The 144,179-nt window shown below is 45.8% G+C and overlaps 1 protein-coding gene and 1 long non-coding RNA gene across 2 annotated transcripts; one reads left to right on the top strand and one right to left on the bottom strand.

Moving 5' to 3' along the window:
- Positions 1-35,967: 35,967 nt before the first annotated feature.
- Positions 35,968-50,325, bottom strand: LOC149524622 (uncharacterized). The gene is made up of 3 exons (XR_016349105.1): positions 50,179-50,325; positions 40,055-40,146; positions 35,968-37,276 (listed from the first exon to the last, which is right to left on the bottom strand). It is a non-coding gene; the product is annotated as an uncharacterized LOC149524622 (long non-coding RNA).
- Positions 50,326-50,461: 136 nt separating this feature from the next.
- On the top strand, positions 50,462-121,535 carry TNFRSF21 (TNF receptor superfamily member 21). The gene is made up of 6 exons (XM_075923388.2): positions 50,462-50,859; positions 72,701-73,355; positions 75,121-75,624; positions 94,305-94,570; positions 118,181-118,403; positions 119,846-121,535. The coding sequence occupies exons 1-6, from the start codon at positions 50,779-50,781 to the stop codon at positions 120,073-120,075; spliced, it is 1,959 nt and encodes a 652-aa protein (XP_075779503.1). The 5' UTR covers positions 50,462-50,778; the 3' UTR covers positions 120,076-121,535.
- The last annotated feature ends 22,644 nt before the right edge of the window (positions 121,536-144,179 follow it).

Below are 144,179 nucleotides of genomic sequence, written 5' to 3'. Positions count from 1 at the left end.
CATGGGGCTCTGCATGTGGCCTCTGCTTGCAGATGCCACACCAAGCACCAACTCCATAGCTCTCATTAGTTGGGAACCACAGCCAATGGAAACTGTGTGTATGTGTGTGGGGGGGGGTGCTTGTAGGCAGGGGCAGTGTGCAGAGCCCTCTGGCTGCCCCTCTGCCTAGGAGTCAGAGGGACATGTTAAGACCATAAGACTGGTCAGACCAACGGTCCATCTAGTCCTGTATCCTGTCTGCTGACAGTGGCCAATACCAGATGCCCCAGAGGGAGGGACCACAACAGGTAATCATTACGTGATCCCTCCCCTGTCACCCATATCCAGACAAACAGAGGCTAGGGACACTATTCCTACCCATCCTGGCTAATAGCTATTGATGGACCTAATCTCCAAGAATCTAGCTAGCTCTTTTTTGAACCTTGTTAAAGTCCTAGCCTTCACCACATCCTCTGGCAAGGAGTTCCACAGGTGGACATGTTGCTTCTTCCTGAGAGCCACCTGGGGCCAGGCCACCTGGATCCTGAACCCCATCCTGCACCCTAATCTCCTGTCCCAGCCTTGAGCTCCCTTCTCAACCCCAAGTCCTTTATCCCTGGCTCCACCCCAGAGCCTGTCACCCCCGACCCACCAGAGCCCTCATTCCCTCCCACACCTGAGCCTTCTGCCCCCAACCTGGAGTGCTCTCCCACATTCCAAACCTCTGGGAACCAACCCAGAGCCCCCCGCCATTCCAAATGCCTCAGTCCCACCCTCAGCCCAGTGGCCCCTCCTGCACCTCAATCCCCTGCCCCAGCCTGGTGAAAATGAGGAAGGTAGGGACGAGCGAGTGAGCAATAGAGGGAAGATGGAGTGAGAGGGGGCAGGACCTCAGAGATTAGGCAGGGCAGAGGTGAGCTTTGGGGAAGGAGCAGGGAGAGGGGAGCAGAAGTGTTCAGTTTTCTGCACTTAGAAAATTGGCAACTCTATTCATATCTGAGGGAAGGGACTGAAGAAGTCCCCTTTGTTGTTGGCCTCTCCCTCCCACACAGCTATGAAGAGAGGGGAAACAGGCCCTCACCACAGACCCTGATGAGAGCTGTTTTTGAACAGAACTGATTGTAGGGAGTATGACTGGTTTTTGGTTGCCCAGGGGTAGAATTAATCCCTCTCTTCCACCCCCTCCCCCCCCCCCCCCACACACAAAATCAGGTACCTTGTGCGTAAAGGCCGTGTTAATTGTGCAGAGTAATACAATTAATTAGAAGATATGTTATGTGTGTGAGAGAATTAATTAGGGGGAGCTCTGGGTGTGCAGTGAGAGGAGGGGAGTAGAACTAATTGGTGCTCAGATTAAATGAAATCTGAATTATTCACACTTACATCTCCTGGGTTTTGCAGAAGAGGATGGCAGGTATGCACACATAGTTAATTTGCCAGCATGGCTGAACTCAGATGTTCATTACATGCCAATAATTACTTGATCTGAGGAAATAATGTGCACAAGTAGCTTAGCAAACATTTAGTCTTGTTTCTGCCTCTTGTTTCTGCCTACAAGCTTTCCTTAGATTAATTTGTCTTTTGAAAATATTCAAAGTAAGTTTGTTGTGTTCTCAGGAAGGAGTCAACATCTGCTAGCAAAGAGAATGCAAGTGTCACATATTTATAAAATGTGTTGCTTCATGGGTTGTGCATTGCTGTGCACTTACATTTTTGCACCACTAACTCAAGTGGAAAAGGCCAGGCCTGTTCTTCACAGCTAAAGGAATTGCAGTAGGCTGCAATTCTAGTAATGGTGGTGATGGTAACACAGGCACTTCTAATGCAAATGTTGGTGTGTGTAGTTGTAAGAGTGAGATCCTCAGAACGTATCTCATGCTGCTTTGAAATCCCATTTCTATGAACATTTCTGCCTGTAAAACTAAAAGCTGGCTGAAACTGAACACACACAAGGAGTAGTTTAGTCAACAAAGAGTAGGAATTCTGAGGAAGACAGAAGCAAATATATGTCCTTTACTCACTTGAATAGGTCTAATTAAATATTTTACATATTCAAAAAGATCTAATTATTACATATCGAGGGCATATGCGATGCCGACAGGCGGAACCAAACCTGGGACCTCCGGAACTTCATGTATGAGCCTCTATAGCTTGAGCTAAAAGCTGAGTGCTGCTAAAGCTGTAAAGCAAACTCAGTTTTGTTGTCTAACATGACTACCCCTCTGATTCTTTTTTTCTGTAAGTGGTCTAAGTGCCACTACATGGCATAGTGAACCACATCCACTAGTTGTGGCGGTTACACATGTGCAATGGGTATGGCTGCAATTAAGCCTTTTAGTGAGCACATGGTATATTTGAAACTAACGGGCACATTCCCAGCTCCTTTGTTAACTGAAATATTTGTGTGGGGATTGACGATTTGCATGGAATATTTCTGCCCAGGGTGATTCAAAACAGCCATCATGTCCTTTAAATCCCTACAAGAATGGCTGCCAGATTCACCTTTCATATATTAAAAAGCGCGGGGACACCATTCCTTGTATATAAATATTTGAAACCCCCTTTCAGTAAAACTTGATGCATTGTCTCCTGCTACAGAAAGACTTGTGCCAGAGGACTCCACGTTACCTTCATGTGATTACAGCTCCGACGACAGTGAGGCTTAGACATCGCTGCACACCCAGCAAATTGGCACGGATATCCTCATCCCAGAGCATCCCTTCCTGACAAAACATGGCATGGCTACCACTAGGCCTTGTTCTTGCTTCTTTTTCCCCTGCCCCACCAGGTCCAGAAGGGTTGACACGGAGCCTTGGGGACTCCTCGTGGAATGAGTAACGGTAGTTCGAACTAGGAAGCCTAGTTCGAACTACCTAGTTCGTGCCGCGTGTAGCCGTGCGGCACGGGGTTCGAACCAGCCGGGATTTAAAAATGGTGGTGCCCGGCTTATGCAAATGAAGCCCGGGAAATTCAAATCCCGGGCTTCATTTGCAAGTGCGGTATGCCTACATTACCCCGCTAGTTCGAACTAGCGGGGTAGTGTAGACATACCCTGTGAGTGTGGATGGTGGCACCGGAACTTAGCCCAACAGTGGGACTGCAATACAGCTGGGTAGGAACATGAGGGTCTCACCCACTGTGCTAGGTGCTGTTCAAACACAGCACTTTGAATAGTTATCTGCTTTTGTGCTGGCGGATTACAGTGCTATGGCAAGTTGTCTCCCCTGAATAAACCTGAATCTGTACATTACAAAGCATGGAGTGAGTAACATTTCCCCCCATCCATTAACATACAAAGAGAACCCACATAGCTCTTACACTCAGAAACTTTATCTGTCATGAGGTATTAACATCTCATACATCCCTCATCGCCAAGGGGTATGAGCACCTAAGTACCTACATAAACTTTCAGGCTGTGTCTAGATTGGCAAGATTTTGTGCAAATACTTTTAACGGAAAAGTTTTTCCATTAAAAGTATTTGCACAAGAGAGCGTCTATACTGGCATGTGCCTTTGCGCAAAAGATTTGCTTTTGCACAAAAGCATCCATGCCCAGTGTAGACGCTCTCTTGCACAAGAAAGCTCTGATGGCCATTTTAGCCATTGGGCTTTCTTGCGCAGGAAAGAAATGTGGTTGTCTACTCTGGCCCTCTTGTGCAAGAATTCTTGGCTTATCCCTGAGCAGGAGCATCAGAGTATTTGTACAAGAACCACTGATTTTGTACGTTACAAAGTCAGTGTTCTTGCGCGAATACAAGCTGCCAGTGTAGACATGCAACAAGATTTTGTGCAAAAGCAGGTGCTTTTGTGCAAAATCATGCCAATCTAAACGCAGCCAAAATGTGTGGAAGTTGAAAGCCAAAAGTTTAGACCCAGGCCAAAGATTCCAAATGCACCTTTAGAATAATGTTGAACAAACAAAGTAAGATAGCATAAATGTCACTAATGCCACTGCATAGATTTCTAATAAACTATTGCTGAGACAACAGGAAGCAATTGTCTTCAAGCTTAGCAGAATTCTTTTTTTTTTTTTTTTGGCATTAGATTTCTCCAAAGCCAGTGCTGGAAAAGAGGTCAGATGTCTGTATTGTGCTGCAGGACTTCTTTGTGTCATGAACCATTAGGATAACATATCAGCCTTTCTGTGTGCTGTATTAAGAGAGTGGCAGTTTCTGCAACTCTGGGAGAGTCTAGAATAGTTCAACAACCCATCTGTAACGAGGCCTTATTTTAAAAGCTTTCTCCTGCAGCTTTTTTTAAAACCTTTTAGAACAAGGTTATTATTTTTGTCTTTATTTCTGGTATCAGTGTTAATCAGCCATGGCACCACACACTGTATTCACAAGAAAAGCATGATGTAGGGGAAGCTAGGAGTAGAGGTTCTCAAAATGACAGTGTGACAGGGCGGACAAAGCCCTGAACCCAGAAAGAGCCATAGATAAGTCTTCCAGGAAGCCAAAGAGGATCTGGAGGAACTGGCCAATCAGGGGCCAGGGAGGTCTACAAAAAGAGCTGGAAAGCTTAGTGGCAGTCAGTGTGGGGGTAGTGCTCAAGGTAAATGGAGTGTGAGGTTGGCTGAGGAAGTTGTCTGTCGGAGTGCGAGTCCTGAAGGTGCTACTGTGACTGAATGGGGAAAGAGACTGTGGGGAAAGAGAGATACAGATTTTGAGATGCCAGGCTTTGAGGGCACTGGGATGGGCCCTGTTAGATGTACCCTGGAAAGGGTTATGATTATACAGTATCGCATGACTTAGCTGGAGGGGTAAGTAGCCAAAAAGGCTTTTAAAGATGCAGTGCAAGAACTTGCACTTGGCCAGATGGGGGTTCATAGGTGAGGTGAGTGCCACCTGTTACAGGAGGTAAGCTGCTTGAATAGGCCATCTTGTCCAGGTAAAACAGTTCCTTGCCAATGACATAGCTGCTAGGGTTGTGTGGAGGACAAAAATGTATGTAAAACATTTAATGATTTGGCTTCATTCAAAAATTTCAAAATGTGCAGAGAGAAAATTCTGATCCTGTTTTGAAACAATCAAAATATTTTGAGTGTTTTTAAAATTTTACATTAGATTATATCACTAAAAAAATAGTTTCAAAATGAAAAACTGAAATATCAAAATGGGCATTTCAATATTGTCTAAACTCTTTATTTTGCTATTTTTTTTCTCTGAAATGAAGTTTGGGCAAAACTGACACTCTTGTGAGACTGTGTGAGATTTACTAGTTTCTGTTGATGAGACAAGTTTTAAGCATACCCAGTGCTTTTCTTCAGACCTAGAAAGAGTTCTGTGTAAGCTTGAAAGCTTGTTGTCTCTCAAGAGAAGTTGGTCCAATAAAAATATTACCTCCTCCAACTTGTCTCCAGTATCCTGGGACTGACATGGCTGCAGCAACACTTCATACAATGATTTCGTGAAGCATTTAGATTTAATGGAACTGCTTTTTTTTTTTTAAACCAAAAAATATTTCCTTTAAAGTTCTTCTTTCTGATCAGTTCTAGTGCTAATTCCATACATTCAAGAATACTAGAATACTAGAGCTGGAAGGGACTCTGAGAGGTCAAATCCTGTCCACTGCCTTAATTGTAGGACCAAACACCATCTCGATCATCCCTGTCAGATGTCTGTCTAACCTGCTTGTAAATTTCTCCAGTAATGGCGATTCCACAATCTCAGGCAATTCATTACAGTGTTTAGCCATCCTGACATTTAGGAAGTTTTTCCTAATGTCCAACCTAAACCTCCCCTGTTGCATTTTAAGCCCATTGCTTCTTGACCTATCATCAGAGGCCAAGAAGAACAATTTTTCTCCCTCTTCCTTGTAACTCCCTTTTAGATCCTTGAAAACTGCTGTCATGTCCCCTCTCAGTCTTCTCTTTTTCAAACTAAACAAACTTAATTATTTCAGTCTTCCCTGAGAGGTCATATTTTCTAAACCTTTAATCATTTTTTGTCACTTCTCTGAGTTAGGTTTAAAAAATTAATGAGATTGAAAATACATCTTACAATTTTTAAGGCAAATAACTTTGGAGGGTTTTTTATTTGCCTTCTGGTTTTTCAGCCTTTACAGACTTTACAAAAAGGTTACAAACTTTTCTGTGCAGCAATGATCAATAAAAATGTGTGTTTTAAATTAAAACTTAGAGTCTCATGTAATCACCTGACCACAGAAGCTGGAACTTTGGAAAAAAACAAAACAAAGATATGGTAAAATGACAAAAAATGGCAACTGAACCAATCCTGCAAAAGTGTTCTTAGGACATGGTGTTCCTATGTCAGTAGAAGTGAAATTGGCAGAATTGGATTCATTGCCCAGCTCCACCACAGACTTCTTATGTGAGTTTAGCAAGTCACTTAGGCACAGTGCACTGATAGCGGGGAGCAGGTTTCATTCCTTCCAGGGTGAAGAATCAAGAAAAGTCTGAGGGTCCGGCAACCAAAAACTCAGCTGAATCTGGGACCAGATGAGTTATTGGATCATACTGAAAGGAGAAAGTAGGTGAGTCGAAGCCTGGCTGAGATGTAATTTGTAGAGTGGCTACTGGGCTACGTCTACACTGGCACCCTTTTCCGGAAATGCTTAAAACGGAACAGTTTTCCGTTATAAGTATTTCCGGAAAAAGCGCATCTACATTGGCAGGATGCTTTTCCGGAAAAGCACTTTTTCCGGAAAAGCGTCTGCGGCCAATGTAGACATGCTTTTCCAGGAAAAAAGCCCCGGTCGTCATTTTCACGATCGGGGCTTTTTTGCGGAAAAGACTACTGGGCTGTCTAAACTGGCCCTTTTCTGGAACAGTTTTTCCAGAAAAGGACTTTTGCCCGAATGGGAGCAGCATAATTTTTCCGGAAAAACACTGACAATTTTACAGTAGATCATCATTGCTTTTCCGGAAAAGCAAGTGGCCATTGTAGATAGCTGGCAAGTTATTTCGGAAAAGCGGCTGCTTTTCCGGAATAAGTGGCCCAGGGTAGACACAGCCCTGGTGTGTCAGCTCTGAACCAGAGCAGCTTAGCATTTATGCACCTAAAACTACAAGGCAGAGGTAGTAACAGAATCTCCTTGCCAGTCTAGGTGAGCCTCAAAACCTCACAGGTGCCTAACCTATTTAAGTGCTATTGGAAATCCCATTAGGCCACTATCCTTCCACACTCCGACCTGCATCTTTAGATGCCTTTGAAAATCTATCCCTTAATCTCTGCCTCAGACTTTCAGAAGTAACTAGTGATTTTGGGTGCTGAAGTTTTTGACCTAACTTGAGTTGCCTTAAAAGGGCTCAATTTTCAAAAAAGCTGAGCACTAACCCTCTGAGAATCTGACTGTAAGGGTTTGTGTGTCTATACTGCAAATTGCGTACCTTATTTCAAGTTAATTTCTAAATTGCTTAATTGGTAATTTGGTGCTGTCTGCACAGTGCCACACTTCAAAATAAATTGCTATTCCAACATGTCCCTTACTCCCCATTGAATGAGGTTTACAGGGACGTCAGAATAGCGAGCCCATTACATTTTGAAATAATGGGCTTGCTCAAAAGACGCAGAATAGTTATTTCAGGATACTGAAAGAATTCCAAAATAGCTCCACAATGTAGACGTACCCTAATAATGTCTAATGCAGGGCCCTGAAAAACTAAGGCACCCGAAACCACTAATCACTTCTGAAAATGTGAGCCTCTGTGTTTGTTTCCCATCTGTAAAATAGGAATTATAAATCTTCCTTTGTCTTGTCTATTTGGGCAACACTGTCTGTTACTGTGTTTGCATACACTGTCAAGCATAATTGGTTTGGGCTTGGTGCCATTGCTTTGACTTCTAGGTGTTTGTACTATGGAATATTAGCATAGTGTCACGGTGCAAGCCCCCACCGTGCCTCAGTACCCCCTGACTGTCCTCATCTAGCCCCTCTCAGGGCAAGTTACAGTCTGTATGGGTTGCTCATCATCGGCATTGTTTGTCTCAACTCCCCTGCTTACCAAGCCGGCCTCATGTTCCGGCTACAAATCCAGGGTCTTGTCTCCAGCCCCTAGCCAGGGTCTTAGCTGGCTCTCTCCAGCCCTTGCTGGCTATCCCCAGCCTGTCTCCCTCCAAGGAGCTCCTGCTTCCTCTGCATTCAGCCCTCCACTGGCTCTCCCCCAAGCAAACTGTGCTCCTCCTTTTATAGCTGACAGCTGGGCTCCCCAAGCCACCAGGGGTTCTCTGAATATCTGACAGCTGGGCTCTCATTAGCCTAACAGCTTCAGCTGGGTTCTTCCAGCCACCTGAAGGCCCAGGGCCTGAGCCCTGGGCTTAAAGGCCCAGTGCAAGGCAGGCGCCCTGTCACACACCTTCCCCTTCGGCTCGGGCTTCCCTTCCTCCGCCGGCCCCCAGCCGGGCCTCTCCTATCCTTTCCCCCTGGGTCTGGTTTCCCCTGAAGGCCTTAACTGCCTTCGGACTTGCCCTCGCTGCCTCTGAGCATGCGCCGCAACGCCGGTGGGTCGGCAGGCGTGCTCCCCAGAGGGTCACCCCGCCAATGTCGGTGTGGGACACCACTGCCCCATCGCTCACCCCTCTTTCCAGGGCTCCATCCCCTTCCGCCGCCTCGCTATTAGCTAGGGACCTAGAAAAAAGTCTGCATTGTTATGGGTTCTCCCCGGCCTGTGACAGACCTCAAATTTATAAGGTTGTGAGGCCAAGTACCATCTCATGATCCGGGGATTGGTTTCCTTCATTGTCTGGATCCATCGTAATGGTGCGTGGTCTGTTATCAAGGTGAAGGTTCCCCCTAGCAGATAATAGCGGAGTGCCTCTATTGCCCACTTAGTTGCCAGGGCCTCCTTCTCGATCGTGGCATATTGTTGCTCCCGCGGTAGTAATTTCCTACTCAAATACAGGATGGGGTGTTCCTCCCCTTCCTGCTCTTGTGAGAGGACAGCTCCTAGCCCTCTGTCTGACGCGTCTGTCTGTACTATAAATGGTTTAGTAAAGTCAGGTTGATGGAGGACCGGTGTCTGCGTCAATCGGTGCTTTAACGCTTGGAACACCTTCCCGCACTGCGCGGTCCACTGGACCCTTTGGGGTCGTGTATTTTGCGTCAAGTCCGTCAAGGGCACCGCAATCGTGGCAAAATCAGGGATGAATCGCTGATAGTAACCGGCTAAGCCCAGGAACTGGCGGACTTGCCTTTTTGTGGTGGGGGCTTTGTAACTTCTTAGGGCCTCTACCTTGTCCACCTGAGGTTTTATCCTTCCCCGTCCCACCACGTAACCTAAATAGGATACTTCCCTTTGTCCAAAGTGGCACTTACCGGGGTTAGCCGTGAGCTTGGCGTCAGCCAGGGCTCCGAGGACCGCCTTTAGATGTTGCAGATGTTCCGGCCAGGTTTCACTATAAATGACAATGTCATCAATATATGCAGCAGCATACTCCCGATGTTTGCATAATACTTTGTCCATCAGCCTCTGGAACGTCGCTGCCGCCCCATTCAATCCGAATGGTATTGTGGTGAACTGGAACAGGCCAAATGGTGTGGCAAATGCGGTCTTGTCCTCAGAGGCTGGTGTTAGGGGGATCTGCCAGTACCCCTTAGTGAGGTCGAGCGTAGATATGTATTGTGCTTTACCCAACCGTTCTAACAGTTAATTTACTCTGGGCATAGGATACGCATCAAATCGCGAAATTGCGTTGACTTTCCAGAAGTCTATGCAGAACCGTATTGTGCCGTCGAACTTAAGCATCAAAACGATGGGACTGCGTCACTCGCTTCTCGATTCCCTGATCACCCCCATTTGCAACATCCGTTGCAGCTCTTCCTGAACGGGCTCCCACATTTTCTTTGGGAGGAGTCATATGTGGTCCTGGATCTTTTTACCTGGAGTTGTCGCGATATGGTGGCTCATCAAGGGGGTCTTACCCGGTTGTGTAGTTAGGACCTGTTCGTATTCCCGAAGAAGGGAGTTAGTCTCTCGGTGTTGTTCCTCCGTCAACTCTGCCCCGATATGCGTTGCCCCTTCCGCCTTCAAGTCGCCTCCCCAGGTCCAAGCTCTGGTTCTGGTGGCTGTAAGGTGATAAGCATACCCTCCCGTGCGTTCCACTTCTTTAGTAAATTGACATGATAGATCTGCTTGTCTTTCCGTTTTCCTGATAATTTAATTTCGTAATCGACTGGTCCTACCTGTCATATGACCTCGAAGGGCCCTTGCCATTTGGCCAATAATTTTGACTCTGGTGCTGGTAATAGCAAGAGTACCCTGTGTCCCGGTTGGAATGTCCTGGCCTTGGCCCCTCTGTTATAATATTGGGCTTGCTTATTTTGGGCCTGGAGGAGGTTCTCTAGCCAGCTCCCCTACTGTCCGGAGTCGCTGTTGCAAGTCCAAGATATACGGTACTGTACCCTTCACCCTGGAGTCCTGCTCCTCCCATGTCTCCCGCAATAAGTCTAGTGTCCCCCGGGGTTGTCGGCCGTAAAGTAATTCAAATGGGGAAAATCCCGTTGAGGCTTGGGGCACCTCTCGCACCGCAAACAACAGTGCCGGTAGTAATAGGTCCCAGTCCTTTGGGTCGAGCTCAACAAACCGCCGCAACATGCCTTTTAATGTCTAATTGAAGTGTTCAACAAGTCCATCTGTTTGCGGGTGGTAAACTGAGGTACTCATGGTCTTAATGTTTAAGAGGCGGCAAAGTTCTGCCATCAGTTTGGAAGTCACATTGGTCCCTTGGTCAGTTAGTATCTCCCTTGGGATTCCCACCTGGGAGAATACTTGCACCAATTCACGTGCCAGCGTTGCCACCGTCGTGTTCTTAAGTGGGACGGCCTCGGGGTATCGGGTGGCATAATCAATTAGGACCATTATATACTGGTGTCCTCTTTGGGACGTCTCCAGGGGTCCTACCAGATCTAAAGCCACCCGGTCAAATGGCACCTCTACCATGGGGAGAGGAACTAGGGGGGCTTTCGGCACCCCTCCCTGCGCCGTCCTCTGGCACTCAGGGCAGGACTCACAGAAGTCTCTGACCTCCTTATAAATCCCCGGGCAAAAGAATCTCTGCGTTATGCGCTGTAGGGTCTTCGCTCGCCCCAAATGTCCTGCCCAGGGATTCGCATGTGCCAAGTCTAATACCTGCCTACGGTACCTTGCGGGGACCAACAACTGGCTAACCTCTGTCTGCCCGTCGGCCGACTGCGCGATCCGATATAATCGATCGGCTCTTACCTTGAAGCGCGGTGTCGGTCGATCAGCTGCCCCCGCACCGGGGTCTCCAGTCTCTCCTGCCCCTTGTTCCCAGGCATGGGTTAAGGAGGGATCTTCCCGTTGGTCTCTTGTGAAGTCCTCATCCCCTCCTACTTCCTCCAAAGCGAGGGTTTTCTCAGGGTCCGGTTCCTCCTCTGGGCCTGGGGATGTTCCCCTTTTCCAGTCCTCCATCCCTGCTGGTGGCAGTTGCCCCTGCTCATCCCAGTCACGCAGGATGCGTCTGAAACCCAGCCAGTCCCGGCCCAGTAGTACTGGATACACAAGCCTTGGGGCTAACGCTACCCTGCAGATCAATGCCAAATAGAGGGGAATAATCACTTCCCGGATCTGCTGGCAATGCTACTACAAATGCACCCTAATATGCCATTAGCTTTCTTGGCTACAAGGCAAACTGTTGACTCATATCCAGCATCTCATCTACTTGTAATTCCCAGGTTCTTTTCTGCAGAACTGCTGCTTAGCCAGTCGGTCCCCAGCCTGTAACAATGCTTGGGATTCTTCCTCCTAATTGCAGGGCTCTGCACTTGTCCTTGTTGAACCTCATCTTTTGGCCCTATCCTCCAATTTGTCTAGGTCACTCTGGAACCTATCCCAGCCCTCCAGCATATCTACCTCTCCCCAGCTTAGTGTCATCTGCGAACTTGCTGAAGAGAAACTGACCCATCATTCAGATAATTAAAGAACACGTTGAACAAAACTGGCTCCAGGATCAATCCTTGGGCAAATGTGAATTACTTATGTAAAAATAGCCAATTCCTTTCAATGGGATAAGGCATGTGAGCAAAATTATGAATGTGTGTGAAAGTTTGATGTAATAGGGTATGTCTACACTACCCCCCTAGTTCGAACTAGGGGGGGTAATGTAGTCATACGGAGTTGCAAATGAAGTCCGGGATTTGAATTTCCCGGGCTTCATTTGCATAAAGCCGGCCGGCACCATTTTTAAATGCCGGCTAGGTCGGACCCCGTGCCGAGCGGCTACACGCGGCACAGACTAGCTAGTTTGGATTAGGCTTCCTAATCCGAACTAGCTGTACACCTCGTTCCACTCAAAGTTGTCAGTGCCACATGCTGATTTTCACTCTCTCTCCCCTGCTCTTACATCAAGTCTCTGTAGTTAACGAGGGTGGGAGTTTGACGTATTCCTATTCATTTAGAATGGCACATGCATCTTGTTCAGAGCTGCCCAGCTAATAAAATAAAAATTGCCTCCCTTGTATTTCAAGCAATCTTTCAGCCACATCCAGCAGACAGAAAAACAACAGGGCTATTCCAATGCACATAAGGGAAAACACCTACCCCCTGTGGAAACAGTTATTTGTAACATGATATTTGGCTACAAGCTGTCTCGGTGTGACCTACAGATTTCTTTGTGTGGGGCAGCATAGCTAAATCCTTGAACCCCCAAAAGGACTGTTTGGCTGTAATTGTAGCTGTTTTCTTGAATAAATGCCTGTTGCTTCAGTATCTGTAACCTTCTCGACCGACTCCGTGTCCTCTACTTCCCCTCCTCTCCACACTGTTTCCCCCCAGGACCAGATTCTGTAACTCTAAGGTTGAATATCTCCTCTACATCTGCTCTGTATCATCAGGCACCAAAGAGGTTAACTTTACAGTGGCCAGCTAATATGCACCAGCGGAAAAACAAGCCACAGAACAGTGTGTTTTATCAGCCCTTTTCCAAGATTGCTGCTAGGAGCCTTTAGAGGCAGCCAATCTGCTGTGCTTGCCCACCTCCGTATTTGGCACCAGCCTTTTGCTGACATTTAATAGCTTCTCTCTTGTGATTGTGTTACATTTAAAAAAAAAAATGCCATTTGACATTTTCTGGATAATGCCTTGAGGCTGGGGATCTGAGTCGCTTTAAAGAGCATGTGAGTATTTGCATCTGCAGGGCTCAGGCATGGGAGATGTGGTGCCTTGCGGAGCAAATGCCGTGTTTCCATTCTGTGCCTCTTGTAGCAGGCTTTCTACAACACCAGGAAAATTTGCCATGGGCAGGTGGGCCTGGGGTATTTTTGTTGATAAGTAGCGTAAACTATTTATTACCTGCGTCAGTCGTTCTCAACCTATTCACCAGTGAGGGCTGCATAAGCAGCTCTCTCTGTTATGTTGGTCCCGTCCACCCAATATGAGCTGCATGGCCCTGAGGATGTTACACGGGCTGCAGCTGTGTGCTGATTGGCCTGCAAGTAGCACACATATCACAGGTTGTAAACCACTGCAAGAAGCACAAACAACCCTTTGCCTTATCCCAATGCCCCAGCACAGCTGAGGCCTCACGTTAGTGAATATGCTCAGAGATCACTTTCTGGTCAGTAGGAAGACCAGGCTGGAGAGTAAGGCTGGTCTTATGGTGAAGGAACTAGCCTGAGATTCTGCAATTCCGTGTTTCATAGAATCAGAGAATATTAGAACTGGAAGGGACCTCAATTGATCATCAAGTCCAGTCCCCTGCCCTCAGGGCAGGACCAACCACCATAGATCATTCTTGATCGGTGTCTATCCAATATCTCCAATGTTGGCGCTTCTAGAACCTTCCTAGGCAATTTACTCCAGTGTTTAACCACTCTGACAGTTAGAAAGTTTTTCCTAATGTCCAGCCTAAATCTCCCTTGCTGCAATTTAAGCCCATTGCTTCTTGTCCTGTCTTCAGAGGCCAAGAACAATTTTTCTCCCTCCTCCTTGTAACACCCTTTTCGATACTTGGAAACTGTCGTGTCCCTTCTTAGGCTATGTCTACACTATGGAGTTTTTCGGAAAACTGCTGCATCCAGGGAATGCGTCTGCTCTTCCAATTTTTTTTCCGGAAGAGCAGATGAGCTCTTTCGGATGTCCTGTATTCCTCTTCTTATGAAGAATAAAGGCTCTTGTGAAAGGAGGTTTTTCCAATATTTGGCCCCGTGTAGAAAGGCCAAATGTCAGTAAAGCCTCTTCCAAAAAAAAAAAAAAAAGAATTGGAAAAAGATACGCAAATTGCGGTTCGCAATTTGCAAACTTTTTTCCGAAACCCCCCCCAACAGTGCAGACATTGCCTATGTCTTCTCTTTTCTAAACTAAACAAGCCCAGTTCTTTCAGTCGTTCCCGAGAGCTCATGTTTTCTAGACTTTTAATCACTTTTGTTGCTCTTCTCTGGACCTTCTCCAATCTCTCCACATCTGTCTTGAAATGTGGTGCCCAGAACTGGACACAATACTCCAACTGAGGCCTAATCAGCACAGAGTAGAGCAGAATGATGACTTCTCATGTCTTGCTCACAACACTCCTATTAATGTTTGGTGCCTGCCTCTGCTGTAGGCTCTATATGACCTGGGATTGGTGTTCCTTGATTCACTTTCCCTGTCTGTGAAATGGAGATGATCCTGCTTCCTTTCCCCCCACCATTTCTATGGGGCCAGATTGGGCCTAGTCATGGTTCTGCCAGCACTGTGCTGGTGAGAAATCTGCTTTGAGGGCACTAGGACCCATATGATGCTCCCCTGGGTATATGGACGGAGCTGTTTAAACCAGGGATTTCCCTACACCCGCCCCCTATGGGGATGTATACCCCCCTGAATTTCCCCAACACTCCCCTAGTTTTGTGAAGTATGGTGCCATACAACCCACCTTCACCCTCACGATGTCATCCCTCATCGGCCCTGACACCCCCCCTTTGTAAATTCGAACACCCCCCCCCCCATTTCAATTCCTGGGGAGGCTACTGATTTAAACAGGGATTATCAGGCACTGATGAGTCAGGCGGCTTTCACTCCGGCCACTCTCCCCAGTGCTGATTAGCTGTTGAAAACCCACTCTCAGTTGCTCCCTCACAATCTCCTCACCTGAGCCTCCCCCCAATGGCCTTTGTCACCCGTCCTAACCACCAGCCCCTTCCCTTCTGTATCCTCCTCCCTTTGTCTTTCCACTTAGCTAATCCCCTCTCCACACAAAACCCTACCCGACCAGAACAAAAATCTATCAGCTGCATCCCTCCCTTCACGCTTCTGTCTAGACTGTGCCTAGACATTATGTTTGTACTGTGCCCAGCACAATGGAGCCCTGATCTTGGTAGGGCCTGCCAGGGAGGTGCTTCTGTGACTCAGATGAAAAACAATAATGGAAATGATTTGATTTTTCCTGGCAGGTGATTTTTGTAATGAATAAATCTGAGCAAATTACCAGTTGCTTCTGGATAGTTCTCAGAACTCAGGCTTCATGAGAAGTGATTCACTCAGCGTGCTTCTGAACCACAGCTTTTAAAAACCCCAACTCACAATTACCTTTGCTACTCTTTCATGCTACCTTCAGGCTTGCCCGATTCATCTGACTCTGAAGAAACCCCACTGAAGTCAGTGGAGCCTGGTGATGAGAATCAGCCCTGCAATGCTTAGTACTGAGAACACCCTGCTGCTTTCTGCAAGTAGGAGGTGTGTCCCCATATCCCCAGAGAACTTCAGGGGCAAAGCCCCTATTAAGCCTCTGGAAATTTCTTCTGCCTAGAGGATCTCACAGTGTCCTAGAGCCACTCACTGTAGTCATGGCTGTCCCCTGCTTCCACTCCCTAGCCCAAGGTGTGTTCCCTGGGGAAAGGAGCTTAGCTCCAGTGCACTTGTACCTCAGTAATCCCAGGGGTGGCCACTTGAGGCTGCTAGTTGCTGAAGGAAAATTAGAGCAGGCTCAGCACTTGCTTACAGCTATACCAATGACCACACTGGATCCAGCCCCAGGATTGTGGGGGTAGAGGGGGTGGGCGCAAAGATGGCTTCCGAAGAGTTCTAGTCTGGGATGACATGCGGATTGTGAAATTTCAGGAGAATTTGTCTCCTTTAGGGAAGCTAAGGTGGAGTAGGATTGAAAATTGGACTTGAAAGGCTAACCGAGCTTTCACCTTGATCATGAAGTAACGTGGACCACTCCACAATTATCATTATTGGGTCTTTATCCATGGGGTCTTTATTCCTAAGGAATACTAAGTGCTTCAAAAAAGACCTTGAAAATGACAGCCTCTGCCCCAAAATCTTGACATACCTCTATGTCCTGGGACCTAGAATACATTGTCCCCTGGAAACTGAAATCTATGTAGCTACAAGTGAAGTGGAGGCTTTATCTGTGTCTGTGAGTCTCCATCACAGACTCTCAAGCCATGATCACACCGGTCTATTGTCACATACGGTATACGAGCAGTGAATATAACCATGGCAACTAGTTCTTTGAGCTGGCTTATTCATTGTCCACACTGAAATGTGGGTGGGGAGGGAGTTATGCAGGTCTATTGGCCTTCTGAGCTCTGGGACACATGGAGCTGCTTCTGTCAGAGTAGTGAAGCACCTGTTCTTCTTCACGCAGTGCTACTTACTGCTAGTGGTAGCCCAGGCAACCTCAAATCACAATTAAGGGGCTTCAAACCCAGGCAGAACAAATCTGGCGGAAAAAGATTTTGCACCGGCCCCTGTGGAGCATAAAAGCCAAGGTAGGAGATTCTCTCTGATTAGGTGAGCTAGAGAGGGCATTGAAGGCATAGTCCCGGCGTGCAGGCATTGGATGAGGAGAACAAGACATGTATCCCATTGCTTAGCAACAGGGGAATGTGTGTGTGAGTGAAATTGCCAGCTGCACAGTGCTACAGTCTGCGGACCAAACCCAGTTACAAGAGCCACAGATTCCAAAGTCAGAAGGAATCAGTATGATCATCTATGCAAAGGAAGGGCATTCATTTTTCACCGGGGGTGGAGGGAGGGAGCACTCCAAGATTTTGGTAAGTGGTCACTTTTCTATGGGGTGCCCCATGAGCTATGCTGAGGGGGGCTAGGCTAGAGGTTACAGTCTTTATTATATTTATTCTATGATTTCTAGTTAAACGTGTCAGAGATATAAGGATGGGAATGGCAAGGGGAATAGTCTCTATTCTAAAAATATCCAGCTATACTAATTAAATAACAGTGATAAATACAAACTCTATGTACTACCCACAATAACTACAACACTAAGCTTATACAACAAGAAAAAATCAAATCATACATACCAACTTACACAGCACACGGAACATTTCACAGATATCGGTTCGGTTGTGAAGGCCTTGGTTACACCCGAGAGTCGGGGGAGGGATGGCTGGTCGGTTGACCAGGCCGGCAGCGCTTTGAAGTATACGAGAAGACACACGCACGGTGGTACGTGTGTTGCGAAGACCTCCTCGAGCGAACTGTGTGATGGGTATTTATCCCCAAATCTGCACATCGCTTTGCCGCGCTTGCATATTACCTTATACGGCCCAAGGGTCACCAAGTGGGGGTCTGTGTCCCAGGGGTTAGGCCGAAACTGAGCAGGTTTCATGAGACCAGGTGAGCCCCGCAGTTCTCACGCCAAGGTGACGGGTGGGAGAGTCTGAGGCTATTTTCCCCTTTTCACACCTTTCCTTTTTCTAAAGGCAATGGTATGCAGGAAGGATGCGGCCGGTTTCTCCCGAGGAGTACTGCAGCCCACTATAGCAAAAGCGGCCTGGCCAAACTTTTTACTGGGCGGGGGGGGGGGGGCAGTTTTTTCTCTTACAAGGTTGAGTGCAGACGGGAGCTTGGGGTAGGTGCAGGAGAAGCTGTGGGGCCTGAGGGAGTTTGGGTGAAGGAGGGGATTGTGATCAAGGGCAGGAAATTGGGGGTTCAGGAGGGAGTGCAAGGTCCAGAAGGGAATGTGTGTGCAGGAGAGGATTCCAGCCTGGGGGATGGGTGTAAGGGGTGCAGGATCTCCTCTACAGCCCAGAGCAGAGATCTTCTCCCAAAATAATCACTAGAGCAGATCCATTAGAAGAAACATCCAGTCTCGATTTAAGAGTTGTCAGTGATGGAGACTCCACCATGACCACTGACACATTTTAATGGGAACAATTTATCACTGTTAAAACTTGACCCCTTAGTTCCAGTCTGAGTTTGTCTAGCTTCAACTCCCAGCCATTGGATTGTGACAGACCTTCTCTGCTAAAATGCAGAGCCCATCATCAAATATTTCCCACGCAGGAACTTACAGGATCAAGTCACCTCGTAACCCTCTCTTTAGCATAACAGAGTGACTCCAGGAGTTCGGCCACTGCAAGGCAGACTTTCTAATCTAAATAAACTTAAAAACCAAAAAATGGTCTGGAGGCACTTTATAGACTAACATCCTGTACAGACTAACTCGGCTACCCCCTGAAGTTTCTAATATAAGGCACTGAGGAGCCTAATTCCATTGAGTTTTGAGAGTGTGAATTGGCCATCTAAACCACTGGTTTTGCAGTGCCAAGCGGATCAATGCCTGAACACTTTTAAAAATCTGTGCCTCGGTTTCCCAGCTGTAAATGCAGATAGTAGTATTTCCCTACCTCCCCAGGGTGCTAACAATAAACACATGAAACATTTCATGGCACTCAGATACTATAGGGAAAGGGGCTATAGAAGAACCCAAGCTAGCTAGGTGTTAATATACATCAGTGTCTAGGACTGTAGGAAAGTTACATTCCATTGGTGCTGATTGGAGCTAGCCCAGGAGGAGGAGTTACGTACTCTTGGGTTCAATATGTCCCTAGATTAAGCCCATCGTTAGTAGCCTACCACCTGCAAAAAACCTCTATGGGATACCTCACTCTTGTATATACAGGCAGTCCCCGGGTTACGTACAAGATAGGGACTGTAGGTTTGTTCTTAAGTTGAATCTGTATGTAAGTCGGAACTGGCATCCAGATTCAGCCGCTGCTGAAACTGATCAGCAGCTGATTCCAGGAACCCCGGGGCAGAGCAACTCTGCCTCGGGCTTCCTGTAGTCAGCCGCTGGTCAGTTTCAGCAGCAGCTAACTTGGGGATGCCTGGGGCAGAGCAGCTCGGGTGCTGCTGGGTTGGTCCAGTAGCGCGGCCGCTCCTCGGCGCTACTGGACCAACCCAGCAGCACCCGAGCTGCTCTGCCCCAGGCGTCCTGATTCAGCCACTGCTGAAACTGACCAGCAGCGGCTGAATCAGGACTCCTGGGCAGAGTAGCTGGGGTGCTGCTGGGTTGGTCCAGTAGCGCCAAGGAGCGGTGCTGTGGGACCAACCGGCAGCGCCCCACCTGCTCTACCACAGGCCCCGGGCTTTGCTCCACATCTCCCTGGTCTGCTGAGGGGGGCACTAGCTGCGTCCCCCCCAGCAGACCAGAGAGACGCGGAGCAAAGTGGCGGAGGACCCAGGGCCGGACCGAGGCCGCTTCCAGATCAGCTGGAAGCGGCCGCGGGTCCGGCCCCGGGTCCTGCGCGGCTTTGCTCAGCGTCTCCCTGGTCTGCAGACCAGGGAGACGCTGAGCAAAGCCGCGCAGGACCCGGGGCCGGACCCGCGGCGCTTCCAGCTGATCTGGAAGCGGCCGCGGGTCCGGCCCTGGGTCCTGCGCCGCTTTGCTCCCCGTCTCCCTGGTCTGCTGGCTCCCGCAGCAGACCAGGGAGACGGGGAGTAGCTTTTCTCGCCCCGGAGGAGGCAGGCGGCGGGACCAGGCGTCCCGCCGCTCCAGTCTTCCGGGGCGAGAAAATCCCTGTTCGTATCTGCGGATCCAACATAAGTCGGATCCGCGTAACTCGGGGACTGCCTGTAGTTGATACTTTGTATCTCAGCTGCTCTCTTTGGTTTGCCTCATAGAGCTTGATTCTAGGAGGACAGTCCCTCTGGGCATTTATCACACTGGATAGCTTTGTAGTAATGGTAAATCTGTTAATAGCTTGAGAGTTAACGTTCTGTTTTTCAGGTTTAGCCGCTTGCTCCAGATTTTGCTATCTCCCAACTCAGACTGCTTTGCGATGTGAATAGCTGAGTGAGGGATTAAGTCTGTTTTTAATTGTAGCTGCTGTGAAACAAGTTATCTGTTAATCCACTTATTAACCTGTCTGATGTTTGCATAATTCATGGTTTTCAAATTGATCTTCAGCCAATGCATACAGGGCTCTTATAAAATAGTCCACATTTTCCCCAGGTCCATGAACTCTGGTGGAAGACATGTTCTTTCATAAACCACATGTCCCTGAGGTCTGAAGCATGCAACAAAAAAAGCTAGAACTTTTTCAGTCATCTTTGTGACTGTATTCACTAAAGTCAAAGGACTTAAAGATACAGCACGGGGAAGCAGGCAGAGCATATATTAAAGAGCATACCCTTATATCTTCTGTTTCTTTATAGTGATCTGTAGCAATCTGAAAATTTCCAAAATGCTGCTTCCAGCCTGTCCCTTGTGAAGTTTTGTTAAAGCTGAAGTTCTCTAGGGCACTGAAAAGTGGTACATTGGTCTAAACATGGCAGTGGGACTCAGGAACTCCTGATATAGAATCCTGACTCCAGGACTGACTTGTGTGCACTTGGGCAAGTCATTTAACCTCTTTGCTTTGTAAAATGAGGACAAATTATTTATTCCCCAACTCCCAGGGGCGTTGTGAGGCTTCATGAATAGTCGGAGAGTCTTTAGAGATGAACATTTGTGAGTATGCCCTAAGTGTTAGTGAAGAATAGGCACCAGTAACCTCAAAAGACAGTTACGGCAAAGGGAGAGAGCTGAACAAAGCCAGTGGAAGAGAAGAGAGGCTGTCAGCGTACAAAACACATGGGCAGTAAGTCAGGCACGAGCAGCCAGCCTTTCAGTTCCAAAGATGAATTCATGCTTCCATTAGAGGCCAATTATCCAATTTAAGGTTACCAATAACTGTACCTCATCTGAATGAGACCGTACAGCAAGGACCCCAAAGCCTTTTGGTGGAAGGTCCCTCTTTCACAAGCCTGTCATTTACTGGTACCCTGTTGGTTTGGGCATTATTTGGCCTGGGAAATTATATCTAACCATAATAGCGACATCCTAGAGCCAGTCATCTACGGCATAATTATTATTGCTCTCCTTTGTATTCTTCCTCCAAATGCCTAGAAATGGCATGTCATTAAATGGAGACAGGAATAGTACATTTAAGCAGAGATCGGGTGGAGGGGGGTGGGAATCTCAGTACAAAAATGTTTGTTCCTTACCAGACATCTGTGTTTGAAAGTGGCAGCTGGATCACAAAGACAAACCCAAGAAGCTCTTTGCTGCAGAGTCTGGTTCCTTTGATGGTAATGTGGAGAATCTTAGTAACAGATCCAAGTACAGAGGAATGACTGAGCACTCACTGATCACATTTACCTATTTTTTGTGACATTATAGGAGCGAGTCTGATTTTTACAGCAGTATTAGAACAAGTTAAACATGGAAGGTTTTATTCTGTGTGGTTATTTCTTTATACCTTGCTTAGCAACGCATCACCGCAAAATAACTTCAAGGAAGAAAGCAGTTGGGTGAAGATTAGTGGATTTCTAACAGGGTATGTAAAGTCACCACTTCAAATCGAACATGAGATCCTATGGTTCCAGTTATGTGCAGCTGGGGGAGGAGGGAAAAGGCAGAGTTTTGCACTTGCTCCCAGTCCCATGAGCTGCAGAACTTGGGGAGCCACGATCTGGACACTTAAGCAGGATTCTCTTGCTAATGCTGGGTGGCTGCTGCTGGAACAGCAGAAATGTCACTCCACCTGAAATCTGGTGCAGCTGTCTCTGAGGGTGCATCTTGATTGACAAAAGTTTGGTTGTTCACGGGTGCTTTAAAAACCACCCATGAACGACAAAGTTTTGCTGCGGCAAGTGAAAGTGTGAACACTGCTTTGCTGGCAGGAGCGCTCTCCTGCTGATGAAGCAAAACCCCCTCGGAAAGTATTTTGTCAGAAAAAGTGCCATCATTTAGTGTCCACACATGACTGCTACAAGGTGATGTCGACACAGCCTTGTCGCTAATAGCTACACAGTGTTTCAGTGAGTGATATTGCTACCTAGCCCATAGGATTGCTATGCCCCTGAAATGTGCTCCAGCTGCCCCTCGTCCAGCTAGCACTCTGCCCAGGTGGACAGGTGTGGGTGGTATGGCCAAATGCTGTTGCAACCTTGGGAAGGCTGTTCATGGATGGTGGAGCATAGGAGAGTCCACTATGAATTTGACTCCTGGAGGCATCAGCTAATGCATGATGTGGGTAAGGGAGGAGAGATTCCCTGACTAAGGGAGACCCGGGGTCCCTGCAAGATTTCAGAGGAGTAGGAAGAAATAAGCTGGGAATGGAATTTTTCTGCTGCCATCCCAGAAATATCTGAATTGGCACCGCTACTCTCCAGTACATCTGAGCTATAGCAGCCTGAAGTCCTTATTCTAGTGCATATGACCGCGTCACTGCACATCGTTAACAGCAAGACCAATGACCGACTGAACTCTCTCTCACTTCTAGAGCCGAAGTCAGGTTCATTGGCAGCACAGGGGAAAGGGCAATACAGACAACACAGAGCACCAAGGCAATAAAATCTATGTAACCGTGGAAGAGGACCAACACAGATACCTCCAACTTCCTCCGGTTTCCACCAGTCTGACATTTCCATCAGTCCTCATATAAATATATTGTCAGAAAATGGTGGTGTGTCCACTACTGTCCTTCAAAGGATGCAACTGAAACTACTTAGCGGTGGACAACCTGGCCACACCTTTTCTTGCCCAGGGCTGCCCCCTTCTGGCTGCCCCTGGAATGACTGTTGCAAACTCATTCCCCACTTGGGACCCAGGGACATGTGCTGGTTCATGCAGGTCTAGACACTTATAAATCTGCCTCTCTATTAATTTCAAGCCAGATTCTGATACTCCTAATTATTTTATTATTTAGTTTCCTACTGCACTGTTAGCTGCCATTGATTTCAGTATATCAGGTACTACTCAGTGTGAGTAAAGATAATACCTACAGTCAGTTTCCTCACAAAGCTTTTGTGAGGATTTGCTAATGTCACCAGCATATTGCTGGTAGGTAGCGAGAGTGCAGAATCGGGTCCTTCATTAAGGCTCATCTACACAGGGAGTTATTCTAGAGTAGCTAGTCTTAACTCCCTGTGTGGATGCTGTGGCTCTGGCGTAAGAGTGTCTTATCCTGAATTACTTTAATCCACTTCCACTTTAGGAACCTAAATACTCTTGAGGATCTAGGCCTTACAGGATCCGCACACAGAATGGTTAATCCACTTTGACTTCACACCCTTTTTTACTATGGGTTAACTTTCATGTGTAGATGAGCCCTTACTATTTGTGAAATATTTTGTACATAGTCTAGTAGTCTCTCTAATGCTTTGAAAAAGGATATGTTTTGGGGGAGGGGAGGGTTTAAATGGATACACTCACCCTCTGGAAAAGAGGAGACTAACGAACTGGTTGGGCCTGGTCAGCACCCAGGAGGTTTGCCTGCAGGACTTACTCTGCCTGGATGATGGGGGAGATTAAAAGGGAAAACCTGCCATGGAAGAGGGCAGTAAACAGGAAGAAGGCTGCCCTTTCTTGGACAGCGGAGAGGGGCTTGCTGAGATGGAGACAGCAGCAGCCCTCCCTCCCCCCGGCTCCCAAAGCTGTGTGACCCAGCCTCAAATCAGCGTACCCCTGCAGGAGGGGCTGGAGGTAGACCCCATTTTAGACCAAACTGTTACACCTTGGTTCGGTGATGTGATAGGAGCCTCAAGGGTTAAAGCCGACTACCCAGTGAAAACTACTGGATGATGGTGAAACAAATGATTTTTATTAAGTGGTCAAAACCAGCAATTAACAAGTAGGTGTTTAAACTAGCAATTGCTCAATGCTTTTACAGGGTAGAAAACCCTAAACTTAGCTGTACTTAACTAATTACAAACTTCTTTGATTACAATTAACTATACCAAATCACTGTCTCTAATTTGCTTAACAAAAATACAAAACAAAGACAATATAATAATAATAAAAGCACCGTCCAAAGCCAGCCCCTCTATGGTTATTTTAGGGCAGCTGGTGGAGTTAGTCATAAATCTACTTTTACAACTTAACAACTCCTGGGCTTCTATTTCTAACACTTATACTTAGCCTAAATACAACACTACTATACAACACAAGATTATACAATTTATACAATGTGGTTAACAGAACTTAGATACATTTTACAGAATTACACAGTGAAATTAACACAATTTAACTATTAATTAAACCAATAACTAATACATTTAAGCAATACTTACAAATCCAGAAACAATAACAACAGAAAGACACACTAGAACTCAGAGCATGCTCAGGACTCGTGCACCCCTATATTTGACTCGAAGGGTGGGGAGGTAGCCTCAGGGTGATCAATCCTTTAGCCGGACAAAAAAAAAAAGACGTGCCCTCAATACACGGAACCTCCGTCGAACAAAGGGATTGAGGGTCTTTTATACAAAAATTCGGTGTCTGATGCCATGCTAGGTTCTGCATTTGGCAGGGCCTGATAGGCTAGTGATGAGGTAGTATGACAATACTGCCCTATAGGAATTTTCATGATGTATGCATGATCCCCTCGTGGACAGGACCAGATGGGGCATAGTTAGTGTAAGACAATTGTGTTTTATTACCCTATGTTTACTTTTTCCCTTGCCCCTAAGACCGGTTAAGCTACGGTCAAATGAGGCTTATCTGTAAATTCAGCTAGGCGTTATCTAGTTATGCTTACCTCCCTATTTTCTTGGTGGCTTTGAGTTCCAGGATGCCTATAAGGTCAAATTCCATTCACAAAAACTGCATTGTGCTTCCCATGCTCCTCTGAGTATCTGGGTTTTGTGTGAGGGGCCTTGTGTGGCAGAGGCCGTGGACAGAAAAAGCCTGCTTTACAGCACAAACCAAACAAGTTGAACCAGGAAGGTTGCCAGATGTCCCAGTCACCCTTGCCTCTGTTTTCTTGCTGACGTCCTTCTCTCATAAGATCAGATGCTGACCAAAACAGAGCAAAACTCTATTGATTCTCCGATAGCTCCACAAAGCAGTGCTCTCTATTCTGATTCCATGTGCCCTTTCTACCCCTCATCTCTTGGGGCAATATTTTTCTTTTGAATCAGAAACCTTCCACAAACTCCTTTGTAAGGTCAATATAGCAAAATCCAGCCAGCGAAGCGTATACATTAAGGCTACGTCTAGACTGGCATGATTTTCCGCAAATGCTTTTAACGGAAAAGTTTTTCCGTTAAAAGCATTTGCGGAAAAGAGCGTCTAGATTGGCACGGACGCTTTTCTGCAAAAGCACTTTTTGTGGAAAAGTGTCCGTGCCAATCTAGACGTGGTTTTGCACAAGAAAGCCCTGATCGCCATTTTCACCATCGGGGATTTTTTGCACAAAACAGTTTTTAGCTGTTTACACTGGTTTGCGCAAGAGGGCTTTTTCCCGAACGGGAGCAGCATAGTATTTGCGCAAGAACACTGACAATCTTACATGAAATCGTCAGTGTTCTTGAGCAAATTCAAGCGGCCAGTGTAGACAGCTGGCAAGTTTTTCCGCAAAAGCCACTGCTTTTGCGGAAAAACTTGCCAGTCTATACGCTGCCTAAGAGTACGTCTATGCCATGCGGCTTTTAGCGACAAGGGTGTGTTGCATTAAGCATTAGCGAACGACAAAAGTTTTGTTCAGCAAATGCAAGTGTAGACACAGCCTTAGACACCTCTCTGACAGCTCCCAGCACACAATACAGTTATTGGCACAGATTACTCCCCTCTTGCTGAGGATCTTTCGGAGATCCCTACTTTGTCCTTCAGAGAATCATGAATTGGGGACCATATTCAATGCTCTCTAATTTTTTCCATCCATGCGTGGAATAAATGTTGTTAGGTGCACCGAGGCATGCGTGGCTGTGCACCACCAGTAGAAACACATGCTGCCGACTATGGGGGCACTGCTTATCAGCTGGTCGGCACTTGAATCTCACCCAAGTACTCAGTTTACAGGGAACACTGCCCATATCCCTAAAGGAGGGGTGAAGAACCTAAGGGCCGAAGACTGGATATTCCCTCTGGCCAGCCTGGATCCAGTCCCCAAGGCTCAGGGCTTTCCCCCCTTCCCCAGTATTGGGGAGCCTATGTTAGTGCTCCAGCCCCCCGTTATCCTCCCGATGGAGCTGGAGCACACAAATCTACTAATCTGGGCCCCCCAGGCTCTGGTGTGCGAGGGGAATGTGGGGAGTGTCTTTCTACTTCTCGGTTGGGGGCCACATCAGTGAGGGTTTGGTGGTTTTTTTGCTTCTCACTTGTGTACGCCCCCGCCTCCTCCCGCCCCCGACTGATTTTTCTGTGGGTCAGTGGCCTCCAATCCAAAAAGGTTCTCCACCCCTGCCCTACAGGGTGGGAATCAGCATGCTTCTACTGAGATCAATAGAGCTACACCAGTTTTCACCAGCTGATCTGCCCCTAAATATTTTCTCCCTTCTGTGTATATCCCTCCCCAATTTCCCACTTTGCTGAACTGTCCAGTGTCTGAGAGCCCCTGGGAGGTAGCACAGGTGTAACACAGCTGAGGGGGGGGGGGGGGGGAGGTTAAACATAACAGAACAGCACACTTATCAAAATGAGGCCTGTGCCATTTTTTTTAAAAGGAAGCGGGAGTGGAGCAGAAAGAGATGAAAGAATTTGCGCAGAGACCTTAAAGCTTTGTTGATAATTAGCAAGACTCTAAGGCTCCCAGAAAAGCCCGAATACAAAGTGGAGACACAAGAGTTGGGAGGGCTGATGAGGGATTCTGTAGGGGATTGATTTTACAGTCTCTCTCATAACATGAGCATTCTCAACAGCTGCAAAATAAAGGGCCATCACCAAAATGTATTAATTATATGCCTGAATCCACTGAGACTTACATTAATTTGCTGCAGCATCCATAAGTAGGGGATCCAAGAGGGGCAGAAATGCCTTTTGTTTTCTGCTGTAGAATTACATGCATGACCCACTTTTTCCTCATTCTGCAGTGACTGGAAGGCAGAGTGTTGTTTGTTTAACATGGAATGAATAAAAAGTGCTCTGTTCTAAAATGTACCATAAATAGACACGTGGATTGCAACAGACAGCCCGTGTTTCGGAAGGGGGCTGAAGTCCATGTTGTCTTGTCTCTTGTAGTCCTGTTCACACGGCAATATTTGCACCGGCCTCTCCCAGTCAGGTATGTGTCTGCTCACCTCACTGCTCAGGGTCAAGCCCCTGAGTGCCTCCTGTTACAGGAAGTCATTGCTTTCCAAGTACCTCCTTGCAAGTGGATGCAGTATTGCCATCCTTCTCTGACTTCTGGTTCCCCGGGAGATTGACAGCCAAGCTTGTCAGGGTCTTCAGAGGTACATGGTCCAAATGAATCTTTTCTTTCATCCCCAGCTCTAGGGCCTTGACATTCAGCCCTCTCTTGGGGTTCCTAAACAAGCCTTGTCCCCTCCTTGGGGTTTATACCACTTTGCCAGTGGTGGAACCCAGGCCTACTCACTATCTCGGGTACTGATCTAGGGACCCTCTGGACTGCTCCCTTCCATTTGTTGTTACTATTTCCCTGGCCCACATCATCCCTTTCTCTATGTCCTTTACTTTGGGGTTAAAGTTCTCAAGTTCTCACTCTCCGCTTGGCTATCCCTCAAGGGCCTTTCTCCAGATCAACCCTTCCTTGCTCTTAGCTTGCAGCCAGGAACTGACCTGCTAAGCCTCTGAACCTCCTTTTATCTGAACCTGATGGTTTCTGATTAGCTGGCTCCATAAGGCCTCTCTAGGCAAGACCTGAAGGATGCTCCTGGCGCCCCCTTCCCTGTTCCTTTTCCGGGGTGAGGTGCGTAGAGCCTCATAGCTTCCTGTAGGGAACCACAATCAGCAGGAGCCTTTAAATACCCAGTGATGGGGTGTTCACACTAGCCCGGAGAGTGTTAAAGTGGCTTAGGAATGGGATAGCTCACACCTGAGGGAGAAAGACTTGACAGACGAGCGTTGACTGAGGATAAAGCCAAAGTGGGCAGGAGCCGGCACGGCTGGTATAAACCCAGGACGTTTGCAGCAGAAAGAGGTGTCAATGTGGATGTCTGCAGTCACCTTCTGGGCTTGGAGAGAGAAAAAGAGAAAATTCAGGGGGAGAGTAGAAGTCCGAGAATTCTACCCCAGAGGCAAGGGTTTGCCAAGATGGGGGTGGAAAAGGAAGCTTGAGAAAGGAGCCAAGGGAAACAGTAGCAAGTTTTTGAGACAGTACAGACCTTACCTGCCGGTTGTAGAATCCATGTCCTGGAACCCAAAGTAGTGGACAAGTTCTCTTTCCCCTAGCAGATAGCGGGGAAGTGGCATCACCTTGAATTGGAGGGAATGAATCACAATCAGGTAGTCTGGTGAGACTTCGATTCCCCAGAACAGGAAAACTACAGTAATATTAAATATCATAAGTTCCCTATAAGCTGCGTGGCTGTGTGGCCATGCAGCTGTTTTCTGACTCTCACTCAGAGGTTCAAATCTCCCATGCAGGCAGGGAGCTTAGCTGACCAGCAGGAGGTGTCTAGCTAAGCAATAGCTAAAAGGAGCTAACTATGTGCTTGAATTGAGACGCTCCAAAGCAGATAAGAAGACAAGATAGGGAGGGAATAAATGGTTGGTGGGATGAAGTGAGTGAGTAATTAATTAATTGGCTTGGGGGAAGTTAGAGGGGAGGGGTGTTAGACTCCCGTCTGCCAGAGGAGAGAGAGGCACACACACAGACAAAGGCAGAAACCCAGCAGTCTCTTCAACCCTTCTGCACTAGGAAGGGGGAGGTAAGGGACTGACTGGGGTAGGTGGGGGAAAGAGGGGGTGGATGGGTGCTGGCATTGGGGTGAGGTGGAGGGTGAGAGTTTATTTGTGCTGTGTCCTGGGGTGAGGTGTGGGTAATGTCTTTGTGCTTTGTCCTTTGTCCTGTCCTGACTCCCAACTAGACTGCTGGGCTGTGTCTACATTGGCACCCTTTTCCAGAAAAGGGATGCTAATGAGACACTTTGGAATTGCAAATGCCATGGGGGATTTAAATATCCCCCGCGGCATTTGCATGAACATGGCTGCCGCTTTTTTCCGGCTCAGGGCTTTGCCAGAGAAAAGCGCCAGTCTAGATGGGATCTTTCGGAAAATAAAGCCTTTTCCAGAAGATCCCTTATTCCTCTTAAAATCAGGAATAAGGGATCTTCCGGAAAAGGCTTTATTTTCTGAAAGATCCCATCTAGACTGGTGCTTTTCTCCGGCAAAGCCCCGAGCCGGAAAAAAGCGGCAGCCATGTTCATGCAAATGCCGCGGGGGATATTTAAATCCCCCACGGCATTTGCAATTCCGACTTGTCTCATTAGCATCCCTTTTCCGGAATGTAGACACAGCCCTGGTGTCTGCTAGTTTGGGAAGCAGGATTTCATCCCACCCCGCAGCTAAGCTGGGGGGAAGCAAATTGCACAGGGATATGTGGGGGAAAGGGAGTGGGGGGTGTTGGCATCTGTGCAGGGGCAGTTTGTTTGGGGTATCCTGACTCACTTGCTGCAGTCTTCTCTGTCTGGGTTGGAGAGGGGGAAAGCAGGCTGCACTTGGGGTGTATGCCAGGAGGACATTTGCATGATTACATTTCAAACAAACTTTACATAAGTGTTAATGGCTTAAGGTAAGACAGAAAAAGATTATTTTAACAGCTTGTTTTGGAGTGTTGCAGATATCTAAAATTTGGATCTTAATGATTTTTTTAAAAAACCTGTGTTACTAATTCATGCATGGTAAATTGTATTGCATTAAGAGCAGATCTTTGCTATGTAGTAGAGTTCTGGCTCTTATGAGTCAGAAGTAGGAAGTACTGGGTGTGATGCTAGTTTTGTAGCATGAAACCTTATTTGCAAGCTCTTTGAAACATCTATCTGTCTACAAACCCTGAAGCCATGTGTTAATCTGTTCTGGGGCTTCTCCTTTTTGAGTTGGTGATACACACAAGGGGTGTGTCTAGACTACATGCCTCCTTCGACGGAGGCATGTAGATTAGCCAGATCGGAAGAGGGAAATGAAGCCGCGATTAAAATAATCGCGGCTTCATTTAAATTTAAATGGCTGCCCCGATCTGCCGATCAGCTGTTTGTCGGCAGATCGGGGGAGTCTGGACGCGATGCCCCGACAAAGAAGCCTTTCTTCATCGACACAGGTAAGCCTCGTGAAACCAGGCTTACCTGTGTCGATGAAGAAAGGCTTCTTTGTCGGGGCATCGCGTCCAGACTCCCCCGATCTGCCGACAAACAGCTGATCGGCAGATCGGGGCAGCCATTTAAATTTAAATGAAGCCGCGATTATTTTAATCGCGGCTTCATTTCCCTCTTCCGATCTGGCTAATCTACATGCCTCCGTCGAAGGAGGCATGTAGTCTAGACACACCCAAGGTGAAAGTTTCAAACCAAGAGAACTTTTATCTGTTTATACAGCATGGATCCTAAACATTCCCCAGAGAAACTGTATAAGCCTTAATGAATGTCTTTTACTCTCCTTTTCTAGTGTATGTAAATACTGTATTAGTCATGCAAATACTATTTCTAGTTGACTCCTAGATTTGTTTGGCATCTGAGCTCTGTGTGGATAATATGCATTTTGATGTTTTTACTAGCTTGAGTTGTTAGGATGATGATATATGTACCCCAAAGGTAGTGTTCATTTTCTTTTTTATTTATTTTCCTATTAAATATCATAAGCATTGTTCCTTGTTAACTATCCCTTGTTTTCATATATTTTCTTCCACACATATGGACTGTTTTTATTTATTTATATATATATATATATATATAGTTTGTATTGGTGGTGCACATCCACACACTACCTTAATACTTGTGTTGCACATAAGAAATTTCAACCCACCAACAGAAAGTTCAACCCGCCCAAAGATAGAAAATATTAGAGGGAACACTGACAGTGACCTGGACAGAGGGCCCAGCCATGGAAAGGGAGCATCCTGAGTCCTGAGGAGAACCTGCAGCCATGCTAATGACAGCTGGAAAGGGGCATCAGAGCAGGGGGAGCTATTCCCCAGAGGCAGCTACAAGAGGGTGCTCCAGCAGCAAGTAGAGAGAACTCGTGGCATGCTTCCTTCAGCCAACATGGAGCTATCCTCTGGGGTTATTATGTCTTCACTGGCGCAATCTTGTGCCAGAGCTATGCAAATGAGGCTAAGCATGGAATATCGCCGAGCCTCATTTGCATATCTAATGAGCCGCCCTTTTGAGGAAGAGGCTCTTGCGCAAGAAGGAGCTGTCTACACTGCCCCTTCTTGCGCAAGAAAAACCCTCTTGCACAATGCCGTTATTCCTGAAAATAATCAGCGTAATAGCATTGCACAAGAGGGCTTTTCTTGTGCAAGAAGGGGCAGTGTAGACAGCTCCTTCTTGTGCAAGAGCCTCTTCTGCAAAAATGGAGGCTCATTAGATATGCAAATGAGGTTTGGCGATATTCCACACTTAGCCTCATTTGCATAGCTCTGGCGCAAGATAGCGCCAGTGTAGACATAGCCTGCGAGTTAGGCACACTGGCCCTTTTTTAACTTGTTGGTTTTAGTTATAGGTGAAATCTGCCATCCAAAGACACAGTCTGGCTAGTTGCTGAGCAGCTCTGTGAGGTTCTGAAAGCCCTCAGTGCCACTGTCTACAGCAGGAGCTGGGAGTAGCTTGACATCTCACAGAATCTGGTCCATAATGTGCTTTTTCTGATGCAGAAAGTGGGATTTTCAAATGCACGCACTGTTGGCCTCATGCTAGACAACGATGAGCATATTAGACCAGGGTGTGCAAACGTTTTGGCCTTAGGGCCATATCTCAGTATGGAAATTGTATGGCAGGCCATGATGGCTCATGAGACTGGGATGCCGGAGTGAGTGAGAGCTCCAGCTGGGGATGGGGTCAGAAATGAGGAGTATAGTGTGTGGGAGGGGGCTTTAGGCTGAGGTACGGCGTTGGGGTGTGGGAGGAAGAGAGGGATCTGGCTCTGGAATGGGGTCAGGAATGAAGGGTTTGGGGTGTAGGAAGGTGCTGCGGGCTGGGATTGAAGGGTTTGGAGGGGGATCAGAACTGGGGCATGGGAGGTCAGGGATGCAGGCTCTGGGTGGTGCTTACCTCAAGCAGCTCCCAGAAACAGCAGCATGCCCTCCTTCTGAATCCCCCTGCAGTCTCTATTGGCCACAGTTACTAGCCAATGGATGCTGCAGAGCCAGTGCTTGGCATGGGGGGTAGTGTGCAGAGCCCCCTGGTTGCCCCTACACATGGAAGCAGAGGAGAGGCAAGCTGCTGCCTTTGAGAGCAAGCCCCCGACCCTGCTCCTCAGTGGGAGTGCTAGAATGGGGCAAGCCTCCAACCCTGCTTTGTGCTGGAAGCTCAAGGCTCTAATTTAAAGTTCTGATGGGCCAAATACAGCCCATGGGCCATAGTTTGCCTACTCCTTTGTTAAACAGTCTCATCTTTCTTGCTGTGGTGTCAGATGACACGATGGTCCATAGACCGACGGCGGATATGATTGATTACTCTACTCCACGGCACAATGTTTACTCCTAATTTACTCTAGTGCACATACCAATTCATAACAGAGATGTTCTAGGTGCAAATGACTGCACAAGATGTGAGGAAGTGGAGAATTGGGTGCCTGATCTCTACGAGTACTTAACAGCAGGAATTCATAGTTCTCCTATCTCATGAACACTCTGAAATTGCAGTCCTGGAAATGACATAAATCTTTTCAAACACATCAGGCAAAACCTGTCCTGAAGCTAATATTAATGGCATCACTACTTCCTTTGGGGTGTATCTGGCTCGGCACCTGAGCACAGTGGCAACTAAAGTAAACAAATGCAACTCATAAATTCCCAGCCTGCTGACTGTGAAACCCACTATTGAAGGAGGGGAACAGGAGGGGGAGTATTATGCAACCTAATACCCGTGGAATGAACAACTATGCACCAGTTCCGTGCCCATCCCCTCTTGCAAGATGGCAACATCAGATAGTGGCTGCAACCATCCTAATTGCCATTGTCTAAAGTTGACATAACTTCTTCCTCCCTCTGTCCCGCCCACCTTCTGAGTGGTATCAGCAGGCTTGACTCAACAAGTAAGTGTAGTTTCTGCCTCCACGCAACTATACACAGTCTCTCAAGAGCTCTGGAAGAAGCAGAACGGTCTGGTTTGAACACAGCCTTGTGACGAAGGCTACCTCTTCGTTAGTCAGCATTTCCATGGCAAACACCATGGGCCCGAGTCTTTGTTCAGGCCCAGCTATATTTGTTAAATCTCCTTAGTGCTCTGAATAGCCTGGGATTTCCTGGTGGCCTACCCAGATCCTGGCATGAATTACAATAGCCTCTTGGTGGCTTTTACTTATATATCTAGGTGTATGGGCCACGGCAGCAGCCAGGAATAGCTAGAAGGAAATGGAATTTTAGCCATGAACCTTTGACCCTGCCTCTGACATGATCCCTGTGCTAGCTAACTGCTCTAGCACCTTTTTATTTGCAGAAGCCCCTCTGCTAGGGATATATCCCAGGGGCCAGATTTGCTTCCTTTACAGTCCTTTCATGGCATCAGATCACTGTCAAAGACCAAACAGATGCAGGCCCTGAGATTTGGTTTTCCAGAAAATCTAGCTTGGATCATAACATCTGAGAACATCACACTCTTTAGCCGTTCATCACTTCAGAAGGCAGGGAAGTTCTATTCCCCCCCCCCTTTTTTTTTTGCTTCTGTGGAACTGAGCACAGAGAAACACAAGGGTCCGTCTTCACTGCAGCAGGTAACTCAAATTACTCCCTGCAAGCCAGCCTAGCTCAAGGGCAAGTGACCACTCTGGGGGTTCGTCTAGACTGCAGGCTTCTTTTGGAAGCAACTTTTCCGGAAGTTATCTTCCAAAAAAACTTCTTCGGAAAGAGCGCGTCCACACTGCCAAAGCTCATCGAAAAAGCAATCTGCTTTTTTCGAAAGATAGCGTCCACACTGAATGGACGCTATCTCACATTTAAGCTGTGATTACGATGGACAGAGTGGTCACCAGGGCACCTGTGCTTTTTCCTCTTTCCTCTTCTTTTGAAAAAACTCCCTCTTCCGTATGCACACATGGCTTTTTCTTAAAGTACTCTTTTAGAAAAGGCTTCTTCCTCGTAGAATGAGGTTTACCAATGTTGGAAAAACCCCTGTTCTTTCAATTTTTCTTTTGAAAGAACGCAATAGCCGTGTGGATGTAAGGGAAGTTTTTTTTTTTTTTCGGAAAAATGGTGCAGTCTAGACGCATCCTATGACACAGCACTGGCATGACACACAATGATTGTTTTGGCAGCTCCAGAGTTACTATTCGACCTGCTGCATCCCCCTTCCATATTAGCGGCTCCAGCATCCGCACTGGAGCGTAGGTTCATCTCTCCTACCATGCCAGCTAGCTAGAGTTTGGGGCATCACTTAACACAAGCTAGAGATGTGTGGGTGGGGATGGGAGCTGGGATAGGGACAACGCTCGCATTATACCTCAAACCAACAATGCGGTGAAGCTCTGATGTGCTCAAGCTCAAGGTTATGCAGAAAGTCTGTGGCAGAGCGAAGGTGGCCATTCATCCTCTCTTACAGAGGACAGCCCTGGTTTTTGCTACTCTGTCTTCTTATGGATATAAAGGAGGATGCTGTTATGCCTTCTATTCTTCTCTTGAGACCAGAGGTGAAAGTAAGTTGGTGCAGCACTCTGGCAAGAAGCAGCCAGCCAGCTGGGGTGCTCATGTGCAGTTGCTTCCAGCCAGGCTGGACTCCTGGGACTCTCCTGCAGGCTGCCTCCTAAGCAACAGGCAGCCAGGCAGGTGAAAGGGGCTGCCTGGAGGTGAGCACACCTCCCCCTCCTGAGGCTGTCCTAGCCCCTAATCTTCTTCCCCTCCCCCGCCAGCACCCTTTTGGGGAGGGGCTGCAGCTTCACATCTCTGGTCTTCTTCCTCTTCCCCTGACAATCAGGGAGCAAGGGGAACGTGCTCAGCTTGTGTCTTCCTCTTGCTCCTGACTGCTGAGGGGAGGACAGAGGAGAAATGCAGCAGGATGCGAACTTACCCTCATTCTTTGAGGGTCAGAGGAAGACCACCCAGTATGTGCAGCTGGAGCCCACCGCCTCCCAAAATGGCACCCTGAGCCTCCCCTTGCAGTCACCCCTAGACCCTCCTTACTCCAGCCCTGAGCCCTGACTCCTGAAAATTCCACATCTGACTGCCCTACGCACTAAAGGCAACTGTCTATTTTTGAGGTACCTTGATGGCCACCCTAGGCAGAGCAGAAAATTGAATCTGGCTTGCCACTGCACTGCACCATCCTCCCTCTCTGCAAGTCACTCTCCCTTAGGGTACGTCTAGACTACCGCGTTTTGTCGACGGAAGTTTTGTCGACAGATACTGTCGACAAAACTTCCGTCGACAATTTGCGTCCAGACACATGGAGTTCTGTCGACAAAGCAAGCTGCTTTGTCGACAGAACTCCGTAGTCTGGACGCAATGTTACAGGCAATAACACCTTCTGTCGACAGAGTTCTGTCGACAGAAAGTGTTATGCCTCGTAAAATGAGGTATACCAGCGTCGACAAAACCGTGGAGTTCTGTCGACGTTATGTCGACAGAACTCCGCGGTAGTGTAGACGCTGGTATTGTTTTGTCGACAAAAGTCCACTTTTGTCGACAAAACTAGGTAGTCTAGACACACCCTTAGTTTGGGTAACCCTGATTGTGTTTTTACAGTATTGCAAAAGAAAAATCCCAACCATTCATTGCTTCATAGCGAAAATTAAAGCAGAACAAATATTTGTAAATATATTTTATGCAAAAATGTTGTATTTCCCTAACAAAATTAATCAATTGCTTTATGTATTCATATGAATAGAAGGATAATTTTCCTTATTCATAGTATAAAAAACCAGCATATCCGATCTTTTTTTCCACTAAGAACATAACGCTTTTGTGTTTATATATTCAGTGTCTTTACTGTGAAAATAATAAATCAGTTTTTAATGGTTTAGAGCCTCTTACGCTTGACATAGCTTAGAGCCTCAGAATGTCATAATCCAGCCCTGGGCAGCTGTGCTGACTTTGGCTCCTAAGCCACACAACCCTATCATCAAGAGCCACGGTACTGAGGCTGGCCACTAGGCCTCACTGCCCTGAACCCAAGAATCTGATCACTGTGCCTTATCATAGTGAGGTCTGAGACAAGCAGCCCCATTGTCTGCTTCAGTGGGAGATGAGGGTGCAGACACTGCCACAGAATCCTATTGTGTAGGCTCAGCTTTGTCTATCAGGCAAGGGGCAGAATAAACACTCTGCCCACACTACTCCTCCTACAAGGAAAAGCTGAGAATTGCAGGATTCTCTCGGGGTGTATTCTATTTTCCCACATTGTTAGCCATCCTATTATGGATTGCCCCATTGTCTGCAAAAGAGAACCGCCTTTCTCCAGTACTGCACATAGGGCTGACCAGTGTCCCTCGGGTGACACCCAGCCTTGCTGCAGAGAGGCTAGGGAGGTAGAGCTAAGGAGACGTTCCACAGCAGTAGCCTAGGACAGTGATCTCTGAAAAGGGCTATAGGAGACAGTGAGGAATATCCTGGGGGCAAAGAACAAGGGTGAGAAATCCTGGGACAGAGAAAAACACTGAGGCTGGGGAAAGGCAAGAAGCCAAAGCCTGCAGGGCCTGGGAGGGGAAGTGGTCCCTGTTTTATGAAAGGGTTGGCAGACTGGAGGAGCTGGAGAACCACTCATTGTTGGGTTCATCTTCCTACTTTCTCAACAGAAACAACACTGAAGCCAGACACCCAGACACTGACCCCAGATCAGCTTTGGTTGGGAAGGAGCTTGTGGATTCATTCTGGCTGCTCCGTATCTGTGGTGCTGGCAGGCTCCACTCTGTCTAGGAGAGGAGCTGAGCCGCTGATCCCCCTGAGGCTGGGAAGCAGGGAGCTCGTTTTCTGAGTGCCAGTGCCACAATACATCCGCTGGGCTGAAGAAGGAACATGTCTGGGACCCTGTGTGTGGCTACTGTGTTAAGCTGGGGAAGAATGTGAGTCCTGGTCTGGAAAAGCCAAGGGCTTTGGATTTAGCTAAGTGTCACAGGGAAGCTGTACAATATGGTTCAATGAATAAGGCTCTACAAGTGTTGAGAAGGAAGGGTGGCTTTGTGGTTAAGTGACTGGAGGGGAGCTCTGGGTGCAACTCCAAACTCTGTCCCAGATGAGTGACCTCAGGCAAGTCAGCTGATCCCTCTGCATCTTAGTTCCTCACCTGTAAAATGGGGAGAAAGGAAACATCAATCTGTCTTGTCTATGTAGCGTGGGGCTCTTTGGGGCAGGGATCATCTCTCGCAACATACACTGCTTCCTACAATGGCCTCCAAGCTTCAGCTGGGGCTTTTTGGTGTGACCATAATATATATAGCAAGGGGCTCAACACAAAATTGGAAGTCTTTTCAGAAGCATTTGTTTACCAAGGGCATAGAGGAGGAGTCAGGTCACAGGCCACTTTTGCTGGTAAGGAAGTCTTCGACTTGGAACTCCATTGCTATCTAACTTACTTTTATGGCACCCATTACCATAGTATGTAACGGAACATCTCACACTGCTTAATGTATTTTCCTTTGCAGCATCCCTGCAAGGTAAGGAGCTTACCTTACCCAATCAGCTGGAGCGCGATTCAGCCTCCTCTGGGCTGAACACCACAGCCAGCTGGCCAGGCAGCTTCTCCTCTGCACCAGCCCACGTGGAGCGTGGTGCGCCCTGGCTGAGCGCCATGGCCAGCTGGCCAGGCAGCTGCTTCTCTTCCCTCCAGCCCGGCTGCCCTGCGCTCAGCCCAGGGAGGCTGCGCCTAGCTCCAGCTGTGAAAGCCACAGTCAGCTGGCTGGGGTGTTTCAGCCCTCCCGACCTCCCAGCTCCCACCATTCCTTGCAGCTACTCACCTGTGTTGTTACTCAGTGAGTAGCTGCTCCTCAAATGAGGAAATCTAATGTAAATGTACTGCGCAGGCGCGCAGTTCAGAGAGGGCTCAAGAGCTACTCCTAGAGCCCCTGAGATCTACCAGTAGCTCACGATCTACTGGTTGGTGACCACGGTTTTAAATTATGACCCTATCCTTCAGATTAGTCACAACCCCTCCCAGCTTGGTATCATCTGAAAACTTAATAAGCGTACTTTCTATACCAATATCTAAATCGTTGATGAAGATATTGAACAGAGCTGGTCCCAAAACAGATCCCTGCAGAACCCCACTTGTTATGCCTTTCCAGCAGGAATGTGAACCATTAATAACTGCTCTCTGGCTGTGTCTACACTGCACCTCTTTTCCAGAAAAGGGATGCAGATTAGACCAGTCGGAATTGCAAATCTGCAGGGGATTTAAATATCCCCCATGGCATTTGCATTTACATGGCTGCCGCTTTTTTCCGGCTTGGGGATAAGCCGGAGAAAAGCGCCAGTCTAGACGTTATTCTCCGGAAAATAAAGCCTTGAAAGTAGGAATAAGAGATCCTCCGGAAAAGGCTTTATTTTCCGGAGAATCACGTCTAGACTGGCGCTTTTCTCCGGCTTATCCCCAAGCCGGAAAAAAGCGGCAGCCATGTAAATGCAAATGCCGCGGGGGATATTTAAATCCCCTGCAGATTTGCAATTCCGACTGGTCTAATCTGCATCCCTTTTCTGGAAAAGGGGTGCAGTGTAGACACAGCCTCTGAGTACGGTTATCCAGCCAGTTATGCACCCACCTTATAGTAGCCCCATCTAAGTTGTAGTTACCTAGTTTATTGATAAGGATATCATGCAAGACCGTATCAAACGCCTTACTAAAGTCTAAGTATACCACATCCACCGCTTCTCCTTTATCCACAAGACTCGTTATCCTATTAAAGAAAGCTATCAGATTAGTTTGACATGATTTGTTCTTTACAAATCCATGCTGGCTGTTCCCTATCACCTTGCCACTTTCCAAGTGTCTACAGATGATTTCCTCAATTACTTGCTCCATTATCTTCCCTAGCACAGAAGTTAAACTAACTGGTCTGTAGTTTCCTGGGTTGTTCTTATTTCCCTTTTTATAGATGGGCACTATATTCTCTGAGGTAGTCCACATGGCTGGGCTGCCTTTGAGATCGACCAGGTGAGTCTGCATTCTCCTGGTGTCTGGCACTTAGGTGAAACCCATACGCTTCCACCAAACATTTCCATGTTGACGATTTGGCATTTTCCAACTAAACCCTGTTTCTTTGGAAAATTCCTGATCAGCTCTAATTATGCCTAATCAGCAGGGCTGACAGCCGTCTTGAACCTGGGGCAAGGTGTGTGAGGAGCAGCTCTGTGTTCCTGGAAAGGGTGGGGCTGAGGGGAAAAGGGGAGGGGCTGAGGACAGTCCACCTTTAGTGCGGCCCAGACCACAGCGCACCACCTCCAACCTTCAGAGCAGTGTGGACTGGTGCACCGATGCTCCGGTGGCAATTCAGAGGGACCCAGAGCTCCCATCCACTGCTGCTACTGTGCTAACAGCAGCAGACAGGAGCTCCATGTCCCACTGAATTTCCAGGCCATGGGGCAACTGCCCTCTTTGCTCCCCCACCCCACATCTGCAGGCCTGTGCCTAATTTACTGTGTGAGTGCTGTGCACACAGCTTGAGAGACACAGCCCATCCCATGGAACTTAAAGTCTAGCAAAAACTGGGCTGAGTACATTAATTACGGGGATTTGTTTTTCACACACTAAGGTCAGTCCAGAAGATATCACTACAATCATCTTGTTTGATCTCCAGTATCCATAGAATTGTTCCCTGCAGCTGGATTTGAGCATGTGTACTAGACAGATATCTAATCTCCTTTCCAAGGGACTGCAAGTGACAGTGAATTCACCACCTCTCCTGATAAATTATTCCAATGCTTAATCACCCTTGTGACCAGGACACTGCGTCTTCTTTCAATGCTGAATTTATCTAATTGAAGCATCCAGCCCTTGGATTGTCTTATGCCTTTGTTAGCAGGGTTGAAAAGTCCCCCTCTATGAGATCTCTGGTCAGTCTGTCAGTACCTGCATGCAGCAATCAAGTTACCATTCTGCCATCTCTTTTCAGGGTTTCCAGGTGTCTGGTTTTGAACCGCACAGTCTGCTATTTGAGCTTTCTGTTCAGGAAACAAATTGAGAAAATATAAATGAGAAAATATATATGTCCGGTATTTTCTAAATAAGATGTAATATAGATTGTGATGTAATGTCAAGTGTGTCCGGTATTTTTGTTGAAACCATCAGGCAACCCTATCTCTTTGAGAAACCCAATAAATTGAGTTTAAGCCTCACATCATAAGGGTTGCTTTACAACCTCTGCATAATTTTTGTGGCCTGCCTTTGAACTCCCTCCAGTAATTCCACACCCTTCAGAAAGTATGCAGACGAAAACTGGATGCACTCTTCAAATAGCTGTCTTATCAATGCTGTGTATACAAACAAGAACATTTTCCCTATTCCTGCTTGATATTCCCCTTTTTATACATCCAAGGATCACATCAGCCCTTTTTGCCCAAGCATTGCTCCACTGAGCAGAAAAGACAACTGAGACCTCTTGTCGAGGTGGTTATCTATGGTGATTTCTGAATCCCTGCTCTCCAAGACAGAATCTCCTATTCTGTAGGTATAACCTATGCTCTTGGTTCTGAGATACATTTGGTTTGGTTAAAATACATTTTGTTGGGCAGTGCCCATTTAACCAGTCAAATGACTGTCCTCCTTCAATCTTTGTCTTCTGCAAACTTTACCAGTAAAGATTTCATATAATCTACATTCCTGATCATATTAAGTAGCATTGGGCCAAGAATCAGTCTGGGGGTGCCTAACTGGAAATGGCCATTGATATCTCCCAATTAACAACTACATTTTGAGATCTAACTGCAAGCCACATTTAATCCTTCTAATAGTACTTGTTAATTCAATATAAAATGAGATTTTAATCAAAATATCATGTAGCACTAAGTCAAATGCCTTTGAAAAATCCAAGTATATTATGTCAACAGAAACAAGGAGTCCTGTGGCACCTGAAAGACTAACCGATTTAGTTGGGCATAAGTTTTGTGAGTCAAAGACACTTGTGAGTCAAAGTTTTGTGAGTCATTCCACGAGGAATAACGGTAGTTTGAACTAGGAAGCCTAGTTCGAACTACCTAGTTCGTGCCCCGTGTAGCCACGCTGCATGGGGTTCGAACGAGCGGGGTTTTAAAAATGGCGGTGCCCCGCTTATGCAAATGAAGCCCGGGAAATTCAAATCCCGGGCTTCATTTGCAAGTGCGGTATGCCTACATTACCCTCCTAGTTCGAACTAGGAGGGTAGTGTAGACATACCCTAAGAGATTGATTTGTTGCATCTGACAAAGTGGTTTTGACTCATGAAAGCGTATGCACAAATAAACCTGCTAGTCTTTAAGGTGCAATAGGACTCCTTGTTTTTACAGATACAGACTAAGGCCATGTTTTCATTCCAGGAAAGATCAATGCTGCTGTCTGTGATCAATCTTCTGGAGTTTGATTTAGCAGGTCTGGTAAAGACCTGCTAAATCAAAACTCAGAGGACACCCCCATCAGAAGCCGGTACTCCTGCTCCTGCAAGGAGTAAGGGAAACCAACAGGAGTGTTTGCTCCTGTCAGCCTCCCACTGTGGGGACAATGGAGAAACTTGAATCAAGGCACATTGAATCCAGCTGCATAATTAACAAAGCTAGAGTTGCGTATCTTGATTTGACCTTCTCCTTTACTGTAGATCTGGCCTAATACAGCTACCCCTCTGTTATATCAACAGTTCTCTTTACCACTCAGATCTGAAATCTTTTCAAAAATGGACACTTTTTGACAAGCCCTCCTTTTTATAAAACCATATTGGCTGGCATTACTTCTATTTTTAGACTCTAAATTTTTGTTGATAGAGTCCTGAATGAACTGTTCCATTATGTTGCCAAGATCAATGTCAGTGTAACTGCTCTATAGTTACTTGGATCACCAATTTTACCCTTTTTAAATATTGCAATTAAGTTGGCAGCCTGCCACACCTTTGGCATTTCCCTATTTTCACTGATGTTACAAATCATCATTAGTGATTCAGAGAGTTCCTCTGCTTGTTCCTTTGGGATTCCTGGGGATAAGTTACCCTGGCTTATTGATTTGAAAATGTAAGATTTTTAGCAGATGCTGCCTCCCCTCCTCCTGCTTTGTTTCAAATGCACCACAGAAATAGCTGTTGACCATGTCTGCCTTTGCTGCATGACTATTTGTGTCTTCGCTTCATAGGTGCTGGAAGGAGGGGGGCTCTGCAGTACCCCCTGTCTTGAAGTGTTTCCATTATATACAGGGTTTAAAGTTTGGTTCAGTGGCTGTCAGCACCCCTGCTTCACCCTTGCAATTACCATTTGCTAAGGGTTTTGTGCTTCCAATGGAGCACAGTAGATATTCCTTGTGTCCTAAGGTGGTATGTACTGGACTACACAATACAACTATCAGAGATGATTCAAGACCACACTCTTTCCCCTCAGTTCCAAAAACTGGATCTGGATGCCACTCACAATCATGTCTTTGCAATGTTCCATACCAGGAAACACCAGGGTTATACTAGCATGTTCAATGGACGTAGCAACCTGATGCAAGCTCCAACACCGTTACATCTTCTTTGCAGTTTTTGGTAGAAACATCTCCCCAAATGCCTGGCACAACCAGGAGGTGATAAGCTATGACAGCGTAGCAGCCAGTGACTCCAGTTCTGCATGTGCTGAGCTATGTTTGCTAGAGCCATCACGAGCCAGTTACAAAGCAGGGTGCATAGGTGGGAAAGCAGGAGATGCTGTAATGAGCAGGGGGCAATATGAGGGAGAGAACATGGAATGCTGCCCTTTAGCCTAATTTCCCTGCTCACCCATTCACCTTGACTTTGTCTCTTCGGCCAAAGAGGTGCGTTTGTATGGCAAGATAACGAATACACACTAGCTATCCATCACTGCGAAAGCCCGTCTCTTTAACACCCATAACCTTCTGGTAATGCTCTATGGCTGCGAAACCTGGAACACGATGCTTACAGAAGAATTAAAGCTGCACACCACCCAAAGAACAATGGAAAGACGCCTGGTGGGTGTAAGTAGTCTACAGCATGTTACTATTGACAATGTGCGCTCAAGCAGCGGTGTCAATGATATCCTCCAAGTTACATACGATTGGAAAAGGAGATGGGCTGGCCACTTAGTGAGACTGACAGACAACAGCTAGACAGAGCATATACTTCATTGGTATCCACAAGACATAAAGAGAACAAGAGGAAGGCCTCCAGCACATTGGGTGGATCCTTTATGGAGGATTCATGGAAGGACATGGACGAGAACTGGACAACACAGGATGGCATGAAAAAGTTGAGATCTGCATCCGTGGCAAGACTATTTGCATCGATGTAATCACGGATCTTCCAAGTAACTACTATAAACCAGGGGGTGCAGAAGTACCCCTACTTCCAGCACCTATGCCTACCTCTGTTCCCACGGAGGTCAATGACATATTTTGTGAACATTAGGCTATCTGGAACAATGCCTAAAAAATTATGTAAAAAAAAGTGTGGTTATGGATTTGATGTGATGAAGTCAGATCTTCTTCCTCCTAATCCCATGGCCATGCTTCTGCAGTGAGAGAACTTCCACCTAAGCATCCCTGTTCCATCAACACCTATCCAACACCTATCCATCAACATGGATTCACAAAGGGCATGTCGTGCCTGACCAATCTGATTAGCTTCTATGATGAGGTAACACATTCTGTGGATATGGGAAAGTCAGTGGATGTGATATACTGTAGGGATAACATATTAAAGTATTAAAAATGATTCCCCCAAGTGGAAGTGACTCCCCATAATTTGTTCCCCACAACTAAAAGTCTAAGTAGTATAAGTTTGTTAAGTAGAAGAAGCATATAGGTGTTTAGATTTATTCTTGTTAAAATGTTTAGATTTAGTGTTATCAAGCTTGATAAGTGTTTAGATTATTATTATTATTATTATTATTATTTGTTAAGATAGTTAAATGTTTAGATTTATAATTATTGCCCCTCTAGAATATAATTTGTTAGGAATGTAATATTAGGTCATGTAACTTAAAACTGTTAAGAATATACTATGTAGCCAGAAACAGCTCCCCTCTTTGTGTCCCAGGGCACGCTCAAACTTTTGCAAGTGGCTGCTTGTCAAGCCACTAACTCTGCTCTGGGAGCCAAGCCCTGTAATTGACTAAGGGCATTGTTACACAATTGACCTCCAGTTCTCTTCAAAGCATTGTGAAGCAATTAACCCTAATCGCAATGTGAAATATTGTAACTATAACAGTAACTAACTCAGCACTCAGAGAGAGAATGTTTTAAGAAATGCCACCCAGAAACTTTTGTAAATTTTTGTAACTACAACTCTTGTACATGTAAAATTATTATTATACAAAATATACAAAATACTGTATGTGAAACACTAATTAGGGAATGTATGTAAGAGAGAGAGAGTTCTTGGACAATGAATGAATGGAGGTGCCAGCCTGAGAATGCAGCATCAAAGGGCTGAAGAAGGCGTCTGGTGCCAGTGCAACCAAAAGGTGTCAAGTGGAGAAAAACTGGAGACTGGAGGTCCACCCTATGAGATCACTGACAAGCACCTGGCAGCCACCCTGAAGACATCAGCATGATGCAGCAATTCCCATAGACTGGCATAGGAAGAAATTCCTATAAAGATCTGACCAAAAGACTATGGAGTCAGAGTCCAAAATTCTGCTGCCAGCCCACCAGGAGCTTCAGATGCGCATCTGATCAGGACTTCGCTCCCCACTACCATCACTTGTGTACATAATACCTGGCCAGTATTCTATCACAAGCAACTTCCAGGCTGGTAACTATAACCTGAATGAATGGATGAATGATTGAATGAATATATATATATATATATATATATATATATATATATATATATATATATATATATATATATATAAAATTATTATCTTTACAATAAATGCGTTTTTTTGCCTTAACCCCTCTCATAAGATCCTGCTTGCTTTTATTGGTACAACAATACTTTAGCAAAGCTTTTGATACTGTCTCCCACAATATTCTTGCCAGAAAGTTAAGGGAATATGGATTTGATAAATGGACTGTAAGATGGATAGAAAGCTGGCTAGACTGTTAAACCCAATGGGTAGTGATCAACGGCTCCATGTCAGGTTGGCAGTCAGTTTCTAGTGGAGTGCCCCAAGGATCTGTTCTAGGACCGGTTTTGTTCAACATCTTTATTAATGATCTGGATGAGGGGATGGATTGCACCCTCAGCAAGTTTGCAGATGACACTAAGCCGAGGGAGAGGTAGATATGCTGGAGGGCAGAGATAGAGTCCAGAGTGACCTAGACATATTAGAGGATTGGGCCAAAAAAAATCTGATGAGGTTCAACAAGGACAAGTGTAGAGTCCTGCACTTGGGACTGAAGAATCCCAAGCATTGTTACAGGCTGGTGACCGAATGGATAAGTAGCAGTTCTGCAGACAAGGACCTAGGTATTACAGTGGATGAGAAGCTGGATATGAGTCAACAGTGTGCCTTTATAGACAAGAAGGTGAATGACATATTAGGGTGCATTAGGAGGAGCATTGCCAGTAGATCCAGAGAAGTGATTATTCCCCTTTATTCGGCTCTGGTGAGTCCACATCTGGAGTACTGTGTCCAGTTCTGGGCCCCTCACTATAGAAAGGATGTGGACACATTGGAGAGGGTCCAGCGGAGGGTGACCAAAATGATTAGGGGGCTGGAGCACATGACCTATGAGGAGAGACTGAGGGATTTGGGTTTGTTTAGTCTGCAGAAGAGAAGTGAGGGGGGATTTGATAGAAGCCTTCAACTTCCTGAAGGGAGGTTCCAAAGAGGATGGAGAAAGGCTGTTCTCAGTAGTGACGGATGGCAGAACAAGGAGCAATGGTCTCAAGTTACAGTGGGGGAGATGTAGGTTGGATATTAGGAAAAAACTATTTCACTAGGAGGGTTGTGAAGCACTGGAATGGGTTCCCTAGGGAGGTGGTGGAATCTCCATCCCTAGAGGTTTTTAAGTCTCTGCTTGACAAAGCCCTGGCTGGGTTGATTTAGTTGGGATTGGTTCTGCCTTGGGCAGGGGACTGGCCTTGATGACCTCCTGAGGTCTCTTCCAGCTCTGATTCATCCCTTTGGCAACATGTGCAACAGCTGCTGGGGTGGTAAACAGCTGTTCCATATTTGTGACAGCATATAACAGCAACAGGGGCTCTTGTAGGGCTATATGTCAGCTTTTCCTTTCTTGTGACTGTTTGTAGGTACCCTTGAAAGCAGGAGCCTTCCTGGTCCATTTCTCCTATGGGAATTTCCCACAGTACGGAGGGAATGTAAGAGATCTCAGGTCTGAAACTAGCAGGGCATATAGCAGGAACTGCCAGTTTCTTTCATGTACAGATGATGGAGCAGCTCCTATGATTACAAACAGCTTTTCACTGTGGAAAAAGAACCAGTAAATTCAGATTCCAAGAACACCCTGGCTACATCTACACTGGCACCCTTTTCTGGAAATGCTTAAAACGGAACAGTTTTCCGTTATAAGTATTTCCAGAAAAAGAGCGTCTACATTGGCAGGATGCTTTTCCGGAAAAGGACTTTTTCCGGAAAAGCGTCCGTGGCCAATGTAGATGCGCTCTTCCGCAAAAAAGCCCCGATCGTCATTTTCGCGATCGGGGCTTTTTTGCGGAAAAGTCTACTGGCCTGTCTACACTGGCCCTTTTCCAGAACAGTTTTTCCAGAAAAGGACTTTTGCCCGAACGGGAGCAGCATAGTTTTTCCGGAAAAACAATTACAATTTTACATTAGATCGTCATTGCTTTTCCGGAAAAGCAAGCGGCCAGTGTAGACAGCTGGCAAGTTATTCCGGAAAAGCGGCTGCTTTTCCGGAATAAGTGGCCAGTGTAGACACAGCCCCTCTGTAAAATACAAACGGTAAGAGCATAGGTGGATAGAATGCATTTCTAAGGGGGATTTACTGGCCTTTTATTAGATTAAAAGGTGCACATAATACTGGTCTGTCAGTTAAAAAAAGATGGTGTTTTGGTTGCAGTTGACTAATTCTGTGCAGGTTAGCAGCAACTCTCAGCTATAAATATTTCAGTCTAAATTCTCAAAACTGGGCCCTGAAACCTTTCGTATTCTCAGCATGTCAGGCAAAAGGACCTGGAACATACATTTACCAGTGGATTACACTTAATCAGCAAAAACTCTTGTTGACTTCAATACAAGTTTTGTAGGGCTGAAGAATGAAATTGCCCTTTTGTTGAATTATATCTACCACTGTGACATTATGTAGCCTCATGAATTGCAGCCCAATTTTTATGAATAGAATTTGGATTAATTTGTTAAGAATTGCCTTTAAGGAATTTGTAACTTTTTTTATATATTATAACTGAAACCCCATTTTAAACTCTGTACTTCTTGACTCTATTTAAAGCTAGGGGTGTGTCTGTAGTCTCCTTTAGAAGTGTGAAAGTGAAGATGTATGCCGGGGTGGGGAACCTCAGGCCCTGGGGCCAGATGTAGCTCCTGGCTTGGCTGGCTCTGGCTCTGAAGGCTCAGTCCCTGTTCCTTTCCCCACTGGCATGTTGGGGAGCCTGTGCTGCTGCTCCAGCCCTCCCACTACCCACTGCCAGGCTGGAGCACATAAAATCTATTAGGCTGGGCCTCTCTACTCTCTGGTGTGGGAGGGGAATGCGGGGAGTTTTTTTCCTTCTCAGTCAGGGGCACTTCTCACTTCTGTGCGGTCCCCAGTCGATTTTTCTGTGGGTCATTGGCCCCCGACCCAAAAAAGGTTTCCCCACCCCTTATGTATGCAGTGGGATCAGTCCCTGAAGGCAGCCTGGCTGGATGACCAACTGCCAGCACCACCTTGATGGCAGAAGAACAATGGGTGTGAGCTCTGCAAAAGAACCCACCTAAGAAAGAGAGAACAGAGAAGATCAAAGTCCCATCTGCTGTTAACTGATGACTCATGGTGTCACAGAGTCCTGGGGCAGTGGGACAGGATGGGATTTATAAACTAAGACTAAAACATATAAAAAGATGGGTGCAAAACCATAGAATTGGGTCCTTTGGTTCTACAATCGTTCTCCAGTAGCATCAGTGCGCACCAACACAACCCAGCTTTCCTCTTCATGTCTAGACCACTCAGCCAGTGGACTAGCATGAGCAATGGAAGCTGGTAATTATATCCCACCTGTAGAACTGTGTATATGAGTGTGTGTATGTCTGGTGGACAAATTTAGTAGCATGGCATCCAAAATGAATTCTGCCTTCACAATAAACGCAACATATGGCCTTACCCTCCAAACAAGATTCTGCTAGCTCTGTTTCTACAAGTGTAACAGTTTTGCCAGAGTAAGACCTGAGAAAATATTCCAGTATTTGACCCTGAGGTTTTGTTTTCCTTAACATTCTCTTTGGAAGGATGGAATCGATAAATAGGCTATCCCTCAGGTACACAATAAATAGTGCCCTAAACACGTGCTTAGTCTGCCAATTGGGTAATCCAGCCTTGGGTGGCTTGCTGTGTGTGCTGGAGCTGCGGGGGCTGGGGGGGGGAGGGGGGGGGCAGGGGCCCAGTGCAGCTGCCCATGGCAGCCTGGCTAACAAGGCCCCAATTGGGGCCCAGCCTGCCGCAGTGTCCTGAACCTGGCATGGGTAGAAGGGGAGGCCATGATCCAGCTGTGGCAATCCTAGCCTTGCCCCTCATCCAGCCACTGCGTCCCAGGTGCAGAAGCCCAGTCCTGGCAAGGAAAGGTAATCCAGGTTTCCCCCACCACATACTCTACTTCCCACCCCCAGTTTCCTGGCCTTGCCTCCTGCATTCCCACACACACAATCCCCTGCCCTGAGCCCCTCATACATTCCAGCCCTGACTTCTGCACCTCCACATCTCCAGCTCCCTGTCATAAGATTGACAGAAGACAGCCTGAATGTGTGCATGAAGCTGAATTTGACCAGTTATGATGTAAATTTCAAAGAAATATGTGAAAAGATGCAGCTGCAGAATTCCCATTAAATAAAGTCTGTGAGTACAATGTTTCAATTGTGCTATTATTAATCATCATGTCAATTATCAATAAGATTAAGTTGCATATTTTCAATCATGCAAATAGGTATTCTTATATGGCTCTTTGTTGATCGCTTGTTCTGAATTTTGAGGTAGTTTGGCTCTTTGGTTTGAAAAGGTTGCCGACCCTTGGACTAAAAGAATCTGCCTAGAAGACATAAGAGCATAAGGACAGCCATACTGTGTCAGACCAATGGTCCATCCAGCCCTGTATCCTGCCTGCCAACAGTTGTCAATACCAGATGCCCCAGAGGGAAGGAACACAACAGGTAATCACGTAATCCCTCACCTGTCACCCATATTCAAACAGAGGTTACAGACACCATTCCCATTCACCCTAGCTAATAGCCATTGGTGGACCTAACCTCCATGAAGCTATCTAGCTCTTTTTTGAATCCTGTTTTTTGAATCCTCTTTTTTGAATCCTAGCATTCACCACATCCTCTGGCAAGGAGTTCCACAGATTGACTGTGCACTGAGTGAAGAAAAACTTCTTTTTGTTTGTTTTAAACCTGTTGCCTATTAATTTCATTGGGTGACCCCTAGTTCTTATATTGTGGGAATAAGTAAATAACTTTTCCTTATTCACTTTTTCCACATCAGTCATAATTTTATAGACCTCTAAGCTGAAAAGTCCACGTCATTTTAATTTCTCTTCATATGGGACCCTTTCCAAACCCCTACTCATTTTGTTGCCCTTTTCTGAACTTTTTCCAATGCCAATATATCTTTTCTGAGATGAGGCAACCATATCTGCACGCAGCTTTCAAGATGTGTGTGTACCATGGTTTTATACAGAGGTAATAAGATATTTTCTGTCTTATTCTTTATCCCTTTTAAAATTATTCCTAACATTGTTTGCTTTTTGACTTCGGCTGCACACTGCGTGGATGTTCTCAGAGAACTATCCACAGTGACTCCAAGATCTCCCTCTTGAGCAGCTGTAGCCAAATTAGTCCCCATAATATTGTATGTATAGTTGGGATTATTTTTTCCAATGTGCATTCCTTTACATTTATCAACATTAAATCCCGGGGACTTTGCTGAATCTCTAGTCTGTAGAATGGACTCTCCGACAGAAAAGATTGCTATTGACTTCAGCAGGGTTCAGGTCCGGTATTTCCCCCATGCGATGGGTGGGATGTCAAAGTGCTATTCCCAGGCAGAACGCTGGGTGGCGTCACAACCTCTTGTGTGACGCAACAAATAAGGACCCCACCCCTTTCCGCCCCACGTGTGCGCCCCGCCTCTCCGCGCGGCTCCTGGTCGCTCCGCCCTGCCCGGCGCTGCCAGTTCGAAGCCGGCCGGCGAGGCTGGCACAGCCTCACGGTAGCGATGGGAAGCGGGCTCCTCGCCCTGCTCCCCTGCTACCTGCAGCCCGCGCTCCTGGAGCCGGAGGGCGGGAGCACCGCGCAGCCGGGGGTCCCCGCCGCGCAACCGGGCAGCGGCCGCTGCTGAGCGCGCCCAGCCAGCCCGAGGCGCCGCGCCTAGATGGGCAGCTCCTCCGCCGTGCACGCTGCGGTGCCGGGCGAGGCGCGCCGCTCTCTGCTCTCGCTGCCGGCCGGCTCCATGGCTCTGTGACATCCCCACGCCCAGCCTCACCGCCGCCAGCTATGGGGGCCTCTGCGGGCAGCCGCGCCGCCGCCTTCCCCCAGGCCGGCCGGAGAGCCGCAGCCATCTCCAGCCTTCTCATTGTGAGTGCGCGAAGGGAGGGGGGGCACGTGGCGGGGATGGATGGGGGGAAGGGCACGGTGGGGAAGGCAGCGCTGGGTGGGGGTTGGATAGACGGGGAGCCCAGGCCACGCGGGGATTGGTTGGGCACATGGGAGCCGAGGGATGGGTGCTGAAGGAGATGGATGGGGCCCCAGGGGCTGGTGATGGGGACTGGAGCACATGGGGATGGGTGTTGGGACTAGCAGGGGGTTTACTGCACGGGGTTGCTTTTTATGGAGCTAGGTGGGGTAGGGGGCTGCCGAGGGAGGGCAGGGACCGGGAGCGCTGGGGCCGGCGGGGGATGCGTGCGGGCTTCCTGCACTCCGGGGGTGCATTGCGGGGTGGGGGCTAGGGCACGGCGGGGCTGCTGCGAGGGGCGGGCTGTGCATCGCTGGCGGAGAACAGGCGCCAGCTGCCCGGGAAGGCGGGGGGTAGGGAGTTGAGGTGGGGAGGGCGATGAGCGCTTTGTCCCGGCTGCTGCGGCTCGGCGCTACGCGGTGCTCGCCCGGCCGGCTGTGCCGTTTGTCGCTGCAGTGAGTCACGCACGATGCTGCTGCTGCGGCGGCGGAGAAATCCCAATATTGTCTCTTCCCCCTTCCCCGCGAGCGGCCCCGTCTCCCCCTTCTGTTCCCTCTGTCACTCGCGCGCTGGTGCCCACAGCCGGGGGGGGGGGGAGGGAAGAGACAGGCTCTGCTCTCCTTTCCCCCAGGAGGATTGAGGGGGAGTCGCTGTCGGATCTCCAGGACACTCTGTCTCCTCTTCCCCGGGTCAGGATCCCAGTTCAGATCCCGGCAGGGGGCGCTACAGCAGTGGGCGCGGGGTTGGGGTGGACGCTTTGCTTTTGGGCAGCAATCAGGGTGCTGGGGGGGGGGAACAGGCTGGATGTGTTGTTACTGGGATCTCTGCACAGCTTTGCACTGGTTGTTCTGTGAGTGCCTCACAAATCTGCCATGGGAGGTGTCACTGGATTTAAAAGGGTGGGATAGAGAGGGGCGATGTCCCTCTTGCCACAACAACCTTCCCAACAGCAAGAGGTTACAGAACTGTCTCTACCAGGGAGGTATTGCAAACTACAAGACTCAGGACTTCAACAACTGAGCTTCCAGTCTAATGTCTTAAATAGCAAAGGGAAAAATCTTGCATCGGCTGGAAAATAGATTGTCCAGTTGTCATCTTGGCAGAGGCCTAGATGTTGCTCCTTAACCCACAAATGTGGCTAATAAGTGCAACTAATTGCATCAGAAATAAAAAGAATCTCCAGCCTTTCCAAGCATTCTCCTCCCTCTTTGCCAGCGTTATGGTGAAGACATTGAACAGGGCTGCATCTTGGCTCTTGCAGAATTGATCATTGCTCTGTTCAGAGCCCCTTTTAGGAGGTGACTTAGGGTAGCTTGTATTGTAAACCCAAGTGACAGATTAGAGTTTCTGATTTTTTTTTCTGGATTCATAAAGAAGCAATTTTGCAGTCTAGACTTAAGACATCTTTGGAGATGGTAGAGTTAGAGCGCCCGGGGTTTGAACATTGCTGTTGCTATGGCAGTGTTTATTCAGCACTTTACAGGCCAAATGTGTGTTTGCTGCAATCTTTGTAGAGAGAGAAGTGAAAGCTCACCACATCTTACTGCAGTTGGCTGCCTTACATTAGCATTTAACTGTTCTGTGGCCTGAGCAGAGTTCATTTGAATGTTGATTTATGCTTACAGTTTGCCCCATTCCCTTCCCAGGAGACACCAGTAAGCTGGCATGTCAGAATTCATCCAGGTGGATGGTAAATAAATTATGTACTCGGGTGAACTGTGGCTTGCTACGGAATATGTTTGTTCTCGGGATCAGGGTGGGTCTTGGCAAATCACTGCTGGCCCTATGGAAATCCCTGAGTAAACAAAAGTAAACTAAAAAATGGAACATGACATGAATTATTTCTTCAGATCTAAATCACTGATTTTTATACAAAGTTAAAGACTTTCAGAAAATAGAACATCAACTTAGGTTAATAAATTTACGAGATATGGTGTGTATTGTGGCCTAATTCTCGAGACTGCTGAACACTCCAATTCCTATGGGAAACATAATTTTAATATCTAGGTGAGCACATTTGGATTTTTTTTGGCAAACTCCAAGAATCTGAGCAATATGTATTCTGCCTCAATACACACAGCAAAAGCTACAGAGAACAAACTACATTTCTCGGGCTCTGAAACAGTGTTTCCCTGGCTGTCCCTTGGTAACATAATTGATGGGACAGACTACATGGTAAGTGATCCTTATCACCTTATTGGAGGCTTGTGCATCAGTGTAAGAGTTGAATACATTTAAAAAATAAAATGCCTCTTCATTGGTACGAGCAAGGCAATGGTTCTGAGTCTACAACTGGTTGTCTGATCTGTCAGTAATCCTTATGTAACATTCCTGTGTTCGTACCTGTGTCGCTTAACATGCAACAGGCAGCGACTGTCAGATTGCTGAATGCAGTGAGCTTTAAGGAAGGGGGAGCAGCCTATTCTACCTTTGCTTCATCAGTTTAAACACTTTTCTGCTTTGCCTTCTGTGTTGCTTTGTTTCTCTTCCCAAGGCAGGGAGGGGAACTTCAGGGTTGCTTGTTGATTAGCATCCTAGAGATCCTGTTTTTATTGAGGTCAGCTAGAGACCTGCCATTTGTGGTGGGACGGGATCAGAAAGTGCTACAGAAATGTGTAGTCCTCTGGACACTTAACATTTGTCTTATTTCTTTATGTACTAAGGTAGGAACTAACCTTCACAGCTTTTCTGATAGCTTCTTCATGTGACACGTTGTCTTTTTAGGTGGGGACTGAATGATGCCTTGGTACTGTTGTGACTTATTAGTATGGTACAGTTTATTTGCACATACCTCTTTAAACCAGGACTGTGTCATCCGGCAATATCAGGACCATGGATATTCCTGACTGAGAGAGCCCCAGGGCAGGAGGGCCAGCAGCCAAGAGAGCGCCATGCATGGCCAGGCTGATGGTAGCAGCACCATAGTAGCAGTCCCAAGGGGTAGCTCAGAAACCCAGCTGGGGCAAGCTGGCAGCCCAATCAGAGCTGCATGCCGGTCTGGCATGGGGCTGGGGCTGCCACGGCAACCAGGCTGGGACCACAGCCATTCAGCCAAGGCCACGTGCCATACAAACCGCCGGCAGCGGGCCGAGGTAGCAGTGTCACCTGGCTAGCAGCGTGACTGAAGGAGCCAGCTGTGGGAAGGGGCAGCAAGCTGAAGGAGCTGGTGGCAGGGGACCTTCCTAGTCCGGCAAATTCCCTCATCCAGGACTGGTCAGGTTTGAGGGTGCAGGACCAAGGAAGTACAACCTGTACAACATTTTCTTCTGTGTTCTCTATTAAAAGTCTCTTGCTCTCCTATTTTTGAAGGGTGGAGGAGAGAATGGAATCACCTAGAGATAGATGTAACTTGTGATGCTATCCTGCCCTTAGTAAGGATATGAAAAAAAAACCCGTGTACATGGTTAACAGATGAGCCTGGGATCATTGGTTAACTTCAAAGTTACACACAGGTCCACAGTACACGCGAGGGGGCAGGCAGCTCCCTGGGCCCCCCCCCCCCCCCCCCCAGTGTAACGTCAGAAAATGTAGGCAGTTAAGAGGTTACTTAAACACATTTTAACATCCCTAGTTCTTAGCACAGGTGGCTTTTTTTTCAGATCCACAATCTAAAGGAAAGCAGGTATAAATAATTAGGGAAGCTAAAACCACCTGTGGCTGGAAAGAGTATAAAAACTAATGCTCCTAAAGGGGAAACACGTATTTGGCTTCTGTCATCACTATAATACAAGTGACCGAATTTATGCTTGATTTAAACCAAATTGAGTAGTAAAGATAAAAATGCATTCTGCATAAATGAAACTGCTCATATGGCTTATTTAGCAAGTGAAAGCTCACTTTACTTAGTGGCTTCTCTAATTCACTAGCTTATGCAGGATTTTTCCCATCGGACATTTACTAATGTGGTGTCCAGTTCAGTATTATGTGTGCTAGGTGGTGAGATTTTTGACACTTCCCTCCAGAGGCAATTCTACAGACTAACAGCTGTAGCATCAAATTCACTGCTAACTATAACTCTCTTTGCCTACGCATCAGCTCTTGTTTCTACCAACTTACTGTCATGTGCACCATGCTCAAATGTTTTTTTTGTCTGTGTGCTTTCATAAATTTACCGGTGCCTTGCATATGTATATAGGAGTGAGAGGGTGGGGGTACTGCAGCACCCCATGACTTGAAATTATTTCCAGTATGCACAGGGTTTACAGTTTGGTTCAATGGCACTCGGCACCCCCACTATAAAAAGTGTCCCAGAACCCTTGGTGTCTTGATCTTCACTTAGTGAGTGAGTGATACTACAGAAATAAGATGACACATGGTGTCCTGAGAATGTCATAGATAGACTTCAGTGCCACTCCGTAGTGGGAGAAAAAAACCAAGTCAAGAAGTAGGCTGAGCAGAGGGGGCAGGTGGAGGAGTAGGTAGAGAAGGGCAGAACTGTGCAGTGGAATGGAGATGAGGGTGACATGTTTGATGTGGAAACAAATAGGGATGTGAAGATTTACCCAGTTAACTGGTCAGTCTCACCCTTAACGGGTGAGACTGACCAGTTAAGGCTAATTGTGGGGCTGGCGCAGCTCCCTTAATGCTGTGGGCGGGGGCCTGCTTCAGCCCCGCAGGTGATGCGCTGCACATGGGGTTGCTCTGGCCAAGACACTGGAGCAGCTTCTGCCTACAGGGCACCCTCCACAGGCAGGAGTGGGAGACAGTCCAGCCCAGCAGTGGATGGGGAGGGCTGCTCCCTGGACTATCCCCTCCCCCCTTTAATTTGTTAACCAGTTAGACAATTAAACAAGATATTACATCCTTATAAAGAAACAGGAGCTAGTGAAGAGAATTAAAATAGGAATGGCATTGCCGGAGCTGCGGTAAACATCCTGATATCCAACCTGAATTTCCCTCTTTCCCAGTGTCACCCAATTAGTCCCACGCAGCACTCCAAAATGTCTCTGCCGCCTTGATGTTTAAACCCTTAAAATACTTGAATTAGGGATATAAATAAGTAGTCTTCTATTAGGGATGTTAAATTTCAATTAATCAACTAATCGAGTAGTTGATGGAAATTCCATCGACTACTTGGATTAGTCGGGATGGGGGAATGCTTGCTATCCCGCTACGCCTTTGCCTCCCCTGCCTCCCGTGGAGACGGTGCTGGGGGGAAACAGCTTTTAAGCCAGCTCCCCCAGCACCAGCTCCTGTTTTCCCCCTCTTCTTCCCCCTCCCCGCCCCCCCCCCCCCCCCCCGCTCCTCCTCTCTGATAGAGGCAGCAAGGGGGAGGGGAAGCAACTAGTTGAGTGACTACTTGACTATCAGATAAGCTTATGCTTATCGGGTAGTCAAGTAATCACACCCCTATTGTCTATATGATTAACTGATAAGTTTAGGATTATCAGTTAATCTTGTTGACTGTTTGCCACCCTTCTTCCCCTGCCTCTGTATCTGAGGCAGTGGTGGGGGAAGCAGGAGCTGGTTGCCAGCTTAAAAGCCAGTTCCCCCGAGCACTGGCTCCACAGCCTCTGTCCGCAGAGGGTCTGAGCTCCCCACAGGCAGAAGCTGCTCTGCATCCCACAGCGCAGCCTGTGTCTGTGGTGAGCTTGGGCCTGTCACAGGCAGAGACTGCTTTGCGGAAGCAGCCCCTGTCTGCAGGGGATCCTGGCTCTCTGCAGACAGAAGCTGGAGCAGCCTCTGTCCATGGGGAGCTGGGACCCCCTGTGGACAGGGGCTGCTTGCCAGACCAGCCTCTGATTGTGGTAGGCCCAGGCTTGCCACACACAGACTGTTCTGTGGGAGGTGGAGCAGCCTTTGTCCATGGGGCGCTCAGATCCCCCACAGACAGGGGCTGCTGCCACTCTGCACTGTTTCCTCTGTATCTGGTCTGCACGGGGAGCTGGTTTTTAAACTGGCTTCCCTCGTGGACTGGATGTTAGATATTGGGTAATTGAATAGTTGAGTAACTGTTAAGAATTCATTCGGTTACTTCAGTATTCAGTTACATTTAGACATTGGGTAAGTCAGCTCTTTTTCACACTGGATGTAGAATGCAAATTTTCTTCACTGCTTCAGTGGACATATCGGGCATTAAGAACAGTGCTGGATCAACCACTTGAAATCCAATGTGCAAGACTCATCTAGTCAGCATAAATAAGGATGTTAAATTGCGGTTATCTGACTAATCGTGTAGTTGATGAAATTTGTATCGACTACACGATTAGTCGAGAAGGACCGCTCTGCGGAGCTGCAGCGGGGCTAACTTCAGGAGCTAGCCCTGAGCAGACCTGGTTTGTGCTGGCTTCGGGAGCCACCCATGCTGCAGCTCTGCGTTTTAAATGTAGGAAGAGCCGCTGGGTTCTTACTACATTTAAAATGCAGAGGTGCAGTGTCCCCAACCAGAGAGAGCTGTGTCGGTTCGGTCCCACCGCGTGATGAGTCCAGCAGCCCCTGGCCACGGCCAACCCTGTCCGCCATGAACAGAGGCTACTCTGGCACCAGCCTCTGCACAGGGCCAGCCCGGGCTGCTTGGTGGCAGCAGTCCTGTGCCACCACAAATAGAGGCTGCTTGGTGGCAGCAGCCATCACCTCTGGGGAGGGGCGGTCCAGCTCCGTGCTGGGACCCCCGCAAACAGGTTCTGCTCCCAGAGCAGCTTCTACCCATGGCAAACCTCAACCCGGAATTGGCTGAGGGTGCTTCGCAGCAGCCCTCCTATTCCCCCCTGCTGCCTCTCATAGAAGCAGCAGGGGAGGAGAGGCAGGCAGCATCCAGAGAAAGGGCTGCGGGGAGCCAGCTTTTAAGCCAGCTCCCCCTGGCACCTGTTTCCCGCCACCCTTGCTGCCTCTCAGAGACCGCAATGGGGGTGAGGAGGAGAAGCGAGTAGTCGATACTCCAGTCGACTACTCGCTAACATCCTTACGCACAAGATATAGTTTTTTAATTTTTTTCTCATGCAATCCATTCTTTGGTATTTGTCCGAGTAAAGGATTGGATTATGCTTCAAGTTTCAGTTCATTATTCCTGTGCTTCTGCAACTATGGTTTTTAGAAGTATTAAGCAACTTGATCAGTTGGCTAGAGACGATTTTTGACATTTCTAAGGAAAGTCATGGGAATGAGGAATCTGTTATCAACACTGACTTAATGTTTAACTAATGTACTTTTGTAGTTCCTGGCTGTCTCGTTGTCACACTTGAATCTTTCACAAGCTAGGTGATACATGGATTGTTCCCTTTGTGGGCTGAATACAGGTGGAGAACAAAATGGAATAACTTTTGAACACCCTGTACTTACACACTTCTAAACCATTACCTCAAGCTTTTGTGATTGGTGGCCTGCACTCTGTGTTCCAGAGTTAGCAGTTAGCAGGTACACATTTACCAACCCCTAGTTGACTATTAGCGTGGGCTATTCAGAGTTCTTGTATTCATGCTAGTTAGTCATGCACAGGTGAATGGGGGACTAGGAAGTGGCTGATACAGCTGGGTTTTCTGTGTGGCCAACTGGCATGAGTGTTCAAAAGGAAAAGGCACAAAATGAGATCAAACTAGCTACAGGCATAAAGGGAAACAAGAAGACCTTTTATAAATACATTAAAAGCAAGAGGAAGACCAAGGACAGGGTAGGCCCACTGCTTAGTGAGGAGGGAGAAGCAGTAACAGGGAACTTGGAAATGGCGGAGATGCTCAATGACTTCTTTGTTTTGGTCTTCACCGAGAAGTCTGGAGGTGTGCCTAACGTAGTGAATGCAAGCAGAGAGAGGGTAAGTTTAGAAGATAGGATACACAAAGAACAAGTTAAAAATCACTTAGGAAAGTTAGATGTCAGCAAGTCACCAGGTCCTGATGAAATGCATCCCAGGATACTCAAGGAGCTGATAGAGGAGGTATCTGAGCCTTTAGGTATGATCTTTGAAAAATCATGGAAGACAGGGGAGATTCCAGAAGACTGGAAAAGGGCAAATATTGTGCCCATCTATAAAAAGGGGAATAAGAACAACCCAGGAAACTACAGACCGGCCAGTTTAACGTCTGTCCCAGGGAAGATAATGGAGCAGGTAATTAAGGAAATCATATGCAAACACTTGGAAGGTAATAAAGTGATAGGGAATAGCCAGCATGGGTTTGTGAAGATCAAGTCATGCCAAACTAATCTGATAGCTTTCTTTGATAGGATAACGAGCCTTGTGGATAAGGGAGAAGCGGTGGATGTCATATACCTAGACTTTAGTAAGGCATTTGATACGGTCTCGCATGATATTCTTATTGATAAACTAGGCAAATATAACTTGGATAGGGCCACGATAAGGTGGGTGCATAATTGGCTGGATAACCGTAGTCAGAGAGTTGTTGTTAACAGTGCTAAATCCCGCTGGAAAGGGATAACAAGTGGAGTTCCGCAAGGGTCTGTTTTGGGACCCGTACTGTTCAATATCTTCATCAATGATGTAGATATTGGGATAGAGAGTACGGTTATTAAGTTTGCAGATGATACCAAACTGGGTGGGGTTGCAACTTCTTTGGAGGATAGGGACATAATTCAAAATGACCTTAGCAAGTTAGAGAAATGGTCAGAGGTAAACAGGATGAGGTTTAATAAAGAGAAATGCAAAGTGCTCCACTTAGGAAGGGACAATCAGTTCCATACATACAAGATGGGAAGCGACTGTCTAGGAAGGAGCATGGCGGAAAGGGATCTAGGGGTCATAGTGGACCACAAGTTGAATATGAGTCAACAGTGTGATGCTTTTGCAAAAAAAGCAAATATGATTCTAGGTTGTATCAACAGGTGTGTTGTAAACAAAACTCGTGAAGTCATTCTGCTGCTCTACTCTGCATAGTTAGGCCTCAGCTGGAGTACTGTGTCCAGTTCTGGGCGCCACATTTCAAGAAAGATGTGGAGAAATTGGAAAGGGTACAGAGAAGAGCGACAAGAATGATTCAAGGTTTAGAGAACATGACCTATGAAGCCAGGCTTCATGAACTGGGCTTGTTTAGTTTGGAAAAAAGAAGATTAAGGGGGGACATGATAGCGGTTTTCAAATATCTAAAAGGGTGTCACAAGGAGGAAGGAGAAAATTTGTTCCTCTTGGTTTCTGAGGACAGGACAAGGAGTAATGGGCTTAAAGTGCAGCAGGGGAGGTTTAGATTGGACATTAGGAAAAAATTCCTAACTGTCAGGGTGGTCAAATATTGGAATAAATTGCCAAGGGAGGTGGTGGAATCTCCCTCTCTGGAGATATTTAAGAACAGGTTAGATAGACATCTGTCAGGGATGGTGTAGACGGAGCTTGGTCCTGCCTTGAGGGCAGGGGGCTGGACTCGATGACCTCTCGAGGTCCCTTCCAGTCCTATTTATTCTATGATTCTAGGTATCAGAATCCCAGCAGCTATATGCTTTCTCTGTTAATACTTCCTAGCTTTATTTTAATTAATAGAACTGCTCCTCTGTTCCAGGTTCAATGCACACTAAATAAAATGACACATTTACATTCAAATGGAGCTCATGTTGATTAAAAAATGCTGTACCCAGGCTGCTTCTTTCTTCCTCCAGAAGCATAATTGTCTGTACAAAGGCTTCAGGTTGAAAATAACTGTCACTGAAGTATCCCATTTTGTGTGACAGTAGTGCAGAGATGTCAGTTGAAACCCTCTTTCTGCAGCATAAGGGATGTTCCTCACGCTAAAGATTAGTGCTTCTCTACGCTTAAAATATTGCAGTGACACTGCTGTAGCACTTTAGTGAAGATGCTACCTATGCTGCATTTTCCCCAAAAGAGTAAGCTAAGTTGCCTGCAGAACTCTGTTGACCTAGTGCTGTCTGCGCTGGGGGTTAGGTTAGTTTAACTGTGTTGCTTGGGGTGGGGGTGGATTTTTCACACCCTACCAACCTAACCTCCCAGTGTAAACCAGGCCTTAGATAAGGGGACAGGGGAGTAGTGGGGACTGGGCACGAGCCGGGAATCAGCTGATTCCCGAGTGGCACTCAGTCCCAGATGCTGCGACTCTGCTTTTAAAATGTATAAAGAGCTGGCAGTCTCTTAATACACTTGACATTCAGAAACGGAACAGGGAGACCTGGCACAAGCCAGGCCAGCTGATTGCAGGCTCACACTGGGTTGTCCCCCTTCCTTCCCCCCCCCCCCCCCCCCCCCCCCGGCTGTGCTTTAGCCCTTTAAATGTATTAAGAGCCCAATTTAAAGGGATGGTGTGCAGTGCAGGGCAAGGGGAGGGAACCTGCACAGGGTTCTTAATATGTTTAAAAATCCGAAGCTCTCAGCAGGGGAGACCCAGCGTGAGCCTGCCAGCTCTTAATACATTTAAAAGGCAGAGATGCAGTGGGTTTAGCTGCTGGGACTGTGCACGAACTCCGCTGCGGCTCCCCCGCTTATCGACTAGCTGATGGAGAATCATCGACAAGGCGATTAGTTGATTAAACTATATTTAACATCCCTAGCTCAGATCACTGCCCCAGGTCTGACACTCCACAGTTACCTCAACAGTGCATAACATCCTCCACTTCTGCCGGGGGAAATCCCAGATCAAAACATTTTGGAAGAGTTTGCTTCTCTGGGCATGGGACCGTGCCTGTGAGCCTGTTCTTGCTTGTAAGAGCTTACCCTAAGCTCCCTGCACAGACAGAGGAGTTAACAGGATAGCTAGCCCTCAGAGTCTTACACCAGCTGCATAGCTCAAGGCCAGCTGGTGTCTGTCTGAGGCTGTGTGCGCGTGCCAGGATCTGGGAAGTTGATGCCTCTCTCATTGTTCTCCTAATATGAACAGGACCTGGCCTTTCTGGGGGTGTCCCATTCCCTGCTTGCCTCTTGTGAGCCAGATTGTGTGGGGGCAAGGGTGTATGTTTCGGGGGGGGTTGACCCCCCCCATTTCCTATATCCCTCTTAACTTGATCTGGGGTCCTTGCTCCCCAAGTGGTGTCCAAGCCTGTTACCTGCTCTGTGTGTCTGCCATGACCTGTGGGACCAGACCCATCTGTGAAGCCTGAGTCCCTTCCCTGGCCAGGTTGGGGGTGGGACTTGCTTTTGTGAGTCTGAGCCCCTCAGTATGAACTAGGATCTGGAAATGTCAAACTCCCCTGTGTGGGAAGCTTACAGCAGGCAGGTTTGACACGTGCAGGGAGAACATCAAGAACGCACTGCTGTTTTGGGGTGAGGAGCAGATTATACTGCACATGTACCAGAAGCCCTCTGGCAGCAGGGACAGGGGAAGGGAACTAATGTGAATGGAGCCGTTAACATGCCTTGGGGCTGTTTCAAGCTGTGTTCATTGTTTTAGCTGAGAACATTTAATTGAGATAAATGGGCCACTTAACACCTTCTGAGCCTGCAGCTTTGAAGGCTGAAACCCACCTTGAGTAAAAACCTGAGAAGGAGCTGGAACCTTTTGGGGAAAAACCTGCTCCCTCTGAGAAATGTATTCTGAATGCAGCAGAAGGTGCATTGGAGAAGGTGTGGGCTGGATGAGCCTGGGGTATGGATTTGCATGTATTTACATATATGTTTGCATGTATATGCAGCCACACTGAAGTTGTGGCCCTCGACATGTGCTGTGAGTGTCATTGTGGCCCCTGGGGCTTCCACGGTTGAGGAGCCCTTGCTTAATGGGATAGGAAAGGGAGGGAGAATTGGAAATGTTGCTCAGGTGTGCACCTGCGCGGCCGCATACAACACATGTTCCGCCTACCCACCTCCTTTGCAGAGCTGCGCAGCAGCACTTGCCTGCCAACTGGGAGTGAGTGGCGCAGCAGGGGGCTGCTCCAGGCTGGGACTGGCTGAGGCGGTGTGGTGTGGGGGCTGCTCCAGTGCTGGTTGGGGCCACGTGGCAGAGGGACCGGGGCCTACTCGGGGGAGCAGTGTGGCGGTGCTGTGTTCCAGTGTTCAGGGCTGCAAAGTGGCTTCCCAACTGCTCCCTGGGCTGGCTGCATAGCAGCCACCCAAAGCTGGAGTGGGGCTGAGGTATGTCTGTTCCTAGGGCTGGGGCCTCCTGTACCTCTCTTCCCCCCCCCCCCCTTCAGAGTCCCTTACCCCCCAACCCTCTGTCTCTCCCCACTTGTCACTGCCCTACCCCCAGCACCTCACTCGCTGCAAAGCCTGGGCGCTAGCAGCAACTTCCCTCTGCCAGGTGGGGACTCTCAGCCAACCCCATTAGGAGCAGCCTGGGGCAGTTCCTGCCATGCACGCAGCCTGCCCCGGGAGCAGTGCTCCTTGGAGAGGGGGCACATCTCACCTTCTCCCCACAATGTGGAAGTGCGCTACCTGGGAGAGTCTCTTGGGGAGTGTCAAGGCTTCTTCCCCACTCTGGCATGGTAAATGCAGAAGTGGGGGCCTGCAGAAGTACCCCAAAACCTTGTCTTTCCAGACTTTGGTATAAAACTTCCCCATAATCTTAACCTAGATTTTGGGGATAAAATCCGCTACCATCACCCAAGTAATAAGAAAATCGGGGGAGAGATCACTTGGGAAATCTCACCCCTAAAGTAAAAACCAGGACACACAAATTAACCAATACCAGGTTAATAAAAGAAAAGAACTTTTATTATCACCACAGCATTCCTGTTGCTGCAAGCATAATGACTAGATGGAAAAAGTCACAAATTAATATACTCATGGGGGAAACCCCACCATGGGCTAAGACTTAATTACAAAGGAGGGCAAAACCCATTTTAAAAAATGCACAGACATCAGATCCTATTTCCCAAACCATAAAATGATGATAAAACTTAACGGATTTATCTAAACATTACCCTACTTACAGATAGTGAAGAGTCTATTCTTGGAGGGAGACAGAATCCTCAGTAGCTAGAGTGAAACTGACCAGGGACAAAGGAAGGAAAAACCAAAAATTCCTTTGTCCCAGTTTGAAATTCCTATTGGCCAACTCTACCTGGCTTAGGTAAGGGACATAGTTAACCCCTTAATCCCCAGGCTGCTGGCTAACTCTCATGATCATGACCAGGAGCAGCGGCACTGGTGAGTGCCACAGTGGCATACATCCGAACAAGTGCACATGGCCTCATTGTTGGCGCACAAGACAAAACTCGCTCTGCCCGTGGATGGAAAATCTTAGAGGGAACACTGGCTGTTGGCATTATTCATATTTTAAATTAATACTGATAAGGGAAACCACCAAATACTAATTGAACCATAAATTCCTTTGTTAAAGCGAAAAGTCAAATACTTATCCTATGGAGAGGTGGAAAAGGGGCGTGGGTAGAAACACCAGTCTCTTCTCACAGACTTACGGTTACTGTAACAACCATGTATGTTGTGGCCAAAAAGCATCTCACCCTCAGAAGCTGGTTCAATAAAATATATTCCCTCAATTACCTTGTCTCTAACCACCATATAATAAAATGGTTTGGGGACATTTAGAAGGCAAAGGTGCAGTGGTGGACTGGGTGCAAGCCGGGAATCAGCTGTCCTGGCTCGCGCCTGATCCTAGATGCTGCGCCTCTACTTTAAAAGTATAGGTGCAGTGACTGGTCTGCAAGACTTTATCTGTTAACACTGCGTTTTCCCTGTGTAGGCATGATTTTGGATGAAATGTGGTATTTGTTCTGGGCTTATTCTGTCAAACCTCCGACATTTCCAGTGGCTGAAGTGGGATGGGTCTTGCCATGAAGATGGGAGAAGAGGTTGTGCAGAGAGAGACCCCATCCTGTGGTTGGGGGGTGACTGGACTGCTCCACAGGGGGTGCCATCTGGTCCCGGCTCATAGGACGTTATCACAACTCGAGAGTGGCGTGACTGGGCCAAATCTCAGTGCAGCTGTGACCGTCTGTGTCTGTCTGTCTGGAGCCAGATGGCAATGCCTGAAGTGGGGCAGGGGGCTGAGCCCAGACTGTTGCATGGAGCAAGATCCACTAGAACCAGGAATGAGGGATTTGGGGATGCGGATGCAGGAGAGGGGTCAAAGCTGGACAGTCCCAGGACTGAGGTATTTTCTGTGCTTGCCTCGTCTTTACTGCGGTATGACAATTTTACAGCCTCACTTCATTCAGCCTTAACTCTGAAATGTTTGGCTTACAGGCTTTGCTGCTTTAACATGTCTAATTAGTAAAAGAAATGTAAGTTACTGAAGACTGAAAAGAGTATGGGCTAAAAGATCACAATACACTCCTGTTTTAAAAAAAAAAAAAATCAAATCAACGTGAGCATATTCCTTGATACCCTATAGCAGTGGTCCCCAATGTGGTGCCCATGGGTGCCATGGCGCCCGCCAGAGCATTTATGTGCGCTCTCCGCATGATCTGGGCTGCCCTGCCTCCCCAGCACGCGGCACATGCACGGCCCCTGCCTGCCTCGGGCGCGCAGCGCATGGGCGGCGCCGGGTGCACGGCGCATGGGCAGCCCCAAAAGGTTGGGGACCACTGCCCTATAGCCTGTATTTAGCACCTGTGTAGTCTGAAAACAACCAGAGAGATTCACTTCAAGTTGACTCAAACTTTTTCCCTTTTTTAGCTGTCAGCAAATGGTGATGGCTTATAGTATCTTAAAGCAACACTGTTGGACTACATGACCCTTGCAGTCCCTTCTAAGTCTATAATTCAGACTTGCTGGAAATTGATTTAAAAAAACGTGTTTTGAGAATCTATTTTTTTTAATGGGGGGGGGGGGGTTCCTTCTCTCTTGTTTCTAAGGTACTCCCAACAAGGGAGAAGGTCACTATACAGCAGGGAAAGAGTGAAACTTAATTGTATGCAAATGAGCTGTCATAGGCACAAAGTAAAGCCAAAGAGATTTGCTGATGCTACTGTAGGAGGCATAGCATCATCAGATAAATATTGACCGACTTCTGCCTTCAAAGGGGACACCAGAGATTTTATAAACCTGCTGCCCTAAGACAGAGTTGAAAGTCTGGTAAATCTGAAGTTTCCTAACACTGCGAGGGGAAAAAAATGATAAGCATTTTTTTTAACTATCTTGCTTGGAATGCAGTTGTTTTTGTTGCCTTTCCTCACATGGATACTTCTTCAAGACTTAGTTTTGGGGACACCCCTCCTCTCCATTGTTTGAAGTGGCACTTAAATTTTGGGAGAGGAGATCTGTCACACTGCCTGGTATGGAACACAACTAAGAGTGCCTATCTCAGGTCAGACTGCCAAAATATAGGGCACATATTCCCAAATTAGTGGTATATCATTAGATTTCACCACCGCAGCAAGTGTGTGCTTTGAAAATACTGGACTGGTTATTATGAGGCCACAGACCGTCTCCGGGCCGGTAGTTGCTCATGCATTACCCAGACAAACTAGATTTCTGTGATGAATGATTATTGAAACCAGAATCACATAGAACCAGATGCACTCTCCAGATCAAAATATGCATCAGATCTTACCCCAAAACCATGCCAGTAGCCAGTCCTCTATTAACTACAAACTAAAAGTTAACACCAAAGAGACAGTTAAGGGGCTGAAATGATATTATCCTGAACTGCAAACTCGGAAATCAATATATAATTGTTAAATCTGCCAGTTTGTAATAGGTCTCTCTGGTTCATCCAAAAGACTGGTGTCCAAATGTCAGCTTAGATGTAGAATCTGCTAGTCTTTCCGTTAATCTTTCAGGGCATCCCAAGTAATGAATTGGGGAGCTCCATCCAGTGGCTCAAACTTCCCCTGTTAAAGTTCAGCAGATTGAGATGGCAGGTTCAAGCAGGAGGTTTTTCTTTTATAGCTGAAACCAGCTGCCAAGTGTTCTGAGCGCATGTGTCAGAAGACTCCTCATTGTGGAGCCCACAAGGACCCACTCTTTGAAGTTATCATTTCTATTTGCTGTGCATGTAAAAATAATTCAGTTGTGCTCCTTTACAAAAAGCAATTGCTGGTCATTCAGCATAACGTGCAACTGTAATCAAGACCATTCACTTGTGTGTGGGCATCAAAGAGATGGTAAAAGGGGCTAATAAACTAGGTCCGTTCCTGTTAATAAAAGATCAATGACGGCAGTGTGTGTGTCTATATCCTGTAACTCTAATTAACCTTAAGATCAAAGATGTGTATATTCTGCACGAATCTCATGAATATTATCTATAGTGTCTTCAGCTTCTCTTTCCCTAGTGTATCTGAACTTGCCTCGAAGGGTCACAAAATCCTGATTTTTTTTTTTTTTTTTAAACCTGCTCTGGTTTGTTGTTCAGCCTAGGAATGTGAAGGACTAGTCGATTATCCGATAAGCAAATGCATAGATTGGGAAACGCAAATTGCAGTTTATTTCAAGTTAATTTTGAAATAGAGAGCTATTCTGAAATGTCCTTTAATCCTCATGGAACGAGGTTTACAGGGATGTCAGAATAGCACGCTTCTTATTTCAAAATAACGGGCAAGCTGTCAGGATGTGGAAAATGGTATTTTGGGATACCGGAAGTATTCTGAAATAGCACCGCTGTCTAGAGGCACCCTGAGAGTTCACCTAATCCCATTAACATCCAACCCAATCATAGAAGGTGTGAATTGAGGATGTTGAGTATCAGGTAATTGATTATTCGATTAGTCGATAGGGCGCCTCTGCCTTTGAAGTGTAGCAACAGCCCTAGGATCCAAGAGGGTTAAGGGACATTTCGGAGTAGCTCTCTATTTCAAAATTAACTTGAAATAAACTCTGCAATTTGTGTAGCTCAAATTGCATAGCTTATTTCGAGCTAAGGGGTACAGTATAAATGCATCAACAAAGACTAACAGTGCTACCCATCTGAGGCTGCTGATATGATATCGTTCCTATATAGTTGAACTACAAGCTGTTCCAAAATGACTCTGAGCCAAATTCTATCCTGTTGTCCCAATGTAACTCCTACTGGAAATCACCAGTGTCAATTCATTTGGATTTAATTATGGGAGTGCGTTCCAGACCATTACCACAGTGAGGAGAAGAGTAAAAATGTTAAAGGATCCAAATGGCTTAGGAAACAGAAGTTGTCTCTGTGTATGTAACTGTGCAGTTGATTGTGAAGGGTTGTGTGAAATATATTTTAAGTAGGATTGTATATCATTTTTAGAAGCTTAGTAAGTTACTTGTATGGTCATGAAATACGGAAGAGTGAGCCAGCAGTGGCCTGCAGCAGCCTCATGTTATAAAACAGGTGTGGATGTCAAATCCCTATAAACTGTAAATCCCAGAACTCAGTGTCCTACCTTGATCTGAGCAGCCTTCTCCAATCCACTCCTTCCCCACATGTTATCGGGGCAGCACGTGTATTCTGCTATGGTTCAATGAGAATTGTTTCCCTGGAATCCTGGCAGGTTGTTAACATGACTCTGAAGTTGGGCTAAGTCCGGGAAACTCTAGCATGGAAAATACTAAGTTTTTTTTTTCTATTTTAAAAACCCCTCTTTTCAGTCCACTCAGTCTGCTTTGCTGAGTTGCCTTTCAATATCTTTAATAAACCAATATTTTGAAACACCTCTCCTTTCTATTCCTACCATTCCTACCAGAGAGTTTAAAGGACATAATTACCTCCATCATGCCCTCAGTGCCCCTCTTGTTTTATGTGGTTCCTGAGGGGAACCACCTAATCTGCATACTCAGGACTTGCCAAGCGGTGGTGAGCCCTGCTCGCCAGCCGCGCGGTTCTGCGCATGCGCAGATTGCTCCGTGCCGGCTCTTCCGGGTTGTAAACTACTCGCCACGGGTGAGTAGATTACATTATTTGTCGAACCCTGTGCATACTATACAACAAACAGAAGAAAATCAAGGAGGCGCTCTCAATACTAGAGACTCCCCTAAAAACCCAAGGTTCCACATACGCTTCCTCTTGGGTAGACTTTACTAAAACCCAACAAGCCACCTACAAGGATTATTTCACCGTTCATCAGAAGAAAAAGGACAATAAACTCTCCAAACTCCTACACGCCTCAGGATCTTTAATTCCCGGTACTTTCAACTGACCTAGCAACACTGTCAACCTTTCCAGCCACATTTTTAGCCCGGCAGAGGAATCGGTCCTGTCTCCAGGACTCTCCTTCTGCCGCTCTACTCCCATTAATGTGATTCTGTTCTGTGGAGATCTGGAAGTCTATTTTTTTTTGCCGCTTCCACCTTTAGTTCATATTCGTGTATCTTCACCCATCTCAAGAAATTCACTGAACCCCTCTCTATCTGCTGCCTCCCCATATTCTGCCCCCTCATGCTGGGCAGCAGAGTTCTGAGTGCTGTAGAAAAGCCCTTGGAAGCATTTGCAGCTGGGACCTATGCTTTTTTGATCCCTCTCTTAAAAGGGACAGTATTATTTTGTGTGTGTCTGAAATCTTTACCCTATTCCCTCTCTTCTCTGGGTAATACTCCAGCCCATCTGCTTCTCTGGGGAACAAGTCAGTGACTGTCTGGTACCACTTGCCTGGCCCTAATCTCTTCCCTAGATGAGCTAGATTGTAAAACCCAGTAAATAAATACAGAATCAGAAAGCTAAGCAGACGTTTTCCCTCCAAGGGGAAGAGGGTCAGCAAATCAAAGGCAGATCAATATTGGTTGGACCAGTTGAGCTGTAAGGAGAAGGTATTCCTTCCCCAACAGATAAAACCCCTTGCAGGCTGTGTTTATGGTCTCCATAGTGTCGACATACCCCGAGGGCTTATTTTCTCTAGAGGCAATACAGCGGGGCTACAGCACTGCAGCTGTGCCAATGTCATGTTGTAGCATAGGCACTTGTACAGCCTTGGGAGGGGTTTTCTGTCATGGTAGTTAATCCATCCCCTTGAAAGGCAGTAGCTAGATTGATAGAGGAATTCTTCCATTGACTTAGTGGTATTTGTAACTTGGTTTAGGTCAGAATGGTTTCGGGTGTGAGTTTTTCACACTCATGAGTTACTTAGCTAAGTCAGGCTAAGTGTTGTGTGAGGGCCAGATCCAAGTGTGATGTTTCCCTTTCTGTAGCAAGACACTTACTTTTCATTTCTGTACCAAGGAGGAGGGGAGACACTTTTTTTTTTTTTTAATGTAACCTTTGTTTACTGTCAGAACAGTAATTTGATGCACAGTAATTGGCAGGTCAGCTCATCAACTTCTGTACACAAGTAATTACTTCTTTATAAAATATTATGTGTTTTGTTCAAATCCTTGGCCATAAATTATTTACCCGGGGAAATGTAAGTGTGCTAGGCTGAGCATATTTTTCCAGGAAGCTGGAGACTGCACCAAAAATGATGCAGTGTAATTTGCTGTTACTCTGATATCATTTTTGCAGAGTCATGTTTGTTGAGTTTTAAATGTATTCTCCTTGGCTGATTTCCCAGAATAGGTAGCAAAGCAAGAACAAGTAACCATATAGTGCAGCAAAGTGATGTATGAACTCAGATGGCAGATTAAAATACATGGGCTTTATTAGTCTCCATCCCAGTATTCCTTTCGGCATTTAATTTAAATCTCTCATCAGTGTAATAACTGAACTTCCAAACTCGATTTCTAAAGGAGTGGCTTTCAGCCTGCGGTCTGCAGACCCCTGAAAGTCTGTACTCTATTTCTAAGGTTTCCGGGGGGGGGGGGCATGCTTCCATTTGAAAATGTTTAGGATCAATAGATTGAGAGGTTGAAATCCACTCTTCTAAAGGAATTTTTATTTTGATTTATTTATGAAACATTTCTGTTGTAACTATATGAATATTGTCTTCAAGAACTCTGCTTATATCACGTTACTATGCATTGGGGGATGGTGTTGCATCAGCCGTCCCCACTGATACTCTTCGTGTTGTAATTTGGCTTTTTTTTAATTCCATTGGCACTGGTATTCCCTGTAAGCTGTGTACTTGTGCTATTAATCAACTAATTGAATAGTTGGGTGGAATTTCCATCAACTATTTGATTAATCAATAAGGACGCTTCCACTTTGAAATGTAGTAAGAGCCTGCCCGGCTGTTGCTACATTTCAAAAGTTGAAGTGCTGCTCACCATTCTGCCTTTGAAATGTACAAGAGCCCCAGCAGTGACTCTTGTGCATTTCAAAGGTGGAACGCCGCCTGCACCTTTGTTCCGTCCCACGGAGCTGGAGCTGGGTGAAACCGGCTTTTAAGCCGGCTTCCCCCCAGAACCTCCACCTCTTCCCCCTCCCTTGCTACCTACCTCTTTCTGATAGAAGCAGCAGTGGTGGGGGGCGGGGAGCAACTGGTCAACTACTGTGTCGGCTGTCCAATAAGCTTTTGCACATTGGGTAGTTGATTAGTCGCTTATATCCCTAGCTTATGCATCTGCTCAGGAGAAATTCAAATCCTGCTCAGCTGATTAGCAGAACATCCACAGCTAGGTTTTGGGTTGCTGTTGGTGGTGCACATTTGCACATGCCTTGGTGTACATAACGTTTATTCCATACATGGTTGGAAAAGACGAGAGGGAACATTGGTGTATCTTATGCGAAATCTAGAGGAGATTTGATATACTTGTTTGCACTTGAAGACTGAAAGCTGGGGTACCAAATGGTGGCGGTGGGTAGAGCAGGAAATCCTGGACACACAGAGAAAGTAAGTGTGAATCACTCTTCAATAATCTCTGTATAGCCAGAATCAAATCCGAGTTTGCTTGCATGGCATTCCAGTGCCTTAAAATCTTTGTCAGCTCAGAGACCTGGGATGGGGAATTGAACCCATGACCCTAATGCAGTAGAACTGGATTACAGCAAGACAAAGGGCATGATTAACAATATAAACCATCACATTTTTCATCCCTTCTTAAACAAAAAAAAATTCATGTTAATGCATTTAGAACAGTCGGAAAGATATCTTAGTGAAATGCCTTTAATATAGTAGATTATGGGGCTAAAACATGAATATAGCAGTATATGTAAACAAAACCCTATTATCTAGCATGCGTCATATTCCATAGCATGAAAAGTGTAATACCATAATCCAATTATAAAACACTTCCGTGTGGAGTTCTGTCTGTCTTGCATATGAATTAATGTAAATCTCAGGCCCAATTGTTGATCGGTTTGCAAAACTTCTCCATCCCCGTGCTTGGCACAATATCCTCGCATAGAGCAGGGGTACAGTGCATGCTGACAGAAGAGTTTGTCTGTCCCCAAAGTGTGCTGTGTTGATGGAATCTCTCTTCTGTCGTGCTGTGTCTGCACTGGGCGTTACGGTAGCATAGCTGTGTGGATGAGGGTTGGGAGGGTGCTGGGGTTTTTGCACATTCCTGACTGCCATGGCTGTCAGCCCAACTCAATGTAGCGCAAGCCTTAGTTGAAACTCTTACCTTTTAAAATGTAAAACTAATGTGGATTCCTCTGTCTTGAGCATTAATAGCTTGCAGGTCATCTAGTCTTATTTAGGTTGTAATCCCTTCAAGGACAGGAAAGTAGTACACTGCTGTTCAGATAGACTAAATATAAGATATTATGAGCACATTCACCTCAGAATTTGAAGCCCATTCCTTGTTGCATCCAGTTACTAGCTAAATCCTGAAGCAAAATGCAGGACAATGTAGCACTTTAAAGACTAACAAAATGGTTTATTAGATGATGAGCTTTCGTGGGCCAGACCCACTTCCTCAGATCCTGTACATCTTCAGAATCCATTCTCTCCTCTGCACCCCTTCTGTTAAACTACTAGTCAAGCTGGCTACTTCTCCTCTAAATGCTAGAATTTTATCCTGGCCTCCCAATTCTCTGGTCTGCCCTCAATTGCTAGGGACAGCTGGGCTCATCTCAGTACTGTACAGGGAATGGGATGTTACCTTGGATGACTGTCCATTGTTAACCAAATACATGTTGGTGATGGGATGGGTCTGAGGTTAATATCTTGCATTTTGCTCTCTTTCAGGTGCTTGTGTTTCTTGGCACTACTGGTGCTCAGTCAAAGCTGACTCCTGAACAGAATGCCATAAGCCTCTCCTCTGGCAAATATCACCACATTGACCGTGCCACTAACAAAGAGCTGACCTGTGACAAATGTCCAGCAGGAACCTATGTGTCTAAGCACTGTACAAAAACAACCTTAAGAGAGTGTAGCCCTTGTGCAGAGGAGACCTTTACGAAGCATGAGAATGGTATAGAGAGATGCCACATCTGTCGGAAACCTTGCGAGCTGCCAATGGTGGAGAAAACACCCTGTACTGCCTTGACTGACCGCGAGTGCACTTGCCCGTCCAGTACATTTCAGTTGAATGACACCTGCGTCCCTTATTCAGTCTGCTCAGTTGGCTGGGGTGTGCGGAAAAAAGGAACGGAGACTGAAGATGTTAGATGTAAACCTTGCCCTCGTGGTACCTTTTCTGATGTGCCTTCCAGTGTGATGAGATGTAGAACGTTCACTAACTGCTCGAGGAAGAATATGGTGGTGATAAAGCCAGGAACAAAGGCAAGCGACAACATCTGTGGGTTTCCATCATCCCTTCCTAATGCAGTTATGTCTTCAGTGAGCCCAGAAGAGGAGGATGTAAACTATGAAGTTCCATCTACCACTTACGTTCCTGAAGGTAGATTTCCACCCTCCCCTCCTCCCCAAAGAGAGTTGTTGTTTAAGCCTGTCTTGTTGATGCAGTAAAGTGGGGATTCAGATGCAGAACTCTAGGCTCTTGGATGCTGTTAAAGGGGCTCTTGCACCATTGACAGGCTCAAACTGCGCTGCTGCTCTGTAAGGCAAACACAGTTTGGAAACCCATTTAAGAAGGGAGTTTACTCCCCTGTGTACTACACCATCAAGCTAGGACACGGAGGATCTTGTTCCAATAGTGGTTTCTGCAGGAGAGCTGGAAGCGTGAAACTAACTCCCTAGAACTCCAGTCTTACCTCCAGTAGTGTGTTTTTTTTTTTTTTTTTTTTTTTTTTAAATATATCATTGTGGCCTATCTTAAATCGAGTTTTGTGTTTTTCTCTTAAGTCTGGAGTGAAACATCCTTGTATTAAATCTCTTTAATTTTTATAGTTAAGGTTTCCGTAAGCCATTGCGGGTGGGGAAAATTTCCATTGGATCTCAAACTCTGTTTTCTTTAACACGATCAGAAATACAGAAAGCTTCCAATCGCTATCAGCTCCCGTTTTGACTATGTAAAGCGCCTGAAAATAATTCCTTAGTGAGTTAGAGTAAAGCTAAGCATTGTACAAAAATACTACACTTAGCTGAGACTTCTCACTGAAATATATTTTGGGGTGTTCAATTTGAGATACCTTAAAGGGACCTGATCTATAGAGAATGGGTGTTCATTGCTGCCTGTAAATTATGTCGTATTAACGGGTCTCAAATTAGGCATTCTCACATTGTGGCACACCACATTTCTAGTTACTCAAACCTTGTCTGTTACGTTTACATTTTCTCTCCAGCTGATTCCTTAGCTATTACTATATATAATAGTCTTAATTTGTAGCTCTCTAATGTGGACAAGTTTCATATCCAATTGACAAACTGAGGCACAGATTAAATGGCTACAAAAAGTTACAACCTGGCAGGGCTGGAATAGAAACACTCTCAGGACTACTAGCCTAGCCTTGTGAGTACTTTACTAGGCTACAGTCCCTGCTATGCTAGTCTGTGCTATTCTTTTGCAAGGCTTTTAATTCATAAGATTGACTAAAAATTCAGGACAGTCACTAATACATAAATCTATTCATGAGTGGTGAAAATAAACTTTCAAGGAACACATTTAACTTAAGTCATACTTTGTGGCCAAAGGACCTCAAGCCTCTCCTAAGAACAACTAGGCTCCTGAACTGGATAATTTTCCAGCAGCTACTTACGTTGGTTTTGCTTTCTGTATTTCTCTTACCAAAATCTGTTAAGCTAGTTTCAGTTTGTGACTTCTGCAATATTTTGGTTACAAACAGCACGGGAGAGTGCTTTTAGTGGTTTGACAGCTTTCCTGTTGACCCGAAGCTCTGTAAAGAATGTGTGCTTCAGTTTTTAAAAAAATCTAAAACTTGGGGTTGAATATAAGGTGACAACATCCCTCTAATCACCCAGCAGTCTTTGCTGAGGAGTTTTCACAAATCCAATGTCTAACACACACTAAGCCAGAGTAATTAGAGATAAGTTGAGCAAGCTAGTGTGTAAGAAATAACATAAGTTTGCATCTTATGTCGTTAAAACTGAACCTCACTATCCTACACAAGTATATAGCCCTCGAAGTGTGGACCTTGAAAGGAAGCACAAGATGACTATGCCAATTTTGGTGTCCTTGTGTGGCTTAAGATTTTTTAAAAATAAACAGAACCTTCATGGACCTCAAGTTTCTCTGTTGTTCACAGGTGTCAACTCTTCAGTTTCCAGCTTTGCTGCCTCTCCTAGACCAAATGTGTACAATGGCACGATAGAACCAACAGACTTTTACAATGAAACCTCAGAGAATGGGACAGATAATTTCAATATGACCATCTCAAACTCCAGGGCTACACATCACCAGCAAAATCATTATCACAAACACAGCCCGTCAGTTCTGAAACAACAACCAGCATTGGAGATGACAAGCGGTGAAAAGTCGAGCATTCCCTACATGCCCCCCAAGAGAGGCCTGCCGCGCCAGAACGCTCACAAGCATTTTGATATCAATGAGCACTTACCATGGATGATTGTCTTGTTTCTGCTGCTAGTTCTCGTGGTGATAGTTGTGTGCAGTGTTCGTAAAAGCTCACGGACACTGAAGAAAGGTCCTCGGCAAGATCCCAGTGCTATTGTGGAGAAGGCTGGTCTGAAAAAATCCGTTACTCCGACTCAGAACAGAGAGAAGTGGATCTACTACTGCAATGGGCATGGTGAGTTATAGCCGCTGAGAAACTAGCTGCGGGGGGAATGCAACAGGTATTCAAGGAGTAATGTGCCTTGCTTTTTCTGTTAATCACATGCAGAACACCTCCAGGCCTCTTCTGCATTAAAAATATATCTGGGTCTTTATTGGTTGCAGATGGCATTGATCTACAGACATGTTTAGTGAGTGAGAAGTAAGCTTCTGCTTTGCTCTGTCCATCATGGCAAGACAAATCTTCAACATATGTTCCAGATTCTCACTAAATATTCTTCCTTAGGCTACACAATTCCCTCCAGCTTCTTCCCCTTGTTGTTTGTTTCCCTTCCATCCTACACTCACGTGGCAATAGGAGCATGAAAGATTTTGCTGCTTGTTTTGATTTATCACCTCCCCTTTCTCTGTATATGGACGTGATAGTATAAACAGTTAGCCGATGAGCCTGCCTAGCTCTGAAGCCAGAACCATGGGCAACAGTGCAGAAGTGAGGGTAGCAGTACTGTATTCCCCGCCCCTTTACGAAAACCATGCAGCCTCCTCCCCCCTCATGACTTCTTCTTGGATCAGGGCCCCTACCGTAGCAACACCAAGAAATTTGAAATTTCAATAGCTGAATTCATTACATTTACGACTTTTTAAAATGTTATGACTGAGAAATTGACCAAAGTGGACTGTGAATTTGGTAGGGCCCTAATATTGACTGGGCCAGTTATCCCATATTGACTGGGAACATGTCATCTCAGGCCAAGATGCCATACTACAATTGCTAGATACCACTAGTAACTGCTTTTTGGAGCAATTATTCCTGGAACTCACAGGGACAGATACATTCTTGATTTGGTCCTCAGTGGTGCATAGGATCTAGTCTGAGAAGTGCATATAGCAGAACCACCAAGTCCTTGTGACCCTAGTGTAATTAAATTTTAACATCGTTGTAGGGCAAAAAATGCCAAACGCACCACAGTAACCTTTTACTTCAGAAAAGGGGAATTACCCAAAACTGAGAGAGCTAGTTAAACAGAAAATTGAAAAGACCAATTACAAAACTGAACTGTCTGCAAGCTGCATGGAAACTATTTTGAAAACACCATAATAAACATTCAAACTAAATACATACCCAAAATGATGATAATCAAAAGCAGCAAGGGGACCAAAACAGCAGGGTAAAAGAGGTGGCTAGAGGCAAAAAGGCATCTTTTAACACTTTGAATTCTGAACCTAGTAAGGAAAATAGGAGGGAGTGTAAACTCTGGAAAGTCACGTGTACAGCTATAATTAGGCAGGCCAAAAAAGAAGCCAAAGGGCAATTCGCAAAAGATATTTCTGCTGTTAATTTTTGTATGTACAGCAGAAGCAAGAAGACTGCCAAGCACTCACTTGGACAATCAAGGTGCTGAAAGAGCACTGGAAGAAAATAAGGCCTTTACAGAAAAGCAAAATGAATTCTTTGCATCAGTCTTCATTGTAGAGGATGGCCAGTCTTCTTAGGTGACAGATATGAGGAATTGTTCCAGACTGAGGTGTCAAGAGAGGACAGGAGATAATTAATAATAAATTGAACAATAACAAAGTCACCAGGAATATTCACCCAAGCTTTCTGAAGGAATTCAGATATGGATTTGCAGAAACATTAACTTTGGTATCAAAACGTGTAGTCCTGTGGCACTTTAGAGACTGATAGATAAATATACATATTACAAGCTGTGCTTTCATGGGCAAAACCCATTTCGTCAGATGAGGAGATCTTGAGTTCTTTCAAGTTGAAATCAGGGTGCGTCACTCAATAATTGCCTCATTCTATTCGTTTCCTCTGAAGCAGCTGGCACTAGCCATTCTTGGAGAACAGGACACTGAGCTAGATAAATCATGTGTCTGTCCCACTATGACCTTTCTTATTTTTCTGCTTTTCTCCCTTGCCTACCACTGGCTATGGTTTCTCTGGTTGACACCCACTCCTTGTATCTCCCCTCTTCCCCCAAATACTGACTCATCAGCCCAGCTCAGTCCAGACCCTGCTTGCTGTAATAATGGGATTGCTCAAGAGAAGCCTGTATGTTTTGTATGTTTATCCCAGAAGCTGGTGAGGGGATGCCGTCCAGTCATGCTAAATTCCAAAGGGATACTTATCCACCTGCTGAAACCTCATTATTTCCAAGTTTCCATTGCTGCAGTCCATCTGGAGTCCCAGTGTGGTATCTTCTGCAATCTAAGAGCTTTGCAATCTAAGGGCTTTGTCTACGCTTTAGTGTTGTCACTTACTTGTGGAGGGGAGCAAACAACACACAAAGCGCAGCAAGTTATGGAGCTCTAAAGCACCAGTGTAAACAGGCTCCCAATGGTAGCTGTTAGCTACTCCTCTCCTGGAGTACCTAGAGTGCGAGGGGAGGTATTCCCCCCAATGCTGGTGCTATGACCACTGTCACGTTAAGGTGCTGCCTCAGTAGTGCTTTAACTTATCAGTAGAGACAAAGCCTAAGAAAAATAACAAGGTGAATAGAAGAGGGGTTTCTACTGATAGTCAAAAAGTGTGAACTGTCTCCATGTTTGTCTGCCTGTATCTCAGTTCAGTTGTCTGTGTGCAAAGGGGACTGCCTGGAAAACAGGTCTGGTATGGAGAATTCAATTGGCAAAATAGAGAAAGCAAGAAGTTGGCATGCTTCATGGACCAGTAGTGAGGAACTCATTGGGGATGGGAGCTTGGAAAGTGGGGAAAAGAAGCTGGAACTTGATGTAGTGTTGCAGGGCTAGCCAGGGTTTGGGAGGCTGGGCTTTGATCAACGCCATGGGTCAGGAAGATAATCTTAGCAGCTAAGTTTTGTACAGATCACGGAGGGAAGGTGCATTTGCAGTGAGAAGTCTTTTCCTGCTCTAATGAGCTTGCAATCCAATGTTTCATGTTGTACAATCATCTAGAGGTTTTTCAGTGCCTATGGGATTATAGAGAACTAAAACTTAGGAGCCATAAAGTAAGTAATAGGTATATTCTGCATCTCCCTGTGCACTGTTGTCCTGTCTCTAATTAAAAAAAAAAAAAATCTGAATCTGAACAATGAACAGAACTGCAGATGTGGGGCTCTCTAGTTGTATGCTAAACCCTCCTCATGCCTTCCCTAAACATAGCCTATTTGTAGGGAGTGGCACAAACAGCATCTGTTGCCATTGTTACTAGAACATGATTGAGGTGTGTGGTGGTTTTTTTTTTTTTTTTTTTTTTTTAAATGCAGCTCTTGTAATCATTCTATAACACAGGCAATATTGGTGTGACCTGCCGAGCCGGCTGGCTGGTGTATGGCTTGCATTTGCCATAAATGATTTCATTTGAAACTTCATTGCTTAGAAATGAAGACAAGATGAGCAGAAACCAATTAATATTTTGATGATTGTGGATGAAAAATGATTTGGGGTTTGACTAGAACAGACTACTTGTTAATTTTAATTTGGTTGGCAGCTTGCAACAAAGATGTCTGTGACATGAACTCATTTCTTCAGTTACAGTAGTGTCCAAATTCCTTTTTGCTTTGTTGACATGGAAGATTGGTTCGTCAAAGCCAAATCTGTTGGAAAATAGATTCCTCTGTATTCCATTCTATTGTCTTTTACCCTTTCATTAAATTCACTCCTCTCAGAACTGAGGGAGCCTCATAAAAACAAAGCTGAAAGAGGAAAAAAATTGTACGCATTCCAGTCTTGCTCTTGCTGTAATACCGACGTGAATTAACACAGTTCCAGATTACTACTATGTAACCTGGATGGTCACCTGTCCCAGAACCTTAGAACACAACACCTGGATGAACTTAAGCACCAGATGCAAGTTCATGGTTTGGGTTGGGCTTGGTAATGGGCTGGTTGGCAGCTCCAGAAGAGGCACTTAAGATACCGATAGGGTCTGAACTATCCCCATGAAGTAATTCCTCTGGATTACTTAAAGCACTGTGGGTAGAAACTGGTGCTGCTGTGACCTACACAGGACTTGGTCTGACGGCCATCAGCAGGGCTGCCAATGTAAGACGGCCATCAGCAGGGCTGCCAATGTAGCCACTGCATAGTTGCTAAAGTCACAATACCTTGTGTTCTGTATAGCAACTAATGCCCATCCCAAAGTGTCTTACGCAACCATCTTTCTTTTAATCCTTTGTCAGCTACTTTAGTCTCTAGTTGTCTGAAACCCTTCCCCCCACTTCTAATGTATTCCTTGTGGCTTTGTGAAGCCCTGAATTTTAGGGGAAGCGTGTTTTTAAACTGCAGACATCTAGCACGTCATTTTGCATCTAAACGTCTCCTTTTTATACTGGTGCTTTACCTTCGGAAATAATGGCAAATGCGTGATTTCTTTTTTTTTTTTTTTTTTTTCCCCTAACCCAGTTATACTTTTGGCCATTTTAACATCTGTCGTGTGGTTCGATTTTATTTTAGATCCAAGGGAAAACAGGACATTCTAGGGAGACTTAACCACTTTCTTATTTATTCCAAGCTTTAAGCATTTAACACAGTTGTTGAAGTTTCACAAGCCTTAGAAACAATTACTATACAATTTAACCCTTAAATACTATACAGTCCAAAGCAATTAATATAGCACAAAGCAGTGCAAAAGCAAGATCTACTATAATAGAATAATAAAGCCTAGTTCACTTACACTTCACCCTGTACACAGTGCCACGCAGGAGGTCATGGTTCCTTTGATTCCCACCTGTAGGAACACCATGCACTGGGATTACAAGTGTGAAGGGCCTATTTACTTCTAGTTACATTGAGCAGGACCTGTGGGTCAATTCTACTCATTCCCTCCCATCGATTCTTCTTACTAAGCCTATTTTATAGCAGAGCAAGACTTGGTTGTTCTAATATTAACCTATTGATTGCATATTGTGTACGATACTTAAAATGCCCAATGCCCTATTTGAGATGCATCCTGCTACTCAGGATGTTGCAAAAACTACGTGTGTAGTTGACTGTTTTATGGCTGCATCTGTAATTTTTGCTCATCAGAAACAGAAGTACCAGTACAAGGTTGATTTGTTGTGTGTTTTTGATGTGGTCTCGCTGTACCACTTAATCTGCATTATGCAAAACATTCCAGTCTCCCTCAGCTTCTCCCAACCCCAGCCTTGCCTGCGTGCTGTGTGCACCAGACTTGAGACAGACTTGGATTTTGCTTTTTATGATCTGCACTGTGGTCAAGGCGTCACCATTTATTGTCAAGATAGGGCTGTCCTGGTTCCCCTATAACATCCCATATCAGTGAATTCCACAGTTCTTCCTTTTGTATTAAACCGCCTGCCTTATCCTTTCATTGGATGACTCCTGACATTTGTAGTGTGTGAACACCCTCTCCCCCCAGTCTCATGGTTTTATATACCCTGTTCATCTCCTCCCTTAGTTATACAGCTCTAATCTTAGTTTTTCCTCATACAGAAGCTGTTCCATACTTTTGATCTAGGGTTGTAAAATCCCATTTAAATGCTGCTTGGACCCGTCTCCTTCCCCTCCCCCCCCATATGGATAGGGATCTGTTCCAGCCCCCACCAATTAACTGGAACTGGTAAGCATCACCTGTTAAGGGTGGTGCTTGCTGGCTAACCTGTCACATGCCTACTTTGCTCATCTCTGCCCTTCTCTGATCACTTTCCTGTTCCTCTCCATCCTTTTTTGAGATGGGGTGACCAGAACATATTCAGGGTGTGAATGCATCTTGGATTTACATAGTGGCGTTGTGATATTTTCGGTCTCATTTTTCTATCTCTTTCTTCATTGTAGAATAGAATAAACGGATGAAAGCCTAGCCTTGTTTGTGTCACACGCAAGACTCCCTCTGATTTCAGCAGAGTCATGATTTCACTCGATGAGCCTTTCTTGGGTGGCCCAGTGTCCTTTCTCTAGGAGCGTAACAGTCTAACCTATAGGAACCTTTATAGCTTGCAAAGTGTTTTAGCTCCATTATTAAAGAATGTCTCTTGCTCCCGTTTTCCTGTGGGTGCCTCTATTAATAGAACAAAGATTAGGTCACTTCAAGCCCAGTTAAATGCAGCCAATATCATATTACTTTGAAATCAAACAGTTAGAGACTGACAGAGGGGAAAGGAGCAGATATACATTTTATTTTCAACACCATCGCTCTGTTCATAAATGTTGCCAGTGTTAATGCCAAATCACTTTTGATTATCTTCTGTGCCTTGGAAGAAGCATCAGTTCTACTAAAGGCCTGGTAAGAGAGGCAGGTTAATGATGAAGCTATAGATTGTCAAGTATCCACTGGATTAGGATACTGTTCGTTTTTTTTTTTCCCCCAAATTCGTTCTCCTTTCCACACCTTACATTTGGATGTCTGACAAGATGGTTGTTTTGGAGCCAGTAATAAGGTTTATCTGAAACCAACTTGAGTCCCTCCTAGTAAACTAACTTATGTCTGTCCCCCAGTGGTCAGTTGCTGATCTGCCATTAAAACACCAGAGGCTGAAAAGTAGCCTCCTCTCTTCTTTTTGGTACTTTGAGTAACAGCAGATGCGTCCCCAGTTGGATATTGTAAGTAAGCATGTAGATGGCATTTTGGGAGGAGTGTATGAGGATGAGGTCTGTGTTAATAATAAATGCTTTCTCACTGGCATCTCAGAGTATTAAGCTGGAGGTGTCGGTCTTTCATTTCTTGTAAACACTGATAGGAGGAAGAGTGAAGCATCAAGTTTTTATTGTCCTTTTCAGCCTCAAGATGGGTGTGACAGTAAGTCACTGCTCCTCAAGGTTAGCTAAGGTTAAAGTCTGTCCGGGTAACTGTTGCTTTTCACTAGTTTGTAAACCTGGGTTGCTGCACATAAGATATTAATAGTCTGAATTGTGTTTGAGCATTGTGGTGGTCCAGGTCTTGAATTATGTTGTGCGTTACACAAATTGTTTTGTAAAATTCAGTGCAGAGCTTGATGTTTGCAACATCTGAACTATGCAAGCTATGCATAGTTTCTCTATTTTGGTTGCTGTTTTTGGAATAGTTGAAGATGCAGATTGATGTACTTGTTTAGATTAAAGGACTATTCTGAAAGAAATCAAAATGGATCAATACCTAGACTGCACCAAGAGAGTCTAGATACTATATATACACACATGAGATCTTTGCCAGCAGATCTTAAAACCGGCTAAACAAAGTTAAGTTCTCAAGTGCAAGGGAAGAAAGTTTGCCTTCTGATTATAGAAGAATACAGACTTAGGAGCCTGGGGTTCTGCTTAATTGTGTCTCGGGGTACGTCTAGACTACATGCCTCTGTCGTCAGAGGCATGTAGATTAGGCTACCAGACATAGGAAAATGAAGCGGCGATTTAAATAATCGCCTCTTCATTTAAATTTACATGGCTGCCGCGCTGAGCCGACAAACAGCCGACGATCAGCTGTTTGTCGGCTCAGCGCGGCAGCCATATAAATTTAAATGAAGAGGCGATTATTTAAATCGCCGCTTCATTTTCCTATGTCTGGTAGCCTAATCTACATGCCTCTGGCGACAGAGGCATGTAGTCTAGACGTACCTATAGTTTCTTTAAATGTAGCACGTCCTTGCCTCATGGGTTTTGAGTCTTTATGAGTGTGGGAAAACTGTCATAGTAGGTTCTAGAACAGGGGTGGACAATTTTAGAAGGGGGAGCACTTTACTAATTTTTGAGGGGCGGGGCCAGGACACTTCTGTACTCTCTCTTCCACAAACCTTGATTGGCCTGGGGCGTGGCGAGACCATGAAGTTGTCCCCACCTAGTTAGCTTCCCCCTCCCCCACTCGCCGAGAGAGAACTGCCAGCTGTTCTGAACAGCTGGGGGTTCCCTCTAGGCACCCACACCCTTGCAGGGCAGGAGGAGACTTCATGGACCCCATCCGCCCCAGCCCTGATTGGCCTGGGAGCTCTGGGGAGTGGCAGGGCATCCGCGGGCTGGATCCACTGCTTGGTGGGCCTGATCAGACCCACAAAGGCCCCTTTGCCCCCTCCCACCCGCCCCAGTTCTATAATAAGGATTAATTAGGTCTGCAAATTTCCAACTCAGCACTTTGTTAAATTGGTAAGAAAAGAGTTGAGCAAGATTTAGTAGCTTTGTTAGCAGCTGTATTTTTTTTTTTAATCCTTTAATCCAGATACTGCAGTGCACTTCTTTCGATAACAAAGTGCTCTTGCAAATCTTTAATCCTTACAACTCCTTTTTAGAGAGAAGCACTCTCCATTTTACAGAGCAGAAACAGAGGTGGGCAGAAGGATTTTGCCCAAGGCCCGGCAGACCTAAAAAGAACTCCACTGTTCCTGGCTCCTAGTTCTGTGGTCAGATCATTTATAAGATGACATGCCAGCTGCATTTTGGGTGTGTTGCAACCCACTGTGACTTGTTTTTCATCCTAGTTCTCATTTCAAGTGAAGGCTTTTCCAGCCAGAGCTGTTCTTTCTGACCTGGGTCCAGAAGCTCTTTTCCATCTTTCATGTAACCTCTTGGGGTGGGCAGCAGTCTGTGAAGCCAGCTGAAGATGATAATTTGCTTCCCGTTCCTTCAATAGAATTTAACCAGGGTGGGAACTCTGTCCCATTCCCCCCCCCCCCATCCTTGTGGGAAAATATCATATTCAAGATGGATTCCAGCTCCCGGTAGCATGGTCACATGTCTTTGTAGGACCTACCACAGTTGAGGCTTACAGGAAAAACAACACTATTCATAGATCCTTGTCTTAAGGAACTCGGTGGCCCACTGCTCAAGTGCCATTAGTGGCTTTCACTAGAAGACCTACCTTCACACACAAGAGAGGTACATGCCCACAAATGAAATATACACATTCAGGGGATTATAGGATCTTGAATGATAAGTTACTTGCCCTGATTTGCATAAAACATATTTAAGTTATGCATATTCATATTCAAAAATTCATTTCCATACGAATTATGGTGGCGCAGAGTCACTCCCACCATTCCATTTATGCACCCTCCACCCCAGTATCGCAACCCTCATCCTGGCCTGGTTCAGAGGGGTTGTCCTTAGAGAGTGGAGATAAGAAAGCAAGCGCACCTGGCAACAGTAGTGCCTGTCCTACAGGGCTGGGGATTGTGATGTGCCACACAAGGTTGCAGTGCTGCTCTGGTTTGGCCCTGTTGCCCTACAGTCATAATGGAGTATCAGCCTAGGCTTATTGGTGACTTCTAACGTCTACACACACTCTCTAACCCTGACCCTCCTGCTGCTTCTGTAACCTGTGACAAGCCGGCTTGTTAAGCTAATAGAGAGGCAGCAGCGTGGGAGGTGGTGGGGGAGAGGGGGATGTCAGGAGCTGGTAGATGTGGGAAGCCAGCTCCCTGCACATAACAGATCATGCAGGGTCTTTGTCTGCCTTAAAAGGTCACAGATCCTAAACTTTCCTTTCTTGGAAGAGTGGCACTCACAATAGTGTTAAGTATCAGAGGGGTAGTCATGTTAGTCTGAATCTGCAAAAGCATGCATCTGACGAAGTGGGTCTTTGCCCACGAAAGCTTATGCTCCTACACTTCGGTTAGTCTATAAGGTGCCACAGGACTCCTCGCCACACTCACAATAGTGTTTCACTTGTACATTTGTCATGGACTATTAAAAGACAAATATTCTGCACTAGGTTAAAATCAGGGCACGTTATGCTTTTTTTGCCATTAAAGTGAAAATTGCTTTTTGTTTTTATTCTTCTCTGTCCCCCCACCCCGTCCACCCCCAATACAGTCTCTTCAGAATGTACTCTTCTTCCTGAGTCTGAAAGTATTCTGTAAAGGGCTGAATTTGTTCTTATCCCTTAAGTTTGAGCTTAACACAGAGAGCAAGTGCAGAAACATAATCGAGCAGTTTATGGGGTGCCTTACTAGGATGACAAAGTACAGGCCTTACTACAAGTTTATGGGGTGCCTTACTAGGATGACAAAGTACAGGCCCTGCTATGAGGAGCTTAGTCCAGAGATAAATGTAAAATTCACGTAGCAGTCTATTAAGAGGACAGAATAGGTTGCCATTGGAAATACTACTATGATTAGTTAGCACCTTAGCTGTGAACACTAGTTATTCTAGGATGTAAAGGGTTAGCTAGTTACCCAGTAAGCATCACCCTTACCGGGTGGGTGGTTAACCAATGGGCTTAGCCAGGATGGAAGAGCCCTCCGCCTGGGATGCAGTGGGCCCAGCCTGGCAGGCCCAGCTGGACAGCAGGCAGGGGTCTGCTTCAGTCCAGCTGGGCTCACCATGTCACCCCACAAGCGGGTAGCCGCCCCCTGCTCACGGGATCCCAGTTAATCAGTTAAGCATAAGTTACTCATACTAATGCTTTGGTTTCAAACCATGCTAGCGTGATACTTTGCCACTGATCTTAACTATCAAGTTGATAATTTGAATTGGCAGAATTGCAAGGCTACATCCTGGCTATTGACACTTACACTGAGTTTTATGGCTACTTGAGGGAACAAGTGAGATTTGGCCACTGAACAAGTGCAAAGGCATGTGCTTAAAGCCATAATCTTTTGTTGCCATAACAGTTGTGTCATTTGGGTTTAGTTGGTGGGGGGGGGGGGGGGTATGAAAGGGACCCAACAAATCCCTGGATTTTTTTGGGGGGAAGGGAGTGGCCTGATGGTCTCATGTACAAGTGCAAGGTTATACTCTTCAGAGAGTTGCTGACAGATGTCTAGAGCACCTCACTAAAGGGCATAGACACAAATGGCAAAATATAGCACTTGAAGCTGTCTGCGAAGGAACAGCCTGTTGTGGATATATGGAGACCTCAGTGTCTCTGGCAGGCAGTGTCTGAGAACAGGGATTAATGTCTGTCTACCTGCCAAAACAGACAAGTGAAGCGGAGAACTCATATGAAAGCAGTCGCTACTCTGGCAACTGCAACTTAATTATCTGCTGATGTCTCTCTGGTCTGTTAAGCTTGGGCTTTTTTTCTTTAAATGAGCAATGAAATCGTAGGTCTGTGAAATCACAGGTTCCCTATACTTTTTCTCCTACTTATGCTTGTAACTGAAGTATCCCTTGACTTGAGCTGTAGCATTTTTCCTGTATTGTTTGTGGAAATATTGCCAGGTTTCTGATATTGAAAGTAGAGATGTTCAATGTTGTTGCACTTTCTTAGAGCTTCTAAGGAACAAAACCGGACAAAAGGGTGGGCTGGAGCAGTGTTGCTTTTGGGGATGGTTGTTGGCACAGATTCTTAAGAGTAAAGTTATACTCTCACACATCTATCACCTTCAGACTGGCAGTTTGGAGGCAGGCTGCAAGTACCGTATAAGTTACTTTTGATTTCACTGGTGGCTGGAGTGCTGGCCAGGCATCAGCTTCCCGGAGACTCGTCCATGATGTTCCTTGGGAGATCCCTTCAGATCTGCAGGTCTTTACTTCCTCCAGGCCAGTCCCAGGTTTCTGCTGTGATCTTACCTTTTGAGATAAGAGGGAGGAAAAGGGATTCACTGGCTGCTTCTCAGTTAATTTATCTGCTTGCAGGGTCTTTGTCTCCCTTAAAAGGTCACAGATCCTAAACTGCCTTTTTTGGCTGGGTATTTTTCATTCACACCTCGTACACATTCCACAGGTTACATACATATTCATAAGCAATGTGGTTTCTAAGCAAAATGGGGCTTCATAGCCTTGAGTACAAGAAGTTGCATTGTACTACAGATAACATACCAAAGACATGATAAAAAGCTTAACAAAGAAAGCCCAGGTCAGGGAAGAAGGGAAAAGCAGAGGAGTATGTCTGGTCAGCTAGACACCAGTAAAGAGAAGGGAGGAGGGTCGTGTCCAACTGGTTACAAATATCATGTATTTTAGTAATCGTGTAGCTGCAACAATTTTTAGTGGTTACACAGTTACTAAAATACTCCCCGGGGGCAGAGCTGGTAGCCAGTGTGCTACCAGCCCCTGGCTTCCGGCCACCCTGCACCCTGTATCAGAGGCAGCAGCAGCTCTTCCCAGCAGGGGGCCTGAACTCCCCGTGGACAGATGCTGCTCTGGGATCCCGTCTCCTCCCTCCCCCACACTGCTGCCTCTGATAGAGAGGAAGCAGTGGGGAGGGGAGCAGGTGGCTCTGTGGGAGCTGATGCTTGTGGGGAGCTGGCTTTTAAGCTGGCTCCCCATGGCACTGTCTCCCCCTCCCCTCCGTATTGTGTGTCTGCATGTAGTCATTTGGATTAACTGATAAGCCTCCTCTTCTCAGTTAATTGTTTAAACAGCTAGGCACCAACATCCCTAATTGCACTAGAGGTTCAGGAATCATACTCTTCTTTCCATTTTAATTGGACTCTGCATATTATAGAAGTACCTCTTCAGCTGTAATTGCTGTGCATCACAAGGACATTCCCCAGTCTTCAGCTGACACAAGGTGTGTACTGCCAGTGAGTGTGTCTCCCATAGCCTGGTAGGCAGACATGCTTGACAGCTCACAAAAAGCTTGTTAAAGATAACGGAGTGCAATGTTCTCTAATTTTTTCCATCTATGTGTGAAATAAATTTTGTTACATGCACTTAGTGATGGTGCACATTTGCACATGCCTAGAAACACATGCTGGTGCTGTGGGTGCTCTGCTAATCATCTGAACAGCATTTGAATCTGTCCTGGGTGGCTGCCCAAGCACTCAGCTCACCGGGAACACGGTCAGTATGTATGCCGCTGCGCAGGCTAGCTGCCCAAGTACAAATCCATCTACTCCTTCTTTCTCTCTAATCCCTCCCCCTGGGTCCGTAGTTAGGTGGCTAACTTACACTGTGACATCCACACTGCTGTTTTTAGCATGATAGTTCAGGCAGAACTCTTGTCGTCACCTGGGCTGGGAGCAGTGTTCCCATCAGCAGGGTAGACAATACCTTTGGTGCCTAGCATCTTGGGACAGCCACTTGTCTTCTGGGTCACTGTGACTGACCCAGATCAGGGCATGAAGACATGCTAAGACTTGGGTGAACAGCTTTTTCTTCCCTGAGTTTAAAAAAGGACCAAGCCTACGTGCAGCATAACCAGGAAGGTATCTGGGGTCAATTGGAGTTTGCTAGAAGCTACAAGCTAATTAGACACCTGCAGGTCTCACAGCCAAGGAGAGGGGAAGGAAAAGAGCAAAGGATGGGAAGAAGGAAGTACTGTGTAGAAGAGCTTTGTGAGCTGAGGACTGACAAGCAGGTACTAAAGGAAAGGTGCAGGGAGGGATTGTTTGGGGAAGTTGCCCAGGAAAAAGCTGCCAGACTGAGAGTGGCAGTAACTCTGCCTGTTACCACTGCCTTAGGTTCCCTGGGCTGGAACCCGTAGTAGTGGACAGGCCCAGGTTCCCTCCAACGCTCCCCATGACATCAGAGATATCTGCCTCGGAGAAGGGAGATCAGGACTCCAGAGAGGAGCTTACCCCCCAAACTTATGAACTATCCTCTGAGAGTGGCTCCTGCCTCTAGTAAAGAAAGAGGCTGTGTGGAGGGCCACAGCGAGCCGCTGTGGCTAACACTATCCACCAGTAGCGCAAGACCCTTGGGGAATAGCTGGAGCTTTGCCACAGTCACCTGACATCAGGGGAGGACAGTAATGTTTTCTGGGGGAGCTCTCCAAAGTTTTGATTAGTGGTCATGGGCCACACTTGTCTATGGAGGGAGTGCAGGGTGTGGGAAGGAGGTTGGGTGCCAAAGGGAGCTTGGTACGGGACTGGGGTGCAAGAAAGGGTGTGAGGTCTGAGAGGGAATTTTGGTGAAGAAGAGGGTTGTGACCTGGGGCAGGAGATTGAGGTGCAGGGTCTAGGAGTGGAGGGGGGAGGGTATGGGTGCAGGAGAGGATTCTGGCCTGGGAGGGGGTGCAGGGTCTGGGAGGGAGTTGTGACCTTGGGCAAGGGGTGCAAAGGGTTTGGCTGTTGGCATGGGGCAGGGAGATAAGGTGCAGGAGAGGGTGGGGTGCCAGAGGCAGGCTCTGGCTAGGTGGTGCTCACCCAGGCTGCTCCCAGCCAGCATCCCAGCAGGACCCTCAGGCAGGCTCCCTGCCTGCAAGCAGCCCAGACTGCTCAAAATGGCTGGCTGCTCCATGTGACTCTCTGCGCCATGCACTGGATAGAGGGAGGCTTCTTGTGCTGCTCCCACCCTCAGCACAATCTCTTATCTCCTGTTGGCAGGCTTCTGGCCAAAAGGAGCTGAGATTGTGCTGGGGATAGGAGCAGTGCATGGAGTCACATGCACACACTTCACCAGCACGCAGCGCAGAGAGCCACATGGGGCTGCTTTGAGCAGCATGGAGCTGCTCCGTGTCTCAGTCCTGGTGGAGCAGCCATGGGCCAGATTAAAAAGCTTGGCGGGCTGCATCTTGCCTGCCCATGCCTTGCACCACTTCCTTGCACTTGTCTCTTAGTCTGTTGCCTGGAATCATTTCACTGGGAGCATTTGCCGGACTGGTTTTTACTCACGAAAGCTTATGCCCAAATAAATCTATTAGGGTATGTTTATGCTACCACCCTAGTTCAAACTAGGGTGGTTTAATGTAGGCAACCGAAGTTGCAAACGAAGCCCGGGATTTAAATATCCCGGGCTTTATTTGCATCTTGCCGGGCGCTGCCCTTTTTAAAGCTCCGCCAGTTCAGACTCTGTGCTTGTGGCTACATGCGACACGGAGTAGGTAGTTCGGATTAGGCTTCCCATTCCGAACTACCGTTACTCCTTGTGGAACGAGGTGTACCGGTAGTTCGGAATAGGAAGCCTAATCCAAACTACCTACTCCGTGCCGCGTGTACCTGCGGGCACGGAGCCCGAACTAGCGGGGCTTTAAAAATGGCGGCGCCCGGCAAGATGCAAATGATGCCCGGGATATTTAAATCCCGGGCTTCATTTGCAACTTCGGTTGCCTACATTAAACCACCCTAGTTCGAAGTAGGGTGGTAGTGTAGACATACCCGTAGTCTTTAAGGTGCCACCGGACTCCTCATCATTTTTGCAGATACAAGCTAACAGTTACCTCACAGAGACCAGTCTCTGTGCCTAGTGCTAATTTTGTAAGTGTTCTGGACAGTGCTTTTTTTGAGACCAAAAAAAAAAGCACCGTTTCTGGAAATCTGCAGATGGTACGATTTAAAGCTCGTTATGAGCATTAATAACTTCTTGGGAAGTAATGAGTGAATTAAGTTGCACTAAATGGCTCAAACAATATTCATCTCAACTTGGCAGCATCTACCAGGAACTTGTTATGTATTAGTCTTAATCTTATTTTTCAGAACAGTGGGCGTAATGGTCGTCTTCTGGCTGACTGAAGCTGAATTAGTTCTTTTTGTCTCTTCTGTGTTTGTTCAATGTAGTGAATCTAAGATTTCAAAAATTACTTTTAAATCACAATGTGTAAGCCTTTTGGTAGAGCATAAGGCTGAAATTTTACAACTCACAACAAAAACTTTCCTAAAGGCTTGATAGGCCATAATGTTTTATCTTAATATGAGAAGTTAATGACCTTTGCTAAAGGATATAAGCAGTCCTAGCATATAAGCGCTTAATATAGCACTAAAACTATGATTTTTAGCTTACTAAGCTTGTGAACATCAATATTAGCATACAAAAATGTTGTTTAGCACAAAGTCTCATTCAAGAACACAATTGATAAATAGCAAAGCTTTGTGTAAACTGGCATCAGCTGAGATCTACCCTAAACGTGCCAGGACAAAGTTTGATGTTTATCTATCTGGATAGGCACAGGTAGCCCAGAACTAAGTACTGCCTGAACATATGAACTGCTATAGTTAATACGCCAGGACAATAACATGTCAAATTATGTTTCATTACCTGTGTGAGTGATTGCCTTTTACAGCAGCAGGCAGTTAGCAGAGCTTCCACCAAGTTTAATATTGACTTGCATTTGAGGCACTTATTCCTCTTTCTTGACACTGAGTCTGAGGTCATCTTAAGTATCTGAGTCCCTTATCTTCTAGTTTGTTTGCTCTGTCAGCTGCCGTGGGGCATAGGGAAATGCTATTAGCTCTGTTTTGAAGATGGGAACAAGGGAATTAGCCCAGAAAGTTTATATTAAAACAAAGTTGAACTAAGGGTGTGAAAGTGTAACCGTTCACATGGTTAATGGATGAGCCTTGGCCCATCGGTTAACCGTCACTATTACACACAGGCACCCTTCTGTTTCTATATGAGAGGCAGCAGTTCAGGGGGGCAGGCGGGAGCTGGTTGGCGGGGGTGCGTGTGTATTAAGTCAGCTCCCTGCATATACAGGCTCCCATGGAGCTGCCTCAACCTTTTCCCCATCCCCGATGGTGCTGTCTCTGTATTGAAGGCAGCAGCATGAGTGGGGGCAAATGGGAGGTAATGCTGCCCATTTCTTATTTATAATCTCACCTGAAAGTGAGAACAGGTGTTCACATGTCAGCTGTACATGGAATTGCAAAGTGTTTGTGCGTTAGATATGCTAAACATTTGTATGGCCTTTCATGCTTTGACTCGGAAGCTCTAAAGTTTTTTACACTGTTTTGGTTTTGAGTGCAGTTATGCAAAATATAACGATTCTACATTTGTAGGTTTCACTTGGAAAATAGATATTGCACTAACATACTTGCATGAGGTCCATTGGAAAATGCTGTTTCTTCTGTTCATCTTCTTTACAGTGCATATTTGTGATAAACAGTGCAATTAAAGCTGTGATTAATCACAACCATTTTTTAATATCTTGTGTGAAAGGGATTTTTTAATTGTTTGCCAGCCCTAATAATAAGCTTCTTCAGAAGCAGCTCCTTGACGCATAGCTTTTAGAACATGTCGCTGTGACATTCTCAATATTAGAGACAGTGGATGAGGTAATACTTTTTATAGGTCTGGCTTCGCTTGGTAAAGACAGAGAAGCTTTTGAACCTACAAAGAGCTGCTCAGATCTGCTGTGTGAGCTTGAAAGCTTCTCTTTCGCCAACCAAAGTCAGACCTATAAAAGAAATTACCTCAGCCTCCTTGTCTCCAATATCCTCCAACCAACATGGCCACAACAATGCTTCATGCGTCTAATTACAGCCCTTAATCTTTCCTTTGTGCCTCTATTTTAAGTCATTGAATATTTGGTAATTGCTTGTACATGCTTAACTGGCCTTATTTAAACATTGCTGTTGCAAATGTGACTGTTTATAGCCAGTGTGGGTTTCCATAGAGCCTACGAGCGCAGCTGCTCTTCCCCACCCTGGTATTATGAAAATCATGTGTGTGAGGCATCACCACGATTTTACTATTAAAACAGTGACCCTCTGTGTAGAAATTAAGTGACTACAGTTTCTGCTTAGTCTAAAAATTGTGTGACCAAGGCTGTTTAAATCTGATCGCACTGGGAAGTTATTTCTCTGTAAGCTCTTGCTGTAGTTGCCACAAAGCTGTTGCGTGCCTGCAAATGGGAGGGAGAAGTGGGATGTGTGCTTATGAAATGAAAGGGCTGAGGAAATCTCAGATGTGGTCCGCCCTATGAAAACTGGAGCTGCTTGTATGAAAACCATCTATGTTGGATCCCTTGTATGGTTGCTTAAGATGGGTTTTGCTGAGTTTACATGTCTAAAAAAACCCCCCAAAACCCAGGGTTTCTTGCTCCAGACATCTTGTAGTTTGCATTTCAAGGTTTGTACTGGCTCACTCCATCTCTCCACATGGATGAACTTGGCTTTTAATTATATCCCTTCTGAAGTTTCACAGTGAGAGGATATTGTGTTGGTAGTTTTGTAAGGCTCTTGGGCTCAGTTGTTTGAGACATGGTGGGTGAAAAAGGGCAGGGAGGGGCTTTTTAATAGAAAACTTTGTGAAGTATTTCATGTGAGAGTTGTGCTTTTTGCCTCCTAAAACTCGTATTTTGCAGGTCTTTCAAGTGGCTCCACAGTGGAGCAGAAGCTTACAGGTGTTGGTCGCTAGCACAATCCCACTGTAATGGGGTTTGAATAATTCAGAAAGCACCTGTTACTTAATGGCAAGAAAAGTTCAGGTGAACCCTAACACACCCACGTCAGTAGTTCCATAATGTGTCACCACTTCAGTGCTTTTCTGCAGGGCTACAGAAGACTTAATCACTCTTCTTTAAGGACCTCTTCACAATCCAGAGCATCTCCTATGTGGTTTCAGTCGAATAGCAGTGATGAATCCATCCAGTAGTGAGGAAAGTCAGTTTTCTGTTGAACTAGATGAGATCATCGTGCAGACGCATAGCGAGTGCCTCTTTAACCAGAATCCACTTTGAAATGCGTGGCAGCCTCGGTTCCCAAATCAAACAGGCAATCGAAGGGGGCTAGTTGGCCAGCTATAATGCAATACAGCCACCAATGAGGAAGCTCGTTAACAACAGCCATTGCTCAGTCCTGGTAGCTAATTTAAGAAGATGTCTCTGCATCAGAGTCTATTTATGTATTTTACACCCTTCAGTGACATAAGTGTCAAATGCATATTGTTAAAGCAGAACACTGGGAAGTAGTGTGCCACCTCGTATTATAAGCATCCTTTAAAGCTAATGCAAGATGTAAAGAGGTGTTAAGTATAGTTCTTTGATGGAAGAGATCTGTTAGGTGATGCCCACCCTTCTGCTAGGACAAAACTGCCAGTTGTGTGGTATTTAACTGATAAGAGGCTGCAAGGCTGGCAACTAAATCATGGTTTGACCAAGTCCTGGCTGGGATAATTTAGTGGGGAATGCAGGGGGTTGGACTCGATGACCTCCTGAGGTCTCGTCTAGCCCCAGGATTCATCTCCACCTCTCCTGTCTGACAGGCATTGACATTCTGAAGCTGGTGGCAGCTCAGGTGGGAAGCCAGTGGAAAGATATCTACCAATTCCTGAGCAACGCCAGTGACCGGGAGATGGCGGCTTTCTCCAATGGGTACTCGGCAGACCATGAAAGAGCCTACGCCGCCTTACAGCACTGGACCATCCGAGGCCCTGAGGCTAGTCTCGCTCAGCTCATCAGCGCGCTGCGTCAGCACAGACGTAACGATGTAGTGGAGAAAATCAGAGGCCTGATGGAAGATACGACTCAGGTAAAGTGTATGGTGGTTGCAGAGGCAGCTCTTTTTATTTACAGGCAGTCCCCGGGTTACGTACAAGATAGGGACTGTAGGTTTGTTCTTAAGTTGAATTTGTATGTAAGTCGGAACTGGTACATATTGTAGGGGAAACTCTAGCCAAACATTTCTCCAGAGTTCAGTTTTATTCTCCCACACCTCACTTCCCTCAGTCCTTTATTCTCAAGATGAGGTGTCTGCTGAGAAAAGCTGCTCCGCATCTCCCTGGTCGTCTGGGGGGGGGCACTAGCTTCGCGTCTCTCTGGTCTGCTGGGGGGGAAGCAGGTAGTGTGGGGTTGCCTCACCCCGTTTGTAAGTAGGGATCCGATGTAAGTCGGATCCATGTAACCCGGGGACTGCCTGTACTTCATTATGCACTTTGACAGAAATTTGTCTCGGTCTGTCCTCCCAAGCCTGGGCCTGCCCTGAAAAACTTTATTGGTGTAACTACGTTGTTCAGGGGTGTGAAAAATCCACACCTCTGTGCAATGAAGTTTACCAACCTAACCCCTCCCCCTCTTCCTATCAACATACCTCTGAGGGTGACAGATTAACTGCCCAATGGGGAGATGTTCTGTCATTGGCATAGTAACATCTTCACTAGAGTACTGTCTATGATCGGAATGTAAAATTTTGATTATTTGGCTAATCGAAGAGTCGATACAATTTTCATCAACTATTCGATGAATCGATGAGGGTGCTTCTGCCTTTGAAATGTTGCACCAGCCCCAAGGCTGTTGCTACCCTTCTAAGGCGAAAGCCGTGTGGGGAGCACAGGGCCAGTGGAGCACTCAAGCAGCCCCTACTGCCCTTGTGCTCCCCGTGGCATTTCAAAGCGGCAGCACCACATGGAACCAGGGTCAGCGGGGGACTCCCAGCTGTTCCTGGGCTGCATGCGGCATTTCAAAGTGGCAGTGCCATGTGGAGCCCAGGGTCTGACCCCAGGCTCCATAGCCGCGCTGCTGCTTTGAAGCCCCCCCATCTACTCCCCCTCCTTCTGCCTCCCCTTGCTGCCTCTTTGTGATAGAAGCAGCGAGGAGGGGGGAAGCAACTAGTCGACTAGCCTATCGACTATTCGATAAGCATTTCACATTCCTAGTCTGTGAAGGCCCAATGAAATGAACTATACCAAACTGACGTGAGCTCTAGAACATATACACACAGTGCAGCTCCGCTCCTATGCATGTCTTGCCAGTAACTTTAGGGTGAATGTGTTTAGGCTTCAGGTTAACTAAAGGTCCCTTAGAAGCTGCCCTAGATGATATGTCCGTGCAGCCTTTCTGGGGGGGGGGCCACCTATACTGCACCAGGGCTTATGTTCAGGCTTCTGTCCTGTGCAGTTGAGTTTTGCTGGAGCAGAGTTCTCATGTAGTTCTGTGTGCAGACCTTCCATCCCTGTCATCTCTAGGTGTACTACAGATGGGTGTGTGGAGTGTCTAAGGTGTAGAAAGCAATTTGAGTAGGCAAACGAACATAAACTGGAGGTTCCTGCTAAAAGGATCTGTGTAATAGCTAATCTTTAGGTTTCAGAGGTACGTGTTAACCCCTGAACATTTGGAAAGTGCAAACCTCAGATGTTTTCAGCAGTATATGACCCCCCCCAAATGAAATAAAATATAGTGCAGAACTCTTTATGGCTATGAAGAAATTTTCAAATTCCAGACGTTAAAGTTGCTGGGGTATGTATGGCAATAGAAATGCCATCTTTTCTTTATCAAAAGTAAACTGCAAACAGCGTAAGTGCCTTTTATGCTATGCGTTAAAAGCTACTTTTTTTTTGCTTGAGCAGTCTTAAGATTGTGTGCTCCCTGGTGTTTGATCTACCAACCATGTATTGTGTTAGCAGGTCTTTCACATTTTATAATAGTGACTTAATGCTTAGGGTCTTAGTTAATTTTTAAGCAAGATGCTTGGGTGTATCGAGCCTCTCAGTTGTAATCCTACCAAAGTCATTTGTGCACAGAGCACAGCTTCTTGTTGCATGGTTAAATAATGAATAGCTTTGTCTTTCAGTGTGACAGCGTCTATTCTAATTTAATCTAAATAACCCAAAGCACATAAGTGTCAGATTTGCATGCCATTTTCCAAGACTTCTTGCATCCAAACTTTAAAATCTAAATTTAAAGCATAAGGCATAATTAATGTAAAATCCAGTCCTGTATACTTAGATGTACATTTTCCATGTGTGTGGGGGGAGAGGAGGAGGCATATCAAAAGCATAAATAAACCAAGCTTCCTAGTCTCCTTGAGTATGTAATAAGTTAGGCGTTTTGTCTGGTTATATTTTGACATTGAATACTTATGATAAATCCTGGATTAGGGCATCAGATAAGATGTCATTTGGTTTGGATTTGTCATCGGTATCCAATTAAGATTGCTCGAACAAAACTAGTCAGTGTTGGAGGATTTGTTGAGGCATCACAGTCAGTAATTTAATTAAAACTATTGGATACTGTACATCATTTTTCTCCTGCCCTAAATTTTTCACTGTTGAAAGAATTCTCAAGGGTTCGCCTGGGAAGGCAGAGGTAAAAGTCTTGAATAGCTACTTGGTGTTTTGGTACTCAAGATACATTCTTTCGGTTTGACCATCTCATTTCCAGTAAGAGGACCTCTATAAACAAGCAGGGCATATTATACCATTAATATTATATTATTATATGAATGTCTCTGAAAACAAGCAAAACCAAACCACCTACAGGTTTGGTTCAGTTGTAATCCCCACTGCCTGTGTGTTAGAATATCTGATGAAATGGGTTCCAGTCCAGGAAAACTTGTGCCCAAATAAATTGGTCAGTCTTTAAGGTGCTGCAGGACTCTTTGTTGTTTTTGCTGAAACAGACTAACCTAAAACTTGTGTAAAGTTTTTTCTGTGTGAAAACTTCCCCTCTATTGGGTTTAATGAGCAACAGAGGCCCCAAATCAGCAAGACATTTGAGCACGTGTTTAATTCTGAAAACTAGACTTTAGCAGGAAAATGGATTGCTATAATAAACACTGCAATGCAGAGAACTCATGCTTGTACTATATAGGACTGTCCTACGAGGGCCCCTCGCTTTGCTTCTGATGTTAAGAAATTAAGACACTTACTGCTTAGGAGCACTGCAAAGATCTTTCATAGGGGTATTTTAAAAAGCGATATTCTAAAAGTTTTATCTCAGCTAGGATTTAAAGGTGTTAGAAATGTGTCCACTACAGGGTTCTTCTAACTCACCTTTTTAAATCCTAGGCAAGAGAGAATCTCACAGGCTCCTTTCTAAAGGGCAAATACTGTATTTTCTGGCGTATAAGACGACTTTTTATGCTAAAAAACATCCCCCAAAAATCGGGGGTCGTCTTATACGCCGGGTATACAGGCAGTCCCCGACTTGCAGGTTCGAACGGGGCTTTTCTCGCCCCGGAGGACACAGACTGCGGGACCTCGTGGTCCCGCCGCCCGTGTACTCCGGGGCGAGAAAAGCTGCTCCGCGTCTCCCTGGTCTGCAGACCAGGAAGACGCGGAGCAAAGCCGCGGAGGGGCTCGGGCAGCGGGGCATCCCGGCTGTCCCGCTGCTGGCGTCCTCAGAGGCTTTGCTCCCGGTGTCCCTGGTCTGCTGAAGACGGTCCCCAGCAGACCAGAGGCACCGGGAGCAAAGCCGGGGAGGCAGAGGGGCGCTGGGGCGCTGCCGGTTGGCCTCTTAAGGGGGGGTAGTCTTATACGGCGAGTATAAGACGAAAACCTATCTTTTAACTAGAAAATTAGGGGGTCGTATTATACGCCCAGTCGCCTTATACGCCGGAAAATACGGTAGGTTTGAGCCTTCTGCTGCTGCTTTATAACATGGAAAGAAAACAAGAATGTTTTCTTTCAGGTGTTTACAGTAGAAATTCAGACGACCATGGAAGATTCCAACCAGAAAACTAACTTAACAAGAGTTGAATAGTAATAGAAATATAGCCGTGTTAGTCTGGTGTAGCTGAAGCAAAATGCAGGACTATGTAGCACTTTAAAGACTAACAAGATGGTTTATTAGATGATGAGCTTTCGTGGGCCAGACCCGCTTCCTCCGATCAAATAGTGGAAGAAAATAGTCACAACCATATATACCAAAGGATACAATTAAAAAAATGAACACATATGAAAAGGACAAATCACACTTCAGAACAGAAGGTGGATGCTGGGGGGGGGGAGGAAGGAAGGTAAGTGTCTGTGAGTTAATGATATTAACAAGAGTAGATTGAGAGCACTTAAGGGGCAAAATTTTAATATCGCCAAAAGCAGCTTTACATGGACCCTTGGTGAGTTCCAGTGTCTGCCTAATGCCCATTATGGGACACGGCTGAAACTCCATGCTGCTATCTCTGATGGAGAGGCAGCAATGCGAGGTGCTAGGGGCTTCCCAGGGGTGGGGCCAGATTGCACTGGCTGCCAGCCCTGCCCCTGGGGACTGTAGAATTGTTGACTAATTGCTAAGAATTCTTGCAGTTACACTATTCAGTTAACTGATAACTAACATCCCTAGTCCAAGTAAACTCTTTCCCTTTAAAACACGGATGTTCACAATGTGTGTTATCTGGAGACCTCTACCAAGGCTAAAATGGAGACATAAGCATCTGTGTCTCCTAAGCAGCAAAAAGGGGTGTAAAAATGCAGTTTGAAACCAGTTTAGTAGATCTGTATCTGTATCCGTGTTACTGTGAGGCCAGGTTTACACTAGAAATATTTGCTGATCTAGTAACTTTATTTAAGGATATGACTCTCTTGATATTTGTATACCAGTAAAAGCTCTAGCATTGACACACTTACATTGACCAAAAGAATGCTTTCCTAGTATTGCGTATTTTAAGGGACTTGTATAGTAGCAAACACTCCTAGTGTAGATAAGGCCTTAATAGCGTCTTTCAAAAAGAATTGCCAAAGTGACCTCTTTCCTTGTGAGAACATGACACATGAAGGGCTTGTTCTTAAACTGTTGCTGGGAAGAGACACTGATTGAACGCAAATGAGAAATGCTGCAGCTAAGCTGATTATAACTAGATTGTGTTCATCTCTATGGAGTAGGGTGCTAGGTCATGTCTAACTCCGGGCTTTTGCATGATGGAATGGTATTCAAATGTTTCCAGGGAATTGGATATTATAGAAACTTTTTCCTGATTCATTGAGCACAGGTGGGTAGAGTCCTTGGAAATTGGGGACTTACTAAAACTAATGCATAGGTAAATCTTGCAGAATCCCAGGAAATACTTATTGGTTAGGAAACACAGTGGTGCGATTTGTGATCTGAATCTTAGGAGCATGGATGTCAGGGTAATGAGGAAGCAGTGGTTGGTGGAGGCTTCCAAATTAGGGATGCGAACAGGTAAGGAGTTTACCGTCAGCCACATGGGGACCAGTGGCTGGCAGGCCTGCCTAAAGATGGAGGGCTGCTTAACCTATTTATGGGTTAAACATAAATGTTTAACTGGTTAATTGATTAATTGGGATTTTACATCCCTATTGCAAGCACAAATCTCTCTGATAAATCTCTCTGATAACCTCAAATTAGGGTAATTAGCATCCTACGGATTGGTCACAATATTTACCCTGATCCTTCCCTCATCCCTTTTCAGTGTGATTCCAAGCGCTATTTATTTGGTATATGCAAACCAGTCAAGCCAAACCACTATGTTCTTAACAGTGTTCAAGGCCTGAAAACCTCCTGGAACTTGAGCCATTTTGCATATGTGCCATATGTGTTGTGGTTTGTGGCTGCCCACCTTGCCATAGTGGACTGTCTGCCGCACAGATTCCGTGCCTGGTACAGAAGGCTCTGTTGCTTTTGCTGCGTGTCAGATCTGAGTTGACGCTGCATGGGGTCTGAAACAAGGTGATTATTTGTTGATTTCTCTGAGGACCATGAAACTTGCTTCAAGACCTTTACCGTAGTGGTTCTCAACCAAGGGTATGCATACTCTTAGAGGTACACAGAAGTCTTCCCAGGGATACATCAACTCCTCTAGATAGTTATCTAGTTTTACAACTGGCTACATTAAAAAAAACACTGATAAAATAAGTACAAACTAAAATGTCATACAATGACTTATGCACTGTTCTTTATACTATACACAGAAATGTGAGTACAATATTTGTATTCCAATCAATTTATTTTATAACTTTATGATAAAAATGAGAAAGCAAGCTTTTTTTTTTTAATAAGTGTGCTAAGATACATTTGTCCTTTTATGTATGATTTTTGCTGTTTTTAAATGAGGAGAAACTTATGGGGTAGGCAAGGCCAATCAGACTCCTGAAAGGGATACAGCGGTCTACCACAAATCCCTACTCAGTAAACTTACCCACAATGTGCGGTGAGAGCAGACAACCATGTGGTGGATTAAACATGTTTTTAATTAACAGTAGATGCAGCGTGTTGCACAATTTCCTGCATAACACTGGCTAATTTTCCAAAACAAGCTTTTCAAAGAAAACAAAAATCATTACTGTGTTACAGGTGGCAAAGGCTGTAAATACCTCACTTTTCATTGTATGCTAATTTTGGACACCGAAGGCTTATCTTTACTCTGCTGAGCTACCTCCAGCTCCCAGTTAGGAGAAACTGTAGTTGCTAAAAACACCTTTTGAAAAATCATGCTGTTTCTACCACTTAACGTTGCCCAATCCCGATAACTTTAGGTATCCAGGGGGAGACCTGCACCACTGCCCAAGATATCTGGGTGCTCACTTCTTGCAAATGGGAACTGAGGGTCAAATTCCCACAAGTGGCTTCAAAATATCTAAATCTCAGGCCTTGTTTCTGTTGTGGAAACAATGAGGAGTCCTGTGACACCTTAGAGATTAACAGATTTATTAGGGCATAAGCTTTTGTGGGTAAAACCCACTTCATCAGATACATTGGAGTGAGTGAGTGAGTGTCCTTGTGAGTGAAGTTAATCAAATCAGTGTGGGAGTCTTGTTTGCAGCCTTTGATGTAAATCTCCAGAGAGGGGGAAATTGCCTCTGTAATGTGTTAACCAGTTGAGATCCTTATTCAATCCTGATTTGATAGTGTTGAATTTGAATTTGAGGCATCCCAATGTGCAGGGCTCAACAAATAATACAATCTACTCACCCATGGCGAGTAGATTGTAACCCGGAAGAGCTGGGTTCAGATAGCCGGACAGTTCGGCGAGCCCTGCCAATGTGCCAGTTGGGCTCAGATCTCTCTTGTTTTTGCACCACAAACATACAGGGAGACATGCCCCCTGCCTCCAGAGTCTCCTGCACTGACTACACCACACGTGTTTACAGGCTGTCATAAGTGGGGTCAGACCCTGCTTACCCTACTCACCCGTGTAACCTCAGTGAAGTCTGTGGGATTCCCATGCCTAGTGAATTGGACTTGGCCTAAATCTAAGTGCATTTGGTAAGTTAAAAGGCACACATTTCTTTGCATGCATTCCATCTTAAACAAGCAGCAAAGCCTTGCTCCCCTACCTTATCTGCAGGTGCCTGTCTGGGAGAGGGTGAAGATATATTCAGGAAACTAGCCTGCATGTTGCTAGGGAAGTGATGCAGCTTGATAAGGACTGTGGAAATGTCTCTAGTCACCCTATTGATGGAAGACGACAGGCCCTGGCATAACTATTGCACCTTGGAAATAATGGAAGCAGCATAGGAAGGAGTTCAAGAAAGGACTTAAACTGTCATGGAACAGGATACTGTGAGAATCCCAGGGAATATACGGGACAAGCTTGCCATATATCAAAACTTTACTTTGGTTAAAAATCTCCTAGCAGTGACTCTGAAAGAGGCTCCGTTTTTAAAAGTGCTGTGTTCTGTTTCAGTCCTCATATGGCATTTGGAGGCTAGCAATCTACCCTCAGTCCTCTAATGATCACTTTCTAGCAGTGGCATTGGGTTGCTTTCCTGGAAAGTAGTGAAATTAGGTCACTAATCTCTTCAGCACACTGTATTAGGCTTTTCTACAGGAGTTCAATCTGTGCAGCTTTAACGGTCCATTTTAAAGATATTTTAAGCTGTTGCGGATAATTTTATTTTAGAGATTGCTAATCAGCTTCCTCCACCTGCCCCCATTCTGAGTGTAGGCATCCCTGTATTCACAGGTTACACACTACTTCAATTTTTGTACAAATATGCTTTTATTAAGATGTCTATAAGAGCACTTGTAACATTGAAATCATTGTAAGGTGCATATGTTAACTCTTTACGTGAAGTTATGAATGCCTCTGTATGATGCTGCTAGACCATGTTTAAGGTACGACAGCCTAGTCTAGGTAGACAGGTCTGTCCTATATAAAGGAATGTGGGTTTGCCTCAGTTTACATACAGGCAGTAAACACAGTCATGGAGCTAAACCAGTGGATGTAGTCATGTTCCTGAACATGAAAGACAGAAAATTAACATGGCTTCTGCACCCCAGAGAGACTCAGGACATTGAATCTACTTGACACAAGAAATCTATTTGGGGAAAATATATGGAACAGAGAAACCCCATCTTCATCCTTCATGTTAGGAGACAATTTGATCCATGGTGCATCCTGACCAATAAAAGTTAGAAAGTAGATTGGATGAAAGAAACCATCTTGAGCAAAGACAATCTTGCTAGAATAAGTTTTAGACTTGTAGATGCATGTTTTCACTTTGCTTGTGTTCATCTTTACGTTTTTATCTCTTTAACTTGGTATCATTTAATTGCTGCTCTTTTGTTAATTAACTTGTTCTAGTTTTACTATAAACCGGTTTCGGGCTGTGTTTGAAGGGAGAAGTGTTTGAAGGGAGGAGTGTATCTACCCCAGTTAGTAAGCTGTGATGTATGGACTTAACAGAGCAGCAGACTTAGTCTTTTCTGTGAATGCACCATGGTAGAGGCTGTACGTTGCAGAGAAACATCTCTGAGGAGCTTGCAGGCTGGAGTTTATGGATTTTTACTTGTCAGGTGAAGTTTGGACTGGGAGCATCCTCTACTTTTGAGGCCCTCTCACTGGTACTACACGGCTTCTCACTTACCATTCCTGTTCACCTACTGACACAATGCGAGACCAGATGTTTTTTCCCTTATGCTCTGTGGCAAGTCATCGTCTGTCTTTTGAGTGGCACTTACAATTAACTCCTTTTCTGGAACTCTTAAGACACAAGCTGCATCCTTGCTGTGACCTCTACATGCCTTTTCCCTGACATTTCTCTCCACTGTAGCATGAAGAGAACCCTGCCAGTTAGGCTGACAGCACTAGATTTTTTTTTTTTTTTTTTGAGGTTGTAATGTAATTGTAGCTGTTACGCTCCCAGGATAATAGAGACAAGGTGGTTTGAGGAGGTCTTATTGGGCCAAGTTCACAGGAGTCTGGTGCATTTGTGCAAATTACTACTGTGCCTGAACATGCTTACCGCAAAGTATTCTCTAAAGGAGTGTCCTTAATTCATTCAGGTAGAGCGAAAGGCCATGTCAGGATGAAGGTAAGGAAAGGAATGTGTGGGGAAGAGCTTTGGGGAGGTGACAGATGAGGGGAAAGTGTCCTACTGAATTCTAGGATATGAGCCTTTGCTTAACCTAGAGTGTCCCTGTTACAACCCCACTCTTCCTTAGAGGCCTGGTTTCCAGTCAGAGGAGCCCTGAGAGGAAGAAGTCAAAGTATGAAATCTCATGCGTGCAGCATAAGTGTGTTTGAAAATCCTGGAGTCCAAAATACCCTGACCATTAGAGTGGTACATCATGGGAAGCGGCACTGATCCTTCCCCACATGGCAATGCACATGGGCCAGAGGAGTTCAGTGTTCGTGATCATTCAGCCTTTGCTCCCTTTAGAGAAAAATTCCAAAAAGGTTGCCAGTTAATCCTGATCCCACTGTGCAACAACATGACTAGTAGCTGTACTGCCACATAGGGATGTATGAGACTAGTCGACTAGTGATACGACTAGTTGCTTCTCCTCCCCCACTCCCCCTTGCTGCCTCTTATCAGAGAGCGGCTGCAAGAAGGGGGAGCCAGCTTAAAAGCCAGTTCCTTCCAGCACCATCGCTGCAGAGGACTGGGGAGGTAGAGGCACAGCGGAAACGGAGGGAGCAGGGACTGACGCACTAGACCGGGGTGGGCAATCATTTTCAACTGGGGGCCATTCAGAAATTTTTGAAGTGGCCCTGGACCACCCCGAAAGGTGGCAGGGCGGGCCCAGGACACTTCCTGCTTCCCACCCTCAGACTGTGGTTAGTCTGGGGTGAGGGAGCGCACAAAGCCTTCCCATCCCTCCCCGCTGGCGGTTCCCTCTAGGTACCTGTGTGTCTGGTGGTGGGAGGAGACTATGTGCTTCCCCCCCACTGCTGCCCCAAGGTCAGTCAGGGCTCGGGGAGGGGGAGCACATGAAGACTCTGGCTCCCTGCCCCCGCCCTGCAAAGGAGCACCAGGCTTAGCTAGTTAAGCAGCAACTGCTGCTCCTCTTTAAGTGCTAAGCCTCTTGCAAAGCCAGAGGAGACTTCACAAGCTCTCCCCCTCCCCCAAGCCCTGATTGGCCTGTGGGAGGATGGCGGGCGCGAAGTCGTCTCCCCACCTGCCAGAGTGGGAGGAGACTTTGCACACTTCCCCTGCCCCCAGGCCCTGATTGGTCTGAGGGCGGGGTAGGGGGGAGCAGCAGGGCCTCCACGGGCTGGATCAACTCCATTGGTGGGCCAGATGTGACCTGCGGAGGCCCTTTTGTCCACCCCTGCACTAGACCATCCTCCCCAACTCTGTTTTACTTTCAAGACTCCAGTACAAAAGGGGCCCCATCTTGACTGGACTCTTTGGGCACTACCATAATATAAATCACTACTACTACTGTGTAATCATAGAATTAATTTACATCCGTTCATCTGTGGAGAGCAGGATAACACAGAAGAAGAGCATTTTCCTTGAGAGTGACATTTCTGCTGAATGCTTATTGGGTTTGTTCCTGTGTAAGGTGATGCCAGTCTTACATCACCTTTAGTTGTTGTACCAAATAAAAGCAAGCAGGATCTTATGAGGGGGATAAGGCAAAAAGCCACATTTATTGTAAAGATAATAATAAAAAATAAAGAAAAGATAGAAGCAAACAACGTTGTTTAACTACTTATTCCTAACACTACTTAACCCTTATACACTTATATATATATATAAACCATTCATTCATACATCCATTCATTCAAGTTCTGTGTATAGTTACCAGCCTGGAAGTTGCTTGTGACAGGATACTGGCCAGGTACTCTACACAAGTGATGGTAGTGGGGAGCGAAGTCCTGATCAGATGTGCATCTGAAGCTCCTGGTGGGCTGGCAGCAGAACCTTGGACTCTGATTCCATAGTTTTTTAGTCCAGTTCTTATAGGAATTTCTTCCTATGCCAGTCTATGGAAATTGCTGTATCATGCTGATGTCTCCAGGGTGGCTGCCAGGTGCTCATCAGTGATCTCATCGGGTGGACCTCCAGTTTCTCCACTTGACACCTTTTGGTTGCACTGGCACCTGACGCCTTCTTCAGCCCTTTGTTGCTGTATTCTCAGGCTGGCACCTCTCAGAACCATTCACTCATCATCCAAGCACTCTCTCATACATTCATACAGTATTTTGTATAATAATAAAAGTTGTAGTTACAGAGAGTTTCTGGGTGGTATTGCTTAAAACATTCTCTGAGTGCTGAATAAAGTTACAATGTTTTAAAGAGAACAGGCCTCAATTAAGTAACAATGCCCTTAAGTCAATTACAGGGCTTGGCTCCCATAGCAGAGTTAGTGGCTTGACAATGCATTGTTACAATGTATCTCTGCAATGTCAATTTCAAGCAGCCCCTTGCACAAGCTTGAGTATGCCCTGGAGCGCAGGGGGGGGGGGGGGGCTGTTTCTGGCTACATAGGATTATATTTTTAACAGTTCTAAGTTACATGACCTAATATATTATATTCTAAAGGGACAATAATAATAATAAATCTAAACATTTAACAATCTTAACAAATAATAATAATAATAAGAAGAAGAATTAATAATAAATCTAAACACTAAGTTGTGGGGAACAAGTTATGGGGAGTCACTTCCATTTGGAGGAATCATTTTCAATACATTAATATGTTATCCCTACATAGTGAATTTAGGTTAAAACTAGATTAGCTCTCTGGCTCACTCTGTCTTCTGGATCATTGACTGCTGTGAAAATTAGCAAAGAGCAGAACAGCGCTGGGAAGAACGTGGCGGTATGTTAACATGCACAGGATCCTAATGAGCTCTGGCCATCTTGGAGAGCTGGAAAAGCACATTCTGCAATGTCTCCTTTCCAGGCTTGGCCTGTGGGAAATTCATGTCTTGTTTTCATAGGGTAGGTTCTGTTGCCTGTTTGCATGGCTCTTCCCAGAATCCCAGTAACATTCTGCCCAAAGAGCTTTACTTTGAGGTTACTAATAACTTGCAAATCTCTGTTCTTGGGATGGTTTGGAAGCTTAACATTTGTGTCCCTACCTTAAGCTGTGCTTGATTCTGTTTGGCATAAGGTCAGTTGCAGTGGTTTGCTTAGCAGCACAATGCCCTGTTTGCAAATGATACTAGGCCAGCATAGTGTGTCTTGAAATGTGACCCTAAATATCTTCACACCAGCTGCAGAATGCAGCTAACTCCCTCGCAGCTGCATTGTATGTCAGCTTTACTAAAATAGCTGTGCCCGAACATTACAGGTATGCATATGCTCTAGGGTTTTGGCTACTTCTATTACTCTTATCCCATTTTCTAAACTTTCTTGATGCAGTTGAAATATTTTAGAGTCTTGATTAAGGGCAGTGAACATCCTCATGAGAGCAGTATTTGAAGCTGTATCTCGCAGAAGATTATGCTCTCACACCCTACTAAATGTGTTCATCTTTAAAGTACTGTACCATCGGAGTCCTTGTTTTTGCTGAAATAGACTAACACAGCTACCCCTCGGAAACCTAGCAATGTTTGTGTTACCCACGTCAGCTGAGGCTCGTGCTACTTGTTCTTCGAGGTGTAATTTTGGTTAGGACAAGGGGAATTCAGTGCATCTATCTAAACCCATTCCAGAATCTTTGTAGTATTAGAGCTCGAGATTCTGTATTTCACTTGGCACTGGTTGTGTGACCCTTGACTGGACGCGTGACATTTGGCTTCTGCAGCTTTTCTCATATGGGGGATGGTGAAGGAAAAGAGGATGTGAAAGTTCCATATGAAGCAGTTTTCTAATGGCCTAATAGCTGTTCCAAGATTCATTTGTTTTGTTCCTTTTTCATCAGAACTCAAACCTCTTTGGTCTGGATCTTTTTAAGCAGCTCTTTTCAAATGCAGCCTAAATCTTTTGCTGTGTCAGATGTCTGGTTCATGCATTATTTACTTTATTTCCTCTTTTAGCAAAACAGAACGGGACTCTTTTACAAGGGGGTTACAGCTAATTTCCTTGCTTGCAGGGTTCAAGATGAGAAGGAATTAAACACTGCACGTATGTCAGTCTGTGTAGTGAGTATCTGAAACACAAAGGTAGCCAGTTAAATAAGTGTACATGAAAGCGTGTTTTTTCCCTCCGAATTTCAGGAATACAATTTGACCACTCATTGTACCAAAGTGGGACCTAGAGAGACCTAAATTCAGATTAAGGTTTTTAGGGAAAACGTGAATCACATTAGATCAGATTAGGGTGTTTGATTATGGCTGAATACCAGTTGGGGTTTTAGGAATCTATCTTTGTGATCTAAGCACTGCTCTCCATCCAGTGATTTAGTATGGGTGGGATCACAAGACTTTAAAGGACTTAATATGTACAGAGGGAGAACATGCAATGTTGCCTCAAATATAATTTTATAATGGAGGCAGTTATATGTAGGGTTCTCCTCCACATGATGCACTCTAGCCATGGCAGGCATTGGGCACAATGTTATACTTAATTGTGCTGCTCTTTAAACATATGAGGAAACTATAGAGCCTAGATATTGAACCAGTCCTGATCCCAGTGTACATTGTCTTAATGGGGTTAACACCTGTGGTATCCTTGTGGTCTTGTTTTACAAAAATCTTTGTCAAGTTCAAGGCTATCAGGACGCAAGTATTGTAACCAGCTGCCCTTGCTTGATTATATTTGCAATGTAGACAAGCCTCAAGACTTTCAGATACTCACTACCTGTACTATAATGATCTCCTAATTTGGTGCCTTAACTATAAGGAATCTTGTCTACATAGTGACATGGTATTTGGAACAAACACTGCTAATCATGATTAGTGTCATGTTAAACTTAACACCATTAAAGCTGAGTCCTGCACGCACACTTCAGGAAGACGTAGGCTAGTAAACATCAGTCTTTGTGTTAACAGCACACTTGGGCTACGTCTAGACTGCAAGCCTCTTTCGAAAAAGAGCGTCTAGACTGCAACCAGTGCTTTCGAAAAAGCAAGCCGCTTTTTCGAAAGAAAGCACCCAGGCAGTCTGGATGCTCTCTTTCGAAAACGCCCTGTTTGTATTTAAGAACGCCTTTTTTCAAAAGAGCACTTTCGAAAAAAGGCGTTCTTCCTCGTGAAATTAGGTTTACCGCCGTCGAAAGAAAAGCTGCGTTATTTTGATTTAATTTCGAAAGAACGCGGCTGTAGTCTAGACACAAGTGAAGTTTTTTCTAAAAAAGGCTACTTTTTTTCGAAAAAACCCTTGAGTCTGGACACAGCCTTGGTGTTGTGCTAAGCGGAAATACAGTCCTTGCTGCAAAACAGTTGAACATTTCAACAGCAACCACGCAAGCTGAAAACACTCAGAAACCAGAGGTAGGGTAAACATGGATTTTTAAGTCGCCTTTATAGGGGAAAGTTTGTTCAGCTGTCGAACTAAGAGCAAGGATGGTGTTCCATGCACAGTCTTGTCATCTCTCTGCCTCTTAGGGTATGTCTAGACTACATGCCTCTGCCGACAGAGGCATGTAAATTAGACTACCCAACATAGTCAGTGAAGCGGGGATTTAAATGTTTCATAAGGCATGAGGGAGCGGTCAACAAAGGAGTTTTCTGTCGACCAATCCACGTCTTGACTGCCATGCTGTGCCGATGATCAGATGAGCCGGCACAATGCAGCGGCCATTTTTATTTTAATGAAGCGGGGGATATTTAAATCCCCACTTCATTGACTATGTTGGGTAGTCTAATTTACATGCCTCTGTCGGCAAAGGCATGTAGTCTAGACATACCCTTAATGTGCAGGAGACAAGTTTGAAGATTTTGTAGGTGTCTTCCTGGCATTTTTTTTTTCTGTTCAAAATGGCTGCTCTTAGTTTCAAGACAGGAAAATTGTGGAAGAATGTAACAGGGAGAAATCAGTTGCTTGCCTTTCAACCCACAGCAGAAATCTCTCTTGGCTGGCTGTCCAGTTAGTGGTAGCAGTTGACTGATTTTGAATGAATAAGAGCTTTCAGAAATAAAATCTCTCCCCTTAATGAACATGAATATGTAACACCGTAGCTTGGAAGAGTGGCCTAAAGTTCTCCTTTTTTAAAAAAATGAACCTGGAGTTCCAAAGAGGGTTAGGAAGAGAATTGCAATAGAAATCTTTCTCCTTTACAATTCTATATAGGAACTTAATCCTGCATACACTCCCACCCCTTACATCCCAAACCAGTGGTCAAAATGTAATCTTGCCCAGTTTCCTCCTCTGGTGCAGATAATCTGGAAACTTTAACTTGGTTGGTTGTCTGATTTTACAGTCTGGTGCCAGTTGAATATGTGTACAACTTACTTGGGTTTAGCTTCCTCACGTGTGCCTGGAGGGCTTATTAGCTTTAATGGGAGTTAAGTGCTTCGAGAGATTATTGTCCCACCTGCTGTGCCTTCTGTTCCTTCCGGTAAGATCATGCATGCTTGCAGTGAGTTACTGAGACACGTCTAGTCTTTTGTGCTGTGCTTGCAGAGTATGTCCTTCCTCACAGCTTGGAACTGACTGGACCGTTGTCTGTTTCATTTGGGTCCTCCCCTCCCAGGCACTGTACTCTTAAGAGCAAGGAAGCAGGAAAAAAAAGCAACCCCATCCTAAATGTAAATCCCTAACCTCTGAAATCTGGGCCATCACCTGATCCAGCCACCACAAATCTCAACCTGAGATTTTCTCCATTGACTACAGTCAGTTGATACAACGTGTTAGTTGTGTGTTAGGCAAGAAAACTGCTTAACCAAAACGCTGCTGCTGCTTCATTGGCTTTAGGCAATTAGCCAGCATAATGCACTATTTAATTAAAACTTACCATCCGGCTTCTTTTTAATCTTCAGGTCTACGCGTTTTAATTTCCTTCATTCTAGTTTAATAACAGAAACAATGCAAATGCTGTTCTGGTTCCAGTGAGAGACGTTCGTCTGTTAGTGCTTGTTCATGAGCTGCATAGAAATTGTAAACCCATTATGTTGTCTGAAGGACTTGAAGGTAAGGATGTTAAGGACTATTTGACTATCCGATAAACAAATGCTTATTGGATAGTCGAGTTGACTAGTCTATTCCTTCCTTCCCTCCCTCCCCCGCCTCTAAGAGGGGGGTACTTCAAAGCAGCAGCACTGCACAGAGCCCGGGATCAGCTGTCTGGCGCTGCCCCTTTGAAATACTGCTGCGGTATTTCCACAGAACCCAGAGTCAGCTCGGGACTTCCCAGCTGATCCCGGGCTCCAGTGCAGCATTTGAAAGTGTGCAGAGCCCAGGCTCCGCATGGCATTTCAAAGCGGCAGCGCCGCATGGAACCCGGAGTCAGCAGGGGATTCTGAGTCCCCCACTGACCCCAGGCGCCATTCTGGCATTTCTGCTTTGAAATGCACGAAAGCCCCCGCTGGGGACTCTTGTACGTTTCAAAGCTGGCACACCTCGTGCAGCCCTGAGCCAGCGGGAAGTCCCACTGACTCCGGGCTCCAGGCAGGCGCTTCCGCTTTGAAATGCACAAGTGCCTATCGACTAGTCGATGGAAATTCCATTGAGTACTCAACTAGTAAATTAAACGTTGTTTAACAGCTTTACTCGAAGGTGGGGATTGCAGCGAGGTTCTCGCTGCATTCCTTAGCAAAGCACCTGCAACTAGACTGCTGCTGAGAGGATGCAGAGAATACAACTGGTGTCATTTGGTAGAAAAAATCCATGCAGCTATTGTGTGGAAACATGTTCCTTGACTCTTCTTCCCTTCCCGGGGGTGGGGGGGACCTGCAAATGCACATCTGAGTTCACTGAGGTCCTCAAACAACCCAGTATGAATGCAGCTTTGTACAAATGTGAATTAGATTTAGCTCAGCCCAGTGTTTTTCTTAGCTTCCAAAGCCCTCCATTTTTATAAAGGAAGGTATTCAGTGAGTCGTGTCCCTGTCTACAATAGAATTACCGTTGATGTAAGAGACCTTGGCAATTCATTGGCATGTACAGAAAACTCCTGAAGGGTTCATTGCATGAGGAGAACCAGACAATCTTTGCAGCTATAGTCAAGAGCCCTGAAGTAGTTGCTCTTCTTGTGCTTGTCAGGTGAATTTTTCTCTCCCACCTTGGGCTTCTACAAGCTACTGCTATATTTAAGGAATAATCCAAAGGGGCAGATGATGTGAACTGAAGTCCAGCACCGATTGCTAAATTCCCCACGTGGCAAATCAAAGTCTTCTATAACTCTGGAGACACTGGTGATGTATCAAAATAAGATTGATCAGCCATCACAAACGGAAAATAATTGACAAGTCCATCTGGATGTTTTCTCATCATCTGATTAATGGGAGTGGTGATGGTGGGGAGGGGCACTGTTTATTTCCTGTTTTTACAGTTCACCTTGGAAGTGGTTCAGATATAAGTCTTCCTTTCATCTATGTTTAAGATAGCTGAACTTCAGACACACAGGGTACATCTAGACCACATGCCTCTGGCGACAGAGGCATGTAGATTAGGTTACCCGGCATAGCAAACTGAAGTGGTGATTTAAATAATCGCCGCTTCATTTAAATTTAAATGGCTGCCGCACTGAGCCGATCAACTGTTTGTTGGCTCAGCGCGGTAGTCTGGATGCTCCGCAGTCGACATCAAAGGCTCCCAGGTAAACCTCATCCCAAGAGCCACTCAGCATGGCAGCCACTGAAATTTAAAAGAAGCGGCGATTATTTAAATCACCGCTTCACTTTCCTATGCCGATTTAAATAATCGCCGCTTCTTTTAAATTTCAGTGGCTGCCATGCTGAGCGGCTCTTGGGATGAGGCTTACCTGGGAGCCTTTGATGTCGACTGCGGAGCATCCAGACTACCGCGCTGAGCCAACAAACAGTTGATCGGCTCAGTGCGGCAGCCATTTAAATTTAAATGAAGCGGCGATTATTTAAATCACCACTTCAGTTTGCTATGCCGGGTAACCTAATCTACATGCCTCTGTCGCCAGAGACATATAGTCTAGACGTACCCAAACTGAGGCCATGTCTTCACTCTGGGGAAGTTTGACACTGCTGCAGTTGATGTTCTGGAATTCCACTTAGCAGGTCTTTACTAGACCCTCTAAATTGAACTCAGAGGGTGGTGCTCCTGAGAGGAGTAAAGGAAGCTGATAGGAGCGTTTGCTCCTGTTGGCCTTCCGCTGCAGGAATGGCAGGGAAACTCAAATCAAGGTACATCTACTCCAGCTACATAATTAACATAACTGGAGTTGTGTATCTTAATTTGACCTTCCTCTTTAGTGTAGACCTGGCTTGAGTCACTCCGGTATTGTGATTGGTGCTCTAGAAGTGGCTATAAATGAATAAGTACATTCATATATATTCATAGATAATACATAAAGATCAGTTCAGCTGGTAATACATTTTTATCAAGACTCTAGTGCTGCAGTGTAATAATGCCAATAAAACATTTTCAGCTAAAATAACTAGATGTAAAAGCACAGACTGTGGGGAGGCTCTCAGCAGATGGTTGGCTGAAGGTCATTGCAGAAAGCCCTCGCAGTTGCCTTTATGAAACAAGTCCTGTATGTTTCATCAGGCCATTTTAAGCATCTTCCAGGGTACCTTGAAAAAATTGTTGACTCTCAATTAGAAACTAAAAACCAATCTGTTGTCTGGTAAGACAGTGAGCTTGAAGATGCTTGTTTTGCCTTTGTGCCTGCTCCCATTGCTACGTTACAATTAGGGACTGAGGAGACATAGTGGGAGGTGTCATTTAAGTCTTTGGAACCTGGAATAGCAGAAAAGTAGGCAAAAAGTTTTTCTGCAATGCAAACTTCTAGCTACGGTAATGGAGAAAATTTGGCCCTATGCCCCTTGTGTGATTTAATCATGACTGTTGCAGAGGGTTACTGATTCATCAGAGCCATGAATTGGTTTCTGTGTGGAAAAACAAATGTGTAACTGCGGGTCAGTGGCAGTGAATGCCTCTCTGATTACACATGGTGATTTCCCAGTATGGTGAGATTGTTCTTGTTTTATTTGTTTCCACTATTCTTAAACTGTTGCAGCAATGGCTAATGTAAGGCTCTAGAATGTTAAAAAGGAATGAGAATATTGAGGAGTTCCATAGTGCCTTCTATATAAGCAGAGCCCTGCAAATTGGTGGAAATCCCCTTTTATATCTGTGGGTATCTGCATGTGCAAATGTGGATGCGGAGATCTGCGGCTCATTTTTGTGGCTGCGGATACAGATTTTGTATCCGTGCAGGGCTTTGTGTAGAAGCAGCTATAAACGCTAACCAGTTGCGAGGTGAGCAGGTTGCATTGTCTCCTTTTTTCCCCCCGCAAATGAGAGAGTTTAGGCATAGAAATTATCTTGGCCAGGGCTGTGCAGGAAACCTGAGCAGAGCTGAGAATAGACTCTAGATCTCCAAAATCCCAGATTAGGGTTGTAAGCAACTAGTTGAGTACCTGATAAAATGGGTAGTTGAGTAGTGACTGGACTAGTTGCTCCCCTACCCCCACCCCCGCCCTTGATTCCTCTATCAGAGAGAGGCAGCAAAGGGAGGGAGCAGGAGCCAGTGCTGGGGGAGCTGTCTTAGTGCTGGGGGAAACTGGCTTTTATCTCTGGGGGAGCAGGGGAAGCAAAGGTGTAGCGGGGGACCAGGCATGAGCTGGGAATCAGCTGTCCCGGCTCGCTCCCGGTCCCCCCTTGCTGCACCTCTACTTTTTAAATATATTAAGAGCCCGACAGCTCTTAATACATTTAAAAGGCAGAACCCTGCTGCAGTTCTGTTTTCCCCCCTTATCGACTAATTGAGTAGTCGATGGAAATTCCATTGACTACTCGATTAGCTGATTATCCTAGACCAATTGAACCCATGAAACAATTCATGATCAGCTGGACGTAGGTTTTGGTCGCACCTTCATGCTCCTAGGAACCCATGGTACTGGATAGACGGTGTATGGGAGGAGGTTTTTCTAGGTTCTGAAACCTAGCTACCATGGACTAGTTCTCAGCTAGATATAACACCATGAGCCCAGCTTAGGAGAGGAAGTGGACAGCACCTGTCTAGACTAGTGCTTTAAAAATAAGCCTTTCAAGCAGGTTCATGTAGGTTAGTCTAATTAGGGCTGTCCGTTAACTCATGCAATTAATGCAACATTGTGATTAGAAATTAATTGCCATTAATCAGTTTCAATCGCACTATTAAACAATAAATACCAGTTGAAATTTATTAACTATTTTCCATGTTTTTCTACACTTGCAAATATATTGATTTCAAACTACAAACACAATACAAAGTGTACAATGTTCTTTATTATTTTTATTTTAAATATTTGCATTGCAAAAATGATAAACAAATACCGTTTCTTTCATCTCCTACAAATACTGTCCTGTAATTTTTCTTGTTTACGCATCTGGGGTGCGGGGAGGAAGCGGCTATGAGGGAGCCAGTGTGCAGAGGGACCCAGCTTAAGACAGCTCCCTATGATCACCAGCTCCCACCTCCACTGCTGCATCTGATATAGACCGGGTAGGGGGAGTTTGTGTGTAACCATGAGGGTTTACCCGTGAGTCCAGGTTCCTCGGTTAAACATGTACATGATCACATTCCTAGAAGGGACATGTGAATTTTTAGTTCATCTGGCACATAAATATCTTGCAGTGCCGGCTACATCTGTGCCATGCAAATGCTTGTTAGCTTTTTCAGGTGAACGTTGTAAACAAGAAGCAGGCATCATTATCTCCTGCAAATGTAAGCAAAATTGTTTGGCTGGCCAAGAAATACGTCTGAGTGAATTTGAAGTCTCTAAAGTTTTACATTGTTCTTTTTTTGAGTGAAGTTATTCTTAACAGTGAAAATATTTAATCAAGAATCAAGTGGGGATATTACACTTTGTATTCTGTGCTGTGATTGGATCAATATATTTGAAAATGTAGAAAACATCCCCAAAAAAGTAAATGATAGTCTATTATTGTTCTGGTGAATAATTGTAATTTGTAATTGCTTGACAGCCCTACCATTAATAATTTTCCAGAGCAGTGTTTAACTCTCCTTCTAAACAGTGTCACTCCAATCTGATCACTTTCCCTCATGGTTTAAACATTAACTCATTCCAGCATCCTGTTTACTTTGCATAATAAGCTAACAATAATGTGTTCCAAACAGTTCAGACCCTGAGGGTTCTAGAAAACCACCCTTTCTTCAGTGCTTTAGCAGCTGTTTGTGATTTATTTGGTGTTTAGTCAAAGTAGTACTAGGAGGTGTTAGGTATTCAACATCTGTGATGCTTTTGGTCCTGTCTCTGTGCCCCTTAGTCTTCAGACCTTCTTGCAGTTGTGTATCGAACAGACAAATTACATGTTTACAGTTTTGGAAGAGCCCCAAGAGTCAAATTATTTTTAAAGGTAAAATCCCTATTCTGTAGGATATCGTGTGGGAAGCTTACAGGTTTACTACCCTGATTCTCTACTGATGGTGGTCTTCCTCAAATAAGAATTGTCTAATATTGTAAACAGATTGCACAGAAATCATGCAAGACATTTTTAATGCAGCTTACAAAATATTTAAAAAACACCACTGTAAAATATATTACAGAACATTTTGGAGTAGAACATATCCTCTGTCTCCTGCTGAAAGAAGCCCTTTTATTACAGTGGAATGGAATTTACAAGCCAATTTCATGAATTGATGGAAATGAGGTGGGTGGCTCAATGGATATGTGTAGGTGGTAAATTCTTTGCACATGCAGAATGTGGAATTACATTAATGTGATTCACAGTATGAAAGATCGGTGCAAAGTTCCTGAGAACCACAGTGTGTATACAAATCCATCTTTGTCTGTGAAGTACATAAGACATTTGTATGAATGCGAGGGAGTGACTGCCGGTGTCATGTGTCTTCAGGGGTCAGGCTGTAGTGTTAATACCAGAAACACCATGTTACCATTTCCAGCATACGCAGAGGGCTGTATGGAGCAAGCTTCTAAATACAATCCTCCATGAACTTACCTAATTCCTTTTTGAACCCCACTATAGTTTTAGCCTTCAATATCCCCTAGCAGTGAGTTCCACGTGTTAACGGTGCATTATGTGAAGAAGTACTTCCTTTTGTTCCTTCTAAACCTGCTGCCTATTAATCTCATTGACCCCTGGTTCTTGTGTCATGTAAAGTTAACACTTCTAACTCACTTTTTTCCACCTCAGTCATCATTTTAGACTTCTGTCATGTCCCCATTTAATTGTCTCTTTCAGACTGAAAACTCCCAGTCTTTTTTATTTTTTCCTCTCATTGGAAGATGTTCCATAAGCCTAATTTTTGTTGCCCTTCTCCATACCTTTTCCAGTTCTAATAGCTTTTTGGAAATGGGGTAACCAGATCTTCCATGCAGTATTCAAGGTGAAGGCATGCCATGGATTTATATAGTACGGGTTGCACCTCTGAAAACCAGTACTCTGGTTTGGCAACATGGACCACAGAAACTCCTGGACCAGAAAGCCCTGGAGCCGAATGGCAAGAGGGCCAGCAGCCCGGCTGGGGACAGCAGTTCTGGGACCAGGACTGGAGAACTCTATTAGCCGGGGCTGGGGAACACTAGGTGCCTACAGGGGAAGGAGCCGGAGAAGCCCAGCCACCCAGGACAGCCCATGGGAGTGCGGCATCAGCGCAAGTGGCAATGTGGTGCTGGGGGGCCAATGGCAGCAGACGGGACAGGGGGCTGGCTGGCTCAGGGCCTATGGCAGGACATCGATCTGGCAAATTCTGTTGTTGATTCCGACTGCCAGACCGGGGAGGTCTAACCTGTAGCGATACGATATTGTTTGTCCCTTTCCTAATAGTTCCTAACATTGTTAGCTTTGACTGCCGCTGGCATTGGGCGGATGTTTGCAGAGAACTGTTCACAATGACTTCAAGAACTTCTACTTGAATGCTAACAGCTAATTTAGGTCTTATCATTTTGAGCGCTTTGCTTTGTTCCTTGTTTACTGGGACAGTTTGTAGGGAAGGAAAATGCTTTTAAGAACAGGCCATTGACATTAGTCACTGTGAATTTTCTGTGGGGAGAAGTCTTTCGCAAACCTGTGAACACTGGTAAAAGGTGGAGCTCCTTTCTTAGAGCAATTTAGAATAGTCTATTTAAAGTTGCAATATTAACATCCTGGCCTCTGTCCCGGTTTGGGATGCAAGTGGTTCTGAATAGGAACTTTGCTTTAGGTTTTGCATAACTAATCATAATCTGCTTTTGTCCTCACAGCTAGAAACTGACAAACTGGCCCTTCCGGTGAGCCCCAGCCCTCTCAGTCCCATTGCCAGTCCGAATCCGAAACCTCCTGAGGCCACAATCCTCACCGTGGAACCGTCTCCGCTGGAGAAGAACAAGGGCTTCTTTGTAGATGAATCGGAACCTCTTCTGCGCTGTGATTCCGCCTCTAGTGGCTCCTCCCCACTCTGCCGAACAGGCTCTTTTATTACCAAAGGTACCCAGATCTGCAATTTTAAATGTGTTTTCAGAACAATATGGAGTTATTGGAAGCATATTGTCACTAGAATAAGCACAATTTGCATATCAGTTGGAGAGACTATATCAAAGATCTCTCAGATTGCAAGTAGGTTTTCAGTGTTTTCATGGCTTCTGATCAACGTCCCATGAAAGGAAATGGATACATTCCCACAGACACTATCTGGTGTTGCCCTGGATCAAACTTGCAGCAGATTCTACTCTTTTCCCTGGTTATTCAGTAAGGCTGTGTCTAGACTACATGGCTCCGTCAACGGAGCCATGTAGGTTAGGGTTGTAGGCAAAGGGAAATGAAGCGGCGATTTAAATAATCGCCGCTTCATTTAAATTTAAATGGCTGCCATGCTGAGCCAGCAAACTGCTGATCAGCTGTTTGTCAGCTCAACGCGCTAGTCTGGACGCTCAGCGGTCGACATCAGAGCCCTTTGTCGACCGCCCCATTATTCCTTGTGGGATGAGGTTTACCAGGACGATCGACAAAGGGCTTTGATGTCGACGGCGGAGGGTCCAGACTAGCGCGCTGATCAGCTGTTTGTCGGCTCAGCGCGGCAGCCATTTAAATTTAAACAAAGCAGCAATTATTTAAATCGCCGCTTCATTTCTCTTTGCCCAGTAAACAAAACTACGTGGCTCCCTCGACGGAGCCGTGTAGTGTAGACATACCCTAAATGAATTTTCTTCCGTTTCTAAAGGTTTTTCACACATGGGGTTATATGGGGAACATGTGGCAACAAAACCACAAGAATTGTCCGGATTGAATTTATTATAAATGTGCAGTCTTTGAAACCAGGTTAGTTTCCACGTGGTGATTTTCCTTGGATTTTTTTATTCCCATGGCCTCTTTCCTATTTGGCAGCAGCAGGAGATCTGACGTCTGAGAAATCCAAGGGAAAGAGACTTTAATGATTGATCCTCTTCCTTGTTGCATGACTTCCAAATGGTATATTTTCTTTTTTTAAATGGTTCCTTTGAAATCACTTGTAACTTGAAGCGTGGCGTACTGGAACCTAAACCACATCATCTACACTTGAGTACACAAAGTAATCTGACTCATGAAAATCACTGAAACCAACAGAATGTAGTAATCTGGCTTTTGGCCTCTTCTTTTGCTGGGATTCCTCAGTACTTGTAATTCAGCCCAAGCAAATATACTGTAGGGTACAGTGCTGTCCTGGCAGGAATCTGGATTGGGTGACTCAGGAAGGCTTTCTCCATCTCTAGTTTGTGACTAAAACCTGCCCACATCTTTTATGTTCTTGGCAAGTTGTGACTTTCCTAGAGTCAGGGAATGGGGAGTGAAGTCTCAGAGGTGTGAATTTAATTTAGTTTTTAGTGGTCTTTTCTCTGGGAGGATGCTCTTGTAGTAAATGGTGCCTTAACCTCAATCCCTTCCCTTCACAGAAAAGAAAGACACAGTGTTGCGTCAGGTGCGGTTGGACCCTTGTGATCTGCAACCCATCTTTGACGACATGCTTCACATCCTAAATCCTGAGGAGCTCCATATGATTGAAGAGATTCCGCAGGCAGAGGATAAGCTGGACAGGCTATTTGAAATTGCTGGAGTCAAGAGCCAGGAAGCCAGCCAAACACTGCTGGACTCTGTCTATAGTCACCTTCCTGATCTGTTGTAGGCATTGGCCACTGCACTCTCTGAATCTTGCTAGTACTAGCTTGGCACTCGTTAAAGACGATTGACAATATGCAGGCTGGTGGGGGAGTTTTAACATTTTTGTTGGCTTTTTGTTTTTTGTTTTTTGTTTTTTTGGTAGAATACATGGCCAGTATTTTCTTCAAGGTTTCTCTTGTTTCTGGAAGGGGTGGTTTACAAACATTGCACCTTCCATGCTTACCTTTCTTGCAAAATTAAAATCTTTGTTCCCGCTGTCCCCTTCTGAATTGTTCTGTTTTCAGTCCAGTCAATCATTTTATGCACTTTAAAACACACTTCATTAACTAAAGACCACAAATCCGGCGCAACTTACACATTGAATCTGGAATAGTTCTGAACTCATTTTAGTTTTTATCATATCTGTTTTATCCAAAGTGACTTTCCTCTTCATAAGACTTTCTTCCCCTTGTCCCCGCTTCTCTGTGGTGGAAAATGGGAAAACGTGAGAAGTGAGTGTTGTCTGTTACTCTAACGCAACTAGCATTTTTCCCCCCCTTGGGTTGACTTTTTAAATGTATTATTGTATGGTTCATATTCCTTGCTGAGGTTTTACTAGCAGTTATTTATTGTATGGTTTTCACCTGGACAATGCTTAGAATGCTTGATTACTTGTGCCCCTTTAAGCTAAAACGGAAATGTTTTCAAGAAAATCAATGGCTTAATTCCTCCAGCCTTCAGGACTATAACGAAGTCGCTTGGTCTGCAGCTGAATGTACCACACACAACAAGGAGTATCTTGCCTTGCAACTTAGAAGAAGATAAGCAGACCCTTTGTAGATCATCTCAGCACTGGTGCTGAATAGTGGCAGGGGAGGGAGAGCCCTGGTGGTAACACTCTCCTTGTGATTATAAGACTTACTGAGCTTTGCTTTTACAGTTGTCACTTGGTTGTTTGGGGGTTTTTTTTATACAGATGTTGGCCAAGAGGCAAGGTTCCAAAGACCTTGCCTGCTCTTAGCAATCTCTTAAATCACACTTCACTTTTTATTAAAAAAACAAAAACCAGAAAGGCTGCATTGTAAGAATAGTTTATTTGCAACTGTTAAGTTCTTGTAATGAACAGTCTGTAATACGCTCAGTGTGGAAGAATTCTAATATAGGGATGGCACTGCGATGGGGTGAGGTTAAGGGGAGGGGAGGTTCTGATATGGAAAAGTTGCCTTCCAGTGTACTAATTTATTAATAAAATACTAGATGTTTGTTACTTGACATGCTTCTGTGTTAACTTCTGTGATGCTTTGCTGCGTGGGTTGGATGTCTCCAGATCACGGAATCTGTTTCAAGAAGCCCTAGATTTGATCTGGGATGTCTGAACTAGTTCTAAGAATGTAGCCTGGTTTTGAATTTCTGCATACGTGATCTAGGCATAATGCGTGATTGTCTTAAATGAAACTGCTACATTAAATTCATACCCAAGCTTTCTCTTCGTGTGTGTTGGTGGTTTTGGATATGTGACCTGCTGCCAAGGTGAGGAAAGGTACTTTATGCCAGGAATCAGCACTTTTCTCTTGAAAAAAGACCTAGCCCACATGATCCATGCCACCACTAGAAAGCTGAGTTTGGTGCAGTAAATGGCCTAGGCAGAGGTGAACACTGACCTTGGTAGAATGTAGCATCCTCTTTGTTCCCAGTATGTTTGGAAGAGGCAACATCTCACCCTGTTACCCCTCAGTATGGGAGGCAGCTGTTAGTTTTTCATGTTGGCTTTTGGCTAGTAAGTGACGGCGTTTTTCAAGGCTGAATCAAGCCATGGTAAAGAACTAAAGCATATTGACCACATATGGTAGGGGTGTCTAGGAGTTCAAGACTTAGCACCATTTTACTGTAAGATCAATGAAGATTAATGCCTTTCCTGCCTGAATGGCTGTGAACAGCCCATGGGAGTGCAGTGGGAACAGGGATCTAGTGGTGGTGCTTTTAGAATGGATACTGGTGTGCAACTTACAGGTCCCTACAACAGATGTGCAGTGTTCCCTCTAAACTGTGCAGCAGCATGGCTTCACAGGTGATTAATCAGCCCTGAGCCTCTGACTGGGTGGGGCTGATTAATCACCTGTGAAGCTGTGCTGCCCCCCATCTTAGAGAGAAAATTGCTTCCATGGCTGGCTGCAGTTTTAGTATTAATCTGTGCATACTCCTGGTCTACAGCTACTACACTGATGAGCTCAGCTGCACAGATCTGATGGTTAAATTAGGTTTATCTATGTTCTTATTTACAATCACAGCTTCTAAATGAAGGCTCCTGGGGCTATTTTGTTCTACAAATGGAAACCTGATTGAATAAGAGCTGTGTATAGGGTCCCTGAATACCTTGTATTGCTGGCAGGAAGAACGTGGGGATGTCTTAATTCCAATGCTGGAGGTGTCACATTTCCAATACAGTATAGCAGCATAAATACTGAGACAAAAATCCAGCCGTGCCCCATGGATTTTGTGCTTCTAGGTGGTTGTCTGCCTCAGAGGCTTGCTGTGACCCTCTACACTGCCTCTTATCTTTTCTAGAGGCTAAAGTCACAGCTTACTGGGCCAAGTCAAAGGTTTGGGGTGAAACCTCTCTCTAATCCTGGCTTCCCTTTCCAGAAACACTTTTTAGTGGTGTGGGGAGGATTGGGGGGAACCCAGACCTTCCCACAAAGGGTTCAGCCGAGGGGACTGTAGGTAATGACAACTCTAGTCCCAATACAGCAGCCTTTTCCCTGGACTTCTTTCCTGCTTCAGCACAAACAGTCTTTCCTTTTTCAGGCCTCAGCTCTCCAGCCACGCACTTCCTCCTTGATCCTTCACTCTTCTTCCCCCTCCCTTACCTGAAGGGAAACCTTTTAAAATAGTCCAGCAGGCTAATCAGGCACCTGCTACCAATTAAAGGCCTGCTGCTTCAAGCAAAGCTCTTAATTAGCCTCAGGTGTCGCTGGCCTTGATTACATGGCAGCAGTCTCAGGCAGTTTATTCAGGAAACAGAAAACCATTCACTCAGCTTCCGTTACGTTTGTCCTCCAAACTATTGTTGCCAGCTGCCCTGGGCCTGTCACGATACCTAGATAGAATAGATCACAAACACATGATCTGATCACATTTCTTTATGCAAAGGAAGAAAATGCAAACTGGCAAACACACATCAGGTAGTGTTATAGCTGTACTAGTCCCAGGACATTACAGATGCAAGGAAGGGAAGGGAATATATTTTACTGACCCAGCTTCCATTGCTGAGACTACCTCACTCCCCTTGTCTCTCTCAAAATGTATTAGAGCTGCATTCCCTTTCCATTGTGGTCTAGGTTAGAATGGCTGCACCATTCTATATGTGATGGCAAACAATTGACAATAAAATCTCCATCACTGGTCATCCCATGTCTGAATTATTTAAAAAAAGTTTGAGCCAAATAAGTTGGGATTGCCTCTTGTATCCCTCTGGGAAATCAGAGGCTAGTTACCATGAGTCCCACTGCACAAGAATTGAGGGGAGAGGGAAATCACACACACTGAAAACATCTAAAAGTGACCTAAATTCCATGCTTAGTATATGCATGGAGTACTTTGAAAGCAGCCCAAGGACTTTCCCACAGTAAAGGTGGATGTTAGACTGGAAATCTTCCCTTTCCAGTGGTATGAACTTGCCTATTTTTCTAACCTGATGAGCAAAAAGCCTGTCAGAAATGCAGGGCTGGATAATTCCCAGCTCCACTAACATAGACTCTCCAGTGGGAAATGAAACAAAGAGGAAATCTTTTCTTTGGCAACCTTTGAAAAGCAGTAGCTTAGAACTGCTCAGAGCCTTGGACTGTTATGTTGTGGGGAGATGTCAGAGCATGTCTAGACCTACATCCCTCTTTGGAAAGAGGGATGTAAATTAGATCAAAATTGCAAATGAAGCTGGGATTTGAATTTCCAGGGCTTCATTTGTATAATGGCGGCCGCGCGTTCTTTCAGGGGAAAAAGGGCTTTTTTTCCCTGAAAGAACCCCATCTAGATGGCGGTTTTACTTTCAAAAAGCCCTTTTTCGAAAGAACGCGCAGCTGCCGTTATGCAAATGAAGCGTGGGAAATTCAAATCCTGGCTTCATTTGCAGTTTCGATCTGTCTAATTTCCATCCCTCTTTCGAAAGAGGGATGTAGTCTAGACATGCCCTCAGCGGCTAGCATGTGTTTATGGTAGTGCATGTTCAGTTTGACACTGATATTACTGCCCTATAGTGGGTGTGAGAGATTCAGACTAAAGCCTCTTCAGCTCTTTGTCTCAAGCAGTTGGGTTGGACTGATTAATTCATGGCCTGGAGGCACAAAGTGAAGCCAAAGATCCATATAAATGACCCTGCATAGCTGGGGACTCTTGTCATTTTATGGATATGGGTGACTAAAAGTCTAGTACAGGTATTTAGACATCAGGCAGAGGGGAAAGAATTCTGCCTGCTCTCTCACATAGTGAAACTTCAATCTCTTGAGGTCAAAACTGTGGTTAAACCAGAGAAGCAAAGGCAAAACTGAAATAACAAAACTGTCAGAAACTGACTGCTGCAGACAAGGAGAGCTTAGTGGCTTACCCTGCCTGTGCAAGCTGAACAAGGCTGTTTTTACAACAACAGAGGTGTGTCTCATTTGAATTGTTCCTTCCCTTTCACCTTTTGATCTCGAATTGTCTGTCTTTAGCTCAGCTGCCCAGACTCTTGAGCTAAGGCCCCTAGGGTGGGTCTAGACTGGCAAGATTTTGTGCAAAGCAGTTGCTTTTGCGCAAAAACTTGCCAGCTGTCTTCACTGGCTGCTTGAATTTGCGCAAGAGCACTGATGATCTAATGTAAGATTGTCAGTGTTCTTGTGCAAATACACTGACGCTCTCACTCGGGGAAAAAGCCCTCTTGCGCAAATGTTTTTGTGCAAGAGGGCCAGTGTAGACAGGGAAGAACTGTTTTGCGCAAAAAAGCCCCGATGGCAAACATGGCGATCGGGGCTTTCTTGCACAAAATCGCGTCTAGACTGGCCACGGATGCTTTTGCACAAAAGCACTTTTTGCGCAAAAGCATCCATGCCAATCTAGACGCGCTTTTGTGCAAATGCTTTTAACAGAAAATCTTTTCCGTTAAAAGCATTTGTGCAAAACCATGCCAGTCTAGACGTAGCCCTATAGTTTAGTTATTCCTGTTGTGCCGTGTACATTGTGCCACTGTTTTTCCTGTTTAAAATAAAAGATCAGGTGACAGCTGGTCAGACATGCCCCTACCTTTTGATAGGTGTAGAATTTGCCATTTGTACACCAGATGCCATATTCCGATACTATCCCCAGCAGAGAAAAGGGGTGCTGCCTCAGAGGCTAACAAACCAGTCCAGAGAATGCCCTGTCCACAAGTTGTGCAATGGAATTCTGTAGCTGTGAGTACCAGCCTGATGGGGAGTCTTTTTAGTGGAGCTTCTGGGGGCAGGAGAAGGGGGAAGAAGGTGAATTCTAATACTGCAGACGAGGCTCCAACATTCCTTCTCTCCTCCCACCTCCATATTAACTTCTAGATTTCTCTAGTTTCTCGGGTGCTTTTCATGGCTGAGACAAACCTAGTTTGAAATTTAAAAAACAACAAATAGCTGAGTAACACTTTATAAAGACTAACAAAACATGCAGATAGTATCATGAGCTTTTGTGGGCACAGCCCACTTCTTCAGCTGACTGGCTCTTCCCATGAACGCTCATGCTACATGTTTTGTTAGTCTTTAAAGTGCTACTAAACTATTTGTTGTTTTTATTAAAGTTTTCCTGTTACAGACCAACAGGAAACTAGTTTGAAATGTTCAAACCACTTGCTATAGAATAGAAAATTACCCTACTAATCCAGCCTTTTTTTTTTTTTTCCAGGCAGCTTCTACAACAACCTTGCTTCCAAGTTAGTCCTCCTATTGCCTTTCTCCCATCCACTTCCATTAATTCTTTGAGGTTCCTTGAGGCCTTTTTTCCCCAGATACCTGTCACTGTGGAGACAACCACAGTTGGATGGTGGATGTAGGCTGTTCCTTCACTTTTCACCATCTCCACTGATGCTGTTTGTATCTACTGGGGCTGCCAAAAGCATTTATGAAAGGCTCTGCTTCTGTACAGCCTTCAATCGACTTAGTCTAATAAGCAAGAGGCTTAAGAATTACAACCATAAACGTTTCTCGTCTGGTTGGAGAGTGAACAGCCTGTGAGCAGGTTCCTCCTCTGTCCTCCTTCCAGAATAAGATTTTGCACTTAGAAGCAGCTACAGGCAAGGTACAGCCTTCCTACCAGTCCACCCTACATATTGGTGTGACGTGTCTGGGTTAATACATCACACTGTACTCCGATGTCAGGTTGGGAGGCTGCAGTTAAGGGATTGTAAAGCAGTGGTGCAAGTAAGCCAGTACGATGAGGCACACCCTGTACCATTAAGACAGTGATTCTCAACGTGCAGTCCACAGACCACTAGTGGTCTGTGGATGCAGTGCAAGTGGGTTGTGGCTCAAGGCTCAACTTCCCCTTTCAGCAGGGAACCTTCCCTGGTGCTCCAGCCCTGTGAGGTTGGAGCACCAGCACCGGCTTCTCTCTGCAGAGGTTTGGGGGAGGCCCAAGCCCTGTGAGCTAGACTCAGTTTGCAGGAGGAGCAAGCGGCTCCATGCACTGCCCTTCTCCCTCCACACAGCTGGGGGAAATGACAGCGTAGAGAAGCGCTACCTGGAGGCTTTCTCCACTCCTTCCATTGGCTGGAATCCTGGCCAATGGGAGTAGCAGGGAGCATGGGAGCGGCAGGCGGCACAAAGCAAGGTAAGCACCCCCTATCCCTCTCATGCCCAGATCTCACCCCGCTCCTGCACCCTCTGTCAGCAGGCCTGCCTGTACCCTATTCCTGCCCAGACCCTGCGCCTCCTCCCCATCCTGCATGCATTTGGTCATCAGGGGTGGTCGGCCGGTGGTTGGCAGAAAGATTTGTGTTGAGTGGGGTGGGCTGACAAATTGGAGAACCACTGCTTTGTTGCCAGTATGCCATACTGGAAAAACACCTTTTCAGCAAAAGGAGCAGTACATAGGGCGGCCACTTCCAGAAGTCAGCTTGCTCCATTGGCAGTTCTTCCAGCACCTGTGTACCATCCCCAGCCCTGTCCCCTCTCAAAGCTATATGGACCCCAGATGGGACACAGCTGCATGGAAGGTTGGGGGTGGATGGCAAGGGGGTATAGCTGCCCAGAGAAACTGCCAGCAGAGCACTGGGACCAGTACCTCCACATTTTACTCCTTTTGCTGTTGCAGTTCCTGAGAGTGTCCTGGTTCAGCAGATCCCGACTTTTAGCTGCACACACGGGTATAAATTTGTATCCGTGCAGGGTAGTGACACACGTTTATTGTGTACGGGGCAGGGTGGGCTCGGTGCGTCAGTGTGCCAGAGTGGTAAGAGTTCAAACTTACTTGTGCCACCATTGGAAATTAGTGATAACCTCACTGTTTGTTCGTTAAAACTCAACTCCTGGTTTCAAGCCTCTGTTAAGGAGATTGCCAGTGGCCTTTGTTCCACGCTAGCAACAACGGCCTGCTGAGGATGGCAGTGCCTGGTCTACTATAGCTCTTGCTATTGTCCTTTTATTTTCTCCTCTGCTTTCAGCTTGGTTTGCACTACAGAGTCAGGTCAACATAAGGCAGCTAACTCGGAGCATCTTCCCTACGGTGCTACTGAAGCCAATATAAACTGCCCGTTTGGCTGACCACCTTTGTGAGAGACAATGTGTAAGTCAATGTAACTAGACCAATGCATTCAGTGTAGACAGTATGGTGCTTGTTCTGGCTGTCAGCCCCTAGAGCAGTGATGGGCAACCAAGACTAGTGAGTGGGTCACATGAGCGGCCCTCCTTCATCTCAGTGGGCTTCGATGGTGGGTATCCTGCAGCCCACTGCGTTCCATCCACGGTCCATACACCCCCTGTCTGCCCCTTTCCCCAGTGCCTCTTACACTGGGGCACTGGACCCCACGCTTCCTGCTCCTCTCCCTCCCTCCCAGCACTTCTGGAGCACCATGAATCTGTTAATTCATACTCTGTCCCCGCTCCTTCCCTCCCTCCCTCCCAGAGCTGGAACAGCCACAAACAGCTGATTTGCAGAGTTCAGGCTCTGGGAGGGAGGAGGAGGAGCAAGGGATGGAGCGTGAAGCATCAGATTCATGGCATAAGAACACAAGAATGGCCATACTGGGTCAGACCAAAGGTCCATCTAGCCCGGTATCCTGGCTGCTGACAGTGACCAATGCCAGGTGTCCCAGCGGGAGTGAATGGAACAAGGAATCGATTGATCCATCTCGTCACCCATTTGCAGCTTCTGACTAACAGGTGAGGAACACCCTTCCTACCTGTCCGCGGGGGAGGGGAGAGGGGGACAGCGACTACATGCACAGGGCCTGTGGGCAGAGACTGCTTCACTGCAACCTATCCTATTCCCTCCCCTTACTACTGCTTCTGATAGAGGGGGCGGGGCAGCAAGTGGCATCACTGTGGGGGGAAACTGGCTTTTAAGCTGGCTCCCCCCAGCATTGGCTTCTCTTCCCCTCCTCCTTGCTGCCTCTCGTATAGCAAAGGCGGGGGAAAGCGAGTAGTCAAATACCCAACTCAACTACTCATTTATATCCCTAGACTTGCACCACTGACAGAAGGAGTGGTGTGTGGCCATGAAAAATTGATTTTATTACTGCTGGGGCTGTATGTTGATTTCACTTAAAGACTTAATGTTGTTTTTTTTAGTGTAAACTTGCTCTTAGTCACACCAAACACTAATAGTCATCAGTGATTTGGGGAGCAGGGGTCACGAAAGAGTAAAAAGCCATGTCCACGCCACCTATTATACAATCACAGAACATTAGAACTGGAAGGGACCTTGTGAGATCATCAAGTCCAGTCCCCTGCCCTCATGGCAGAGCCAAGCACTATCTGGATCATCCTGACATGTCTATCTAACGTGCTCTTAAATATCTCCATCCCTGGAGATATTCTACAACCTCCTTACGCAATTTATTCCAGTGCTTAACCACTCTGACAGGCAGGAAGTTGGCAAAACTTAGGTCAGTCAGGCGATGAAAAAATAAACCCATGATCAACATAAGTTTTGCCAGCTAAGCATTCGTGTACAGTGCTGTGTCAGTGGGAGAGCTTCTCGTGCCAGCGTAGCTACCATTGCTCATTGAGCTGATTTTATTATGTTGACAGGAGCACTCTCTCTCGTCAGCACAGAGGGCTATGTGAGTGATCTTACAATGGCGCAGGTGCATCAGTACTCCTTAAGTTCTTCTTCGAGTGCTTGCTCATGTCCATTCCTCAGTAGGTGCCAGAGGTTTTTCCCTCAGCAGTACCCGTAGGGGAGAAGCTCTAGTGACCCCTGGAGTGGTACCTTCATGTCATGGTATAAGGGGCACTGTGTGCTCCCCCTCCCCCTCAGTTCCTCCTTGCTGCCAGTGACAGTGCATTGGAACTGCTGGACTCCAGACAGCTTCTTTTCTTGCTGCGTAGGCAGTCTTTTCATGAAGATATTTCTCTCTGGGGTGTGTGTGTGTGTGGGGGGGGGTGTCATGTTTCCACTTACTGGAGGATCAACATTCTGATGATGGATCTTCAAGGGTTTGGTTTAGCAGATCTACTAAGGCCTAGTAAGGAACACTGAGGGCACCCCCATCGGGAAGTTGACGGAAGCATTTCCCTTGTCAACTTTCCACTGTAGGTCCCCCTCCCCCAGAAAATCAGTGCAAGGTACTTCAACTCCAGCAGTACAATTCATGTAGCTGGAGTTGAGTCTCTTGCATCAATTTTTCTCCACCAGTATAGACCTGAGTCATGTTGGCAATCTAGTTAGCGTCCCAGATGAAACTTAACCTAGGGATGGGGCATGCCCTGGTCCCCAGGTTTTAAACCATTTTAAAATACAAATGTTCTATGCCTGTTAGGGATCTCATAACAGTTGCCTGAGGTGTTTGGGCGAGGGGCACATTAACGACAAGTGTCATGTTTGCAAGTTGTCTAAGCCTCTGACTAAAAGAGAGACATTTGCCTCAAGGAACTCCTAAGGGAATCGGCACTAACCCAGGCACTGAGTCCAGGTCAGACTCGGACCCGAGCCACAGTGCTGGACACTATCGGTACGCCCACTGGGCTGGCACCATCCCCCTCCCAGTTTCTGGAGAGGAAGGAGAAAACACTATTAAGGGGATGCTCCCCCACAGCCTGTAGAGCCAGAGGGAAGATGAGAGGAGAGCCCAGGCCTGTGCCAGGCAGCTTGTCAACCATGATCCAACCAGGGACCAGCTCAGGCAGAGCAGCCAAGCCCTTTCCATCCCGCTCTGGCGATGCCGAGTAGAAATGAAAACCTCCAGCACGTGAAAGAGCCATCTACACCAGAAGCCTTGTGGGCAGTGCAGGACTTTGATTCTGCTGGTATCAGAAGCCCATGTTGGGCCCTATGCGGGCATTGCCTTCCCAGCAACCCTGATCCTCTCCCAAGGCACTATCCTGCCAGCACTCCCTGACACACAGCCTTCAAGAATCGGACAATGGGAAAAGGGCTTTGAGTGCACCTGCGCACTCCCTTGGTCCTAGGCTCAAGAAGCGTAGATTGCCAGACTCATGTTGTTGATCCATCGGTCTATGCTACTCCCAAAGGCTCGAGGAATAGGCTCATTGGCCAAGTCCTCTCAAGTCCACACCACCCACTGGTCATGGGACAACTGGAGTCCATCCCGTACCAGGTCCCTGGATACAGAGGGAGATACCTCGGAGGACAGCACCAAGCAAGACTCTCTGCCTTTGGGCCCCTTAGTTCTTGCTCCTCTCCCACCTAGCCGGGAAGGTGATGTTCCTAGTAGCAAGCAATTACTTAAGTATGACAGGTTCCAGATCAGAGCCCTGATCTCGAAACACCTGTATACAGTCTTCTGCAAAGCCAAGGTCAAGTTGCGGTTGCACCCGGCTTTTCTGCCAAAGATTTTCACTTTTCACGTTTATCAGGACATGTTCCTGCCAGCCTTCTGTGCCAAGCTCCGTAGGTCATCAAAGGAGCAGTGGCCTCGTGCCCAGGACGTCAGGAGGGTGTTGATGTTCTACTTGGACACACAGCCTTCCCATAAATTGACAGTTCTTTGTGACCACCGCTGATGGAACAAAAGGCCTGTCGGTGTCAGCTCAGCAGCTTTCAAGTGGATCATCTCCTATATACAGACCGGCTATGAGCTAGTGAGGGCTCTCCCCTAGCCTGGCCTTTGTCAGAGCTCGCTTGAATAGGGCCCAGGCCTCGTTAGTGACCTTTTTGGTGCATGTGCCCATCCATGAGAACTGCAGGGCCGCTATGTGGTCTTCTGTCCACGTGTTCATGTCTCACTATGCCATTGTCCAACAGACCGGAGATGATGATGGGTTTGGCAGAGCTGCACTACGGTCAACACGGCCATGGTCTACCCTCCATCATGGCGCCACTTGGAGTCCTCTACGGTTTCTGAACCCGGAAAGCTGAGCAGGAAGAGAAAGGCTAAGCAAGTAATCATTTTGGCAAGAGGTAAAGAAAGAACTTTCTATGCATGTGAAGAATATGGTCAAGTTGTCTAAACCGAAAGCTGCTTGTGTGGACCATAGGCACAGGAACTAAAGGTGTGCGCGGGGGGAGGGGAGGAGGGAGAGGGAGGTGCTGCAGCATCCGGCCTCATTCAGAAGATGGACAAGGGTAAGGGGTCTGGGTTTCAGCACCCCCACTTGTAAAAATGTACCCGTGTCACTTTTATGGACTTAAAGACACATCACCATGAATGAACTCTTAAGACGTGGGTATTTTAATAGCATGCTTTCAGAGTTCTGTGTCAGGCGCTGAATAAACACATGCTTTACCCTGAAGAGGTCACTCCCAAAGTAAACAAGACAGACGCACAGGGGAAGGATAACAGAGTGAGTTCAAATGAGTTGCTTGAGATCACCCACCAGGTCCAGTGACTGAGCTGGGAATGAAATAAAACAGAATCCAGGTCTCCTACCCACTAGACACTCTAGGAGAGTCAATTGTCCCTCCACAGCAAGTCCTAACAATCAAGAGTTACTTTGGTTCCCTTTTGCAAAATCACTTGTTTTTCCTTGTCTTGTGCCTTATGTAACATACAGTATGAATGATTGAAAACAGACTTATTTTCTGCTGTCACTGGAGATGTGGCAAACAGGTTTAATAGGGACAGTAAAATCGTTGGACTAATAGGAAAAAAAAGAGTGAACATGACTGGAAGGAACGTGGCAATTTGTAGGCATTCTGGTCTAATACAACTGCCTGAGACCAGGTCACAAGGAGCAGCAGGTGCCCAGTCTGTCTTGACTGAGAAACAAGTAGTATCCCTACTGAACAGTGAACTCTTCCACTTCCTCCTTGAAACCATCACATCTCTGCTGCCTCCACATTGTTCCCTGTGACCCTGAATGCTCTTGAATTAAATGGCACTTTCCTGGTGGTAACTTTGATCTCCAAGTAGACACGGACCAGAAAACCAAGCCCCAGTCTGGGTCTGAGTGGCATGAAAGCACATGGATTGCTGATGTGGGGGTTGGAGCCCTAATTTCCGTCTTCCAGGTGGTTGTGTTTATTTCTTTTGCAGCAGCGTGTGGATCATTCACTATCCTAATGAACTCCCTGTATTACAGCTCATGCTTCCACATTCATTAAATATGTGCATGCATTAAATAGCTGAAAACACACCTTTTATGGACAAGCTTGTGTTTTGTAGCTTTTGAGAGTTTTCTAATATTCTCTGGTGTGCTGTAAACCCAGAGGCCAATGTAAAAATGTGTTCGTTTCGCACTCAGTGAACCAGCTGCTGATGTTCTGTAGGAAACAAGTATCAGAGTGGTAGCCGTGTTAGTCTGTATCTGCAAAAGTGGCAAGGAGTCCTGTGGCACCTTATAGACTAACAGAAATATTGGAGCATAGGCTTTCATGGGCAAAGACCCACTTCGTCAGACACATCTGTTAGTCTATAAGGTGCCACAGGAGTCCTTGCCACTTTTGTAGGAAACAGTGGTTTTAAGATCCTCTAACTGCTTACGTACAATCCGGAGAGGGACCTTCCTCATTCTTCATTAATCAAGAAACGTGCATAAAGAAGAGGATGTTGGGGGAGGAGGATATAAAAATCTGAGGCTTTCTTTCCCCTCCAATGTCAATTCTCTGTGACGTTGTCATAATCGCCACAGCAACTAAATTGTGTTGTTACAAACAGGATTATGATTTCAAGCAGTGATGTGAGGGATTCTGAACAAGACACTGGTTTCCATACAAGGCATTGTCAGTTAAGCAAAAAGAGGAGCGAAACACTAGCTTCTCAACAAGATATTGTGGACATTTGAAGAGCCATTGGCTTGATGGTAATTTTATCCAAACCCTGTGGCTAATGACTGATATTAAAAATCTATCCGTAATTCATTACTAATTCAAAGGAAGATGGTCTTATGTTTAAAGGCACTGGACTGGGGGTCAGCAGATCAGCGTTCAGTTCAGGTCTGCCACTATGGCTGTGTCTAGACTGCAGGCTTCTTTCGAAAGAGGCTCTTTCGAAAGCATCTTTCGAAAGAGCCTCTTTCGAAAGATCGCGTCTAGACTGCAGGCGGATCTTTCGATAGAGGAAATCCGCTTTTTCGAAAGAGAGCACCCAGCGAGTCTGGATGCTCTCTTTCGAAGACGGCCTCTTTACATTGAAGAACGCCTTCCTTCGAAAGAGGAACTTTCGAAGGAAGGCGTTCTTCCTCGTGAAACGAGGTTTACCGCCATCGAAAGAAAAGCCGCGTTCTTTCGAAATAATTTCGAAAGAACGCGGCTTGAGTCTGGACGCAGGGGAAGTTCTTTTGAAAAAAGGCTACTTTTTTCGAAAGAACCCCTGAGTGTGGACACGGCCTATCTGTGGGAAATTGGGAAAATCAATGGATCACTCTCTGACTCAGTTGTCCTATCTGTAAAATGGGGATAAGTATTCTTCCTTTCTTCTGCCTCTTGTCTGTTTATATGGTAAATGCTTCAGAACAGGATCTCTTACTGTGTTTGTACAACACAGTGCACTTTAGTGTCCTATTCTCAACCGAGATATCTAGGTGCTTCTGCAATGCAAATAATAGTAATTAGTTTCAATTACCATTCTTGGGTAGAACTAATGGCTTCCAGTCATTTAACCAATCCACACTAAGGGCTTAATTTTACAAGATACAAAAGCCCACCCATATCCTTCAGGTACCTCTGTGTATTCACAAAGCTATTCAAGTGTCTAACTCCCATGGACTAATGGAAGTTAGGAGCCTAAATATCTATAAGGATCTGGGCCCAATGGGAATTAGGTACCTAACTAGTTTAGAGGATCCTGGGCACTAGTGACCTTGGATCATGTTTTCTTCGTATCTCTTGGCCTTCCTTGCTTTAGTGATATTGATGTGTGTGGAGTGCAGGATGCTTAGTACCTGGCAGGACTGAGCCCTTCATGTGTAAACTGGTTTTCATGCAGGTTTGTATTTGTCAGTAATGTACAAGATTGTACAAGAACTTAGTGTTTGTTTCATGGTGATACAGTGGAGACGCTTAGCTGTCCAGAGAGGGTGGGAACAGTGATGAGCTCACAGCTGCATGCAGACAGCTAGTTCCTGGCTCCAGGCAAGCATATCCCTTATGCAATTCTTCTTGGGTTTCCCCAGCCTACAGCTGCTGCTTCTCCTCCCAAAATGGCCTTCTGCCCCCTCTTGTTCTTTGTGGTCTGTGCTCTACCCTGCATCTGGCAGTGTGATGCCTTGCACAGGCTGATAGACTTGCACCGGCTCAGTGGGGGCTAATGCACCGAAAACAGCACTGTGACATTGGCAGCAGCCCAGACTAGACTGCCTGAGCTCGGAGCCAGAGGGTCAGGCAGACGTGGATTAGGGATGTAAATGACTAGTCCCTCGACTAGTCACGTCCCTCCCCCCCTTGCTGTCTCTCCCAGCACTGTCTCCTCAGGAGCCGGGAATCAGCTGATTCCTGGCTCACGCCCAATCCCAGACATTGCGCCTCTGCTTTTTAAATGTATTCAGTGTGTAGACACTGCCTCAGTCGTGGGGGCCCATGCAGCCTTGCAAGGCCCCTGGGAAAGATGTGGGGGGAGCGGGGGTTGCTCTGCGCTCCCAGAAGGGGTGGGGCCTCGAGTGGATGGGGCAGGGCTGGTGGCAGCCAACCCTCAGCACTGCCTGGAGCACACTGTGCTGCACCCCTCCCCTGCCAGCCCTTAACACTGCCTGGAGCGTGCTGTGCATCACTGTGGTGACAATTTAAAGGACCTAGAGCTCCGGCCACTTACTGCAATAGCACTGCTGGTGACAGAGCTCTGGGCCCTTTTGAATCTCCAGGACCCAAGGCAAATGCCTCTTTTGTTCTCCCCTCGCCTGCCCCCCATCGGCAGGCATTCCCTCAGTGGCCCACTCCCACTAGGGAAGAGAGCTCTTCTCTGGGAACTGGCCAGAGAGGTATTTCTCAGGAGACAGTGGGGCAAATGTGAGGCAGTGCAGGTGTCTTGTGCTGCCAGTAGGACAGCTGAAATGTCAGGATCGTGGGCTAGGAAAATCATGGAACATTGTGACCCACGCTAAGACAGTGCGGACCTTTGTCTCCTTCCAGTGGCTGAGCCAGCCAAGAGGTTAATGAGCTGTCTACTGCTTCCAGCTTGGGACTAGGCCCAGCTCCTCAAAGGTATTTAGACACCTAATTCCCACTGAGAGTGTTAGGTCTCTAATCTGTCTAATATCTGGACCTCACTCCTTAAGTGCCACAGATCCCATGTGGGTTGACCAATGCTGGGCTGATTTTACAGTCTGTGGAGAATGCCAAATTATGGAATGATGTTAAGGAATAAGAGATTCAGGCTCATTAGTTTTAAAATTAAGGACAAGTTTGAGGCACTGGTTATCCAGTGGCTGTCCCTTCCCCATCTCTGTTGTTCATCCCTACTTCACTTGCTAGTTTAAATCCTTTGCAATGTCACGTGAATTCATTGCTCCTGAAGCCCAAATTCCATTGGCAGGTGCAACTTCCTGTCGTAGATCTGCTGATGGTCCTCACTCCTGAACCGCAAGCTCCCATTATGCCTGTCTGAGGGTTGTCTTTTGCTATCCTTGTCGTGTTCTAAGCCAGTCATCCCAGGCTTTGTGATGCAGACTAGAGCTGGCTGTGAATTCATCCATGAATCGTTTGTTTGGCAGGAAACACTGATTCGTTCAAATGATTTTTCAGCTCCAGGAAAGACATATATATAAGCACGAGAGAGGCCATCCCGGAATAGCTAATAGCCCAGTGGTTAGGGCAGTCTTGTAGATATGGGAGATGCAGGGTCCGTCTAGACTGGGTGTTTTCAAACTCTGGGTTGTGATTAGTGATGTGAGGTTAGAATATTCTCTGGATAACAAGAATATTCTGAGAATATTCTCCAAAAGATTATTTCCTAAGAATTTTTGAGAATTTTCTAATTTTTCGTTTCCTCTTGAAATAATATACAGTAATTCCTCATTTAACACGTGCCTGCTTAACACGTTTTCACGATGGCACAGGATTTTTTAAGGAATTTTTTTTAATTACACGACATCCCCGGAATAACACGATTTCCCCAGCCGGCCCAATGCCGGCGTCTGCGCGGGGCTTCTCCCGTTTCCCTGCAAAGCATTCCCCGGCACCCCCCATCACCGGATGCAGTGCAGGTCCTGGCAGACCCGTCACAGGGGCATACTCCCAACCCAATCCCCCTTCCCTCTCCTCCCATTTCCTTCCTGAGAGCCAAACGCCTCCCCTCCCTGCTGTAACCCAGTCCCCTTCTCCCCCAACCTTATGTCCCGGTCCCAACAGACACCAGCGCTTGAAATGCAACTTCCACCTTTTCCATTATTTTCAGTGGGAAAACTGACCCCGCATAACATGTTTTCACTTAACACGATCATTTTCTGAAACATATCTATAGTGTTAAATGAGGAATTACTGTATTGTATTCAACTTTTAGAACACCCTGTATGTTAAAGAGCTTGATCATTCAAGATAGTTTGAGAATGTTATAGAACATTCCAGAATGCAATGGAACTTTCTAGAACATTCATGAGTCAGGAATTCTGACTGTTATGGAACTTTCTGGAAGCATCACAAAAAGTATATAAAGAGACAATAACACATTTATTCTCTTCTGTGAAAGGTGTAATTGTGTTTTCCTCAGTATGAAAAGAAGAACTAAGCCTAAAAGTGATGTGAGGATTTATTTCCTTCATAAAACAATTAAAGACAAAGTGTTATATGAATGTGAATGTAAGTACTGCAAGGCTGAATACATCAGAAATGCGACAAGGATGAGAGAGCATATTTCCAATTGTCTGAAGACTCCTGCTTACGTCAAGGAAAAGTCAACAAAATTCCCAGAGTCCAGAAGCAGATCACCTCAACCATCAACTGCCTCAACATCTATAGAGCACTGTGATAGTGCTAGTGAATTTACATCACCGCCTTCCACATCTAGTTCAGCCAAGGTGTCTCACTCTATAAGTTGCTACTTTGATTCTATGAATGAAGCTTGAAAACGAAGTTTTGGATGAATTTTTTGCATGAGCTATATTCTCATTGGGATTGCCTCTTTCACTGGTTGAAAATGAAGATTGGATTACTTTCATGCAAAAATTAAGACCATCTTACAAGATGCCATCCAGGTACACACTTGCTGACAAACTTTTGGAAGCTGAATATCAACACGTTGATGCTCTTAAAAACAAATATTACTGAAGCCTCTTCTCTTGCACTGCAGTGTGATGCTTGGAGCAACCGAAGAAGTGAATGTTATAAATTTTATTATATCAACACTCCAACCAGTGTTTTACAAGACAGTGGCAACCGATGTTGAACGCCATACTGCTGAGTATAAGGCATTCCATATGGAAGAAATAATGACAGAAATAGGCACTGAAAAATGTGGTGCCATTGTCACTGATAATGCTGCAGCAATGGTGAAATCCTTATCAATGCTTAACGAAAAATACAATCACATTGCTATGTACACTTGTGCTGCTCATACACCAAATTTGTTAATTGGTGACATCAGTAACTTAAAATCTGTTCGAGAAACTGAAGCTACCTGTAAAACTATTGTGAAGGAAATTAACAAATCACAAGTTTTACAAGCTCATTTTACTGCATTTCAAAAAGAGAAAAATCAAACTTGTGCCAGTTAAAACTAGCTGGGGTTCCATTTTATATTGTTTGAAAAGCTTATTGAAATTAAAAAAAAAAAGTCTTAAAACGCCTTGCTGTCCATAAAGATTTACAGACTAAACTGAGCAAACGTACCAGGAATTCAATCCTGGATGAAGATGTATTTTGGGTATGGATCCAAAAACTGCATGTACTGATAAGTCCTGTTGTTAAATGGATTACGCTGCTTGAATCTGACCAGCCAAAAATGAGCAAACTTCCTGAATGTTTCAGGGAATTAAGCGATCATTTTGATGGGCTACTTCCCGAAAGTCCACTTACCAAACAAGAAAAACAGGATGTGATGAAAAGTTTTGAAAAAAGAAAAGATATGTCTCTAAAAGACATTCACTATGCTGCAAATATTCTAGATCCCAAATTCAATGGCGAGTGCCTTTCTAGAAATGAACAAATACAAGGAACTGAATTCATCGATAAATTAGTCACAAGAATGTATGGCACTGATCACTCAGAAAAAGTCACTGCAGAGCTTGCAGAGTATCGTGTTAAAGAAGGTTTTTTTTGGAAAATCATATGTAACAATCAGCTGGCTCAGTAGATGCAATAACATGGTGGAAAGGTCTTTGCTATGGATCAGAATTAGGGAAAGCAGTGATCAACATATTGAATATGTCACCAACAACGGCAGCAACTGAAAAAAGTTTCAGTACTTACAATATCATTCGTAATGCAAAAAGAAACAAGTTAACACAAAAAAGGGCAGGCAAGCTGACATTCCTAGCCCATAATATAAAGCTTCTTAAAAACCCAAATTATGCTCCGTTGAAATCCCCAAGAGAAAAAAGGAAACAGAACCAGAGAAATGAGGAAGAAGAAATTGATGATGCTGAGGAGAAAGAAGAAGTCGAAGTTTATTTGCAACTTTGGATGCCTACATTAACCACCCTAGTTCGAACTAGGATGGTAGTGTAGACATACCCTAACAGATTTATCTGGGCATAAGCTTCCATGGGTAAAACCCATTTTGTCAGCTGCAGTATTAATTGCAGATGCAATTATGAGTCTGCTAATTATTCATTTTTGCTATCATTGAGTAAGTGAAAAGCTGTGCTGTCCTTGCTTAGGGGAATGTGTTAGATGCCTGAAACACAAAATGGGGGAGGGAGGAGGAAAGGAGTCTGTCTGAAAATGGTTTGCCTAGTGCAGGGGTGGCCAACCCATTACAGACAAAGAGCCAAAATAGTGGTGGAAACAGCACAAAGAGCCAAGGGGAAAAAGTTGCTGAGCAAAAAAAAAAAGCAGGCATTGCCCTTTTAAGGTGGCCATTTTGAAGTCTGCACCCCACGACTCTGTCTCTTTCAGACAGAAACACACTGCCCCTTTCAGAGCCACGAGCTGCAGATGCGAGAGCCGCAGGTTGGCCACCCCGGCCGAGGGGCTAGTGCACTCAGATGGGATGTGGTAGACATGGGCTCAGTTCCCCCTTCCATCAGAGAGGATTTGCCAAGGGTCTCTCACCTCTCTGACAAGTTCTCTAAGCTATGAGACAGGTTGGGGTGGGGCTCCTCTCAACCTCTCCTCTCAAAGCCATTTCGCTGTGGATAAATAACAGAGCGATTGGAGCTGGGGACAGGACCCTGAGCCTCCCTCCTCCCAGGGAGGTGTCCTTTTGCTCCCCCCTGCCCCCTTGGACTACAGTCATTCCTCCTCTTTCTTTGGAGCTCAATGATTGTTTAATGGTTTAACCACAATGGAGAAGCTTTAACAGGCGCGATCGAGCCCCTCCCCCATTATCCCACAACTTGGTGGTTCAAGGCCTCTCCTGAGAGGTAGGAGGCCCCTGTTCAAAATATTTTTTCCCCTTGTGGCAAGAGGGAATAGAGGCTTCCATATCTCAGGTAGGTGCCCTACTCCAAGCACGGGGCTAACGGTCATAAGGCCAGCTCTGCCTCCAGGCAGAAACCGAATGGGACATGATTTGCCTGGCGTGCTCTGAAGTTGCCGATTCAGCGGGGCCCCACACTCGAGACAGGCAGTGGAAAGCCAGTCTTCTCCTGGTTGGTGACTCACTCTGGGCACTTAGGTGGGAGGTAGGTCTCCAGGCAGCTAGAGGGAAGCATCCGTGCTCATTCTCAGAGGCTGGAACGCAGGCGCTGAGTGAGTTTAGGCACCTGCAGGGTTCTGTGGGAGACTTTGGATCACGGTGGAGCCAAAACTAGGACTTAGGTGCCTAAACTGAAGGCTTACAATATGTCTGCGCTGTAGTTGGACACCTGTGGCTGGCCCCTGACAGCTGACTCAGGCTAAACATAGGATTGCCAGGTGTCTGGTATTCACCCAGACAGTCCAGTATTTTCAGCTCCTGTCCGGACTTAAAATGTCCGGTATTTTCTGAATTGTTCCCCAGCCAGGAGGTGAAAATTCCAGGCACCTGGCAACCCTACAAACACTCAGCGCCCAGCCTCCCCTCCCAAAGCCTCTCCTGGCTCCTAACACCCCCAGTCTCCCGACTCCAACCCCCATGCTTACCTGGTTCCCCAAGGCTGCCGGCACAAAATGGCTGCTTGTCAAAAGACCTAGGGGAAGCAATGCTTTCCCCTGAGTCTTAGTGCTCAACTTTTCCCCTGTTCCTATCCCTGCACTCACTCTTAAAGGGGACATGCTGTTTTAATGCTGTTGTATTTTATTTTATTTTTGGCTTGGGGTTCTTTTTTTTCCCCCCCCAACAACTTTGGTGTCCCCCCCCCCTTTTTTTCCCCTTCAACAGATTTTTTTTTGGCGGGGGGGCGGGATTCAGTATTTTTGTTTTAACCATCTGGCAACCTTAGGCTAAAGGGCTAATAGCAGAGTTAACACATGGGCTCAGACTACAGCTCAAGCTGTGGGGTCCTCACAAGATCGTAGAGCTCGGGCTCCATCTGGCCCCAAACAGCCCCCCCTAATTAAACAGCTCTGTAGTCTGAGCTCTGGGACCCCGAGTCAGCCACAGGTGTCTAATTGCAGCTTAAGCAGTCCCTTTGGCACTTATATCTGGGTTCCTACGTGGATCCCTGTATAATTTGGGATGCTTATAAAAACATGTTCTGCCTTGCTCGTTTTTCCCTCTTCCTGCCTGGTAAAAATGCTCCCCGCAATGGGCAGCACAACTAAAATTGGATCCTCCTTAATGCAGCAGATTTGCTGGTGCAGTTGTCACGTACTATGGTTAAAAATGTTTTCAGGCCACATTTGTCAGCAATTCATTGCTCACGTCTTCTGCTGCAAGGCTTCTCAAGAAAAAAAAACCTCAGAAAGACTCCCCCTCCCTTCTCTAACTAGATTCTTTTTTTGTTGTTGTTCCTCTAAATTCAATTATTTAAAATGAAACACACACAGCCCAGAGCATGGAACATTAAGGGGGATGCTTTTTAACACCTGGCAGTCACTTTGGCATCTGCAATTTTGCAGACACAAATAATTACAGGATCAATCCCGCAAGTTGCTTCTGGCAGGGAATAGGGGAAGAACCCACACATTGCCCATGTGAACCTCACAGGGGCTCCTCCCAGGTTAAGCAGGTACATTTAGGTAGCTAAATGTGGGTGCAGAATAAGCACCAAAAGAGGCTGAGATCAAGGTGGGGTGAAAAGCGAAGCTGGAGATATTAGCAATTGTGTCAATCATGTTAGCTTTTAAAATAGGCAAAGCTTTTATTTTTCTTCGTCAATCTCCTTCAGAAATAATTATTCGTTAATAAAACCAGATACATTGATTTGTCTGCTGTATCGGATGATCAGGCAAAGAACCAAATCAATCCTCCTCTTTGGAATTGTATTATAAAGCCCCGAGGCTCAGATCCTCAACTATATTGACACATCTACTGATGGATTTAAATGTGAGTCCCTCCAAGTCCCATTGGACTCAATAAAACCCTCAGAGCCACTGTTCTAATGTTCCCTTCTGACCCTAACATCCACTGCTCTGAGAGGCTGCACAGTGTTTGGGGGCGTGTGTGTGTGTATTTCCATATGTATGGTTCACAGCAGATCAGAGGAATAGGTGCAGCTGACCATTAAGTAAGGCGAGGAGGGCAAGAATCCTTGGAGCAGAGACCCTGATCCACCCCAGTCTTGTCTGGCCCCATTATTTTTCATGTTCTTGCCCTTTTGGGTTCTTGTCGGGACTGAAACAGCAGCAGAAAGGCTGAGGCAGGCGAAGGGAGTGCTCTAGAGGTGTCCCACTTGGTTTTTACTAACAAAATTCCAAGTAGGCCTCTGAACTGCCCCAAACTCTGAACCTTCTGGGGGTGTCATAAAGCAAAGGCAACACATTGCTGTGATGGGTTTGTCTCCAGGCAGTGGGACAGCAGGTGTCTGTGTGCTTCGACTGAACATAGAAAGAGAAGAGCAATAATAACACTTACAAACACCTCCTCATACCCCTGCAAGGAGGTGCGTTTTGTGATCCCCAGCTTGCGTGTGGGGAAACAAACACACGGGCTGTGTCTAGACTGGCAAGTTTTTCCGCAAAAGCAACTGCTTTTGCGGAAAAACTTGCCAGCTGTCTACACTGGCCGCTTGAATTTCCGCAAGAACACTGACTTCCTACTGTCTGAAATCAATGCTTCTTGCGGAAATGCTATGCTGCTCCCGTTCGGGCAAAAGCCCTCTTGTGCAAATGCTTTTGAGCAAAAGGGCCAGTGTAGACAACATGGTATTGTTTTGCGCAAAAAAGCCCCTATCACGAAAATGGCAATCGGGGCTTTCTTGCGCAAAACCGCGTCTAGATTGGCATGGACACTTTTCCGCAAAAAGTGCTTTTGCGGAAAAGCGTCTGTGCCAATCTAGATGCTCTTTTCTGAAAATGCTTTTAACAGAAAACTTTTCCGTTAAAAGCATTTGCGGAAAATCATGCCAGTCTAGACGTAGCCACAGAGTGGCTAAGACATGTTTTCAAATGGCCAGTTGATCTTAGTTGTGACTGTTTCCTTTAGAAAGGCCTGGCTATGAGAGTTGATGAGCATGCAAAACTCCTACTAACAGCAATTGGATTTGGGGGTGTGGAACATCTCCGAAAACATATCTCTTTAATGTATCTTAAGGTATACCCTAAAAAATAGACTCACACACCAAATCAGGGTCCTCCCTTGCACTACCGTTCTGAGGTGGGTGTGGGGCAACTCCTTCTGTACCGCCACTCCTCCCCCACCCACTCTGCTTCCTTGCCTTCTCTCTCAAGCAATGGAGCAGTCCCTGCTGCAGACGGAGGAGCAGCCTTTGTCCACGATAGGCCCTGTGGGGCTGGAGCAACCCCCTTCCTGTAGATAGGGAGCTGTTCCAGCCCCCACTGGTTAACCGGAGCCAGTAAGCATCACACATTAAGGGTGATGCTAGCCAGTTAACTTTTCACATCCCTAGTTTGTTCCAAAGTGGCATTTTCACCTGTAATGGGTACAGCTGTAAACACGCAAATAATACTTGGGCAATGGGGAACTAGGTATGAGAATGCATGAATCTTGCAACCACATGGAGGTGACTTCAACACACGCAAAGGTGGAAGATAGGGAGGACCCCATCCTACACTCTCTCTCTTTCTCCATACAGTACCAGATCTAGCTTAGGCAAGTTTGGAAACTGAAAGTGAATTCTTTGGCACAGATCTCCATGTAATGTGTATTCTAGAGAGATGCTTGAGCTGTAGCATTATAATCCAGAACCTAATATCCAGTCCTGTGCATGTCTGAGATCTAAGGTCAGCTCAGGATGGAGACAAAAGCCAGATGAAAAATTCTGTCCTGATCTGAACTTCCCAAAATTTGGGGGGAGGTTTGACACATAGGCATTACCATATTGGATCATACCCATGATCCATATGGTCTAATATTATCTCTGCATCAGTCCAGTACCAGATGAT

The sequence above is a fragment of the Pelodiscus sinensis genome, chromosome 3, assembly GCF_052426305.1.
Source record: "Pelodiscus sinensis isolate ZL-2025 chromosome 3, ASM5242630v1, whole genome shotgun sequence".
NCBI lineage: Eukaryota > Metazoa > Chordata > Testudines > Trionychidae > Pelodiscus > Pelodiscus sinensis.
This window is presented reverse-complemented; position numbering and strand designations above follow the sequence as displayed.

What these genes read in the sequence shown, in the direction of transcription:
- TNFRSF21 (XM_075923388.2), top strand. Translation starts at nt 50,779, where the DNA reads ATGGGGGCCTCTGCGGGCAGCCGCGCCGCCGCCTTCCCCCAGGCCGGC. An exon ending in CTACTACTGCAATGGGCATG is followed by an intron (nt 75,625 to 94,304) that starts GTGAGTTATAGC and finishes CCTGTCTGACAG; the next exon opens with GCATTGACATTCTGAAGCTG. An exon ending in TGATGGAAGATACGACTCAG is followed by an intron (nt 94,571 to 118,180) that starts GTAAAGTGTATG and finishes TTGTCCTCACAG; the next exon opens with CTAGAAACTGACAAACTGGC.